The sequence below is a fragment of the Lutjanus erythropterus genome, chromosome 15, assembly GCF_056507025.1.
Source record: "Lutjanus erythropterus isolate fLutEry1 chromosome 15, fLutEry1.hap2, whole genome shotgun sequence".
NCBI classification, from domain to species: Eukaryota; Metazoa; Chordata; class Actinopteri; order Lutjaniformes; family Lutjanidae; genus Lutjanus; species Lutjanus erythropterus.
The window spans coordinates 22,225,115-22,369,293 of NC_139331.1; the positions used below are offsets into that span (position 1 = coordinate 22,225,115).

Here is a 144,179-nt window from a genome sequence, read left to right on the forward strand (position 1 = left end):
GTCACCTGTCTCTAGGTAAACTTGGAATCATACATAACCTGGCTGAGCCAATATCTGACTGATTTTATTTCTTTACCTGAAAAACAAACTATTTAGAGTTTATGCAATTATAAGTTGGAGCAGTTTCAAGCACTTGTTAAACTTTGAAAACACCCCATTAAAATGCAAGTGTTTTCAAGGATTTCCAGCATCTGTATGCACCCTGTAAATTAGCCAGCTCTCACCGGTTCACTCAGTTCCAGACTGTTACATTATGGTGGGTTCATGGTTAAAGCTCTGTCTGTCTGTGTGAGTCTTAAAATTGCATTCATAATAATCGGCAACTAATACTTATATCTATAAAAGTGTCTGGATAAAAGCTGTTGACAGAAAGTAATTTGGATTCTTCACAATAGCTGTTATCTCTTGTCTCGTCTCAACATGTGTCGTCCCTCCGTTTTTGCGTCATGTTGCAGTACCTCACCACTTGACTGGTCAAGCTGGTGACATGTAACCCTCTTGGGTTTGTTAAAGTAGTGGTTCCCATTCCTTTTGGTTTGTACACAGTAGGCAGTGTGAGGCGCCTTGTTGGCAAAATGACAAAAATGCATCGTCCTTGTTAACCTGCCTCCCCACCCTCTCCATCTTCTAATAACCCAGAGAGGTTTTTTTTAGCTGAATTGTTGGTCTAGTCTGCCTGGCTCATTGATCCTTTATCTGACTGAGGGTTGTTAGAATCTATGGCCCCGACCATGGCTCTGAAACATCAGCAGCCCTGTGTATTGATAAATCCATGGTGCTGTCCATGATGCTGAAGTAGCAGACGGGTTTGTAACGGCACCTTTTTCTCTCAGTCCTGCCTTTCTGTCACTTTCCTCTCGGATCTGTAATATTCTCCAAACAAGATACTATAAACACCCACACTATATTGTAGGTTATATATTCTGTAGAGTAGTGTCACCATCATGATCTGAGCGACGAGTACCAACATGTTGTCAAGAGTGAGAAAATTATAGACACACTGCAGCCTGTGGTGTTCACAGTTATGGTTAAGGTGTCTAACAAGTGTCCTTTGGTAAATGTTCGTGGTGTGTGTGTTGGTTGGTGGTGTGGGGGCTGCGGGTTTTCCCTCTGGGCCTCCCCTCTGTTAAAAACTAAAAATCCACCGACTGCTTGTACTCATAAAAACTCCTTTAAAATGAGGAAATGTCTTCTTGCCATCTGTTGTCGCAGATTGCAAATGTCACTGGGTGGTGGTCAGTTGAATCAGTGATTTTGCCTTCTCAGAATCTTCTATTCAGAAATGTTTTAAGCGGTTTGAGATGGAAAATTACCCAGTAATCCAGGAGCAAAACAGTGATTAGAAAAGTGCCAGAAAAGTAGACATAATTGTAGCTTAAATGTAGTAGTGACAGTTTTTTTTTCTGCTTTCTAAATCTGTTTACAGAACCTGGGAACAGCTGTGCTTGCAGTTATCTTTTTTAATGCTGTTATCTCAGTGTCACCAGTTAATTATTTTGTTATCTCAAGATCGAAAAGCTGGTTTTCATGTGATAACAAGTTACTTTATCTTGTCATCTTGAGAAAACAAAAAGCAGATCTTAACATGATGAGATAATTTATCACGAGAACATTACTTCATAATTCATTTTACTACATTTATTCTCTTTAATTTTTTTTAAAAGTAGAGATAACGCAATGTCATCTTATTGTCCATGTAATTTCTTTATTGATTTATAATGATTTGATGACATCATTTTTGGTCTGTCTTATTTGTTTTAGTGCCTTTTGCATTTGTTTTTTGCCTTTGTGTTGTCCAAGCACTTTGTAACCTCTATTTTTAAAAGTGCTGTATAAATAAAGTTATTTTTATTGCATACGCCAAGATAAAGCAGATGTGTTACTGTTCAGTAGTAGGCAAAGAAACGACCCACGCTGATGGATGTTTGAATGGTTTAATAAAGAATATATAAAACTCTAAATCTATATAGACAAGTAAAATTTAAGCACAGTCTGATGCATTGATCAATACTGGGTAACTCCTGGATCTGGCATTTTCATCTTCAGTCAGTTGCTACAGTTTGCAAGACGCCATCTGCATTCACACCCGATCTCAATAAGAGGAAACAACCTTTTGTTTTCTCAAGATAACTGAATAATGAACTTGTGATCTCAAGATAATGGGATTTTTAAAAAAATAATGAACAGCATCTCAGCTTCCAGAGTTTACCCAAAATCCATCAGATATGTCCCTGAGATTGGGGATCATAGTATTAATCCCCAGTCAAAAAACCCCCACAACATTTTAAATAAAGCATTCACCACCATTTAGTGGACAAAAATAATAATACATGACACATTCTCAGAAATGTGACAAGAGGCCTCTGTTGCAGGGACTAGATTTTTACTAAAATTGTTATTACAAATGTCAGTGGAGATTTTAAATTAGGTCGGTGCTCTGGGGTAGAACCCACAATGAGTAGGTGGTTGGAGAAATACGTTTATCTTTTGACTGTTGTGTACAGTACTCAAACAGAAATAGTTAAAAGGGGAGTTAGGATTATTTGAAGTCGGGCTGTATGAGATACTTATTGATAGTCAGTGTATTACCTACAATAGATGGCAATGGCATGTCCTCAGTTTGCAGAAACAGCAGAAGTACCACCATGAAAGCTAAGACATGTACCGCTGTGGACCGGGTCAGCAGCAAAATGTATTTTAGCTACTTAAAAGAGGTTCACCTAAAAAAGAAAAAAAAAAAAGCTATCTAGGCTATCGTACAACCTTACTTTGCTGTCAGACAGTCTTTTACAAAGGGAAAATGCTGTTTTACAAGCCAAATATCGCAATTCACCAAACCAGCCAGACTCCATTGATAAAACTATTAATTTTACTTCACAGATCATGGGACTTGCTGGTGTAGTGCTGACTAGGGCTGTTAGTTTGTTTGTGTTATTTTATGATTTTGATGAATCTGAACTAACCTTTTGAAACACAGAAGTTGCACAATAATACAAACAAACTGACAAATCGAGGCAGCTGTAGACAAGCAACTCCTGTGTTTTGCAAGGTGAAATTACTGATTTTGCCTATGGAGTTTGGCTGGATTGACAAGAGAGAGCTATTTTGCTTGTATGACTGTGGTTTTCCACTGAAAAGGCTCTCTGATGGCAAAGTAAAGTGCTGACAATATTCAAAATATAGTGTACACTCAAGCTGATATTGATTTTATTTTAGATGGACTGTTTTTAGAAAATACATTTGGTGCTGACCCTGTCCATAGCTCCATTCTGCTTCTTGTGAGTGCCTCAATCTGACTGGCATCCATTATATATAATGTACTGACTATCAATAAGTGCCTTAAACAATGATCCAAACCTTTAACACATGAACAACAACAACAACATAATTGCAACATTTTACAGGCAATTTTTTCAACGCTGATCTTGTCATGTTGCTTCTTTTCATCGGTTTTTAGCTTTGACAGTTTTTTTTTTGTTCTGCAGTCAAAACACAAAAAACACACTGGCTGAGTCCATTTAAAGTCTCCAGGTTGTCAGTCCACAACCCTAAAGTGCTACATCATACTCCATTACCACCATGTGACCTTTCCCTGGTATTTAAATCCTCTGCAAACTTTATAACCAGACAAAATTAAAATAAACTGAATAATGATGAGGACAGTGACATTATCAGAGCTGTAACCTGTGGTCATTGGCTGTTTTTTAGCGACTCAGCCAATAATGAAGGTCCTTTTAAAAATAGCATTTAAATCAAGCCATAGACTGAGAGGACAGTCAGCTGTTTTCACAACTAACAGCAGGACGTTCTACCACAATGCACGCTCAGCTTTCATTTATGCTTATAAGTTGATGACAGCTCCCATAGTCTGTTCCCCCGTGTATTGTGGCTCAGTGATTAATCCATTCTGCACACGCTGAACAGTTCATGAAGGTAACACAATACCTTCTTATCATTGTATGTATGAATATTAAGCAGTCAGCCTTGGTGAAGCCAGCACTGTGCAATGGAGACTGATAGTTCTGATAAGACCATCTGGGAAAATCAACTAATGGCGAGTCATGCATTCAGGCCTTTAATCAAGGTTAGAGTTAGGATCCGGAGTGTGTCATAGATCACTGCGTGCTGTGGACTTTTGTTAGGCTATTCCACAGACATCCATCATTACAAGAACACATTAGGATTGGAAACAATCCAACGTTCGCATTTATTGTAGGCTGAAATATAGATCCACACGCAGAATCTAATCTAATTTTAAATTAAAACAGTAAAGCTGACTCAGATGCATTGCTTGGTTTTCATTAAAGACCGAGGTCAGCGTGTTGTTATCCATAATTAAAATGGGATGCTTCCTCCTTTATTAGTGAGCTATATGTATCATTAAATGAGTGCTATTTTCAGCATTTGATATATTAACTTTTTGCTGATATATTAACTTGAGGTGATCTTTTACAGGGTTTCCTTTTTTCCTGTCAACAGGTTTCTTTAAATAGACAGTTCATCCACAAATCAAAAATATTTTTCCTCTGGCCTGTAGTGCCATTTATCATCTAGATTTTTTTTTTGCTAATAGTTGCTGAGTTTTTGAGATATTGGCAGTAGAGATGTCTGCCCTATCTCTGATATAATTGGACTAAAGTCCACTTGGCCTGTGGTGCTCAAAGCACCAACAAAAAAAAAAATACATTGGAAAAACTCAAAACCAATCTCTCTTTACAAAAATCATCCCACAGTAACTCGCAATGATCCACAGACCTTGTCGTGAGCAGTTTCATGTAGGAAACACTTTCTCTCTGCAGTTGATCTACCAGAAGTACTTTAGAATCTACTGGAACTATTTTCGCGTTGAGTGCCATCTGGTTCTATTATACTGGAGAGAAGGCCGACATCTCTATATTTTTGATATTTGCGGCTACAGCTGATCAGCAGCACTCTGAGTCACCTGTCAGTCATTCAGATGGCATAGATACTAATAATATATAATTTTATTTATAAAGCACTTTTCAAGCAATAAGCACAAAGTGCTTTCCAAGGTCAGAAAATTAAAAGCATAAGCCACATTAGGGACAATGGCAGAGTGATGGGTGGATGGCAGGGAAGGGAAAACAGCAGGTCAGAAACTGACAGGTATAATTACAGAATGTACATTGATTTGATATTCTGCCACAAAATGATTCTGTAATGTTCGTGGCAGAAAATATTTCTTTTTATTTTGCAGAAAGATACACCCTGCCAACAGTATCTAAAACGATGCTGCTGTGTGCCTCATTTCTAAAGCAGTGTTATTTGTTTGCTCGCTCCTGATTCTCCCTCATTAGTTTTAAGCTTCATTTGTTATTTTCGGGGTTGGGTCCGGCGGAACAACCTGTAAATGCGGCGTTGCCTCACCATGTAAAGTTTGTACAGCAGCTGTGGTCGCAAACAGCAGCTATTTGCACAGCAAGCAGCCATGGAGCAACATTAGCATTCATTTGGAGTCTGTTTCTGTCCATCTCACCAATGTAAGTCCAATATTCACTCGTCTGTGAGCTCTGTTATTATTTCCACTGTCTCATGAGGGAAAAATATCTGGCTCTGTCGCTGCTAATGCTTCACCGTGTTCACCAGCTCGACGCTCATTATGTCAGACTGCTGTTTGGCTCTGGACAGGTGAGGCTGGTTTACAGCGTAACGTTATTCGTGTAAATGTCTGTGCGTGAAGTATGGAGAACAAGGAGGTGTTCAGCAGCATAACTGAAAAGTTTAATCCATGCAGAAATGTAAAAGTTGTAAGTCTATTAGAAAGTATTTTGATGAGCTAAGCCATGCACACACACACACACACACACACACACACACACACACACACACACACACACACACACACACACACACACACACACACACACAGGTGTTTTCAATTAGTCTTCCTGATTACACCTCTGCTCAAATGAGTGAAGCTCCAGTGGGAATAACGTGATGTCAGGCACCAAAACTTAATGCATTGAACACTGACGAATGCATTATCTGAATGTTATTCTTTTGAAATGTAAGCTAATAAATATTCAACAATTAGTAATTACATGAGTTTTGAAAACTCAGACACAGAAATTTTCAAATAGGCTTCAGTCCGTATAGGTTATAGAAAAATATGCTCGTTTTAACCCTGGAACTTACCCGAGAATTGTCAGATTTTCTTTAGTTTTAAAGTAATAAAGGTGTAGCTGCCTGCACATCCATGGGAACATTGCAAACAGAAACTGCTAATAGCTAATTTGGCGTACATCTGATTGCACAATTTTACCAAAATGTAATCAAACGTGGGCTAAAAATAACAGGCTTCAACACTGTGTGTCCTGTTTGATGTGAGACATTTTTGTGAGAAAGTGTCACCCGATCTAAAGTGAGACACCACCGACTGTCACACAGAGCTGTGAATATGCTAATATGAGGCTGCAGAGATGTCATTATCCAAAACACACTTTGTCTCACCTGTGGTGGAGGAAACATTCAGATCCTTTACTCCAGTAAATGCACAAATGCAGCTCTGTAAAAATAAGACCCTGCATTTAAAAGGCAGTATAATCAGGAAAAAAGTAAAAGAGCTCATACTATTATATATTACAAATCATTAGTACTCATGCATTCATGTAAAAGCGGGATTTTACTGTTGTAGTTTGTTGAGGAGGAGCTAATTTCCAATAATTTTGTAAAGGACTATGACTAATGGTTATTTTCATTATGGATTGATCTGCTGATTATTTTCTCCATTAATTGGTTGATTGTGTCATTTGTAAAGCTGAAGTGAGAAATGATTTCTCAGAGCCCAAAAGTGACACTGTTACAGTATCAACCCCCCCAAAAATGGAAAAATAAGTTAAAATGATTAAAAAAGTTAAAGGAAAAAATGTTAAATCATCATATGTGTGACACTGGAATCATGAAATGTTGCATGAAAAATGACAAACGATAATCAAAATAGCTGGCAGTTTATTTAGTCAATTAACTAATTGATAAAATGACAAATTGTTTCAGCTGTACTTCTACAATTTCATATGTTTTGTGAGCAAAATTCAGCAGTGGGAGAAAAAATGAATACAATATAGAATTACAAACAGAATATTTTGCATGCCAGTATTGTATTGATATGCAGACGCCAAGTATCATTGTTTTTTTTAACTGAATTATTAACATTACAACTGCAAATTCAATTATTTTTTTTGTAGAATAATACAATCAATTTCTTTTTCAATCAACTAGATGGTGCTGAGATTTTTTCTGTCGAGGGCAGCAGAGGTCACGATCAGCAGGACTGGTTGGTTTTAATTCTCTGTAATTTCTCACAGTATGTATTATCAAAATACTCTCAGCATATCACAAAATCCTTAAAATTGTAATAACATCCTTTCAGGACTTAAGAATCTCAAGTAAAGTACAAGTACTTCAAATTTAGAAGCACAAGACTTGAGCAGATTAACTTTTTTACATTCAAACACTGTGTCTCACTAACTTTTAGCACCTTCTGTTAGAACAGAAGGTCATTGTTTTGTTGACCAAACCTGGGTGGACAACAAATGAGTTGCAGTTTTATGATAGAAGCTCTGTCAAAGAGTGATTTCCATATAGATTACGGTGCTCAGTGGGTTGTACAGTTGAAGGGTTATGTAGCCAACAAAGTGATTGAGGCGTGAGAACAGCGACTTTTAATAACAAGTGTGAAGCAGAGGGAGCGACCAGTGAAGCATCCGAGTGGACAAACTCTTCCAAGTCAGCAAATTCAAAGGCGGTCAGGAGAGAAAGCCTGTAATAGTGGAAACGCCACCTTTATCCGATTGTTTCTCATTCAATTTTGCCGAGACTAAGTGCTTCAGGAAGTCACAGAAACACAGTAAATCACAGGCAGAGAGAGAAAAAACCCTTTTACTGACTTATTACGTATGGAGAGTGCACAATTACATCCCTGATTTGAAGGCACGGTGATTTATGGATGAATCCCTCGCTCAGAGGGTCTCTGAAAGGTGATCAGAGGCAGAGGCAGCCACAGGTAATTTATTCTATTCCCAAGTTTGCCATTTACTGGCAAGATTTATTCAGACAATAGTGGCATTATGCTGTAAGCCTAACAATGAGCAATGATCCAGACCACAAAAATGATTTGGTCTCAGTTGCAAACATGAAGGCTCTAAAAACTTGGGCTGTTACGTAATATGTAAATAAAAACAGAGTGTCATCATTTGCAAATACTTTTCAACATGTATTCAGTACAAAGATGAAATATTTAATGTTTAAACCGATAAACACTATTGTTATTAGCACGTAATGGTAACAGGTGACAGCATCATGATTGGGTATAAGAGGGGTATCACCATACGGCTCAGTCGTACAAATGGAGGCATGAATGGGGTGAGGTTCACCACTTTATGAAAAACTGCATGGGCAAAAAGTCCAACGTTTCTCAACATGAAACTGCAAGGAATTTAAGGATTTCACCAACGACAATCCATAATATCATTAAAAGATTCACAAAATCCAGAGAAATCTCTGCATGTCGGGAGCAAGGCTGAAAATCAGCTTTGAATGCCTGTGAGGCGGCACTGCATTAAAAACTGCATTAAAAGCCACATGATTGTATAAAGGATACTACATGGGCTCTGGAACACTTCGGAAAACCATTGTCAGTAAATATGGTTTGTTGCTGCATCTACAAATGCAGGTTCAAACTCTACCGTGCAAGAGAAAGCCATAAATCAGCCACATCCAGAGTTCTCTGTGCTCGCGCTCATCTGACATGGACTGATGTGAAAAAAAAAAAAAAAGTGGCAAAGTGTGTTGTGGCCTTGACGAGTCCACATGGACGTTGGGTCATCCAGGCTAAAGAAGAAAAAAATAAACCATCCAGATTGTGACCAGCACTAACTTCAAAAGCATCTATCTGCTATGGGTATGTGTTGGAGCCCATGGCATTGTGGGTAACTGTTACATCTGTGACGGCCCCATTAATGCTGAAAGATGCAAACAGGTTTTAGAGCAACATATGCTCTATGAACATTTTTTTTTCAAAGACGTCTCTGCTTATTTCAGCAAGGCAATGTCGAGACGCCTTCTGCATGTGTTACAACATCATGACTTCCTTGTTAAGGAGTTCAGGTAATAAATTGTCCCGCCTACAGTCCAGGCCTGTCTAGCATTGAAAATGTGCGGTGCATTACAAAGAGCAAAATACAACAACAGAGACCCCAGACTGTTTACCGCCTCAAGTCATATATCAAGCAAGAACGGTAAAGAATTTCACTTTCAAAACTTGAAATAATTAATGTCCTCAGTTCCCAAGGGCTAACTGAGTGTTTTTAAAAGAAAAGGTGATGTATCACAGTGCAAAGTGTTGCAGGCATTAAATTCAGGATGAGTGTATATTTACAAAAAAAAAAAAAAAAATCTTGTCTTTGTGTTATACTCAGCTCAGTCATTGTGTTGTATTTTTATTTGTTTTACACAATCTCTCATCTTTTTAAAGTTGTTGTAGTTCTGTGGCTCTTATTCTAACAGGGAGACATTTTGATTAAATGTTGGACTTTGGTTCTCCGTTCCCATTCTTTAAAAAACTTTAATGCTGAGTCTACTGTTCACGCAGAATTAGAGCGATTTAATAACGTGAGTTACAGCAGAGAGCCAACCAGGCTGTCAGTGTAGGCTCCAGAGTCTCAGACGTTTAGTCACCTCACAGTGCTGCGTCTATGCTTCTGTTAGAGTTGAAATATACCGGTGTCATTTCAACATTAAGAGTTATAGCATGTTTACATTTAACAAATCGTTTTGTGGTGCCTGAGGTGTGTAATTAGATTTTTTCCCCCCCATCTACTTGTTTGTGTTGCACAGAGTCAAATCTAGATGAACTGCTGTTCCGCTAACAAGGAGACTCTAAATATAGAGACATGAATGTGACAATAAAGTGCTAAAGGTGACAAGATTTGGGGGGATTATTTACCCGGAGAGAATTTCATGTCTTCCTGTTGGTGACGGGTGATTGACAGTAACCAGTGTAATGCAGTGTTTGAATGAATGTGAATTTAGGCACATAGTGAATAAACAGATTAACAGAAACCAGGGGGGTATTCCATCAAGGAGAAGCCTGGCTTATTTTGATAAGCCTGGCTAATTTAGGTGAGAGATCTGTTCCATAACTGTGGCTTATAGGAAACCCTGCTCAGTAACCATGGTTACTTATACCACCAGTATCTTTTTTTTTTTCTTTTTTTGGACAACTGACTCTTTGCTGCTGCTTATGTACAATGTGCACGCTCACAGTTCAAGCTTGTGTAAGCCTGGCTTGAGTTTGCTTTGGCCAGGCTTTTTGTGAGGCTTTTTAATTGCGTTAGTGGAATGAGTTAAGTCTTAAGTGGAGGTGGCAGCTAATTCAAGCCAGGCTTTTTTCGCTTAAACTCAGATTTCATTATCAGCCTTGATGGAAAACCCCCTGTGCAGCCCGACAGCATATTATTTAATAATGCAGCAGTGACGTTCAGGGTTTGAGTCTGATCAACAGCTTTTGTCACATTTCAGACAAAGGAGTTCCAGTTTATTATAACTTGGGTCTATCCATTGTTTCTATCAGTGATGCAAAAATGCGTAAGTAATTGCAGAAATTTATCTTGTGATGTGGCATTATTTATAGAACAATTTCTTATGGAGAAAGAAACACACAGCGCCTGCGGATCATCAGACTGGTTGTAAACAAACCAGATTATCTGAACCACTTCAATATTTGTTTTTCACAGCATTCGTATTGATATGAAGAGCAGGTTAACAAACACAGGTGTTGCAAATGGTACTAATTAAGGTCCTGTTCCATTTAGTGTAGCAGAGCCTTTGTAGTGAGTCTACATACACAATAGCAGCACCATGACTCTGTTTGATTTGTCACACCTGTGTTTACTCTGTTATAACATGTCGCAGTGGCTGCTGTGAACAACAACTGTTGGTGGTAAAACAGAAAATAAGGGCAACCAGTATGTCAGTAAAAATCCCTCATTGCACAGCATGTGCCCGTGCTACGATAAGTGTGACCAGCCAGAGTGCAAACTGTGATGAATGTTAACCACAGTGGACAGTTTAGGTTTGGGCGGTTCATACCAAACATGCATGTGGAATAAAGTGCAGCATTATATATAGGATATGACACCAGAACGTAACTAACAATTATATTCATTATCTTCAATGTCTTCAAAGATTCTTTATTTACTAGAAAATCTGCCATTTTTTGTATTTAAGAAGCTGGAACCAACAAGCGTTTGCCACTTTTGCTTATCAATTATCAGAGTAGTGTACAACTAATTTTCTATGGTTTGAGTGATTAAATAAGTGCTGTATTGACTAAACATTGCAGCTCTATCAATCACAATCACAATATTAAATCACATTATTAATGTTTTTTTTCCTGGTGACTCACCCTCTTTGATATTTTCTGCCATACAGTCAGTTAAGTTGAACTTTTGATGCAAAACTTAGCAGAAAATCAGGGCAGTACACACTGCTGTGGCATTTGAAATAATGCCAATGCTCTGCTCAGTGTTGTACTTTTACTTCTGGCTTTTGTTTTGGGGGTTTGTTTAAAGCCTGTATGATCATCGTTTTTTTTTTTCTTTTTTTTTTAGCTTTGTCCCCATGTTTCCAGATCCCAACCATTCATTTTGTGAGTACATTGTTGTCTTTCTGGATAGGAATCACGACCAAATGAACCAGAATGATCCTGAGTAACCGGATCATAAATATGAATTTAACACACTCTTTCTTAATATATTCTCCCACTCTCAACTGTTCACAGTAATTGCAATAAATAAAAAATCAAATGCAACATATATAACAGGCCATATAACCTCTACAGTCATGAGCTTTGTGAAGACACCAACCAGGGAGAATCTCCAGCAAATAGCAACAAATCTTCACTACATCAAAGCTACATAATAGTTTTATTCCATAAGTCTGTAATTAGGTGTTATGGTGGAGAGCTGCTGAAAGACAAGAGCTGAGCTGAAAACAGACAGCCAGAATGAACAGGATGTGCCCGTAGAGATGTGCCTCAGTAATATTTAATACTCTAACGGCAAGAACAATCAATATGTTTCTACAGAAGAGATTCCAAGAGAAGGGTTTGTACAGATACCGTAAGCCCCCAACTGATCCTGCTCGCCCAGTTAAACGATCGGCTCTTTGATGAGCTTGACGCAACAACATAGTGGGCGTGGGGATCAAATCGGCACTTCACTGTGTGTATTTTCTGTATAGTTTCTTCCTAAGCACTGTTTTGTGAGTTGCCCTTTCTGTACATTTTGCATATTTTGCAAAAAAAAACCTCCCTAGTTTGTAAGTAAGCAGATATACTGTAACTTAAATCTTGTAGCAATTTGTCAACCAAGCACTATTTTACCTGAATATAAGTAAAAATATAATTAAACTGTTGCAATGGCTGCCTTTGCTTTGCTAAGGGTATTTGGCAGCACGGTGAGCAAACCTACTTACATTTTTCCTCTCCCTGTAGTTTCACCCCTGCAAATGAGGACAAGTTAAAGGGACAGTTCACTTTAAAATAAAAAATACATATGTTTCTTCTGTTGTCCTTATACAGAATGTAGTTGTACAGAAAGTAGTTCCTATGTCAAACTGCTCACAACAAGGGCTGTGGATTAGCTTGAGTAACCGGGTCATTATTTTTGGAAAGAAACATTGCTGTTGTTATTTTTTGTAAATGTATTTTTGTGGTGCTTTGGGCAGGAGTGTACCCAGGGGGTACTGACTTAAGCAGAGGTGGCATTAAGTATGTGTTAGCGCACACGCATACACACGTAAGAATAGCATTGCTTCTACTTATTTACTAATATGACAACATCTTACAGTTTGTCATATTCTGTGTTTAAAAAAAATCATTTCAAAGATAAATAGTCCCTCCAATCACAGAACAGACTGGCTGCGTACAGATAAAACATAAATCTTTCATACTTTCTTCTTTAGGTTCTCAAAAAGAAATTGCACCTCTGTCCTCAGGCTGGGAGACAAATAGCAGAAAGGGGACGACAACTAACGTCTTATACAACCCTGTGTTGTTACATTAACCTTGTAAAGAACTGAAAGTAAGCTACATACAAAAGCAAACAATGCACCTTTAAAAATACTAAACTAAGGTTCCTCCCCTCACTGGACACATAAACAATCATACTTGACAATAATAGGGGGCACTTGGGGTGGCCTGGGTGTTATGGTTTATAAATAATATCTTGATAGTTTTAGGCTATACCATGATATACATTAACTATCTTAATATATACACATTTTGTCTGAAATAACGAACCAGAAATTGTAAAGTAGTGCAAATATATAATCATCTCATAGAATATGATACGTTGCTGCAAAATTAAATTACCCAACATTAGGGCTCTGCAATATAGACAAAATCAAATATCACAATATTTTTGATTAGATACTTCATATTAATATTACAACTATATTGTAGGAATGACTATTCCCAAAATATTAACACAAATATTTGTTAAATAACCATCAGTAATGTGGCTATAATGACTAAATGGGTAAAGGCAAATTATACAAAAAGCTAGAACAGTCTTGTAAATTCAGAAAATTACATCACTTTACTGTAATGCAGCTTTTAAAAACAAAATGACATCTGGTCTCATTTCACGATATTATAATATTGGATATATTGCCCAGCCCAAGAGTGCCCAATCAGATTGCATTATAATGAAGAGAAGGCAGATATCTCCAAAACTTGGCAACTCGCTCCCAAATAATCTAGATGAATAAATAACACTACAGGCCAGAAAAAATATGAATTTTAGATCTTTGTTTGAACTGTCCCTTTTAGATTAATGAATTTGCCAATGTCAAAGCTGAATTGCAGTCATGTGTACATAATTACACTTATAATATGACTGAAGCTTTGTCTTTAACTGGTCTTTGCAGTCCAGTCAAACTGAATCAGCTCCTCTCTTTTGAGAACCCTGAACGAAATCAGAATAATCTTTTTAAAAAACGCCTGACATTACGCGTTATGTAAAGTAAAAAGAAATGTCACTCCCCTCTTCAGTAATCATCCAGTCTCTTTGTCACTCTGCAGCTGACAGTTATTGTTAATGGAGTGGGGCCGTTCAGGGTCTGAGAGTGTGTCTTTGTGAGCTGAGATCAGCAGTTAACCTCCGTTAACCTGTCGACAGTAAAGTGACTTTCCTCTTGTGGCTGGCCTTTCCTCCTCCCACCACAACACTTAGGTCAGTTAATAAAATCCTCCAAGGAGACGTGAAGGCAGTTCATCGGCTGTAAAAGTTCCGTTTGATAACCGATGACGGGTCGGCGCAGAGAAGATTAGTGTTAACAGAACAAAACTGCAAGTGAGGTGATAAAGACGACTGGCAGGAAAAGAGAGAAACAATTTGAGAGAAAGGTTCATACATTTTTATCACATTTTTAAAGATAAATTCATTGCTTGCTTTCCCTGAATGTGGCCGCCTGAGGGGTAGAGAATTAATGCTGGAGTCCAGGAGGAGGCTGCTCAGCCTAAATATTTATGTGCTGTGTGGATTCTTCCATGCAAAACATAACAGAATGGCTTTGCTGTTAATGTTGCTTTCAAATACAGTGAGAGTAGGGATGTTAATCACGCTTTCATCATGCTGCAATATTTTAATACATGGCTTTGTTAAATACTTGATTTTGATTGGTCAATTACAGCATTCTAAGGTCTGTTACTTCTGTATAACAGACTGTTGGTATGGACACAGTCCTGATCGTACACTCTGGAAAAGAAATAAAATAACTTGTAAAAGACTGTCCATTTACCGTCATAGATGACAAAGAAAAACAGTAAATCCTGACATTTAAGAAGCAGGAACCAGCAGACGTCTTCAGGTTTCCACTTTTGCTTGAAAAATGACTGAAACGATGATTATCAGAACAGTTGGCAACGCATTTTCTTTCAATCGATTAATCGCTGCAGCTCTAATCATGGTGAACAATCTGGAAAAAGAAACCATGCTCTCATCATTATTCATTTATTTATACTTTTATTAAAACATCATTGGCCTCCAACAAGTAAAGAATGTACATAATAATGATGATAATAATAATAATAGGAATAATAATAATAATAAACTGAATAACATCAGAAAAAGTATTTTCTGTTTGTCTGTTATTGTATTTCTGTTTTATATTTTGTCAATTCTTCAGTGAGGCGTTCTCTGGACTCTCTGCATTCTCTGACTTCAAGGCTTGAGCTCGTTTTAGAGGAATGTACAGTACAGGAAACAAAAAGTACCTTTCTCGCATCATTTTTTTATCTGACATCTCTACATATTTTATCTCATTTGCAATTCATCACACACATCAACCATTCACATCTGCTCCAAAACAATTTGAAATAACCTAAACCTCCTGTGGTGAACGCTTGCAGGCGTACAGACTCTATAGACTGGTGTGCGTGCACATACACACACACACATACAGACACACACACACACATTAAAACACACGCTTGGATGCCTGTAGTGGAGGGTGTAGTGCTGAGCTCCGGTGCTTTAATCAGACCTTTGGTCGTAAAGCGTCACACCGACCGAGGCAGCAGCTTCCACAGAGCTCCTTCCTCAGCAGAACCAAACACAGAAGGAAAAAGCATTCATCTGACACCGGCCACAGTTACCCCCCATGACTGACCCATGTCACTCTCTGCTCCTCCTCTTCCCTCCATCAGTGCTTCTCGCTGAGTGGTTTGTCCTTTGGTGCTGGAATACAAAGGAAATGCCACACTGTCGAAAAAGTGACCTTTAAAAAATAGAAGATACTCACCGAGGGGGTGGGGGACCAACTGTCCATTTTACACAACATAATGTCAGTGGGCTGCCGCGCAGTGTGGAGATTGTCTCTTAATAAAAGTTTGAACTTTTAAAACATTTGAAACAATTAAAAACACAACAGCACAATAAAAACCTTTGACTTGATTTCTAAAGTCTGTGGGCTGCACTCAAGTGTGGGTTTACAGTATGTTCTGACAGGCAGGTGATGCTGAAAATCTCTTTTATGGTTTCACAGCAGTTCATGTGGGCTTGACAAGAGCAGAATATCATCCTGTCATGCAGCTGATTTCTCTATCTACTTCCACTCCTGCAGCTTTCATAAAAAAGCAGTCAGTTTCTAATGCAGTCCAGCGCTGGCGGTCATGTGTCAATGACGTCCTGCGCTGGCGAAGGTTCATGTGGCAAACTGGTGGCGTTGGGCAGCGGCTGCGTGTGGCTGACGGAGTTCTGCTGCAGCTCTAGCGCCATGGCGTTCTGCGGGTGGGGGAACTCCTTCACCTGTCTGCGGTACTCCAGGAAGGTGGACGCCTTGGTGGCGATGGCCACCACGTTCTTTCCGACGAAGATGGTGGAAACGCGGCTGTCCTGAAACAGCACCATGTTCACGCCTCGTATGAGGATGGTGACCACGTTTATGGTGACCAGGCTCAGGACTGGGTACAGCATCATCTTCTGGGGTGACATGTGCTCGCCCTGCATGCTGATCTCGCTGAGCGACACGCAGGGCAGGATGAGTAGCAGGATGTAGCAGTAGAAGAACATCAGGCCCTCCGCCCAGATGGGCAGGCCTGTCCGCTGTGGTTCCCACAGGTTGGCTTGGATATCCAGCAGGTCCAGCAGGTCCAGAGCCACCCAGAACAAACGACTCCTCATGTCCTCCTTCTTCCGGAAAGTTCTCACATATTCCATACTATCCAGAGCCACTAGAACCAAGTATAAGCCTGGTACACACACAGATAACAGTAACGTCAAAGCCTTCCGGGCCACCGTCTCCAAACTCTTTCTGTCTGCCTTGCAATTCTGGAAGACAAAGTAGAGTTTGATCTCCAGAACAAAGATGTACAGAAACCAGAGGATCATGGCGTATCCTCGTCGGGCGGTGCGCACCTCAGCGCCGACCCACACTGCCACGTATCGTAGCACTATGAGGAAGCAGACATCCCCTACCAGCACTATAATACACACACCAATCTTCCTGGGACCCTGGTTCTGCTCCACCAGGTAGGCGTCCATGAAGGCCATGCTGGTCATGATGACGATCGTGGTCAGGCACACGTGGCGTTTGTCTGGTGGCGGCAACACCATGGCGAGGGCACCTGCGGGCTCTCACTCTCAGCCCCCAGCTTTCAAGAAGTAAAAATAGTCCAGGAGAAGTGAATGCGGCACTGTGTCCACTCCAAACCTTTATGGTTGGAGAAAAAAAATGGTATTTAAGGTGCTCTGACAGCTCTGGAGGAGAAGTCCGGCGAGAGTGTCTAATATTAAAATAATACTATAAGTCACGGCACTAATAGTCCACAGAGGAGTGTGGTTATTGCAGTGTTGAAGCAGAGCTGTGTGTGGAGTCAGCGGAGATCTGCTGCCTGCTGATTGCTCTCAGACCATGTGAAAACAGGAACATCACCTCGTTACTCAGCGCACTTCCATTGATCCGCCTCTGCCCGTGAGCAGCAGCTACACCAAGGACTGACACGCCATGACTGATAGTAATCCACACACAATCAGATGGAGAATACTCGTCTAACGGACATGTGATGGGATTGCGGGACACGGCGCTGCAGTGTAGAAATGTTTATGGGGGTGTTTATTTTTGTATGAGACAGTGTGGGAAGCGGTTGGTAAATTTCCGCCCGTGCTGCAGCTCAGCATGTGCGAGGAATTCCTCTTTGGATACTCCTGTAGATGGTGGTGCAGTGTGTGTGGCTCCTTGCAATCCTGCAGAGTGTGCGAAGGGAAGCGTAGGAGAGGAGTCTGCAGTGGCCAGAGGCCCCCAGCCGCCATAAATCACAGAAGACAGCAGGTCAACGGCCCATGAGGCCTTGCGTCCGACGCCGGCTTCCCTGGGGGGAGGCTCTTACATTGGGCTGAAGATCCATCCTTCCCCTCCTCCTCTCGCCACGTGCCAGCCTCTCTACAGCCTAGAAGAGGGAGAAATGAAGAGGAGAAGAGGGGGAGGGCAGAGAGGAGAGGGAGAAAGAAACCTGTCAGCACTACTGGGCCATATAACACAGTTTTCATTGCCAGTGGCCCCCCCATATATGAGCAGCCAAGTAATGTGTCAGCTTGGCTCAAATATAGCCTGTTTCACTATTGATAGGGCAGAACATATTGCACATGCTACAGTGGGACTGCTTCAGGATGTCATTACCTCTCTATTGTCTGTGATGTGTCACAATAAGACAGCTGGATGCATGGCTCAATATGCTCCAATGGTAATGTTATTATAATCAGCATATTTGGGGCCATAATGCCCAGTAGTTTAATTCTGGGAGTTAAATTAATAGAGGATTTATTACAAGGAATTATAGAAACCAGTTTTAAAGTCTCATAGTAGCAAACTGCTCAGCACCTCTTTCAGTTTTTTCTTTCTGCATTACTTGGCACCACATTTTCTTCTCAGGCAAGGATAAATGGGGGGGGGGGTAGAAACAACGGTAAAGTAATTTGAGTCAGTCTGATGTATTGTAGCTTCTTAACTGAAACATGGAAGTTATGATTGTGGTTTATATGCGGCAGGGATTGACATTAAGCTTTTTCAGCCACTTGCCCTTTGAGCACGTAGCAAAAATGTGTTACAATCGTTATATTATACAGACATTTATCTTTGTAAGGATTACAATGCACAACTTTTTATTGGAGTATTTTGGTGTTATAACTCTTGCTTAAGTAATGGACCTAAAACCTCTGGTTAGCAAACTTACAGCCTGATTGCACCTGTGTGTCACAGGCTGAGCCTTCTCCTTTTAAGAAAGGTGGACTCTTTCAGTTTTTTTGTTTTTTCTTTGGAGTGTCAGAAATTAATCACACAGCCACGTTTCTATACCATTATAATTATAATGTGTCTCCTTCATTCGTGCTCAGTCAAACTGTATGTTGATAATGATAAAATTGCTCACGTTTCATATTAGCTTCAGTTTAATCTCCCCTTAGATTCTCCATTTACAGGCTATTTTTTGTTGAATGATGTTTCAAGGTGTTTCCGTTTTGACCTGTTTAGTATTCCAGCTGATGTGTGTGTCGAGGCGTGTGACAGATTGGGTCAGGGGGGGCCTCTCATCAACAGTCCTGTCGAACCTTTACAGCACTTTACAAAAAAATAAAAATAAATAAATAAATAAATAAATGAATAAAAACTGTACAGATGCCGAGCGCTTAACTGGCCAGCAGGAGCCCACCTTGTGCACTGGCCTCATCCATAAATAACACAGCATGTCTAAATATTAGCATATACAGTAAACAAGGCTGGATAAGAGAAAGCGAAATGTGTTAATTGAGCAGAAGCGAGTGACTTTGGTGAGCTTCAGCAGGATTTATCTGTCGCTCTGTTCTGTGCATTTCTGTCTACTCCCCCTGTCACTGGATCCTTCAAGCAGAACGCAAATAAATCACATTAGTGCTTCTGTCAGCCGAGGTACGTTTCAAGTCAAGATATGACTGTATCATTCAGAGAAAGCACTGGCGGCGCTCCAATAAGCAAAAATGTCTGTCTAAAACTAGTGACCATGAAACCTCTGTCCCCACGGTACCCAGACATCCCAAAATCTTCCACAGCTCTCACACAAAGCACATTGGTGGGGATTTTATTTGACATACAGACCCAGATACAAATAAATAATATAATACAATAGTTCAGTCCAACTTTAGTCTAAAAAAACTGAAAAAGTTTTGACCAGCTTAGGGGTTAAGACACCATTCATAAACCACAACATCCCCAGTTCGAATCTGGCCAGGGATCTTTGATGCATGTTGTTTTCTGCCTCTCTGCCTCATTTCCCGTCATCTCTCTATGCTGTCTAATAAAGGCATAGAATGATGACGACATCTCTGTCATTTTTCAGACGTCGGAGAGCTGAGAACTGAAGAACACTTCGCACATCTGTTTGATGAGACAGGTGCGTGGGAGAAGGATGAGTGGATCAAAAGTTGCAAGTAATCTCCCGCACGCTGTCGAACTTGCAATAGTGTATTTAGTTTTTGATGTTTTGGTGTGAGAGCCTCATCCGGCAAGTTTACTTTCACTTTGGAAAGTTCCCTACAGAGTGAACAAAGGATTTGTTTAACTGAAGTCAGGGGCCAAATAGTACTCTGCATGACACTTAATTTGAATGTGATGTGTTAACTCAGAAAAATACCTCTAACTGAGAATAGGCTACTGCCTTTTGATAATACACCTTTTCTAAGCTGAAAATAATGGCTTTGTCAGTGGCCAATAAATCATTTATCAATGCTTTGTAGATCAGTTAGTAATAATGTCAGCTGGGTTCAGCTATTGCAGACTTAGACAGGACCCATGAGGATAAGTGGTTGTAGATAATGGATGGAAATCAGTTATGAGCCATTAATAAGAACAAATTCTGTGTTGACAGGTTGTGAAAAATCAGGGGGTATTTATCATTTTTATTTGGTAATAACGTTGTTATATTTGTTAGTAACCCATTAATGGTGATGGGTTTCACACGCACAGACCCCCACTAAGGCTAACACTTCAGTTTCCTCTCCACAATATCCTGTTCCTACAACTTTTAACTTTATTTCAACTTTGAACTTTATTTGTCCCCAAAGGACAATTGGTTTTGCAGCAAGACAGATACAAACAAGCACACAAAAAGCCTACAGAGGATTCATAAAAGGGGGGAGAATCTTGTGGGCTCAGGAAAACAAAAGTGGCTCTAGGTTGACCTTACATCCCCAGTGCAAACAACAACAATGAAGTGCTGAATTTCAGGATAATAATCAATCACATCAACAACACCAGTATTAATTAATATAGCTAATATAGCTAAGACATTGAAATAACAAAATCCACACAGTAGGCAGAATCATGAAACACTGTGACTACCTACATCACCATCATCATCATCGTCACCATCACCATCAAAACCAAAGCTGCCATCGTCATCATGCTTTCTGTGTGGTTTCTACGGTCATGTTTGATGTGGCTGTTATCTTTCTGTTAAGTTATAACACACCATTCACTTTAATTAGCATGGTCTTATACACATGAAACAAATTCTGTAATCCTGCTGAAAAACAGTTTAGCTTAGTTTAGCACAGAGACTGGAAACAATGGGAAACAAATCATGGTTTGGGTTAAAATTGGGAGGGATTAGGATTCCCTTCGAGAGATGACCAAGAGATAATATGGCCCATAATCTTATATTAAACTTTGTAAAACTGTTGTTTCTACCCTGTTTTGTTGTTCAGATACCAACAAGATATAATGTGTTAATTAGTGAGTAATTATTTAGGTGCAGTTTGACAGATTTTGTTGCCTTCAGACAGAACTAGGCTAGCTGTTTCCTCCAGACTTTATGCTAAGCTAAACTAAGCAGCTGGCTCCAGCTACGTATTTACCACACATAGAGTAGTATTGATCTTGTCATCTAACTCTTGACAAGAGAACGAACAGGCCTGAGCATATTTCCAAAAATATTTGAGATTGTCTACAGCTTTTTCCTTGAAATACAGTCTAAAAGCTGTTTCTTTTAATGGCTTTTTACCCTTTTCAATTAATAAAGGCATTAAATGCAACATAAAATCTTTGCAAATAGTACATTATTAGAAAGTAGCACCAAGATGGGAAAAGAACACCATAACAGAAGAAATGTCATGATCTTGAATATGTCATGATTTTAACAAAAACTGAAGGCCACAACTAAAATTTGTGCTCTTGCCATTTCTGATAATCCCAGCATAACAATTCCCAACCTTTTAGTGCTATTGATTGGCTTAATTTTAAAAAGCCAGGCTGGAAATGTATTACAAATTGATCCACCGCTGTATTTACTTTTCCAAATCAAAGACTTCTATTGCACTCCCATTTGACTAACTGAGCTCTTGATATGAGAGATTTAAGTATGTGATAAATAAACATGAGTTTGTTTTCAGCCGTGCTGTGTGAAATCACCAAAGCAAAATGGGCTTTTGAGCTTTTTGAATGAGATCCAGAGATTGTGGAGAGGTTATTTTTCATCGGAAAATACCACCCAGGAAGAACACGAACTGTATACATATCCATATACAGGATTCATCTCTTATTAATACGAGTTATCCTCATGTGTTGAAGAAGAAAAAAAATTGCATGTTACATCTTGATATCATCTCAAATCAAAGGCTGTCAATGGAAGCCCAGTTGAAGAAGAGCCTCATTTGTAATCCAAGCATGCATTTGAATGTTTAAAACCCATTATGTAGAACAGGGCCTAAGTAAGAGATTAAATTCATAAGATGGTGATTAATTGACTGATTAGCAGAATGCTGTGGATCATTAACGTGCTATAAGGAAGGCTGCTCCCACATATACAGTACATCACATCATCATTTAAATGTCATTAATTATCAAAAAAAAAGACTTTGAGATTGTTTCCCTAATGAACGGATTACAGCCAGCGTGATAATATGAGAGTCGGATGGCTTGAGCCTGCCAGGAATTATGGCTTCAGCAACGAAACAAGCTGTTACTGGCGCGATCTGGTGCTAATGGGTGGTGCGCGAAACAGGAAGCTGATGAACTTTGACAGTAATAGACGATTATTAATCCCTCTGTCGTACGTTGTAGAAAAGTCTTTTTGTGTGTGTGAAACGATGACAGTAGCACGCCGCTCTCTTTGGCATATTCTGTTCAGCATTTATAATGTATAACTCAAGGCTGAAGATTAGCCCAGGGCGTCTCCGCAGAAGTGGAAAAAAGAAGGGAAGAAATGTACATTGATATGAGATTTGACAACTGTGACGACTATCATTTCATATCTTTACTTGACTTTTTTCCTCCCGTGAGAGTGCAGGGCCTCTCTGTGGAGCTTTCTGTATGTTTCAGCTTTGCTTATGTGCTTCAATTACAGCATATTAATTATGGTGCACTATAAATAGGCAACATGGAGGGGCTGTGAACTGGCAGTGCAACATTTCTTCGCAGAGGGAGGCTATTATTGTGTCTGTGGTCCAAGCCATTATCTCTCTAAACAGCCAGAGCTTCCTTGTCAGGCAGTTATATTAACAGTTAGCCTCGCTGACTGGCCGCAGGCTTCCACATGGATCACAACAAGGACAAAGGTTGGGGCAGCTAGTGGCATTACTGCTAGGTTTTTTTTTTGTTTGTGTTTGTTTTGCCAGTTGCTGCAAAACCACTGCGGAGGTCTGTTTGGGCCAAAGAGCAAGACAGTCAGCACAACTGGAAGAACTATATTTTGGCTCAGGATTCTTCCACTCTCTACCAAGTGGGGAAAAAAATCAAATCAAAAGTGTCATTTTAGCTATTTACTACAATTACCATATGTATTCATGTATGTTGTGTGTCGGTGGAAGCTATGTTTATTAGTACGGTTAGTTTCCTAGTAGTTTTTCATGTTAAAATATGTGAAAGCACCATTCTTTGCATTGTGGTCCTGGCGCTTGATGAAATGATGCTTCTCTAATGTACGAAGGTTTATGTGTTGGGCAGTTTCCTGGGTGGGAACTGTTAATAGGCATCTGAGACATCTGAGACTCCAGAAAGGAATGTTAGTCCCAGCCAAGAGATAATGTGGCTCATAATCTCCTATTAAACATCGTAAAACTGTTTTTTCTACTCTTTGTTTGTTGGCTAGCTTAAACCAAGATATAACATGTTATTTAGTGAGTAATAAGAAGGGATGCAATGGTGCACAAAAGATCGTATAACAGTTCTGAGTCACAGATCGGATCATTTTTGGATCAGCAAGAAAAAGGTGGGATTATGGTTAAGTTATTTTAAAAAATACACTTGACTTGTAGTCACCACCATATTAATGCAATAATAATGATAATAATAATACACAAATTACACTACAGCAATACTTTGCAGTATACTTTGAGTACCATACTCTCTATACTCTACTATATTATACTATACTATAGTATTAGATAATAATTATACACTGTACAGTATAATACATTATACTGTAGTCTGGCTCAATGTCCTGTCCACAGCACCATCAAGTCTGAAGCCTGCGTCACAGACGGGCAGAGACAGAGCTGCATCGGTGAGCTGAGCAGAACTGTGTGTAGAAGTTCGGACAGCAGATTTTGCCAAAGTTACAATGAACGTCACAATCTTATGATCTGTCTTCATGATGACAAGCCTGCCCAGTGTCCCAGTGTCATTAGTGAAAATTTGCAAAGCTACGGTCAGGACTTCACTCGATGGAGGAGGTGTGATAGCTTTTAAATCAGCCCTTTTTATTTTACTCCACTGCCTCACAGAGATGTGCTGCAGAGCAAAACGCAGCGCACATCTGTCTCGACTTTTCACCGCAAATGTGAACTGAAATTCTTGGAGTTATTACATTAAAAAGTTGCAGCGACAGTGAAACAGTGTTTCACACTATGATGGTTTCATTCATAGTCCACAGATCACATGTGGGCCGAGCCACGGGGGCGATCTGTACGAACCACAGACCAATGAAAATCTGTTATACCTCTAGTAATATATCAGCTGTGGGATCTTTTTTCTCCCAGTCTTTATGCTAAATTTATCCAGCTACATATTTATCACACATATATGAGACTGACGAGCTTCTCATCTAACTCTTGGCAAAAGAATGAATAAATATATTTCCCAAAATATTTGCTCAGATCATCTGCAGCACTTTCCTAGAAATGCTAAGAAAAAAGCTTTTCTTTTGAATTCCTTTTAACCCTTATCCAGTCAAAAAGTCATTAGTTACAACACAAAAACCCTTTTGTAAAGAGTATAGAGAGAACATCAATAACATCAGAAATGTCATGATTTTATCAAAAGTGTTGAAGGTTGGAGGTTGGGGCAGCTAGGGGCATTACTGCTGGTCTTTTTTGTGTTTATTTTGCCAGTTATTACAAAACCAGTGAGAGGATCTGTTTGGGTCAAAGAACAAGACAGTCAGCACAACTGGAAGAACAGTATTTTGGCACAAGATTATTCTACTCTCCACCATGTGGAGGAAAAATCTAATCAAAAGCGTACAGGTTGTTTAATCGGTGCTGTTTTCAGGTGTTGCTTTTGAATATGCACGAGAACAGTTTCCTTTCAAGTGCTGACTTAACTTAATTACCTGTGTTGTTGCTATTGATGCTGTCTTTTTTTGACACAGTCTCAGAGCTTAAGGATAGCGAAGTCTTCCGAGCTCCAAGCAGCTTTTCTTTTTAACACTGAGATGTTCTGACACTTCATACACCTTGTGAGGGCTGTGAGCTCGCACTTGTTTACAGCAGCAGAATCATTTCATCCTGCGACTGTGGATAGTATGCTCTGTTACCTGTAGGCTTCAAAGAAGACTGAGATGTTTATGCTTTTGGGAAGCTGGCACTGATATGCATTAAATGTATCATATTACATCCCCAAGTCTGCTTTTCACTCCACGCCTCTGCTCTCCTGCCTGAGGAAGATCAAATGTTTACGTCAATGTCGGCACCACTGCAGTGGGATGTTTGCGGGTCTCCAGTGGGCCAGAATGAGACCAATTTGTCGCCTTGGCTGCCAGCCATCTTGGCTGCAAGTCATCAACAACTGCTAGGCTAAAAACAAGGCGTACATGTCTGTTATAGGCCACATTTTGTAGTGGCCTAAAACTGACATCCATAGAAAAGTTTTGTTTCGTCTTAAACTAGATCATCTGCAGATTAATGTGACACCCGATACTATGAAACACTGAAGTAAAGAACATTACAAGATGAATAAATCCCAGCTGTATGTTGCCCCTATGCACCTGCGCTTCCGCCATATTGGAGTGTTCAAGGTATGCTTATAAACAATGTCAAATGCAGCTCTATTAATTCTGAACCAGTTTTCATGAAATTTGGTTTGTTATAAACCTGAAAAAAATGAATATGATACTTTTTCAAATTAAATTGAGTTACTTGGGGAAATCTAATCAGCTCTATGCCAAAACATTAACCGTCTGAAGACTCCACAACTTCCACTGAAGCATGCAGACTTTGACCTTTGAACTGGCATCATCAAGTGTAAATTATTACTAATTTCAGCTTTTGTGAGTTTCTCCAAAAATGTTAAAAAAAAATGTAAAAACAAGTCTTACGTAGTCTGACAAGCCACATTTTGACCTTTGTAATAGCTTGAAAACTGACATCCATAGAAAAGTCTTTTCATCTCAAACGAGAGCATCTACTGATTAATTCAAAACCTGATATGTTATGATCGACTGAAGTTAGGAACATTACATTTACTTGTTGATTTAAATTCAGTTACTGGGGAAAATCTAATCAGCTCTATGCCAAAACATTAACCTTCTGAATACTCCACAACTTCCCCTGTGATGTGCAGGCTATGACCTTTGAACACAGCCAAGTTAAAAGTGTATTTTATTCAGAATTTCAGCTTTTGTGAGTTTGTCTAACAACGTTGATCTCTATATCTGTTGTATTATTATTATATAGCAGTGGCAAACTCTGACTCGAGCTGGGAGTTCAGTTTGCTGGAACAAGCAGGCAGGCAGCCAGGCAGCTTGTGACATCGTTTGTAGCGTGTGCAGGTGCTCCAGGTCTCCAGAGTGGTCCATTTTGTCCGATATTTATGTTGTCTTTTTTTAGGGCCAGAATGAGACCCGTATGTAGACTTGGCTGCCAGCCATCTCCATCATCTTGGCTGCAAGCCATCAACAACTGCTAGCCTAAAAACAAGGCTCATGTAGTGTGTTACACGCCACGTTCAGCCTTTGTTATGGCTCAGAAGCATCCATAGAAAAGTTTTGTTTCATCTTAAACCAGAGTATCTGCAGATTAATCCAATACCTGATATGTCATGATCCACTGAAGTGAGGAACATTTTGAGATTAATTAATTAATCCCCGCTGTTGTTGCCCCTATGCGTCTGCACAGCTGAGCGTTGAAGGTCTGCTGGTGAACAAACGACTCAACTACAAAACCTAACTGAAACTCCTTTAGTTCTGAACCATTTTCACAAAATTCGGTTTGTTATAAACCTGAAAAACTGAACATGAAAAGGTTGCTTGCTGAATTAAATTCAGTTACTGGGGGAAATCTAATCAGCTCTATTTCAAAACATTAAACGTCTGAATACTCCACAGCGTCCGCTGGGATAAGCAGGCAGGCTGACCTTTGAACAGGCAACATCAAGTGTAAATTATTTAAGAATTTCAGCTTTTGTTAGTTTCTCAAAAAGTGTAGATGTCTATGTCTATTGTATTGTTGTACATATTGTATAGTACATCCCCAAGTCTACTTTTCACTCCATGCCTCTGCTCTCCTGCCTCGATGTCATGCCCGAGGATGATCAAATGTTTATGTCAATGTCAGCAACACCGCAGTGGGACGGTGCAGGTCTCCAGAGCGGTCCGTTTTGTCCGATATTTATGTCAGGTTGTCTTCATTAAGGCCAGAATGAGACCCATATGTCGTCTTGGCTGCCAGCCATCTCCATCATCTCGGCAGGTGTTCTGTGCCGCCGTCCTTTGTGTTACAGTCAGCGCTCGGCTAGTTTTGGGAGCGGCGGCAGATTGCTTTGAATTTGCCCAGTACACAGAGTAGAGCTCAGCGCAGCTCAGCTGAACAGACGCTTGTACACACACAGAAGCAACACATGCGCTCGTGTGTGCATGTGTGCAAACTCTTACGCACACACTCTTCTCTGCCTGAAAGGTTGCTGACAGGATGGCAATCTGCAGGTCATGTCTTCATCCCATCTTTCACTGCCACACACTGATCACATACATCCTACACTGATCATAAGATAAAAAGCTCTTACATCTCCAAATCCCTGGATACACGTTAAGAAGTGTCCCCAATAAACAACCTGCATGTTTTCAAAGATGTCCGCTTTATTCCACCAGTCGTGCTGATGAACGTGTGTGACATCTCTGCACATTTTCTCAACGTGTTAAAAGCACCAGACTCTTCTGCCCTCGGTGGACTTTACCTTGTCTGTGATGCATTATTCACAGTGTATATCTACTGTATTTAATGGGTCGCTGTGGTGCTACGTTGAAATTCTAAACACGTCTGTTGCTACGGATTTTCGTTGTCATTATTCTTTTGTCCTTTCCACCTATTTTGTGCAATTCAAAAGGAACACACCTCATTTAGTCAAAACACAATACACAAGGTTTGTATGTTAACTGGCTGCTCTTATATTCCCATTCTCTTGTTTTCTTGTTATCCCAGCATAATATGCTTGTAATTGCTTATGAGGTTGCACTGGGTTAGAATACTGAGGAGGATCTGAAACCAAGAAGAGGGGCCGTGTTTTGTAGCAGCAGCTAAGCTCATTTTATCACCCATTATGGTTGATTAAGGCTGATCCTCACTCTACTTTGCCATGTCACATTGTGTGTGTGATAAGCGCCGAAGGTTCATTTCGGCACATAACTGTAACTAACCCAATCTGTATCTGGGCTGTCGGTGCTTTTAAATAGCCGTGGGTGTTGATCAAACGCTGCTGAAATCAAGCAAGCTGCACATGACAAAGGATAGATAGATGCTATGCAGGCAAGCCTCCCATAATAGGCATTGTATAGGGTTAGATGTTGAAAGCAGCTCAAAAGTGCTTTCCTCCAACTTGGCCCTCAGCAGCAGAGACAGGGGGCTTTTCAACATGACAGACGTGTCTTTTTCTCCCCTGCCAACTCTCAAACGGCCATAATGTGCGCAGCGTCAATCAAAGTGTATTCTTTATTCACAAAGCTGGGGAGAGGATCAAAGGCACCATGCCAGAGTGAGTCATCATCAAAGTGAAGAGCAGCCCTCTGACATCCCACCCGGCAGTTAGTCGCTGACACAGGGGGCAAAGATGACTAGTTGCCCAATGTATACGCATGAGGAAGGACACTTTTTAATACCGTCCAAAAACGATGCTGTTTAATTAAGTGACTGCAGCTGGGAAAAGTTTAATCTTTTGTTTAGTAGCCATATAACTTATATTTTCTCTTGACGTGCAGTTTGGAAGAGGCTGATCAAAAGTATCATGTCAGTATGCTGAGTTCCTGACGGCGCTGTTCACAAGCCTCTGTAACTCAATGCAATCTTTCATTGAGGGTTTCTTTCATCTGTCTTTCTGGAAAAAGTGGATCCTTGCGCTCAGCATCAATATTCCACGATCAATGTGTGTCTACTACAGCACACGCCATTTAGACTGTGAACTCTCAATGATCTTATCAAAGTCGATCCATGATCTATTTGTTAGCATTCAAATGAATATAGTCCCCATTAGATTTTCTCCACCCACACTCTATTCTGCCTTCACTTTTTAACCCTAGCTGTCTAAAGAATTAACTATTCCTCTCTATTCTCCCTGCAGTTCTGTAAAACTAGTTACATTTAACCCATGATGGTCTTGGGGCAGGAAACAGCGTTCATTAAAGACTTCTTATTAGAACTATAATACTGGATTCATTATCTATGACCACTTATCATATGCAGGGTTGCGGGGGCACATGGGCAAGATCAGCACACATATGCATTCTTCCTAAAAGTAGCTACACTAGGCGGCTGACTGGTCACTTTTTTGTCATGATGTCAGCTTGAAAGCCGAGACTCAACTCATATCTGTGCAGGAGAGCAGATATTTGTAAAAGTCTCTGTGTTCCATACTTTTGTAGCTTCTGATTGAATCTCTGTGGTTTAAAGTATCATTTATCTGCTTTATTTTACTGTTTCATGTTCGCTTGCAGCCAACAGGAGTTGTGTTAAGTTGCTGCTGCTGAAACCTCGACATTTTCAGATTTTGCTGCTTCATAATAAAAGTTTTAAGATAGCAACATAACTGGGGACTTTTGTTGTGAAGAATTTATAGGAAGGGAAATGATTATCATTTATCTAACCCTAACCCTAACCCACGTTATGTTTCCATCACTGTCGATCAGACTGGAGCCAATAAATACTCATGAGTACTGCAGAGTCATGTGACACAGGAATGAATGCATGTTGTACCCTTTCCCACTGAAGACAAAAGCCAGATGTTAGTGAGTGTAAGTGCATTTTTTTGTCCAGTGTAAAAGGCATCTGGCATGCTGGTTGGCCTGAAGTGTCAGGCTAACCAATGTTTCAAAAATGTTAAATGAAACACAGTGCAGCTACAGTTCCTCAGAACGGGAGACCGCCACCTGTTTTATTTTTTCTAACGGTTATTTTTAGGGTATTTTTTGCCTTTATTTATAGGACAGCTGAATATATGACAAGAAAGGGGGTTAAAAGAGAGGGGATGACGCGCAGCAAATGGGCCACATGTGGGAGTCGGACCAGTGACCACTGCAGAGAACTGATCCTCTATACATAGGGGGTCCTGCTCTACCATCTGAGCTACAGGGGCACCCCAGGCCATCACTTGTTTTCAACCCAATGATGTGAACCTGTCTGTCATCACAGATGATTGGATGCCTGCATGTACATACACATCAACACGGTCAGTCATTGAAGTACACGTAGGTGATCAGCACAGAGAAAAAGCAGACAGAGCAGGTAAACCAAGAATAAGAGAAAAAGATAAGTGGAGCTGAGGGGGAGTGCATTAAATGGAGAAAAACCTGCAAGGAAAGTGCCACTAAATGCTGTAAAATTACAGAGATCTTCATGAGAGAGATGTAATTTGTGCTTAAAAAAGAAAAATAGGGCTGTTCTCAGCACATCATGTCACAACTATGTTTCCCAGGTTAATATAAAAATAAAAAACATAATCATGCAATGAAAGCAGAAAATGTCTATTCATGGAAATGATCTGGAAAATAAAGAGCTGTATACTCTTTTCTGTCAGGAAGTATCCAGTTACTCAGAGCTTAATGATGATAAATACGAGACCAGTCAGTGCTTGGAGGAAACGCTGGGTGCAAAACAAACACTCTAATAGTGCACAGAAATTATAATATGACTATTAATTCCTGTTGCCTTAATTATGAAAGTGCAATTAATGAACTCTTGAAACTGGAGACACTTAGCTGTTTTCAACCGTTTTGGTTTTTTGTGTTTTTTTACTCACTTAATTATAAGATATATTACTGCCATAAACAGTAAGCAGGAAATAATATTGATTCCTGGCTCGAATTATTCTCCCTGTCCACCCCTGCATATCAAGACAAACAACCATTCACGCTCACGTTCACACCTACGGGCAGTTTAGAGTCACCAATTAAACTGTTAACAGGTTAATAAGTATGTTTTTTTTTTGTTTTTTTTTTTCAAAATATCCAGTTGCTCTCTTGAAAAACGGAGTGATTCGCCTAACATACTCCTGGGAGAGGTTACATTCCAGGGCTGGATCTGTGGTCATTTTTGTTAGTAGAAATGTCAGGGGAGGTTTTCATACTTTTGGAGAAAAATCTGATTGATCTGATTTCACCTCAACACTCTGTACAGCACAGGCTACTCTTTCCTGCCCCGTGTCTATAAATATGAATAATTATTTGAAAGCATTAATCAAAAGTGTTACCGTAATTACAAACAAGAAGTTTGAAAAATGCTAATGATGACTTAAAAAAAGATTTTTTTAGCAACGTGTGGGTGCTGGAACAAGCTGTACCCTCAGCACTGATATATTTTGACATTACAAAGTGAAAAGTGTTTGCAATCAGTTGCCCTTTTCCACATCCAGCAGACACTGAGCAACATTAGCATTAATTTAATTTTTTCCAGCAACTCCTAATGGAAATATTTGGCATAATTTTATCGCACTTTATCTGCATAATGTTCCACTGTGTTCACCATCTAGTTGCCAACCAGGGCTGCAACTAATGATTATTTTCAAGGTTAATCTATTAATCATATGTTTAATAAAATGTCAGAAAGAAGTGAAAAATGGGTGATGTCTTTAAAAGTCTTATTTTGTCAGATATTCATATTAATGTGATAAAAAACAGATAACCAGGAAATCTCGAAAAATTTCTGCCATTCTGTCTTGTAGAAAGAAAGAGTTTCCAAAGTTGTTCCAGTAGATTCTACTGGAGAAAGAATGTAGTTCCTACATGAAACTGCTCACAACAAGGTCTGTTGATTATCTTGAGCAACCTGGTCATGATTTTTGGAAAGTGACACTGGTTTAGAATTTTTCAAATGAATTTTGTTGTGTTTTGAGCACCACAAGCCGTTTTCTCCAAAACTCTGCAACTCACAACGGCCACTAGCAGCCAAGGGGAAAAATATGTTTTTTTCATTTTTGGGGGAACTGTCCCTTATAGGTAACAAGTATTATCATTGTAACTAACGTTACCAGTCCTAATTTTCAAGAACAACAAAATATTAATATTACATAATAATCTGTAGATCTGTTAAATATCAATCTCTTTAGAAATGACACTACATCTTGTAAATTAATCAAGTCACATTTATTCACAAGTTACATCATTTCAGTGTGAATAATTTTGTAATCCATTTTTGTTTTGTTTGTTTTGTTTATACAGTAATGTCAAATTTGCACAGTTTCAGGAAAAAGTATCCTAGCTGTTTTATATTACCAGAGTAAGGCACAAACGAATGATGTCTGTCTTGGTGACATTGCAGGTTGGAAAGGAGGATTTTTGTCATGTTCCCCGAGCAGGGAGTCTTGCTTATGAACGCCGTGGAATATAATGCAGCGTAACAGAGGGTGTAGAGCTGAAGGGAACTGTAGAATTGCTGATCTTTCTCTGCAGATTCCTATGTGTGACCCTTTTCATGTTACATGTGTTTATATGAGCCATTGTTCATATAAAAATTTTTTTGATTACCCAGTAATAAATAAGGGAAACACCACTACTACTGCTGTCTGTGTAAGCCTGATCCTAGAAGGGGAAATCCCATTAAATTTTAGAGTTACACCTGTGGTCTCTGACATTTTGGTTGACCTACTAACCACGCTTTAATACCCAAATGTGCTTTAGCCTCTAATTCTGCTGTCAGCTTTGATAAACGAAACCTAACCTTGCCCCCCCTGGAAATAACCCCTCATTTTCTTTCACATTTTTTATCATCAAACTTTGCAGATTGCAGTCAGTGAAGCAGGACGGCACATAAATCCCAGCTGCTTTTGTCCCTGGCTTTTTGGTTTTTGCTACTTAAACTGGAGTAATAACAATTAGGAAATTCAGAATAATTAAGTCTAGCTTCCTTTTAATCCCCTTTGTTGGAAAAAAAAGCCACACCTTCAAGCACATACTGTAACTACCCCTTACACTGATAATTGGATTGTCCCCTCAAGTGATTGTTGGACGCCCCCTTTAATTTTTTAAATTGAGAGCCACAAAAGTGCCGCAGTGATTACCATTGCCCCTCATCTTCACACACACACACACACACACACACACACACACACACTCAGACACACTCAGACAAACATCTCTGGCATGTCGTTGAAGCTGTACCATGGTAACACACAATTACGCACTCCTCTAGCTTTTAATTCTCTCGTGCACCAATGTAAGAGTTTAACAAGCGTATTGATTTGCCCGTGCGACACCAGCGCTCATATTCATTTCTCTAATGATAATTTGGGTGTGCGATCACCCAGGGACAGAAGTGATTTTTATCCAGCGGTTTTACAGGGAGATCCATTTAATCTTTGTGTCAATAACCTCGCTCCTCCCCCCTGCTTCTCCTCTCCTAAGCTTGCTCTTTTGCCATGCTTTGCAATTCCTCCTCCTGTGTTCACTGTCGCCATTTCTAATCTGGCCACCCTAAGGGAGGTGGCATCCATACCCCATTCCAGTCACGCGTTTCTCTCTGTTTGCTTTCCATTGCACTTGGGGGCAAAATGACTCCGCAAAGGCATCAAAACCTCACAGGTCCTGTGCAGTATTTATCATTTTTGTTTTGCGTTAATGCGGCTGAAAATGTAGAGAATCCTCTGAGTTCTAGCTGTCAGCGAAGCCTTGTTTTTTTCCTGTCTCAATTAAACACCCACTCACCCTGCTGCTCCTGTTAGTTTGCATAAAACAGATGTGCACCAGCAGGTAAAAGGGCAAGACCAGTCACCTTCATGCACCGTCCTCCTCGGAGAGAAAAGTTAAAGTAAGTGTGGAGAAAGAGAACGAGAGACGAGACAGAGGGAGAGGCGGAGAGGGATTGATGCAAGAGAGCAAAGGGTTGCTGTTCCACGTGATTGAATAAAAGGCAAGAGAGATGCGATATAGGGAGGATTTGAAGTGCTGCTAATGAGCTGGGAGTTAAAACGGATAGCTTTGCAGTGGAAACAGATTTAAATATTACCAGCCGGGGATTTATGATGAGAGTGTGAAAAACAGGCAGAAAAGAAGCAAAAAATGCCCCTTTTTCAACAAGTCATTTCATCTCACATTCAGCCTTAAAAACTTATTTTCCATGAACGGGTGAGTAAAACCTATTGATGGTGTGAGAAATGTTCCCCATTTTAGGGATTATAGGTTTTTAAAAGCGAGTACAAGATCATTTACCTTGAGTGGAGATGTTTGGCAGCGAATGAGGATCTTTGTCAGATTTTGTTCGTGTGCTTTCTATTAGAAGTGAAAGCGACAAAACGCTGGAAAACTTCGAAATGGGTCTCACGGGAAAGGTGTTTGCTGAAGGCAACACCTGCTTTGTATGATAATGAAATGGAAGACAATATTTCACTCAGGATTAGACAGTTGTTTGCCGCGCGACTCGCTGAGGAGTGTCAAATTTCTTGGCAGTGGCTTCTGCAGGGGTCTGGTTGGGTATGACTCGTTTAGAAGTGCTGTGCGTCTCTGAGAGAAGGATTCATGGAATTTATTTTTACTCACTGGAACTTTATCACAACCAGAATAATTGTACAACCGTGATAATTTTACTTCTGGTTGTTGTTGTTATCATCTGGATGTGGCTCAAACTCCAGTTATTTCTGTCAGGGCTTATTACAATATGACTGTTGTCTCCTAAAGTTTTACTAGCAATTATTGGCTTTGTCATTGGTGAACAGACTGTGTAACTTTTGGTTTGCTGTTGTGAATCTGCTCAGCAGCGAGCAGTTTTTGATGGGTAATTGGAAATGATGGGATAATTTGGCTGCGTGCTGCAATCGCAAGGCCATAACTATTCAGCTCACACATACATATTCAAGTACAGCAGTGTTGGGAGAGATACTTGAAAAATTGAATCATATACTAACTCCTGTCCTCGCAGTGAAGGTGCACACACATCTGAACAAAACTCGCCAGAGGTTAACAAGACAGCCAAGAAGACACAATGTGTAAATAATACAACTCTGAAATAACCACGAGCCGTATTCCTGCTCTTTTGGTCGATGCTAGCTGCCACTTTCCATCTCCAGCTCCCACACCGAATTAACACACCCCAGACCTGTGTCTCTACTGGACCCACAGAGTGGAAACTGGTAACAAAAACTCACATTGAATTTGTGGCAAGACAGCAAACAAACCAAGCTTACTAGGTGTCAAAATAGAGAACGTTTTGATCATGAAAAAAGGACAGTACTGTAATGTGTGTCTCAGTAAAGGATGGAAAAAAGGTTACCTGCCAAAGCCTCCAACACACATGTTTTCACTTGTCAGAACTGTGTGGGAACATATAAACTGAGCTTGATTGACATTTCCTGACAGTTAAAACTTGAATCATGTACAGTTTGTCGTGTCACAAATCACTCCCTATTACTGTACATTTACTATATAGCGCACTACATTTGCCATCTGCTGCTTTCTTTGAATATCAAGATTACTCATTCAAATCATCCGTAATACCTCTATTTACCCTACTACTGTATTTCATGTTAATGTGGCTGCCAAGAAAAAGGTCTGTGGGAAGAAAAAAACAGCGTTCATAGCCTGAGCTTTGCTAACAGTCTTGAAATGCAATACAGCAAGTCAACTATTGAGTGTACATCATACATCATAAGTGATCTGTGTAAACGGATATCTGCATATATGTATAGAATCTTTAGGCAAAGGCTCAGATTTTGGTATCTGAAGCATACTGGTTTGTTGTCCAATCATGTGTGAATGGACTCTGGTTGCGAGCAGGTGAACGGTTGGTGTAGAGAACAAAAGGGGTGGAACCCACTGGCTAAAATGCAATCTCAGAACCCGTCGACTATCGTCTAGTGATGATTTAGCTTTTTATTGAATCTATGTACAGAGATCTCAACTCGAACTCCATACTTGCTTTTGAAGATGCGAACAGTAACCAGCGCACGGTAGAGAAATGTCCCGGCTACACCTGAATCCCTGAAACGTTGGCTTTCCAAGATCAAGAGTGTAGTGAATGGTTACTTCAGATAGAGTCGTGTCAGTGTCTGGGTGCCGCTATTGTGCATGTTGGCTCACTGGAAAGGCCCCGCTACACTAAATGGATGGATTTTTAATGAGTATCATTAGTAACACTTGTGTTTACCTTACTGTTTCATATCAATATGGCTGCCAAGAGAAAGGTCCATGTTAGCTGAAGGGCCAGCGTTATGAGATAGTGACCTTTGATGGGTGTTCCCCAGAGCCAGTGTGTCAAGATATTCATCCATAATAGATGTTTAGTGACAGTTAGGGGTCATGTATTTAATCTTGGGCACATTATGGGCACATAGAATAAAATAATCATGGAATCAGTCAATCAATAAAATGTCCGACTTGCATGAATTAATATTAACGTTGCTGGTAATTAATTTTACAACTTGTACTGTTGTGTGCAAGAAGCGCACCACTAAGACCTTTCTACACAATGGTCTTTGACAAGTACATCAAGCACCATTGACACGCGCTAAATAATAACAGCATCTTCTGGCATCTTCTTATCAATTAGGGAGATCTGAAGCCCTGCATCAAAGAATGACATGAACATCAGGTTGTCTGAGTGTAAACAGCTCTACAGAGGCCCCCAAGCAGATGGGGCACACTAATAAACTTCTGTTATGTCATGCTCTTGAAACAATGCTACACAGTAATTTACTAACAATCAACAATGCAGAGGAGTCATTAAGATAAGCAGTTAAAATCTGAGGTATTAATTATGCGACTGTGACAATTAAAATGTGAAATACGGGGAGAAGTTTTTAAAAAGCGATTTAAAAATCTATGTCGTATGTCAGTTTATGTGAAACAGTTTATGGGATTTATGCGTCGTTGAATTCACAAGCCTGTTTATCAGGAAGGGAACAAGGCCCCACCTGGCAGAGGCCCCGTCACCTTTTGTCTTGAGGCTTTGTAGGATGGCAAAGGCATCTGTGGCTGTTCTCTGGCTCCAAAGCTTTGATCTGGATATATGTCACAATATATTGTAGTCTAAACATTTGATTATGTGCAGCAGGGGGCTGAGAAACACACTGCAGTACTAAATGTGTAGCATATTGCACCACAAAGTGTGTTAGATAATAGTCATAAACTACCAATCCCACCACCCTCAACACTGTTTGCAGCACAGAACACAGAACAATCAAGAGCATACCCAGCTTATCCACTGACCCTAAATCACGAATGCATCCACCTCCCAGTTTATGTTACGCTACATCAGATGGTTAAAACACAGAGCTCTAGTTTCAGAGACGACGCTATAATTATTTTGACTGTCGGGGTTGCCTTCTATTTTACTGCCAGGCAGCTGATAAACACCTCAGCTGCACCAAAATCAAAAACTGTTAATTAGTTTACCTCTGCTGTTTGTTGATTCGCAGGAAGTCGTGCCGGCACGGTTGTGCATCTGCAGAGATTCATGTGGCCTTGTCATTTTGAAGGTTAAATCCATTTCCTTGGGTTGTGATAAACAATCCATCCAAGGGCATCACTTTGTTTTGAGAAATGGTGGGAACATAAGGGCCCAAATGAAAAAGCATTTTTTAAAGCAGCCCTCTACATGTGTGATTTTAGGAGATGTAATAGGAGGGATCAGTATGAGGTCAGAGCAGATCAATACTGCAGGTTGGGAAAAAAAGACTTAACAGGGCATCAGAAGGGTATAACCAAAGCTACTACAGACTACAGAAAAAAGTACAAGAACCCCCAAAAATGACTTAATTATAGTAATTTGAGTAATTGTAATTAATTACTTCCACGCCTGGAAAGGGTTAAAAGAGAGGGATGATTGGATATAAAGATGTCTACATACACAGGTGTGGTTATGTACATACAGTGTTTTGAAATTAGTCATTTTAGTATGGTCCTTTCATTTTTTGTGACCTCTTCAGGACATCTTTAATGTAGTTGTGTGAAATCCAATAAAAAGCCAATAAAAAATAATGCTGAGAGTCAAATACTGACATTTTGTTGCATATTTTGTGCCGTTATTCTCTCTTGTCATCAAAGTTTTATTTTTGTTCAGTCTAATGATGCCGGAGTTGTACTGCGAAAGCTGCGTCATGAATTGATTTTAGCAGTGAGAAAAAATACCGTCCCATCCTTTCTCAAGGTCTTAGATGAACCTCGGGGGGGTTGTTGTGAGCTAAGAAGTCAATCTGATCAATCAGCCAACTGCTGTCAGCTGTTTCAAATGAGAACAGCCTCCATCTGTGGAAGTGCTATGCTGATGTATACCACACACGCACACACACGCACCTCAGGCTAGCCTGCACCTTCATAGGCAACCGAGTGTATAGAGGAAGAATTAAAAAATCGCAATTTGCTGTCTTTTTTTTCAGAATGTGGTCTGTGTCTCTGTGATTCAGCCTTTGGGCTGTGCTGTGTCGCCTTTATTAACAGATTAAAAGCCAAAAAGTAATTGAGAATTAGCAATTCATCAGCAAGTTATTGGCGGTTTGGTCTCGCCAAACTGGGTCTAAAATCATTCAGGCCATGGGGCTCCTATTTTAGCAATCCTATTTTTTCAGCTCAGAGGGAGTCAGTGGAAATACACTGTCGCCAGCTACTGTAGTTCTTTTTGAGGTTTGTAATGTCCTTTGACAGACGCAGAGCCCTATTTAACTGCCTCCTACATTGACACGCAATTTAGTTTTTGCTAATTATAGGGTACAGCGGTCATAAATTATTCCCTGCTCCTTAGCTCTCCCTCACCCACTCTTTTTCTTCACACACAGACAGAAACACACATACCCGCGCACCCACACTAACCACACAAACAAAATTACCCATCTGCTGATTTTCACACTGAGGCTGAATGTCACGTACAATGGGATGCTGCACGCTGACTCTGGGAGGGGGCTGCGGGAAAGAGAGATGGAGAGAGCGGGCGAAGAAACGAGAGCGGGGAAAATCCAACGGTTCATCTCTCCCCTGCTGTTAAAGGCCATTCATAAATACTCAGCCTTCACTCTGCCGCACAGTCGCAGATTCTATGAGATTCCAGTGCCTCGGCACATCGCAAGCAACACTTTAATTTATCACAACACCAAAAGTTGGAAACATTAAATGCAATGTGACAAGAGAAGAAAAAGTGGAGGCAGAAAAAGGCAGCACGAAAGTAGCCTGCTAACTGCAGAACATGCTAGACCGCCCCAATTATAATAATGAGGCACTCGTTGAGCTGCTATATTCAGTTTGCATGCAGCAGAGAGATACTTTTAGATTATGATAGTGCTGCAATTGCTGAAACTCCTATTAAACTGTCTTTTTGCTCTATATGTGATGCTGTGCATTTGTGTCTTGTCATAGAATTACTGGAGACCTCGGTAAGGTAAACACACAGGATGAGTTTAATAAAAGGCAGCAGAAATAGTTGGTACATCCACAATTTATATTTCCTTTATGGTCAATCTGGGAGACATAAAGTACTTATTAAATTATTACTTATTAAACAATTAAATTGCACTGTGTACACTTAAATATGCCCGTTGTGTTATCTCAACTGTTGGAGAATTAAAACTGAATGCTTAGAAATGTAACCATTCAGTGACTATAGCTCCCAAGAGGATTTGACTTCTTTTTTTTTTTGTGGCTAGTAGTGATGGGAATTATGTCTGTTTGAAAGCTTTTCTTCTTTTGTGCTGTTCAAAAGAACAGCTCTTTGTTCCTTTTTTAGGGGGCAAGGGTTACTAGGTTAAGTTAATCACTAAGCTAATCGCCAATTTAATGTTATTTTCCATGTGTTGACTAGGTTTAGCGGCACTAAATTACTCATATTGCCAGACCATACTACAACCGTCTTTTGCCCTCCTACCTGCTTTTAACCGGATGGTTTGATTTCTGTCTGTCATCCACATGATCAGTGGCACACGTCAACACAACGTTCAGTCAGTGTGTGGAGTTTGCACGGCCGACGTGCTGTGTTTCTTGTATTGATGTATCAAAAACCTGTAATCGTCTTAAAAAGAGAATGGCTGTCAGACGGGGAGACGGCTCCCGTCATTCACTTATAGGAGCTGTGTTAATGTTACATCACGAGTGGCCAACACTCAGAAACACCTTTTTTTGATTGACTATAACTAAAGATGTAAAGCATGTCTCTAGTGCCTTCCACTTGTAGAAAACTGAAACCAAAATATCCCAGATATGAGCACTGCCGACCTGCGCTGATGATGTCATTTGGAGCCAGAGTCTGTGCAGTAATGATCAGGGTTGGAGCAGCACTATCGAGTTCCCGCTCATTCAGCCAGCCCGTCATAGTTGTTGTGAGCAGGACCCAGCAATTAATTATGATGTGAAACCCTGTTTTCATAGCTTCAAATAACTAATCATGTGTGATAATAACAACCTAAAGTGACAGAATCCAACTTTTGGTAAAAATCTGTTCGATGGGTACTTTGATGTTTTAGTTTGCTCCATCTGCTATCATGGAGGAGGCGGGGTTTATGAGCTATACTGTAGCCAGCCACCGGGGGGCGATTGATGTGTTTTGGCTTCACTTTTTGGGAGCTGTCATGATGTCCATCTGTATCTCTAATGGTTGCTAACAAAATAAATATTCTTTTATGTGACGAGCTGCTCAAATTTTACTGGCCAGTACAGTACCAGATACGCCAGTCCAGAATATTTAAAAATCAGATCCGTATCGGACAACTCTGCCCTAAATAATTTATGTACAGAGCCAATGTTCAGGGGTGTAGCACGAAATTGTAGATACATTCTCTGTGGGCCTCTTCCTGAATCCATGGCTATTCATTCTGGTAACTTTCTGGGTGCTCGTCCTTGTATACTCAGTTCCCTTTACCCTCCAGTGCCCCTGCCAATGTTTGGCGCCGATGCAGGAAGTACTGTGCCGTCAATCCAGAGACAGAAAGTGAAGTTAAGTCAAGTTTGTTGTGGTGAATAGTCACATAGCATGTCAAACTTTCACATGGGAGACTGGAGTTTGTGTCCTGTCACAGACCTGCCGTTAGACACGTGCTGTTTTATTAACTGTAACCACAATGTGTCCGCAACCTTATCCCAGTGTTGTAGTCACCACACCACATATGCATCCTTTTCCTTAAAAACAAACAAGTATAGACTCAGATAAACATAACCCCTTTCAGTTGTCATCTATGAGCCACAAGAAATGTGTCAGTGTCTGTAACTGAATAGCCTCTGTCTGTATTTTTTCTTATTTTCTCATATTTTCCCGCGGTCAGAATGTTTCTGAGCTCCATTCTGTTTGGCACTGATGTACAGTTTATCCCCCAGCCAATACCCACAACATGCAGGTTGTGAGGTTGGAACTCTATAAAAATGAAGTGTCCTACTGTTACATCACATTTTCTGTCTCTTTTGTCTGCTCTCTCTCTGTGAGGGCTGCAGAGAGAGATACACACACACAGAGCAGACTGAGGATCACTTTGGCTGCATGCTCACAAAATCCAGTGCTGTGCAGAGGTGTGGCATGTTTTATTTTGTGCTTGATAATGTAGCTGCTTTGAAACAATCAGAAAATAATGTTTTTGTCTGATTCAGTGCTTTCCTCTCGGTAAGGCCAACTTTGAATGGTGCATTTACAAACAACGCTGCATATTTAATTTTATTTTTTAATATTTAACCTTATATTTATGCAGGAGAGTCTCATTGAGTTTAAGAATCTCTTTTTCAAGGGAGGGTTTGCCGAGACAGTCAGCAGCAGCAATGCAAAGGGAGACAAAACACAGTTAATAAGCGTTGAAGCTCACGTTAAAAAGAGACATTTCTAGGAGTCAGTTAGGTAACCAGGCGAACTAAAAACACTGACGTCCTAAGAAACCTGCCTCTAATTCTTTTGGATTTTAAAGCATTTAATGAGATGAATTCTTTGAGTTTCAAGTCAGTCTGCAATATATTCCAGGCTGAGGGTGCAGAATACCCAAACGCCCCTTTTCCAATTTCTGTGCAGGCATAGGTGGTGTGGGAGCAGACCAGGAATTATAAAGGTCTGCCAGTGTAAGAGCCTATGGGTGGCTGAAGCAGGTCAACCTACCCAAGAGTATAACTCACAGTGGTGAGTCAGAGCTTTACAGTTTGTCGGCTGTACCAATGAACTTACAGTAGCTGCCATGTCCTGCTTGTATTGCTTTGATTGGTGAGAACTAGAATTTAAAAATGTTGGCGTTCGATTGCTTTTTTTCCCCACATATTTGTTCAATATTTCCATCCTTATCTGGCAATAGAGTTTGAAACATTTACCTTGTGGACAAATTATCCCGGTATGATGTTTAATCTTTTCAAAGATATAAATAACATTGTATTGTCTAGCTGAGACAAACAGCACAGAGGCTAGCTTTAAAAAGCAGGCATAAAAAAAATATGTGGCATTAATTACAAACTAGCTGTATGTTTCCAGATGGTCGGTCTGGATCTGTGTTGGTGTTATTATTTACTGCACCTTCAGTTGTGTGCGCCTGGACTAAGATGACTCATGTGCAGTTTGAAAGCAGCAGTAGAGGAAGGATTTTTGCCTAAAATGCTAAAGAGAGGTGCCTCTAACTCTAAAGCTGCAGTTGGTAACAGACTTCAATGTGAGTGACAAAGACATACAGGCATAAAGAATAAACATACAATGTGTTTTTTCTTCCCTTGGCTCTCTGTCGCTCTGTCTGGTCATAAATGTTGAGTATCCACGAGGGGGAAATGCTCCAATTCTCCCATTTCTCTCCTTGAGCGAGCTCACAGATTCCTCCTCTTCCCCGTCTCCCATCTCAGCCTCCACATCTTTGCTGCCCTGATTTCTTCCTTATTTCACAGAGGCTGTTTGACCCGCGCTGAGGGGATACGTCTCTGCCCTCCTCACCCCCACGCCGAGCTAACAATCCTCTCCTGCTCCCTATTATGCTGAGCATCCACGGCGCCCACCTCGCTCAAGGTCATTTATTCAAGGCTAAGCTCACGCTGTTCATATTTACATAGCAAGGGAGGAAAGAGCCAAGTGCTTGGAATCAGAATCTGAACCACCACAAGATGCACATTTTTTTTTAATGACTTAAAACAGTAATGCACAGAGGAGGCAGAGTAGCCGACCAGCACGGCGTGTTTAACAGAGCGTGTTAAAGCCAAATTCCTTTGTTGCTGAGGCGATCGGTCTCCTGGCAGAGGCTGGGGTGTGATATTGAAGAAGAGGGCCGTAATGAAGACCTGACTCCCTGGAGAGAAAACACTCGTGGCCAGTTTCACAGACATGGATTACGCCCGTTCCTAGACTAATTTGCCTTTTCAGCGGATGTCTCTGTTGAGAAATCTCTTTAGTTGGAGTCTATGCGTAACTGGCCCCCTGTGTCTCACTCCTGAACTTATCCTTCAGTTCAACTGTCTGGACTTCTCTCTCTTTTCTCTTTCTGACATGGACTTAACTCCAACCACGGTCTCACCCCTCCACCACTGGCTAGGACTCTTAGATTTAAGACCTTAACAGATAGCACAAGTTGTACGGCTCCAGCTTATTCATCAAGTTAAATATCCCTTAGCCTTCCGCTCCCTCGGTGTAGATTATTCAAATGACGGCTCCCTCATATTTGGAATTAGGCTGCAGACATATCGGCTCATAAATTGGCTCTATCCGACAACACACTCCAGCTGCAAAGAACTCTTCTGTGATGTATGCTCTTGTGTGTCATAATGTACTATTATTCCATTTTCAACATGCTAGTGGGTGCTGTGTCTATGTCAGCCACCCAGATTAGAGTCATAAAACTTGGCGCTGAGATGATGTGACATTTCGCCCCGGCTGTAAAATCTCTGCAGGCTGATCGTACTTTCACACTGTAAATTCAAAAGCCTGCAGTAAGAGAACTGAGTCAGGCTTGTGCATGCTAATGGTGTGTTAAGTGTGTGAGCTTATACAGTAGGAGCGGGTGTGTCTGTCTTTGTTTGTATATGCATTTATTTCATTTACTTAAACTCCTCCTCTGATGTCTACATGTGTGCACAGTGTATGTGCATTTATGCACCTTTTACAGACCTAACACCAAATGCATTTGTGAAGTGGTGGGAAGTAACTAAGTACAAATACTTTTGTTACTGTACTTAAGTAGAGTTTTCAGGTACCTGTACCTTACTTGAGTATTTTTTATGACAACTTTTTTAGCTTCACTTTCTAATCTTTACTTTTTCAAAACAGGACCATTACTTTAGTTTTAATGCATTTGGAGGAATATATCGATTATTTTTACTCTGCTTCATTGCGCACCGCCTTCCCAACATCAAGGCCGACTTCAATCCGAATGGATGGGACAATAACACAAAGACATTTCCTTCCTATATCCATCAGTGCGTATCACACACAACAGACACAACAAAATGAAAACAGCGTAAAAAGACAGAAAAACATGAAACAGACAAGAGAGGGAGACTCAAAGGCAGAGAAAAGATAAGGTTGAGCTTTGCACAGAAACATCCGGCAATGTCCTCTTAGAGGGTTGCTCTTTATTTTTATTCTTTGATTACATTTCAGAGCCTGTACTTTTTCACTTTTACTTGAGTAAAGAAGTTGAATCAGTACTTCTACTTTTACCAGAGTCTTGTTTTTACACAAGTATCTGAACTTCAACTTAAGACCAGGATGTGTGTATTTTTGCCACCTCTGCTTTTGTGACAGTTAGCATGTGATTAACAAGAATAATTAGTTTTCAGACAAAAGTAATTCATTTGAAAAGCTAATTGGTTGAGTATTTTGTGTATTGGTATTTGTCAGTGTTTAGGCAGCCTGTGATACAAAAGAGGAACGCAGATAGCAGATCCTTGTCTGTGCCTGTCTGGTCAATTGTTCGTTGATCTGTTGGTAATCGTCCTCCTTTCCCTCACTCAATATAGACAAGTGAAACCAGGACTCCTTAAAACTTGCAGTTTCCCCGAAGGGCAGTGCTTTGCGTCCTGCATCACACACAGTGTTGTGTGCCTGATGCGTGTTCTTGTCAGTTTGCACCGGGGCATCTCATCACTTTTTGGATAAGCTGGCAAAACCATAATCTACAAACTTGCCTGTTAACCTAATCTTTGCCTGAACCCCAAGATTAAACAAACAAGAGACTTCATGGCTAATTGTAACTTCAAACAGAGATGATTTTTTTTATTTTTTCTGATCACTGATTTAAAACTGCTGGTACGGCTGTAACTGTGATTAGACTTCTTTTACCTGACTGTTGATAAATTCTCAAATTGACCATCATAACTACTGGAAATATAACTTTTGATATACTGCGTCTTCATCAAATGTAACAGACGAGTGAAGGTGAACTGCTTGTGGTTGTTTCCCCTCATCTTTCTCCCTTACAGTTCCCCTTGTTTAAAGCCACAACACATTTCAGCATCTGAAGTCTTTGAATGGGTGCATCCAGCCGTGACTGAACATGTGTGCGCACCAAAAGGCAGTACATGCATGACTGTGTACTCGTCTCTCTGCCTCTGTCGTCCTGCATGTGTGCTCTAAACTCTGTATAAATATTCATCATGCTCTCTCGTACCGTGTGTTTGTGTTTGCGTGGCACTATCAGTATCTCGCCAATCCATCGGCTGGGGTGGCAGCGGGTTGTACAAGGGAAGGAAAAGGGACAATGAATGACATTGACAGGCAGCATGCTGCAGAACGTCTCCCCGTTCCAGGGACACTGAGCTGATCGCTGATAGCAGATGTGTGTCTAATTGTGGAGGGGTTGGGCGCCCTGGATACGTCTCTGTCTCCTCTGTCTCTGCCTGCCAGGAAGCTAAGCCCCCTCCAGAGCCCCCAATCACTGCTTCTAATTAGAGGCCTTATCTCTGTCAATCACCGCGCCTTTCGCTCTCCTCTGTGGCCCGTCGCGCGGATAACGGGGTAACAGGCCTGGCCACGATGGCGCGGTGGTCGCAGAGGACGAGAGGAAAGATATAGACAGGGAGGAGACGGAGAAATGCTAAAGGGAGCTGACAGGAGGAGAGGGAGATTTGGCGAGGGAGGATCAAAGAGGTGTGTTTGTACGGATCTCTGTATGGCTCGTGCAGTGAAGTGTGAACGCGCTGTGCATGTACAGGTGGTGTAAAACTGTGCAAGTGGAGTAAAAGAGGAAGGACGTGAGGCTACTTAATTCAGTTTCCTCTGATCCACTGAGCTTCTCCACTGGAGCAGTTGGAGGTTAAGTGCTTTGCTCAATGGCAACCTAAAGGTAACTATTGACTGAGAGGAAAATAGTATGAACTCCCCCTCACACATTTTTCATGTTTCTATTAATGATTTCAGACATACTATAGTTTATCTACCCGTTAGGTAACTGCCATGCTCAATAATATGAAAAGACAGCAGCATATTCATGGTAAAGAACTGAAGTGTTATGAATATTACACACGAGCACTTCAGACATGCACTTGGACAAGCTAACATGTTACTGATTTGACCATCCTTGACTATCTAATCTAACACTTCAATGCAGTTAGATCCATCTGTATTGATTTTTAGAGCAAAACTGCTCGCTGTTTGTTGAAAGACAAACTTAATATACCCCGGCCTTAGGGGCAAACTTCGCTTCTTCAAATGTGTCTCTTGGTAGTGAAAAAAAAGACACACTGAAAAAATTTACACACGTTTTCCGTTGCAGTGCAGTAAAAGCGGCAGTTTTTCCTGATTATTGAATCTAGCAATGTACCAGAGTACATCATCGACTGACCAGATGACTCGAGCACAGGTTTTTTCAAACTGTTAACCAAGACGTGTTTAATTTGACACACAGATCCACAATAGATTGGAGTATGGAGAGTGTAACCAGCCTCGGTGAATGTGCTGGTTTGGTGTTATTATAGATTTATGGGGAGAAATACGGCAGAATACAGGAGAAATAGAATATAGTATTCATGAGTATGTTTTCATTGGTGTATAATCGCCTGAAAATAAGAACTGTTGTATTTATTTTGTTTTTTTCTTGTTTTTTCAAGAGAGCGAGGTGAGCCGTATTCAATTAGTTGCTATCTGATCAGATGCCACTAAAACCTACACAGTGGTCTTTTAAAAAGAAAAGACCTCGTGTTTGAATTTACCAGTGTTTAACACTATTAACTACACGTCACATACTGTGCATTGTGACCATCCTTTTTATGAAGGAAAAAACAACAATAAAACTTGAATTTCTCAATACAAAAACAGAAATACTGAATGCTGGGTTGCACATATTCATGTTCATTAGTTTAAAGGACTTTTTCAAAGCCTTACTTGCTCTGAGAGTGAGATAAGAAGACTCATGTTTGTACAAGGCTTCAGCGTCATCTATTTTTCATACCTACATACCTTCCTGACATTTCACCAGGGTCTACAGTATCAATATTTGTGTAAAATGGCTCAAGCTGACTCTAATCGGTTTTGGTAGGCTACCTCTGCAGTTTGAACAGATGGTACCGCCTTGACGTAGGTGGAGCTGTTCATCATAGTGACCCAGCAGTTGGGAAACAACCAACAGGTGTTTTACTTTGGTCTTGAGGAGCTGCAGCCTTTATTTACTGCAAACCTACACTCTACACTCCCTGCTGCTTGCTCTCTCCTGCTTGCACAATAATCAAACACTTGGACCAATTGGTGGTCTGCAGTGTTTGCTGGCTCACTTTTATCATTGGGACAAAACCCAAAATACTCCTCAACAGGGACAGAGACATTTTTCTTTATAGTACTGTAACATTATCCCCCAATGGCCGTGTTTCTCAGCTCCGCTACAAAACATCACCTCAATACATCATCTCTGTATCAGTTTAATAGAAAGAGGAGCATCTGTGTTTTTTAGTGTATTGAAGATAATACCTTCCGGATTTTCTACCTTATATCTGTCCATATCTATATCTATCTTCTATACCTTATACCTTTGAGAGTGTCGAAATACAGTCTGTACATTAAATGTAGAGCTGAAGTTTGGATGTGGTTAGCTTAGCTTAGCATAAAGACTGGAAGTTGGGGCTAAACAGCTATCCTGGCTGTTTTGGAAATGTTCAAAAATAAGCCAACTAGCATCAAAAATTAATTAATTAGCATGCAACTAATTTGTTAAATCCATGGAAAGAAATGCATAGGAGGAACTGGAGCTATTTTTTTTTGGCAAACTATCTATCTAGACATGAAGCTGATATCAAACTTTTCATCTCACAGCTGAGAAGACAGAAAAAAAAGTGATCCTCAATGATGAACCCTCACTTTGATTGTTAGACAGTGCTGCTCTTCTCTGTGTAATTGTTGCTTGCAGTAAAACTAATGCTTTTGACTGATGTTTTAACATTTTGTTATGTCTTCATAATTTTAATCTTTTACAATAAAGCAGCTGTTTATCAAAGCGTGCGGTGTCATGCACCTCTATTCATTAATCTAAAAAAACATGGTTTGACACTGAAAATACAGCACATTATTCTCTGCACTCCAGCTGCAATTCATACCAGTACAGCGTTTAAAGAGGACCTATTATGCCCATTTCCAGCCCTGTTTTCATTCCAGCATGTGGCTGAGAGTAACTTGCATGATTTACAGTTCAAAAACATACTTATTTATCTTATACTAGTCCTCTGCACAGCCCTTCTATTCACTCTCTGTCTGAAACAGGTCCTATAGTGTCTGTCTCTTTAAGTGATGTCCTCCGACTGCCCTGCCTCAAATTTCAATGATTTATGCTAAAGAGTTTTCTGATTGCCAGACAAATTTTACATATTGTTAGCATCTACTTTAGTCACTAGGTGGCTAGTTAGCTCAGAAATAGATCTAGCTGTGCAAGACTTCAGCTAGCTCTGATATGGGGCACTGAATGTGATAATTTTACTGTCCACCACAACAGGGCTGGAAGGTCGATAACTTTATTCACTGATTTCGGTGAAACTGGATCTTATTTTGTGGAGGAAATATTTTGTGGTTTTCTCTCTGATGCCCTCTGATGGCTCTGCCTCAACTTTTAGTGGTTTATGGATTCCTGAAAGATTGACTTGTTGAGTTAGTTGAGTTGTAGAGCTGTTGGGTAGTTGCTTTAGCTGCTAGTTAGCACAGTTAATCTTCACGCAGCTAACTCTGCCCAGACCGGGAGCTCAACCAACATGGGGAAAGCACAGCTAAGTATCTTTGGCAGTTAGCTACTTTGGCAATAAGTAAAGACACGTGTCCGTCAGAAACTTGTTGAGCGGCCGCAAGACATCAGAAATGTCTTCACAACTGAAAAATCCGTTTCTGTGAGACAAACTGAACACAAATGTAATTCTGTGCAGAGCAGTCGAATGAAAACAGACTGAGTGGGTGGGCGTGCCTGGAGCAGATAACTGTATAAAAAAATCACAACTTGCCAACATCAGCAAGTCCAGACCCATCATCTAAATAATATTGGCGGTGTTGCATTTAAAGCAATCTGAAATCTGAGCGGTTTGCTCACATGAAATACTTCTACATACCACTCAACCTCATTACTTGACACTGTTAATATGCAGACGCAACACTGTACCTTTATATTTATGACAGAAAATAACAAAAAGCATAATAGATCTCCTTTAAAGTAATACCTGAATATAAGCATCGTTACAGATTTGTCCTTAGCTGTCAGCTTCCATTTCCTTCTAACTGAAATGTAGCTGATTCAGATTACATTGTCAGTCCAAATAAAACACACAGCATTTCACCTGAAAGAAGAAAGTTTTAGCTCCCGTGCATTTATGATCGTAGAGGACAATGAGACAGTAGTTAATAAGATAATCACATCGTAGAGGTATGTGAACAGAAAACGTGGGCAGAGGGAGGTGAGAAGTTGAGGTTAAGTAGAAGAGATTGAAACAAAAGGACAGACGTGTGGCGATGAAGCTTAAGTGCGGGATAAAAAGGCAGATTAGGCCAGAGGTGAAGAGGGCTGGAACATGTCCAGAGAGACAGCGAAGGAGAGAGAGGAGGGAGAAGGAGGAATCCTCTCCCTCTCCTCATCTCAATGTCTCTGCATGCCGCTTCTGTCTGGGCACCTCTTCAAAATCAATTTAAGAAATTACCATTCAGCCAGAGTTCCGTCATTAGGATTTTATAATTTCATCTTCCTCCTCCAGTGCCTTTATCCCAGAGCCCCTCAGTTCATCTCTGCAGCACAACCCCGGTGAATAATTAACCGAGGCCGTGAGCAGAAAGACGATGAGCGACACACGCGTTCTATCATTCACACACAGCCGCGCACCTTCAGCGGCGGCGGAGTGCTTTCAAGTCCTCTGCTTCTGTCTCTGTACGGTTTTACTTAAATCTGACGTGTCTTTTGCTCGCACACTAACATGCCAGTGCTGAGACACAAACACAGGTTCTCGCACACCGGCTGAGACGGCAAATATGTCTCACGCACACTCACGTCCACCTTATCATTTGCTCGCACACTTGCTTCCCGTCTGTCTCCTCTGCCCTTCCTTTATTCCCTCGAGGCATTTTAGCCGAGGAAAGGTGGGGCAGGAGGGTTTTGGGATGGGGTTGTGGGCAGAGTGAGGATCCTCCAAGACCTCTATGTGACAGAGCAAGTTGGCAATTCGTCAATACGAGTAGACAGAGACGTGCTGAGACGGGGGAGGCAGAGCCCTCATTTGCCCTCTCTTTGTACTCAGTGGTGTAAGGTAGTTACAACGCACCCCAGTGAAGGGTATCATGATGGACCCTAGTGGAGTGCTGGTGGAGCAACGGATAGGATACAAAAACAGGTCATTACATTGCATTACAGTTACAGATAAAAAAGACAATCAGATTACAGATAAATTTAGTAAAAATGGGCATTATTAGTAGGATGACAATCTTAAAATACATTTTACGCTGCTCTGGTCACAGTGGAAACCATAGCTAGCCTTACAGCCAACTCATTGTCATGGCCTTTAGTGACAAAGTGCTTTCACTGGTTGGAAATTTAAACATTGTTTTGTCTTCAAATCATAACAGGAGAACAACAGCACAGTACAGTGACAGTTCTACTTTTAGCTGTGAAAATACTGTCATCATATAAGAAATCAACATCTAATTTAAAGAAATATTTACAGCTAAGACCAACCGCTAAGACCAACCGCTACAGACCAAATGCTAACATTAGCTACACAGACCAGCTGCTAACATAGCAATACACAGCAACTACTAATATGATCTACAAGGACCAACTGCAATGTTAGCTACACAGATTAACCGGTAATGTTAGATACACAGACAAACCATTAACGTTAGCTACACAGACCGACCGCTAATGTTAGCCACACCGAACTCTGGTGACTTTTAAAGAATGAAAATAACATTATAATAAGCAAAATATAGATTTTTTGCAAACAGATGACTTATAAATGACAATTATAAGCTGGAATACACAATGAGACCACAGCATTTGATTACAATGACACGGAAAATTAATATTTTACAAAAATTACACTGAGGATATGTTAATTTTAGACATGTCTTAGAAAAAAAAAAAACTTGCCCTTGCCCTTTAAAACTTTCCATAAAGGAAAATAAGGCCTGGACATTTATCATAATTTGGGAGAAATGCAGAAGCGTTGTGATGCCAGGAGGAACCCAGGAGGGGGAAATGAAAACAGGAGTCTCCTAGAAAAGTTGTTAGGGTTTGCAAGTATGGTATTGTCTTTTTGTGCTACTTTTGTGTTTCTGTTGTCAGTTGCAGCCACACTGCCTGCACTGTCTGTATTTACGCTCCTGCTTTGCCTGCAGTGTAGAATTCTGTAAAGCCAGTGTGGGGTAGGAGAGAAGAAGATGGGGGAGCTACTGGTGAGAGGTACACAAGGTGTGGATCTAAGCCGGGGCTTAGCCTTAAGACCAGATGTGGGTGAACGTATTTCCGGACAATCAATAGGAAAGCTGGATCGGATCCTCTGCAGTCCAGCCATTTCCAGAACCTTTGTGGAGCAAAAGGCATTTATTCCGGTGCCATTTGGCTAATGGGCCTGTGCTATGTAATATCTGCGGCAAACAGCAGCTATTATTCCTTATATTCTGCTAACACGGGTCCAGCATGTTCCCAGAAATGTGCGCTCATGTTTTGCCAAATAATGCACTACGTCTACATTGGCAGACTGATGTAATGGCACACAGTCAGGGCCTGAGAGGTGTTTTTTAATAGATTTAGTTCTGCAAAAAGAATGCGTTTATTTGCCTTATACCCTTTCACTGTGTGCATATTATTGTTTTTCTCTCTGTTGTCAGCTTGTTATTTAACTCCGGCTGCTCATTTTTCTAATGTCTTTAGGTTATCATTTTAATTTGTTTCTGACTTTCGTCTTTCTTGTTGACAAAGAAGAAATGGGCTCGTGTAATTCGTTTAAACTCACTTTAAACTTTATATTTTTAGCTTATTTTTGTAGCATACTACTTTGATATTTTTAGTCTCACAAGCAGCAAGACACTCCAGGGATGGCAGCGTCGATGCAGACTGAAATATCTCAACAGTTATTGGGTGGATTGTTATGAAATTGCATACAGACATTTGTGTTCCCCACACGTTGATATTTGTGCATTTTATATAACTATCTCAATAACTGGAGGATGAATAACAGTGACATTATGCATTAACATTCATGGTCCCCAGAGGACGAATCACACCATCTTTGATAAGCCCCAGAATTTTTGTTTATCCAGTGAAATACACTATCTCTACATCTGCAAGATGGATTAGCACACATTGTGGTACAGACATTCATGGTCCCCAAAGGATTATCCTAATGAGTTTGGTGATTCCCTGTCTAGACCTCCACAAGCGCCATTATGAGGTTGACATTCAGAGGGAAATTTCTCAGCAACTGTTGGATGAATTAACATGCAGTTACGCGCAGAAATGTGTTTTTTTTTTTTCACGATGAACTTAAGTGATCCTTCAGCTAAGGGTGGATGGTATAAATGTTATAGAAAGTACAGCAGTATGAATTTTGAGCTCTCACTTTGCTTGACCTTGTTACATATTTCTCTTTTAAGATATGTGGTAATGATACAAACTAATCTAAGCAGACTGCATACAGACAGCTTTAGTTTTAGCTTGTTTGTAACAGCTGGCTAGAGTGCACACAATGAAGAGGTGGTGAAAAGACTGGTGCATCTTCTATTACATGGACATGGTTCAGGTTTAAAAAGTTTGATAACGAGCAGAAAATGCAAATCCTGTGAGATGATAAAAGTGGTGGTAATTGACTTGAGAAAAGGTTTTGTATTGTTTTGTTTTATTATTCCAGTTTTGCACGTTAAATGTTGTTAAAATATCCCAGTGATCCAGTAATACATTTAAGAGTCCTGTAATAACTGCCATGCATTTGCCATAACAGTGCTTTACCCCTTCAGAAACATTTATATTGAAATTTAAAGAAACATGAATCTACTTCGATATATACCATTACTGCCTGTGCTTCAGATCAAACGGTAATACAAATGCGAGTCCATGCAGCCCAACTCTACCTTCAAATCTTCATCTAGTGTGATCACTAGAATTTCAATTCCTCCAGTACTTTGGTTTATATATCTAACAGTCCTCAGAAAGCCTCACAGAGCTGCGGATGTGACCGTGGACTCTTGTAAAAATGCAAATTGTTGTTACACTTGCAGTTGAAAGTACTCAGCGTTTCTAAAGGAAACAAGAGATAGTTTTTATCTATACAATGACAGAAAAACAGAAGTTGTTCTGGCTGCATCCACAACCTTTGGAAAGCATACTAAGAGTGACTGATTGGTTACTGTGTCTGTCTGGAATCAGACCATCGCAGAGGAAGGGGAGACGGTGCCAAAAGAATAACGTTCCAAAGGATGTAATCTGGGAACAAATCAGTCAGAAGCCTGCTGGCAGATGTGCATTCAAATCACAACTCTCAGTCCTGACAGCAAGTTAGAGGAAACCAAAAGTAATAAAAAGTTAAAGTGTGGAATATTTTGCTATTCAGTTGGCTTGGTTTCTGTGCGCTGGTTCATAAATGGGCAACACTTAAGAGGGAAGAATCCGGTTGCAGACAGCAGCAGAGCAAATGTGTTTGCCTAAAATATGTATTTGTCTGGATATTTATCTGCCATCCTTTTCGGAATAAAAACAGGACAAGGCTCACTGATGTTTGCATGTGGAGACGTGTGTGTGTGCGGCGGGTTTCGGGTGGCGATATCAGTCTGATTTAATACCCCACTCTCATATCATGTACAATGCACTTAATCAACGCTAGTTACAGCAAAGTTAGCCCTGTAGGACATGTGTAAGAACTGTTGCTCACATTCATTTTGACTGCTGCAAACTAGGTGGAATTTACAGATTGGAAGTGGCACGCTATCGTTCTTAATAATGCACATTCCCCAAAGTGTTGACTAATTGGAACCATTAAAATCTTGACACCGGTGGTTAATTTGTTTCCTTGTGTTTTATAGCGATCATTTGTCCCATCGGAAAGCTCTGATGAAACATGAGGTGATTATGCCAGTAAGTGAGTCTGATGGAGTTGGAGCGGGCTGGAGCGAGACGCAAGCCTCACGCTTTCCCCAAAACCCCTAATGTCATCAGCCGCTGACATTTCCGTCACGTGGAAATGCCGGGCCCGGACCGTCATCATTGTTGTGACGAACAAGACCTTTATGAACGCTCTGAGACCTAAATGGGAGAATAGTCAGCTTGACCTTTCTGTGAAATCCATGAGGAGAACACAGTGAAATATCTTAATTAGAAAGAGATGGAGTTGCTAAGAACACACATTGATCAGACACAAACCACAGCTGTGGAGACAAGGCTGCTGGGAGGGAGGGGAACAAAATGCAAGGCTGTTGTCGGACAGTAGTCATGAATCATGAGAGTCCGCTCTGGAGTGAGGAATGGGGTGGCTATCTGTGCAAACTAGTTTTTAATAGACAGAGAAGATGCCAAGGCCACAAGATGAGAAAACTCACTTTTTGCATAATAGACTGTAATTCTGGTGGTCTGGGTTCGACTCCCACCTACAACGCTTTGCTGCATGTCATTCCCCCACTCTCTGTTTCCTGTAATATCTTGCGCTATCTTATACATTCAAGGCATAACACCCCCCCCAAAATATTAAAAAAATAAATGCTGTAATTCCATTTGAATTGGTTTGTTTTTAGGTGTGCTATTCTGGAGAAAGATAACTGATTGTTGATTCCCAAATCATCAAATACTAACATTTTGTGAATGAGCCTCAACAATCCTGTTCCAATCATTCCAGCGATCAATTTCCTGTGATTGGCTTAAGTCTCCCATCATGCCTTGTTTTTCTAAAGCCTAAAACAGAGCCAAAAGGAGGAACAGTAGTCTAATTTTCTCTCAGACCACTCGCCCTGCATTATGCTGAAAGGTTATTATGGACCTTTTGTCTAATAAACTGCCCACCTCAGCTTTAAGTTCACTATAAACTTTAAAAACAAACTTTCACACAAATTAGACACTCAGTGGCCACTTTATTAGGTACACCTGTAAAATTTACTGCAGTCCAATACAACAGTTCAGCCATAAATTTGGATAATAATAATAAAGATAATAGTGTTCAGTTTTTAATTACTGAGGTTTTAATCATCCCTGGATCATGCAATCGTGTGTGTGTGAGTGCATGATCAACAGACCTTTAGCTTGTCTGCAGCTAATCTCAAATACTACTGGATGGATCACACTAATTTGTTTTGTACATGCAGTATGTATGACTGTGTGCTGACAGATCTCTGTGATTCATAGTTGCTGACAAACTTTAGGTCATCCCATTCTTTTAAAATTGACACCTCAGGAAAGCTTTGAGGGAATCTCCTCAAACGTGGCACAGATGACCACCTGGACTCAAGGAGGATCTGATTAGATTTCGGTGGCTAAAGGTCAAAGTTCAAGGTCATGATGACCTCACTAAACAATTTAACAGAAGACTTCATATGCTAATTTCAACAAAATTACACACAAATATCTAATAAGATAAAGTGATGAGGTGATGGCATCATCATAATGTTCAGCTCTCTATCAGTCCTCTGTACTGACGCTGTTAAGTGAAAACAGCATGTTCACTCTAGAAATTATTCACTGGAATCATACATTTACAGCGAGTCTGGACAGACATGGGTGTAAATCAACAACTGCTTCAGTTTGAAATCTTGTTTCAGCTCCAGACAACATATGTGGCGGTCATGTCAGTGTTGGAGGACCTTTACAGATCTCTGCTGGTTGCATCTGGCAGTTGTGGTGTCATTGCAGTTGGTGCTTCACCATCTATTGTCTGGATCCACACTCTACTGAGTCACCTCTTCTGGTTTAAGTATATGTTTATTATTGAGGTATTACTTTGCATTGATGCAAAGGCAGCTGTGACTTCCCTGCCATGTTCGACCAGGCAAGACTGGCCTGTGAACAAATACATGTAAAAAGGTTTATGATCTACACAGACTAAGAAATATATATATATATATATATATATATATATATATATATATATATATATATATATATATATATATATATATATATATATGTATATATTTTCTAACTCACTCCATGTAGATCATTAACCCTAAATTGGTTGAGAAGTAACCGTTATAGTGCTTTTTATCCAGAAAACTGCAGCTGTTCCATTTGTGGACGAGGCAGTCTTGCCCAATCCAATATGGCAGTGACACTGATGTATGACCCAAAGGCCAATGCAGCGTCGACATATCTCTGTATGCTCCTGTCCACATGTCGAGGTACCCCTGGGCGAGATACTGAACTGCAGATGCACAACCCACTGCATTCCCAAGCCCAGCTAAAATGGTTGCATTGGGATGGACATCCGGCATGAAAAGCCAATGCCAAATCAAATAGTAGTTTTTTTCACTTTCTACTTATTAGTTTAAAACAGTTGATTTATGTGTATATTTATGAATATAATCAAAAATGAAAAATTGAAAAGAATACAAAAATTATTTAGAAGACCAGTGTGTAGGATTTTATGGCATCTAGCGGAAAGCTTGCAGATTGCAAACAGTTCCCCCTTCCAAGTGTGTAGGAGAGCCTACAGTCGCTGCAAACTCATACAAAATGTGGAAGAATCTATATAGAGCCAGTGTTTGGTTTTTCTGTTCTGGGCTACTGTTGAAACAAACACTAGATTCACTAGAAGACACAATTGTTATTGCCAGGTGATTTTACACTAATGAAAACATACTTTGCATACAAGAGACTTGAAAAAATACTAGAAGACTAATATCTAAGCACCCCTCAGTTCAGTTTTAATCGACACTGTCAGTCAGTGAGGTAGTGATTTCAGTAAATTTGTATTGTTGAGGTTGCAGTTTGCAGTTGTGTTGGACTGGAATGCTTTACAACAAAAGTTGTTTCTGTTGTTGTTCTATTGTTTGACGTGTTGGTTCATAAAATGACAAAACAATTGACTGATAATCAAAACAGTTGCAGATTTTTATTCTGTTGACTGACTAATTGACTAATGACTAACCGGTCAGCTCTTAAGTGCCTATTGATTTTTTAAAATTAAGTTTTCTTCAATCAATTTTGACAAACAAAGCCCAAACAACATGCACAGGCATATTTTATGTTTTTTTTTTCCAGTCGCAGTGATGAATTGTGTGGTGTGGGCTTTAGCTGGCATTAGTAAAAGCCTATTTGATGCATGTTTTAATTATTTTCCATATGCCAATTGACATATTTTCTGTTCCATCTGCTCTTTATTCTTCTTTTTTTTTTTACCTCTGCATTTCATCACTGTGCAAATACTTACTGTAAACTCGTAGGTAGTCCCTGTGTGAGTTTTATTATTATGCTACCCAGACCGACGGCTTCCCCAGTGCAGTCAAGAGTGTAGGAATGTCGCTTGTAGCTTGTCACGGCTATTGACAGAGACCTTGTAAAAACTCAGTGAGTCCAGCGAAGCAAGGCACCAGTCAACCTCTGATTCACCTCCCTGACTCCTGCTGACCAGCACTGATGTAAACAGAGTGCTAGGGAGCACTTGTTTGACCAAATACAATATGCTGTCTGTCTATCTGCTGCTCGTTCCCCCCAGCAGCCTGGACTGCGGATTTCTATCAACTTGCATCAGCATGAGTGAGTGAGTGACTGCTGTGATTGGGAATATGAGCATTTTTCATTATAGTTCCACTTCAATTATTGGCGAGAGATTAAGAGCTACACGAGATATGGAGAGATATTATTTGGCCTGACAACATTCAGAGGAATAACCTGCGGGAGGACCCAGATGCTGCCGGTTTCATCAGACAACTCCAGAGAGTTTTTGAGGTTAAAAAAAAATTCATTACTACAAAGTTTTAGGGATTGCAAGCAGACGGACAGGGAACGTAGTGATATTGATCTGCTGAGGCTAAGAATAATGTTCAAAGGCATCAGGCTTCAGGGAGTAGGCTGGTCGGGTTTCATTAAGTGTAAACATTCTCAAGAAAGAAAAAGCCTCAAATCAGAGAAATCTGAGCAATGGCGGCTGAGGGAGAGATAGAAAGCCAATGTGAAAAGAGAACAATTCATGTGCTTTTTCTTTCTTTTTGTTGTTTTTATTCCTCGAGCCATCTCTTTTACTCTGCAGCCAGCTCAGCTCAGGATAGATGAGCGTGTTTGCTGGATGATGGAGCTTTTCAGCCATGGCGGTGGTGGCTGCAGTCCCTGTCTCTGGCTCGGACATGAAACTATGGGCAGCAGCCCCGGGCCCGCACTGCCAGAGCCCTGTGTGGACGAGGATGAAGCACCCGCCGCCGCTTTAGCTCCGGTTCCAGTAACAACACCCACATAAATGGCCTATATGGGCTTTTAATAAGTGTTTGAACAAACAGGCACTTGCATCTGCTTTTGTTTGATGTGTTTCAAGGGCATGGTAGAGTCTGTTTGGCAGAGTGCACTTCCACCTGCCGAAGTGCATCGCTGGGATGATAATAGCATTTGACTTCGATTGAGGGCTTTGCGACGGGCAAGGCGTGAATTGTTTCATCTTTGTTTATCAATGTTTTTCCCGTGGATTTCGGCTAATTGCAGAGCAGAGTGGCTCGCAGAATGCCTATTAGTGCCGTGCTGAGTTGAGAGACAGGCCAGCAGAAAAAAAAAAAAAAAAAAAAAAAAGGCTCATCACTGAAAACAACAAAAACCCACAAGCACTCACACACTTTTATATGTGGAATTATTCTCTTCTACTTTCTTCTTAGTGTGCACAGGCGTACACAACCGCATACACATGCAGGGGTAAAGACAACGGGCCAAGATAAGACAGACAAGCCTTTTGTATTCGAGCCCACACGCAGAAAATGAAGCAGTACACGTGAGAGTACATCACTGCTGGCTGTGTGTTTGTGTGTGTGTGTGTGTGTGTGTGTGTCCTTGCATTATCTTCTGCCTGTTGGTGCTGGTGTTTAAGTGCTGCTGAGACAGAAAGGAGGGAGAGAGGGAGGGTAGACAGGGAGGTGAGGTGAGGTGAGATAGATGAACGGGATACGGGGAGAGGAGCGCTGTACACTGAAAAAAGAAGATTTAGCTTATAAAAGTTACTGTCCGGGCTGCATTAAAATTTCAAGTTGACTGACTGGCAGTAAATGTACAGTACAGGCTGCCGTCAGTCAGTTAATAAACGCTGCAGTTTCTCAAGACCAAAAAAAGTCTTGTCTGTTGTCCCAACTAGTAAGATGAGCAGGAAAGGCTAATGTTAAGCTAATGCTAATGCCTTTCACAAGCTTTGTAATCCAGCCTTGAACTGAAGTGTCTTTTTTTTGGAGACACTTAATGTCTTTTGTGGTTATTTATCCATTTTTCTGGCTCCAAAACAGTTGTTAGCAAGTTGTTCGTTGTCCATTGTCAAGCTCATGCTACCATGGGCTGAGTTATCCGACCAATCAGAGGCTGTATTTCTGTCTTTTTGTGTGTGACACCGTTGATCCATAGGTGTGTTAATAGAAAATGCATCATGAGATTGATCCTTCAAAATTAAATTTGCAGTGATGACAGTAATGAGCTCATCCTCAATGTTGACATCATATAACTGGTAATCCAGTTACTGTCACATCCCTATCCTGTTGCCAGAAAAACTTGATATTACTTGATATTACTTGACTTGACTACAACACCATTGTGGAGAAAACAACAAAGACATCATGAGTTTTTTGCTCGAAATCACATCACATTCACCATCGGCAAACAGCAGGACCTATTCGTCTGTCCCTGCTGGAGATGATGGACACTGTTTTCCGGGGGAGAAGTGCACCAAAGGCTCTGTAAAAGGACGACTGACCAGGTTGTTGTGACTTTCCCACATATAAATGTGATTTTTTTTCTTCACATAAGTTGCCAAAAACACTTGGCAAAGTGTGGGCTTTTCTCTTTTATTTCGAGTTATCCAGCGAAGGATCTGTGGCTCTCAGCCTCTGAATGTTGACTCAGGAAGCAAATAGAGAGAAATGTTGTGGATCACATATTTGTTATAAATTTGAGCAGAAGTTACTGTATCTTCTTTTAGGGAGACTGAAATTCATTTTGTCGTAACTATTTAGCTACTTGCTGTTTTGTCTGGCGTTTTTTGAAATATTTTGAATCAAATTTGGTCTAGAAAGAGGAAATTGTTTTTTGTTTTTTTTTTAATGAAAACATCTTGTGATTGTCATTTTCTTTCTGTTTTGAGATAGAGCTGTTTGTTTTGACTGAGCTGGAAAATGTTTGTATAAGTAATGATTCTCAGTGAACTGCAGGAACATTCTTGGTTCTCCGTTGTACTGGGGTCTAGTTGGTTAATGAGAAATTCCTGCATGATTTTTTTTTTACAGTGTACGTCCAGAGTCCCCCCTCCACAGCCCAGGGGCAGTGACACAGCAGCAGCTGCTCCTGCCTTTCAGAGCCACAGTCACAGTCATACGTAGCAGCGTTTACCCCCCGAGCGACGACTACCAGCAGCCGCTCTGGACTAATCAGTCCACCAGTCCTGGCTTCAGCCCGGCCGAGGGAGTCTGACTTCTCCCCTCGTCAGGCTTGATCTGTATCGATGCTGATATACACAACAGTTACTGCGCTCACTGGGCTGAAACGTACAGCACGCAGGCAATAACGTCCTACAAACGGGTCAGGTGGCCCCATACAGCAGGGTTAATTTGCTGCCATGGTGGACACCCTCGCGCACCTTACAAGAGCCACTGAATTTGTGGAGGGCTGGCAAAGGCCGGCGAGTGACAAACGAGAGCGGAATACAGAGAGCAGTACAAGAGCGTATGAGACATGGTCTGCTGGCTCACTGGTCGTCTGTGTGTGGATGTTTGTGTGGTAATTAAATCATGAGAGGCCCTGTTTTGGAGCTCTGCACATGGAGCTGAGACTAGCTTGGGCGCTGACTCCGTGAGCCTGACTTAATTACAAGCAAACACACATACTGTAATTACACACAACCACACCTGCAACAACATTGCCAACTCTGACCGAGGCTTTCCAAACAATCTTTTCCACAGCAACAGTTTCAAGTTGCTCTAATAAGCATGCTTAGAGGACGAGCCAATGACGTTCCCTTATTATCTACTGTATGCATTCAGCTCGGACAGTGCTTTAGCTCACGTAACCTTCACTTTGGCTGCTTTTGTCCATTAGTAAATAGATAAACAGTGCTGCAGGAGACCGGCAGCACAGTATGTTGTGGCTATTATGATAAAGTTTTTATGGCCTCCAGCTGGGTGAGATTCGTCACATATGTGCACATATAGAGTGTTGTTCCACTGGCATCAGCCACTTTACTGGGCCACGTCATAATCAGTTTAAGCAGCATACAGCTGTGCAGGCAGACATATGGTGACACATGACACACACAGCTGCACAGATTCAGCCTTTGAGGACATACACATGCTCACACTTTACACCAGGCCTTGTTAGTTGGCGCCCCGTTACTGACTTCAATCTGGCCCTTTCGGCTTTCTGAATATAAAAACATATATATCATTGTGATTTCAAATAAACAACCTACTAACATTCTAAGTTTATGAGAAGATCATCACTTTATTAATTGGCTAACTGGCCCATGTATGTTAGTTGTTGAGCACAGAAACAAATAGTTTGAAAAAGTTGCTAAATGCAGCATTGTGTTTCGTAAAACAACAAGGTACTTCTAAGCTAGGATTACAAAGTTTTTCCTGTACTTTTATACAGAATGTTTCTTTTACAAGTGTGAAAACTAATAAAATGGAGAAAAAAATAAAACGGTGCATTTTAAATTAAAATTTAAATGGCTAACTTTACAGATCAGACACTAAAAGAAAGTAGAGACAATTTCAGGGCAACTGCCTTCACTAGATTTTCACGTTTTGAATTGACCTCAAATTCTTAAAGGAGAAATATGTAATAATTGCATGTCTAAGAATTAGTTCCACAATCCAAATAGTGAGCTGGAGACAGACGCTTCATTAAATAGGTTGTAATCCTATTAAATATAGAGTTTATGGTTGAAGTGAGTTGTTTCCCCCACCCCCTCCTCCCCGGACTCGAGGAAGCTGAGGCAGACTGCAGGAACACTGCAGGAGTGCAAGATGAGCACAACATTATAATTTGACGATAACGAGCAATAATGAGTCCTACACTGTAAGCTGATCAGCTGTTTATGACTGTCAATGTAAAGCTAATCCAGCTATTCTAAAGACAAAAAGTCCACTGCTCTGAAAATACACACTTTGGTGTTGGAGTTAAGTGACTGCCTGTCTTATTGCCTGGCAAACCCCAATAACATGTTGCTCAGTTTAACTGTTATAAACATCTACTCCTTTTAAAAGATTATTAAGATTCATAAACAGACAGTCACTCATTCGGTTAACATTCTGCGTTAATTTGAACTCTCATTAATATGAAACAGGCAAACAAAAACAGTTATTCTGGTCCAGAATAAAAATTTAGAAGGAGGCTCTAGTTGCTGTCAGAGAAGCAGCTGAGCATGTTTCCCTAATCTGGGATGATATATCAGGGTCATTTTTACAGTACATGTATTATCATATAGATTTCACATTTGAAAAACCAGGTTTTGCTGCTTTAGTTGCAATCTGGCTGCAATCTTTTGTTGAGATATTTTACTTTTCTTAAGACAAACTTTGGAAACCCAAATTTAATACAAATTGAATACTTGTTTATTAACTTAAGATGAAAAGCAAATTATGTTAACAAAACATTAATCTGTAAAACTTTTTCAAAACTTGTTTGAGTCAGGTTTAAAACTCAAAAATCTATTGAAGTAAGTTGCCTTGAAATTTAGCATTTTCTCCTCTATTTTTTATCTTTACAGTTTGTGGGAAATATAAACATGTGGACCCTTGGCACTTTAATCTGGTCCTTCTAAAAAAAAGTAATTGAATAAGCCTGCTTTACACAGAACACATATAGACAGAAACATATCCAGGCCCTTGATGTACACTTTGCATTAAGCTGTGTCTGGCGGATGTTCAGATCAGCTTGTCTTCCAGATGCTCTCCATTCGTCTTGCCTCTTAACCAGCATGGTAGCGTGCACGCGGGACTACCAGAAGGCCGAGCCTTCATGTCATCCGGGGACCCTGATCTGAGCCCAGCTGTCACGGGCATGCTAACAGAACACCGGAACAGAAGAAAAAGAGGAAAATGTCAAGGCTTACTTTGAAATACACTGTGACATTTTGATGTCCTCCATCTTTTTTGATGTGATGTAAAAATGTTTCCCTGCAGTTGTGACCTGGGATATGACTATGACTGCAACTAACGATTATTTTCATTAATAGTTACTATTCTGATTATTTTCATGGATAAATCCATTAAAAATGGATTTTAATATTAATAATTGAATTCAAAGGTAGAATCTGCCATTCTCTTGATATTTTCTTTTTCTCTCCACCACTGTGTACTTCCGGTGGTCAGAGCAGAAAGCAATTTTTCAAAGATGCCACAGCGTAGCAAATTCTGACCTTAAAATCAAAATTTAAATCAAATCATGGATTTGGAGAATTTTGACACATCTACAAACATCCAATAAATCCATCAGCTCATTGTGAAATCTGTTCAGGAAGTGATTGTATAATTGATCTGTTTAACGCCATCTATAAATGTATGCAAATTTTTAAGTAACGCGTATGCACTTCAGCTGATTAATGGGTATAAAGCTGTTTTAAAGTGCTGCGTTTGTATCCTGCTCTGTGTACTTTGTCAGTTCATTATGGTCATTAAAAAGTTTGTGACAGTGATCCCAGAGTAATAAGCCCTGAATCATTACTGCACAAGATGGCTCCTTTTATTCTTCTCTCTACTTGTTAGTCACTATTCAAAACACGTGGTCCATTTGCAGTCTAATATTACTAACATTGTGTATGATCAGTTATTTCTTTCCAAAGAAAATAAATATACGCATTAGGAGCATTAAATGCTGCATAAACTTCAGTCTCCAAAATTAGATTTCCCCATCTGGGTACTGAGTACAACTTCCCTGATGATGCAGGATGACAATCAGCAAAACTGTCCAGTCAACAAGTTTGCCTATCAGTCTGCAAAACTTCATGTTTACTTCTCTTTGTTTGTTTATAAAAAGTCAGTGTGAACATGAACCATACCAAAACTAAAAGGCATATGAATCGTTTTTTACCCGAGTCAGAATCAAATGAACTGAACTACTGGAGTGAAAACACCCTCACATGTTGCTTCAAAATCTGCATAAATGTTCAGCTGGAATTGATTGGGGCGGGGGTGAGTGGGTGGTGGGGGGTGAGGGGGGGTCTGAGACGCTACAGTTGGACGCTCTGTGACGAAGGAGCTTTTGAAATGCCGTATGAACAGAAGTAGTGACAGCACGGCTTTCAGGTGAGCGGTGTGGCAGCAGGCACTGCAGCGAAGAGTGAGCAGAGCTCTGTCAGCTTAAGTACACCGCCATGGTTGAAAGGGTGCATTGGATATACTGTATGTTGCAGTCAGAGAAGTATACCACGGGACTGTAGCGTCAGAGTTGAGTTGGCTGCCTTCACCAGCTCGTAGGTTTTGCTTCACGTATCTCCAATTTTGGTGATTTTGAAATTTTCAGATGAACCGGAGGATTAAGTGTTCCTTTATGGGCTGAGAGAAAATTCTCCTACCTTCTAATCTAAATAAACTATTTAAAAACCCAGTGGATTATCTGAAAAAAAGTTTCATCACATAGCTGAAAACAAGGTTGCTTCTCCTAGTTAATGAAACGATGGTGTTTTGGATATACATGATTTAAATCATTTTCACACTTAGGAAGAGTCAGTGAGCCACTGTGCTCTTTGTGGAAGCATCTACACTTGTTATATTTCTCCACTTATTTCTAATTTTCCTTTAATTTGTCACCTATCTGTAACCAGTGTTGGGCATATTACTAATATATTAACATATTACTTATTACTTACATTTGGAAGTAATATGTTACCTGCAATAATACTGTCTGTGTAGAGTAATGCATTACAACTTTCATTAAAATAAGTTAGAACGAGGCCAAAAGTGTAAAAAGTGTAAGAGGATGTTGTTTCATGGCTGTATCCCCACAAATGACCCTGTATTGCAACACTTGTGGTGAAAAGATGTGTCAGTCGTCCTCATACACCCCATGTCTGCAGCTCCCTGCGGGTTCACGTCTCTGCTGTGTCTCATGGGCATAACCATTGATTGAAGCATTTATTTGTGCTTCAAATCTATCTGTATAACAGTATGTGCATAAATGTGAGGTTGGTGCCCAATAAAAGGAATGAAATAAATATATTTATCTACATTTTACAACATAGGTGAAGCAGGGTACGAGTAGTGACAGCCCACATTTCCCATCATGCCGATAGTGCTGGACTGAGTAGTTAAAGTTAGCTGGTATATATATACCAAAATGTTTTTATTAGTGTTTGTAACATTGTTAATTTTGTTGACCAATATTAAAACTGACGAAAATGAGATGATAACCAAATAAAACAGTAATTTATGATGACAAAAACTATGAAGAAAACTATTGACCCTTACATCAATGAATAAAAACAAGATGAAAATATAAGAGAGGGTCAAGCAGAATCCGATGTGACTTTATTCCTCCAGAGACTCCGTTCTGCCCCGGCAGCTGCCGGGTCTCTGTCCTCCACACACACTCCTTTGAACTTGTGCTTTGGCCAGCAACAATAGATTCAGCTACAGTTATTTCTGAGTCTTGTTTTGATGCTTTTTACATTTAATACCAGCATAGGGCAACTGCTAACAGCACTAGCTACATGTCACTTCTAGTCTATGGTGGCTCTGTGGTGTCAGACAGAAAGGCCAGTAAAAAAAAAGCAACTCTGACACCAACTCCCTGGCAAAAAAAATGACCTTGGCTGAGTTGCTGGAGTAATATTTTAGTGGAAATGGCCTGTTAGTGGAATCATAGCTTGTTGATATGGAACTGTTCATAGAATATACATGTGCAGGTCAGATCTATAATACAACTAATACAAATATATAACAATAAGAGGAATGCACACTTGAAGTTATTGAAGTATGAGTTTGGAAATTCTAGAGAAACATTTAAGGAATGCATTGCCTTACATTCACTTAATAAACTGCAAGCGTGGCTACGGCTCATCTGTGGCTCAACTGCAGGTTGCAAGGTCGGTGGTTCGATGCACACCTCCCCCAGACCACGTCAACATGTCAATAGTACAATGGGGATGCACAAGCCAGTGCATTCCCATGTTGCTGCTAACAGGCATGGATAAAAGGGGAGGAATGTGTCAGTCAGGGCATCCCATGTAAAAAGCCTATACCAAATCAAATATGCAGACCCATATTGGGTTGGGCAGTGTCCCGGTCTGCCAGTGAGCAGATGATCCATTAACAGGAAAGCCAAAGAAGAAGAATCTGCTGTAGAATTACTTTGGTCTAAAACTATAAGAATTCAGAATGACTAAAATATGGCTAAAACTAAATTATGTTTTAGTTAAAATAAATATGACTAAAGACTAAAGGACTAAAGATTTGCTGTCAGAATTATGGTTTAATGGTTTGTAATGTGTCTGTTCAGAACATGGTGGTTTGTGTTGGTTATTGCCATTTTTGTACAGCTGAATAGATTTAACCATTAGTAAAATGGCTGTTATATTCTTGATACCATTTGTGTTTTGCAATATTGTCTAACACGTTTTGGTCCAACCACATCTGAAATGAATATAATATCACAAAAAAACCCTTTTTAAACTGTGTTATATTACTTCCATACTGGTAAAAAATAAAACTACTTTTTAAAAACTTTTGTTTTTTACCCCTAACACTTTTTGTACTTTTTATTAGTGAACTACCAAAATTCCGGAGCCACAGAAGTAGAAAACACTTTTCAGTGTAAAATGCTCAGTTGACTTCTCTCGCCTGTAGTGTTAAATTAAAAGTTATTTACTGCACAGAATAACTTTTTCACGGTTTTCAGGATAGCCAACCATTAAATGCCTAGTTGACATCTCACTGTCAGCAGTAGGGCGCTTCCTTCCCACTCCCTCACAAATGCACAAACACCTCATGTGAGACACAAACCCAAACACACACATATGCTCACACACACATCCAAGCAGAAACCAGTGCAAGCTAACACATACTCCCACAAACACATGCCCGAGTAGATTCCCTCACACTGCATTCTCACAGACAGGAGGCAATGCACTCATACAGGGAGCACACACACAAACACACACACTGTCACCATCTGAACAGGTGCACATACTCGCCGTACGAGAAGATGGAAATGAGAAGCGAACACATGCAAACATGCAAACGTGTGATATGGTTTATTTCCTTTCTAATAGTATTAGAAACAGGAGCTCTACTGAAACACCTTCGTTATGCATGGAAGAATGTATGTGCACACATGTATTCACAAGCAAACACACAAGCTGACAGATTAATGTGGATGCTTGTTATTCTGACAGTCCAGGCGTTTAAGCCGGTAAGGTTACGCTCGTTGTAAGCCGTTTCCTGTAAGAGCCTCAGCAAAATGTGAAAATGTAAATGGAGCATAGACAGACACACACTTCCTGTCCCCGTCCTCGCTTTCCCGTCAACACGAAGCCATTCAGGACTCTGCATGAAAATGGGTTTACATTCCTACTTAAAATCGTTATAAAGGAAACCGTCTCTGTGGGATAATATGGCGTATTAATGTTTATGGACGCTTAAATCGTCTCGAGCCTCGAGGACATCGAAGCACATTACCTTGGCCCTGTTCATTTCTGCATGTGATTCGGCTTTGGCCAAAGCTGCTGCCATTGCACCTCACAGCACATATACGCAGCTGCAGAGCAACAATAAAGTGCATGAATTAGATATGAGGTTGACACAGAGCTGTAACAGATCTGTTTGCTGTTTGCCTTCACACTGCATCGCCCACTTTACACTGAGCTGAGCCAACAGATAGACAGATAGATAGACAGATAGACAGATAGGTAGGTAGGTAGGTAGGTAGATAAATAGTCTTCATGTCTAAATGATCAAAAACGCAATTTGTCAGTGCCTTCCTAAACCCTTCCTCTATGACCATTATCCACTCTCCAATTAAAAAGTAACACTTGAAAAAGAGCGCTTGTACTTCAGTGCTGCAACTGCAAGATCAACACATAATCAGAGCAAAAAGCCATTAGTGTTTGTGGCTCAAACCGCATACTGTGCTGTATATTCACGGATGTTTTATTAACACTGATGAGAGCAACGGGTTTCACTCAGTGCTTCATCAGGCTTATGGAAAAACTAACCCATATTGAATATTTTATAGGGTGGTTCAAGTTTTTTTGGGGGGCTCGGTATATTTAAATATGACCTAATTTATTTTAGTATATGCATAAGTTAGAAATGTCATCTATCGGGGCATACTGGGCTCTGCAGGATTTAGCATTTAGCCACCTTTTTTTTTGGCAGTGTGGAGAAGTCTTTGATCTTCAAAATCAAAGATACAAACTTAACAGTATTTTTATTTTTCATATTTTATTTATTCCGTTAACTATGTCAAACTGGCTTCATCTTTTGTCCCTGGTGACTTGCCCTCATGACCAGAGTATTTGTAAAAATCCTATAGTTCTGACGACATAATTTTAAAAAATTGCTGGTTAGAGAAACATTGTGCATCTTGAATTTTGCACGGAGGACAATCACTCTCAGAATGATGATGAGAAGTTTCTTGTCAGGCAAACATAACACACGGATCATTTAAGCATTTGAACAGCAGCAGTCTCAGGCTCGAGGTCTCAGACAGTCTCACATTTCAACACCTCACATCCAGGGGTGGGTCGTAATGAGTTCAATGCAAACACAGTACGTTGCCGCGATGTTGCAATTGTTCTGTATCATTTGTGATGTTACTGCAACATTACATTTACATTCTTATGTTGCTGCTACTTGTTGAAGTGTTATAATGTAACAGGTAGTCTATGGTATTTTTGCAGCATCTGTTCAATGTCCTCTGCATGACATTTCCTGTACTTTATATAATGATGTTGCTGCAGCATCACTGAAACGCCTCCAAAAAGGGGTGGAAATGTTGGAACAACATACCACTGACATTTAAATTAACATGCTGGCGACAACACTCTTGGTAGGTTGCTACAGTGTCACATGCCCGAAAAGTTACGTTGAAACTATGTTCCATTAAGGACTTTGTATTAGAGGCTTACAGGTTGTAACACATGAGTAAAAAGTAGGTCTTCTAAGGAACAAATACTTCTCATGTTCCTTTTTTTCTGACTATAACTGAACTTTACTCAAGTACATTTTTGATCTGGTAATCTAGTTTTTGCTTTACTACATTGCTGAGATAGGGGGTGTAGAGTGTAGGGGGGAGAGTGTATGAGGACCACATGTCTGATAGAAAAGTAAACACCACTTGTCCATTGCTACTTTTAACATGCTGAGCTGTCCTAAGTTGGACCAAGATGGACTTACTCTGTGGGGACAAAGGATGCTTGACCCACCTCGAAGTGGGCCGCAGTGGCATCTTGCTGACTGTGGCCAACCTGTAACAACACCCCTTTTTCCCGCTTAAACAGGCGTGGGTTGCAAGACTCTGCTCATGTCTGTTAGCTTGTGTCTCCTGAGAGCAGAGAGAAATAGTTTTTTTTTTTTTTTATAAAAATCTCAGTGTTCAGCTCTCAGTAATTGTGTAGCTTATAACTGAATCTAATAATAATAAAAAATAATAAGTTACTTTTATTGTGAATCATTTTGCAGCTGCTCAGCTAGAGCTAAGCTTGTCTTCAGTTAAAAGACACACACACACGTCCAAGCATAGCACTATTTGTAATGGAGATGCAATCCCTGCCATTCTGGGCTGATGTACCAAGTCAAACCAAGTCAGGCCAGCACGTGCATACGGGAAAGGGAAAGCAACTGCTGTTACTTGAGTAGGTCTATAGATTTTCAGTACTGTACTACTCCCTCTACACTCTGGCACACCATGGCAATGTGTAGAGCCCTTTATGAAGCAAAGTGATAAGAAAGGATGGGCTGGTTGGGGTTGATGTACGAGCATGTGACCTGCAATTAATGTTGACCTTTATATTAATCTTAAACTAGAGAGTGATAGAGAGATACTTAGACATGTACAATAAATATATAGGGTAAATACATGCATGTTTTGGTTCACTGGTTAGAACAGAGAGCTGCAGACATGGAGGCATGCATCTGGAAAAGACAAGACTCCTCTCCTCACCACAGGCCAGGCCACTCCACTTGAGCTGATTGATTTCCCATCAGTTCTGTATCCCTGATAACTGCATGCCTGGAGGGCTGCAATGGCTCCAATATTTCACCGCTATATACCCGCAGAGCCACGCTCTGTTTAAAGCATGCTTTTCAATGTGTGGAACTGTGTGTGTGTGTGGAACAGCATGAGCAGCTAAGCTATATGGTGACATTTGTGGTAATGACATGCCAAACATTTCTGCATGTAAACAGGACAGAATGAAGCTTTGCATTCTGCTCCAGCTCTCTTTCTTCTTGTCAACAAACCTCCACTGTAGCAAATTAGCTGAGCTGGTGGTGAGGAAAATACCCACAGTCCAAACAATGATAAGGAAAATCCACAATGCAGATGGTGCAGAATATTATGATATCATAACAACTTTACAACCCATCTCTTTCGACACGGGAAGCGACTGGTCAGAATCCACATCTGCACATTTGTTTCCTCCACCAGCAGCACTCTCAGATTTGAAGCCTTTGATTTATAAACGTCCAGCGTAGCTATTGCAGCTCTGCTTTATGAGATGCTGAGCAGATTGCCAAATTGCCCTCCGACAGAGAAACTGCCATTTAAGGGTGGCGGTGATTTTTTTTAACGCTGGATCTAATCATACATCAGCTCTTACCGTGTTAAAGTGTGCTACAGACAGAAAGATAAACTTCTTATCTTCCATTCACGGCAATTTGCCTCTCTGTTGGAATAACAACAGTTACTGAGCTCTAGCTGTGACCCTTACCTAGTTACCTTTCCAATTTGTATTCTTGCCAAAACTATTATGCCTTTTTTTTTCCTGTGCATAATATTATCTCTGAGGATGCTGCAGACAAAGCCTTTCAAACAGCTGGATAATTGAAGGGATGTGAAATGCTCTGTAGCTGCTTTCTCCAAGATAAATCTGCACAAATGTTTGCCCCACTGCCTTCTTACATATAAAATGACCATTTATTCTCAGACTTCTTTTAGCTAGGCTTGGATAAAAAGCTTGATTAACACTTAAAAAGCCAATGAATTTACTGGCTCCTCGGGGAATGCCAACAAATCCTTAATTGAATAGGTTGGGTGTGTGAGCACTCTGTTCTTCCCTGATTTCTTTAAAACCTCTGGTTTGTGCAGAAATGTGTCACAGAGAGGGAGGATGGAGGGGGATTTTAAAAAAAGATTTAGATTTTTATAAATCTCTTAAGAATGGGAACTAATCATGTGTTGCAAAAAAAAAAAGACTTAATTCCAATTTTTTGGTGAAAATGTATTCTTTAAGGAATTATAAATTAAATATATGTAGTTAGTGATTTTTTTTTATTATTGTTAAAAGCCTTCAAAATCTAACAGCAGTAATAGGCACTGATAACACGTATATAAAAAGGTGCAATAAGGGTTAAGGTTGTGCCCCAGATTTTTTTTTATAGTGATTTAATTGGTCATAAAAAGATTTAGCTATACTCTGACTTCCCCTGTTTCACTTCTTGGTTTAAAAAGTTGGGAATACTCCTCAAGCACTGGTAAACTTTCTATTTTTCAACAAATTCATGAAATAATATTACTATCAGATGTGTCAAAACAATGACATGTCAGCTCCCTTCTAAATTGAAGCTAAATAAGTATTATGGTTTAAAAATGTGCATTTTTGTGTGTATTAGCATTAAGAGAACTCCTATTAGCATGAAGAGATCTCTTAGATCAGCCTTAAAAGATAAAATGGCTACTCGCTGTGACTATGCTGTGAAATGAAGAAACAAAAAAAAACATCTTGTCAATTTTGTAAGACGTCAGCTCCATCAGATATTCCATCTGACTGAGCTGACATCTACATTTAGTAGAAAATTGAATCACTAGGACGTTGGCCCGTCACAAGGTTTGATAGCCCAGCATTTAAAATCTATTTTCCCAGCATAATTGAACAGTATAAATCAAAACCCTCTCAAAATATGGTTTTGTCACAAATGAATAAAATGAAACGACATTCTCATCTTATTTGACCGATCATGAATTTTACTTTAAAGTATACAAAGTTTTCTGTCTCAGTTTTGGCTTCACTTTAGTGCTTCTGGGTGCATATACTCTGTGTGTGTGTGTGTGTGTGTGTGTATTTGCATGTGTAGTGATTAGAGAGAGAGCCAAGCAAAGTGGTGCCAGTTTTTTTTTTTTTTCAACTGCTGTGCTTACATTAGCATAGATCATGCAGCAATCCATAATACATGGCTCGTTAACAAGGTTGGTATTTTTGATCCATAATTAAGGAGTATATTTTCAAAGAGTTTCCAGAGTTAAACATGTGATGGCTGCAGGCTGCTTTCCCCTCTGCCACTCCCAGGCCACGTTATTGTACAGTATGGTAGCTATTGATTCACCGTGCCATTTGGCTATTGATTGGAGTGGACGCCATTATGTCAGGGAGATTATAGCCCTCCGAAGCGCAGTGATTCTGGAGTGGAAAACCAGTGGCTGAGAACCGATGAGATGAGCTGAGTGCTTACTGCGTCGGATGCAACAGCAGCTGTGTTTCAGCTAATGACATAGAGCGAGGCACAGCAGCACAGCACAGAACCGTACAGCAGCTTAGCGTAGCATGGCACAACCTGGCCCGGAGTACAGCCGAGCACAGCAAAGACAGAGCACTCTCATTTCTCTGGTTTCTGCCTGTGCCAAAGGCAGCTATAGAAACACACCGGGGAGTGAAAAATCACATTGACTATTCCGGACACACAGATTTTTTATTGGTGCAGCTCATTGCGGCCTAATATTCTCTGTGACAGCCATTGCCTCCCAGATTGTCTTCGGTTGATCATTCAAATTGACCACAATTCACTCTGCGGTGGGGTGAGGGGAAGGGGGAGGGTTTTTTTCCGAGGCCCGGGATGATTGGGAAAGGGGGTTGTGGAGTGAGGAGGGCGAGTGGGTGTTCACCGCCACGGCCTGCTCTCTGTGCTTTCACACCGGCCCGTCATGTAGTTATGGCAATATTGAATTTAATTGCATTTTCTAGCAGGGGCCTGAATTTTAAGAGACCCATAAATGGAATTCCAGGCCTGTAGTAACATGAGCTGCTGTGCAATGAGCACGTAAAGTGCATACTCATGAAAAGCAAGTCAGTTTGCAATCTGTGTAATGCAAAAAATTTAAAGCGGAGTCCATCAACCGGCTGTGTCCTGGATGCCAATGAGGGCTCGTAACTGCTGACCCTCGGGGGGTGTGCCGCGCCTTGTTTTTCAATGAGACAGTGCACCAGTTAAGAGGTACTGCTGCAATGATTAATCCATTAATTGATTAGTCATCAATAGGGCTGGGGTGATGTAAAAATCTTCAAGAAGGTTTGACATTAAAGCTACCACGAAGAGTTTTTAACTGGTTATCTCTATGTAGTTGTTCTTAATGCCTGCCACAGGGGTCAGATTCTCCTTGAAATCAGACAAAATGAGCCCGTATTTACATTTTCACAGCCAGTTTTACAGTGAGTAGTACATTACCCAGTTGAAAAGAAGTAGAAAGAGACCTGTGTTTAGGTCATTTTATTTTTGACTTCATATTTTGTAGAAAAGCTACTTCTTTTCTCCACAGGGGCCACCAAAATCAGCTAAATATGAAAGCTCCTTTAAGCCAAATACTGGACAGGACCAGTAATATCGACTTTAACCACTATGTGTCGTACATGACTCAGCTGCTCCTGAGTGGAACATAATGGCAGCCCATGAATTAGAGTTGCAAGAAGCAAGTTTACCACAACTAGTTCCTGTAAATGTTTCACAATAAAAGTTTTGTTAAGAAATGTCAGGGCTCTATTCACTGAAACACCAGCGGGATTTTAATTTAAAATGGATACAAGAAATGTTGAGTTTGTATTTGCAACATAATGCAGCAACTGCGAGCAGATCAAAACAATGCTCTGTGCTTTATGTTTCAATCTTCTATGTTACTGACCACACTGATGACCTATGGCTGGCTAGCTACCTTGCTAACATAGCAATCAGTCAGGGACAGGCTTATATCAGAATTATACTGAAAAGGGAAAATAGGCTTTCCAGTGATGTATTTCACAAGCTAGTTAACAACTTAGCTCTGCAGCACCATCTGTTTAGCTGTTCCTTGTACTCTGGTACATGTGCTGCAGTGACTGCCCACATTTCCCTTCTTGTGCTGGAACACATAAACAAACTTCACAAACTTCTAGTCTCTTTAGTTTGCTGTTTTGTGTTCCAAAATGCAAATATTACTTTTCGTTTGTCTTTGTGATCTGTCTGTTCAGAACACTGTGGTTTATATTGTCGGTAATTGTCATTTTTGGGCTGTATTATACTTAAAACTGTCAGTGAGGTGGCTGTTGCATTTACTGTATCCAACTGTAGTTCACAGATATTAGTGTACATCAGAATTTATTGTGCTTTGAGTGTCCTTTTTATCCCTTTGACCCATGAAGATGCATTAAAACAAACGCCGGTGCAGTTGGTTATCATCAGATCAGACTGGTAGAACTGGAAACTGTCCCATACTGTCGCTGTCAACAATTAAAAAGAATAGTCTGCTATTTTGACATGCTGCTGCATGGACTACTTGCAAGTTTATAATCCTCATGTATTAAAGAATAAGTTTGATGAATATCTAGCAAATTATTATTTGGCAGGATATTTGATTAATCAGTTTGTAAGATTTCTGCAGTACATTGTCACACTAGACAACAAAAAACACTAGACGTGTTATATATTTTGCTGAGTTTGTGCAATTATCTCAGATGATCCCAACAATCGTCAAACCCAGAGAAATACGCACTTTATTCAAGGGAACGGTGTGTTTCCTGCTACCCGTTGCTAGCTAGTTGTTAGCTGCTATAACTTCGGGGAAAACACAGGATATGTCCAGATAAATCCGGATATGTTGGACATGTCTGAGTGAGGAAGGAAGTCAGCGGATGTGACTAAAGGTAATGTGAATATAATCTTGTCCAATTACATGAATTATGTCTGAGTCATGACAGATGAATTTTCATCAGAAATGTTGGTAGTTTAAAAGTATATATATAGTTGGAAACTGTACTTGGGTTTTTGCTACTTTCTGATGTTTCATATAGAGTTGAGCTACAGGAACTACTCGATTAGTTATTAACTTTTGAAGTGATTGCCAAGTATTGTGATGATTGATCTGAGTAATTCCAGGAGTTCTAACCTCCTAAATGTGAGTATTTTCTGGTTTCCTTAGTTCTCTATGCAAACCAACTGAAAATTTTTATTTTATGGCATCATCTTGGGAGACAGTGATAAACATTTTCACAACTTTTTGGACATTATATGGACAACTAATTGTTTAATCGAGAAAATAATCCACAGATGAATCGATTATGAAAAAAAGCATTTGTCGCAGCCCTATTAAGAGGTAACCCATTGTGCTGCAAATAGCTGTGGCCTTTCTTTTATTGTATGAGAAATGCCTCCAGATAAATGCTCTGAATCCAGTGTCTTCTGCACCCTCCAACCCTGGGAGTTTCATTTCTAACGAGACAAAGGCAGTTTAGAGAGAGGTAACGGGCAATTGTGTGGCCTGCCCTCTGTAGAGCCACTATTCAAATTCAAATTCATAGTCTGTTTATTGGATAATAAATTGAGCATGAAAGATTAATTTGCATTTATTTCATCATCCCCATGATATAGAGCAGCAATTTCTATACAGTAGCGTCCAGAGCTTAATAACCCGGAGGCAAAACTGGCATATCAAAATGTGCGTTCTTTCTTTTAAGGACACTGGAGTAGAGCCCTGTGGCAACATATCCACTATGATTCACACGTCTTCCTTCCTCCCACTAAATTCTTGTCACTCACAGTCTGCGAACGACATATCAGACACACTTAACACCGAGCAGAGAGTTATCACACATTCACTGCAATCAAAATCCTAATGAACATCATTAAAATCAAGGCTTTAAAAACCGAGGATTACATCACTGTGGGTTTACACAGTCAGGGTGTGCGTATGCTTGTGTGTGTGTGTGTGTGTGTGTGTGTGTGTGTGTGTGTGTGTGTGTGTGTGTGTGTGTGCGTGCGTTGAGGGCTATCAGAGCCTGTTAGAAGTGCCGTAGGCAAAAAGCATGGGGGTCACCTCTTATTCAAAGCAGGCCTGACATGGGCATTTTTCTTCCTTTACATTTTCAGAATTAATTATTTTGTGCTGCAGCAGACAGTTCAAGTGACGCACGAAGCCAACGAGAAAACGGAAGCTGGGTGGCCACATCAATTTCAAGCACCCGTCTGGTAACCAAAAGGTCACATGTTTAATCCCAGCAACGGCTAATGTGCTGCTGGGATTACAAGGGTGTCAAATAAATAAGTCCTTGAATGTGACAGCATTTACCAACACTTGAGACTTTAGGGTTATGACTGTGGCTCCAACTGATGATTATTTTCATTATGGATTAATATGGTGATTATTTTCTTGATTAATCAAAGCATTTGGTCTATGAAATATATATAAAAAAATAGTGAAGAATGCCATTACAGTTTCCAGCTACATGTAATTCTGAGAACTATAGTGACATAATACAAAAAGCAGCAAAGCAACTAACAATTAATTATTTTCATTAACAATCAATCTGCCAGTTGTATTCATGATTAATTTATTAGTCATTTAGTCCAGAACATATCCCCAAAAAAAGAAGACAAAAAAGAAAAAGTGAAAATGCTCATCACAGTTTCCCAGAATCCAAAGTGATGTCTTCAAATTGCTTATTTTGAGAGTTCAAAGAGTTCAAAACCCAATACTTTTATAACTTCTGGATTACTTCAACATCAAACATTGGAAAAATTGCACCTTATACTAAAAGAAATGGACGCAAACACAAGAAACTGACTTCCACAAATATTCTTTTGTCTCTTTAAACAGCTCAAAGTATTTTCACTGCAAATTAAATGTATTTTGCATTCAGCATTTTGGCTAAAGTTAAATCAACTTACCTTTACAAGGCAGGTGAACTGCTGTGTGTACATGTGGGATGGTGTTTCTTTTTGAATACACTTTTGTTACTGCCGTTTAAAAAACGTTTCCCACTTTGAACATTTCCATGTTTTAACAAAGTAATCAAAAATGTAAGCAAATAATCTTTGGCCATGTAAGTATAATATAATTACACATTCTTCAAATGAGGCTAATTAGTTTTTTTTCTAATCTGATTAGGTAACCCAGACTACATGTAATTCATTATTACCCAACCCTGTTTATTATCATAAATGAGGAAGAAAAACAGCAAATCCTCACATTTAAGAAGCTTGAACCAGGAAATATTCGACATTGAAATGATTAATGGATGATCAAAATATTTGGGAACAAATCAACAAATTAACTAATCGATAATCATTACAGCTTTAGGTTGAATTAAAGCAGTTGTGGCTGAAAAATGACTTAAAATGTTAAGTATGTAGGAAGATTGTTTTCAGTAGTGTATAATCACCTGAAAATAAGAGTTAAAATGTTTCTGTGACCTCAGAATAAGTTGTCTTTATCTACACAGATGTTGCACTGCCATGTTTCAAGAGTAACCCAGATAGGACAAACCAAACACTGGCTCTAGATTTGGCCTTTTGTGTTTTTCGTGAGTTTTGCGCCCGCCATAGGTTCTCTTACACACTTACTAGATGAGTTGGTTACAATCTGCTATCTCATGACTAAATCCCACACACTGGTCCCTTAAACAGTTAATTCATTTTTAAAAAATAGTTGACTATTCATCATCTACCAACTAACAATTAACTGATCAATCATTTTTGTCCAGTCAATTGTTTCAAATGCATATAGGCCACATATTTATCAAACTTTTACTCCAATACATTATGGTGGATAAACCATCTTGTCAAATACATATAGATATTTATAGAGTTGCAACAACTAATCAATTATTTGGCAACCAGTGAATGAATCACTGACTATTCGAATGATTAAGTTTGGGGTTTTTTTTTAAAGAAAAAAAGTCAACATTGTCTGATTCCAGCTTCTTAAATGTGAATATTGTCTGGTTTCTTTACTCTGTGATGGTGAACTGAATATATTTGGGTTGTTGTCTTCATTTTTCTGACATTTTATGAATTAGACAACTAATCAATGAATGGAGAAGGAGAATATTTGTTATTTCTTTAGTCCTCAGTGATTGTGTAAATTAATTTCTTATCTTTGGGTTGTGGTCTTGGATGAAACAAGACATATTTGCAGTGATAATTTTTAAGCATTTTCTGACATTTTATAGACTAACTACACCTAAAAGGTCAACAGATAGAAATGAAAATAATCTTCATCTGTACCACTGGCTATTTATCATACATCAATACATTAGCATCATCATGGGTAAAGTTGCAGTATCAACTTTTGGCTCACTTGGTTAAACAGGTGCCACAATAACCAATAAAGAGGGTCCATACAGCAGCAGCCATTTTTTTTCTGCTGAAGTGCCATTGAGCACAAAAAAACCCCCCTGAACCCACAGACTCCCCACTCATAGAAATCAAGCTGGATTGAGAGCAAAATGATCTTATATAATACAAATGTACAGGTTAGAAGGGAGGAGCGGCTGTCTTGTGCTCATTATCGGAGAGACAGTCTGAAATATCGGTGTGGTGAGAAGGCACAGGGGGTCGTGAGGGTTATATATTTTCTTAGTGACTGCGAGCTGCTGGCTGCGTGCCTGTGGGGGTGGTGTGTGTGTGTGTGTGTGTGTGTGTGTGTGTGTGTGTGTGTGTGTGTGTGTGTGTGTGTTTGGTGGTGGTGGTGGTGCGGGGGGGGGGGGGGGGGGCTCAGTCAGAACATGGATGGGCTGATTATCCGCGTAGACCGGAGGCGCGCTGACTCTTCAAAATAAACAGCTGCCTTCATTAAAACTGACGAGGGCGGACGACACCAACACCACGAATGATAACGATAATACAAAAAATATCAACGTCTAGGGACTACTTTAAAAAGCATCCGCCACATTAGACCACATGGATTCACTATTTGCTTCTGCAAAGCGCCAAAATATACAGGTTTAACATGGAGAAGAGTCACAAACTAGACTCACTGGATAAAAAAAAAAACTCATCTGAATTGAAATAAATTCACCCCAACATGAGACTGTAATGTCTTCTCTTTGAAGCAGCGTTGAGACAACTGGTAGCAACATATTGTGGAAGAGTATTTTTCTTTTTCTTACAGCCGCCTTTTTCACGACTAACATGAAAGACACTCTGCTGTTGAAACTCTGCTGGCTTACCTCCAGTGGTTGGTTAGTCTCTGTCCAGGGTGCTGAAATCCTTAGCGTCCGTCCAGGGTGCTGAAATCCTCACTCTCCGTCCAGGGCGCCGAGTGATCGGTCGCTGTCCAGGGTGCTGAAATTCCTAGTCTCCGTCTAGGGCGCGGAAACGCTCAGTCGCTGTCCAGGAGTGCCGAAATGTCCAGTCGCTGTCCAGGGTGCTGAAAAAACGGCGAGTCTCCGTCCGCTGTGCTGATTCGCTCGGTCGCTGTCCAGGGTGCTGGATCTAATTGCAGGCTCCGGAGCGAGGCTTTTGTAAAAAAAAATCCGCTGCCGGGAGGCGCAGAAAACGCCGGTCCAACAACTGCTGCCCGCCGTCAAGTTACGTTAAAGAAAATCCCATTCCCAGCCGCGTGTCCAACAACCCCACGCGCAAAAATGCGATGTCAAATGTTTAAATCTAAACGAGAGTGGCTGTGTTGAGCCGTTTTTGGCAAGTGTCTAACTGCTGAGGCTTCTTCGCTGTAGTTGCTTCTTCCTCCGGATAGGCTCAACCACCTCTCTCTCTCTCGCTCTCTCTCCCTCCCTCGCTGCTCTCTCTCTCTCCTATTCTCCTCGCTCTATCAATCACTATTCAATTCAAATATGCCGGAGTGACAAGAGGGAAACCAATAGCTTCCAGGATCCTATACAGGCTGCAAAAGGCAGGAGGAAAATGACTGCCAATAGTTAAATAGAAATCATTTAGCATTAGCTTTATTGGCAGTGATGTGATAAAGAAACGTTCTTTTTTATACTTAATTCAATGTGACTGTGCCGGAAAAATTATGTCCCTGCTGCATATATAAGCTATAAGATGAACAGAGGAGGAACATGTTCTCTCCATCTCTCTCTATCTGTCTTACACACACACACACAGGCACACTGGGGAATTGAATTGAATTTATGGTCAGTTTACTTATGTACAGGGAACAGCCATCTGTTTCAGCCACCTCCTGCCCTGTCTTTTGTTTTGTTTTGTTTTTTGAGAGCAACAGTTTTCTCCAGAATATTCTGCAGTAAATGCAGTCAGCAACAATGCTGGTGGTGGAAGGATTAGTTGTGAAAGAAAAGAACTAATGTGGTAATTAATTTGGGAAGGGTGCCATTTAAGAATTGCTGTAGTCCCTTAATGGCAGCATTATAAGAATTAGTGATGTCATAGGAGATCAAAATACCATTGACTCACACAGTAGCTTGTATGGGAACGGTAATACTACAGTGGTTCTATAGGATAGTGGTCTACTGATGTGGGTTTTTCAATGGCTGCTGCAGATATTAAGAAAAAAGGACAGTTGGTGGCTGATATTTTTTTAATATTTTGTTTTTATAATATCCTATGCCCTATTTATACGTGCATGCCAGTCTCTTTACATAATATATAATTTTTTAGAATGTATTTAATTCTATTTAACTCTAATTACAATTAATCCTTCATAGCTCTAATTTGCAATTATCCTGCAGTATATTGTATATTTACACAAATATCATCCCATATAATAAAATATTTATACTGTGAATCATCCTGTGAATTTTTACTCCTTGTATTCTATGCAATCCCAACCTCTGTACCTGTATATTTTTTTTAATCAATTTATCAAGGCAATATTATTTAGTCAAAAGCTTTGGCTTACCTTACCATGAACTTAAATGAGAGAGTGCATCCAAACTTTTGACTGGCACTGTATAGATATGTTTTTTTCTTGATATAATGCTACTTGTGTGTACTACAACATGTGCACAATGATCATGTACAGTTATATATATATCTTTATATCTCTCCATATATCTCCAAATATTTGTATAAGTGATGGGTGTATGTTGTGTAAATAATCTGAGTGTTTAGTTTTTTAAAATCCTTATTTTACATTTTTATTCTTTTATAGTTTATTCTGTTATTATTCTGTTTGTATTCTGTTCATCACTCACACCTTTTTATACCTATACTTTCGATCCTTGAGCTGCTGTAACATGTGAATTTCCCCTGTGTGGGATCAATAAATCTTATCTTATCTTATCTTATCTTATCTTATCTCATCTCATCTCATCTCATCTCATCTCATCTCATCTCATCTCTTAGTTTATCTTACACTCTAAAAATACTCACAGGTTTAGCACCTGTTGGTGAAACCAGATTAAAAACTGGATTAAGTAATCTAAATTACATTTTGCACCTCCATCTTGTCCCAGTGTAGAACGTGATGTCATGGGGTTGCTTGGCTTGAACGTCCTGTAATATTATTATTATTGCCTAACTAATGACAGCACTGCCAACCACTGAATAAATGGAAAATAAGGAACGCCAAAGTGAGATGTGATGCATCAGGAGACTTTTCTATTGCCCCTGGTAGCTGAAATGAATTTGAAAGAGTCAAAAAACCAAGAAATACTCCACTCTTATCTTTTTTCTCTCAAGGGAGAGCACAGAGTACAGTATATTAGAAGCAACAACATTCAACTGTATTATTCTGCACATTATAACAACTTATACAGTATATTTATTTGCAGACTTTTAGGATGGAAGAAATTTGTTAACATTTAGAAAAGACGATGGTGACTGAGGACATTTAGGCACATGTTTACAGCTGGACGAATGAGAGTTGCAGATCTCGAAACAGACATTTTCACCATCTTCCCAAAACTCACAAGGGAGAGCACTAACATTGTTCCACAGCAGCCACACTGACAAGGCTGCCTGCAAATGTGTCTGCAGACATTTTCTATTTATTGGCCTTGTGAGTGCAGGTATCGGCGGATTATCTTGAAATTCCAGATAATCAGCCTGATTAACTTACTGATTAAGCACTACAGGAAATGAAAATGAAAAGTATAGTCACTGTTATCTCACAGACACCGAATATGTCAGTGTATATTATTAAATGCAATATGAAGCCTGATAAAACCGGCTCTCGAGGATCAAAGTCAAAGCATAAGACTCCAAGAATATAACGTGCAAGGCCACCATGCAAGAGGAAGTAATATGCTCAAAATTGAGTGCCATGGACACAAAATAAGTGACTGTTCTCTGGCAATATTATAGGAGATGAAACTGTAAACAAGATAAAATGTCAGTCAGTGTGTACTTATGCTAGTGGCTCTGTGAGGCTATACTTATTCACAGCTGTTTTTGAGCTAATGTCAGCGTGCTAAGACAGTCTGATAACACTTTCTATGAAGACCACATCTGGGTGTAACTTTGACAGCAGCTGCATACAGATCTTGATGGTTTGTTAAAACGTACTAGCTCATTTTTTTATGATGCAGCATAGATTAACAAAAGTGCATTAAACTTAACCTTTGCCACTGGCAATGAAACATTAAGATGAAGCATGCATTATAATAAATACACTGATATCTACTTCACTTGACACATAGAATGGTACTGCATGAACCATCATAGCACACTGTGAGTCCTTACTACAGTTGATTGTTGAGGTGTGTATAGGTGACTGTAGCTCGTCATAATGTACTATAAGCCCCAGTCAACATGTAGTTTATAACTAGTCAAGAGCATCCATGAGAAATTTGAACTTATGTGTCATTATAAGTCACATCTACAGTGTCTTATGGCTGTTGATGTAGTGCATCAGAAAGCATGATGTGTGTTTATGAGTGTAGTAGTACAACACTATGACTGCATGATAATAACATACTATAGACGTGGTCCTCATAGACATGTGTTACCATTAACAGATGGTCAACATGTTTACCATGTTCACTATTTGTTTTTAGCACAGTACTTTATCTCCAACCCCCACCATATATAACATTTATAAGCAGTATATGAACATTTCATGCATAGTATATAACACATTATTACCTACTGTAGTTATAAGCAGATTTAACTGTTTATCAATGTATTCCTTAACAACTGTTACTTGAGGGAGTGCCTATAAGTGGAGGCTGATGTATGAACATAATTAATGACAATGAAAGTAAAATAAGTAAAACACAGTTGAAAGTATATGTCTATTGTTGACAAAACTGTACTACAGTACAGTGTAGTGGTACAGTGTGTAAGACACTGAAAGTAATAGTGTTTCCATAACCTTAGAATGAGCTTTTTATATTTGGTCATAAAACTAAATATTGGACAAATTTTAATTTCGGCCTGATAATGGCACTAAATGTTAAGTCAGACGATCACCAAAGTGATTACAGTTCATCCTGAGGCAGACATAAAGTTTACCAAGTTTTATGACAATCCAAGTTGCCAAGGAAAACAAAAGGTCTGGAGATCATCAAACTAAACGGGATTCATCTTCCGTAGAACTAACATCTATACAAAGCGTCGTGCTGACTCATCCAGTAGTTGTTGAGATATTTCACCGCATAAACAAAAACTTTGACTCTGTAGATGAAAAGTTGAAAAATCATCAAAGTCATCCATCCTCCGTTTGGTTGAAGGATGAGATAGAGGAAGAGACCTGAACAACATTATCGTTATGATGAGGAGAGCACACACATTTAGAGCTACAAAGAAACAGCAACTAAACACTGAACGTTTCAAAATGTTTTTGTAGCATCACTGGGTTCTTGAAAAGGACGTTAATAGAACTGAGGAACAGAGTGTGATTTTTGAAAGTGGTGGGCGGGAGGCTTTGAGGGAGGGTGAAGGCTGGAGTTAAAGCTGATTATCAGTTGAAGGCTAATTAGCGGGATGTAACGAGCACATATTTCATTTGTAGTATGTATTTATTTTTGTCTGCACATCAAACAATCACATGTGTACTTTGGTAATCTTAAACATGCGAGTATCTTTGTGAACGAGGCATATATGAACAGATATACGTGTGTACATATGGATCGTTATATTTGCATAGAAAATTTCCTTTTGTTCAAAATTGCATTCTTTGATGTAAGAAGATAAAATAGAAAGCTTTTCTATATATATATCTATTTTTTCTATTTTATTCTCTGCTTTACTCCTAATTTAATATTTGATGTTATGAGGGGTTTTGCGTTGTTATTCTTCTTCTGCACCCCTCTGACCTTGTGTATTAGAATTTTAAAAAATCTGTCCTGTGAGGACCGTGGATATCAATACAAAATACTAAATGCAATGCCAGTACATCCAGAATTTAGGGAAGCATTCTATTCAAAACCACAAACATCAACCTCGGACTTGGTGACGCCAGAAGAGATCATCAAGTTCATTAGGATTCGTCCTCTGGGGACTGTGAATGTCCGTCCGTCGCAGTTTAAAAGTTGTTAATATATTCAGTCTGGACCAAACCGGTGACTGACCAACTTTGCCACACATAGAGTGATGCTGCAAGAGTGGCTTAAAATGTAGAGCATGATGAAATTCCCAAGGCCACTATTGAAAATACAGGAGAAATATCATCTATATTATATGCTGCTTAAAATACCGTCACGTAAGGTAAGGTCATAAGACCACAGGAGTGTACACATTCATTATAAGTGGCTGTCTCAGTGCGATATTATAGAAACAGGAAATTAAACTAAAATAGGATAAGGTCACTAACTGACACAGACATAGTATGAGTCGGTATAGGATTAAAACATGATGCGAAAGAATATGAAAAAATATATTCAAGCACACTCTAAAGTCATAGTTGAAGCACCATATAGAGTCTATAGGCTTGCCGTGTCCTTGTGGGATTATAAGAGGAATATTGTGGTGTTTTTTCATGAGGGATTTGGCTGCCCCCTTTCCCCATAGAGGAGAGGAGCCTGCTCTGTCTCATTAGCTTTCAAAACCACATCTATATAGAGTGACTGCACACAGCTACTTCAAATCAAGTAGGCACAGAAAAACCCTCCTGCACTCACTCGTCATTTTAAAGTTATTCAGATCCCACACATACCGGCAGCACATTAAAAGTAATTTTCAATGATTAGGGTTTTCATAAGCCAATCAGCGCCGATTAGATTCGGGGATAGAGGGATGTGAGGGGACTGTCTGAGTGAGCTTTGATGGGGGGAGATCAGAAGGTTATTCCTCGGTCTGAGTCAAAGTGAATGAAGGATGAGCGGTGTTAAATATTGAGGATTCCCCCCTCCCCCCTCCCTCCTCCCTTTTAGATCTCAACTTCAGAGTTATGTAACAATTTTTCTTATGTTTTTTGGGGTGTGGGAAGGATTGTCCTCTGGCACCTGAGGAGGGGAAGTTGACTGCGTGATGCGTGCTTTCATCATACAGGGGCGAGGCACTAGAGTCCACTGCAGCTACCTGTGTGACTCCTGTGGAATTTAAAGTGCCTGAGAAAACCATTTCATACAAACGTTCCTCACCGAGCACTCGATAAAAGAAAGCAGCAGTTGTACCACAGTGCAAAATTTGCTTTAAAAATTCATCTTCATATTCTCAAAACTAACGCCTGCTTGTATTCAAATCAATTCACAATATCACATGGTGGAAGATCTTATTAGGGAACTTATCTCTGGTTTCCACATTAGTCTCAGCTAGGCAGCATTGACTGATGCACAGTTATTATACAGTGCACCCAAATACATCTTTTTTTTATCATTATAAACCACTATCTGGAATGTTTTACAAAAAAATATGCAAGTAAAACAGCAAAGTAACAGATAAAGTGTCACCAGCTGTAGACTTTTTAACACATCAGTTTCACAGTCACTGCAATATGATTAATATTACATCCGCGCCATCATGTTATTGCCTAATCTAGCCAGCCAGACTTTGTGTCACAGAAACACAAGTGTATTAACAGGTTGTGACGGCTCCCTGGCCTGCTTATTCATTATGTTTTTTTTCCTGATGCAGCAGGTATCTGAGGGGTGGCGTGATTTCAGTTAGTGGGAAACACATAGGCCCAGTGTGCACAACTATATAAACCCCACCTCTTGGCTTAGAGACTTGCCCCTTTTCTTTCTTCTTCCTCTCCTGTGCATCATTTTTTTTATTTCACAGCCCGTCCTTTCTCCAATTTATTTTGTGTTTTATGAGTTAGTTTGTTTAAATAAGTTTATTATCTTTTGTTGCGTTCAGTCTGCATCTCCCCTGTTTTTGTCACGGCTTCTGAGTGACAAACTGGGGGCTTGTCGAGGAGAGATGAAGCCCAAAGCTGTAGGTAATTTTAGCCTATATTGCTTTATACTCTATATTGGCAAAACTTGTAATGATAATAATAATAATAATAATAATAATAATTATAATAATAATAATAATAATAATAAAGTGCTGCACATCAGGGGTAGTAGTGAGGTTCACTGCAAGTGTAATTAAAGCCTCTGGAAACTCAAATCGACAATAGCCTTCTAACCATGTGATGTAGGGTCTCGTGTAGATATTCCGAAGCATCTAATTAGTATTAGAAATTAGTTTTAATCAACTCAACAGTGGGGAATTGAAGTTGTTGTATCACTCCATGCTCCTTGACAAAAACAGCAATTTTACCTTGCAGAAATCAATATGAGTTTAAGTACACGCTATATTTAGACCATTTTGGTGTTAAAACACAAAGTTATTCAATAACACAAACAAACAAACCGATGCAGGCAGTGGTAGTCCAGCAACGCCTGTGTTCTGCAAGGTAAAATTTTGTCAAAGGTGTCTTGGTGGCTTTGAAGAGAGCAAAGACGGCTGTTGGAAAAGTAAAAAAAAAACAAAGAACAAAGCTGGTCTAAACAGTAAAATGTGCTGTTTATTGAACTAGGTTTTAATGGGAAATGAAATTTTGATATCATATATGCATTTTTACTATTTACAGGCACATTTACAAAGGCTCTAAGAGGAGGAAAAAAGTGTTGCGCACCCTGCCTCAATATGCCTTTCTCTTTTATTCAGATGACGTTTTGGCCCTCAGGCCTCAACCATCAGAGGTCATGATTGTTGATCTTGAAGAAGGCCTGAGGGCCAAAACATCATCTGAATAAAAGAAAAAGCCATATGGAGGCAGAGAGTGTGACAGCAGCCGCATTAAACACAGGATCTCTGACGCAAAGATGGCGTCTCTACAGTCCTGTGAGTATTTCTCGCCTAGCGCTTACACCAAAAAAGTTTTCTAGCTTCTGGGTTTACTTCTGTGGTACACAGGAGTCACAAGTTACTGCCTGGTCCATAGCCTTTACATTGTGATGATGTAAAGGAAAGTTGGCTCTGGGAAAGTTTTAAAAAATCTTGATGGATCAAAAATTCATAATATAAAGAGACATAATTGACCTCGTTCACAGTTTGAGGTGTCTGTCAACATTATAGACGTCTGTTTCATAATGGTGGCTTTTGGGGAAAAAGCCTTTTTGGGCACAGGGGGGTATTTTGGTACAATACTGCAACTGGCCACTGCTGAGTCATGGAAGCGAGACTCAGCAGCAGTGGTAACCCGCTTCATTCCCAGGTCATCAAATACCGACATCTTGTCACATTCCCGCTCAGTGCACCTGCTCCAGCTGTCCATGCCGACACGCTGTCATCCCAGCTCATCGACTGCTGACGCTGCTTTGTCACGCCACTCAGTGTCTCATACTAATGCTAAAGTACTCTTTAGCAGCTGAATAAGACACTTCATGGGCTGACAACACCGTCTTCTTATAGATCCATGTATCACTTTCTTCCCGCTCTCAAGCTCTCTTCACATAGCAGCAGCTTTTATCCTAAGATTACATCTGTATTGTGTTCGTTGACCATTGAACTCCTCGCAGCTATAGGAACATCACAAAAGGTGCTGAGAGTTCATTCTGTTAATGCACCTGGATGCAGCATAAGACAACAACCTCTAAACTCTCTCTAAACTGGAAGAAGTATTCAGTAAAAATAGAAAAGTGAAAGTGTTTCATTCAAAATTGAAACGTGAAAGATGTCACTTATAATGATGAGCCTACAGAGAAGTATCATCCAAATCTACAGCCCTCCTCTGCTTTGCAGTGCTATGTAGCAATTTTAGACTCACTATTTAGCTGTCTGGGTCACAACTTCACTTTTTTTGGTTCACTCTCACTGCTCTCATACAATCCTTTCTGGCCAAAGAAGGCAGTTGTTTTCAGTGAAAGAGCTCTGAAAACCCACACAACACATTCAAAACCAAACAGCAGAAAGAGACTGAAAGAAACTAGCTGGTGAGCACAGTGGAGCATTTAGTGGGTAAAAAGACGGATATTCCCCTTGAGAGTTGGTGGAGACCATAAAAGAGAGAAAAGAGAGTGAAAATCGGACTTGCATTCAACAGGTTGACAGAAACATGGCTCCAAATGAGTGATACTGTTGCTTTATAACAGCTGGATGTGTAAATAAGCAACAGTTTGCTAACAGGTGATGACATGTCAGTGTTGTATTCAGACTTTTTTTTTTTTTGCTTCCTCCAAATGGCCAACAAACACCACATAAATTACGTAGACAATTGTATGAAGTAAAAAGTAAAAGTAAGGTCACTTTTTGCATCTGAAAATTTGTGATATAGAGGCATAATGAATCAGAATCAGTAGGTTTACACACATGAGGAATATGCTGCTGTGATTCTGGTTATTAACGATAAGCATAATAAGCAGAAAAATAGAAAAATGAACTCTGCAAGTCAAGGAGCAAAAATTAGAAATAGAAATTGACAATATGAGATGGGAGAAAAGTAGCAACATCAAGTTAACAGACTTAAATTGTATAAAAGTTCCTCATAATTATACTTACAAACATAACTGAGTAAATGTACTGTGTTACATTTCACCAATACAGCTAAGTAGCTCTGTGGGCAAAACAGTGTAGGAGTAAACGTGATTGTAAAACCTCTCCATGATCAATCTCAAAAAGGATGGCAGTGTTGGACTAAACGAAAATAAAGATACTTTTGTATTTTAGTGTTGAGGGCTGGCTTTGGCCCCACTGAGTTAAGTGTATTGCTGGGAGCAGTTTCACTGCTGTCTTCCAAACAACAGAAAAAAAACATGTACTGAATCTCAAAGTAAAAGTGTCACTTGTTGAGTCGTTTATTTTATATTGTTTGTTCCCTCGCCTTGCAGTTTGGAACAGCGAGCACGTATAAAACAGCCCAGCGTTTTGCAACAGCGGGTTTTATGCAATAATGAATTATAGAGTCAACAAAATTAGATTGTATTCAAATACAAGTTTCAGTCGTAAATGTTTTATTTTCGATAATTTAAATACCAGTCATCAAAAGCTCTTAATTTGAAAAAGGATTCTACACCCCAAAATCAATTTTGTCTTTACTATAATTCCAAATGTATGTATTTCTTTATTGAAGATTAAAATTGAGTCCAGCCAAGCAGTCCCAAATTATAACACATCTATTGATTTCACTTATCCATTAATTTCACTGCTAAATTGGCCCTTTATAAATTCTAAGTAGCATACAAAGGTATTTAATGTCAAATAAATGAATTAAAAAATAAACTGCAATATTTACTGAAGGCTTCTTTCAAATAATGAAGTGTTCTTGAGTGTTTTGACAGTAAATGTGCATTTCTCATCGAACTGAAGGCACTTCAGCCAAACTTGTTCACAGTTTACAAAACTTGAGAAGACACATTTCTCCTCATGAAGTCTGTTTTTACAGAGCAGTTGTCTTATTCTGAAAGTACAACATTTGCTGTGACTCATCATCACAGCTTGACTGCGAATGTTGTTTTTGCAACTTATTCAGAAAGAAGTGAGGAAAGTATTTCAGTGTTTGAAGAATTGTTAAGTTTATTGGCAAAATACTGAAAGATACGACAAGACAAAGTCTCCTTCTAGCGCAGCCCTTTTTCCCTTTAGGTTGTTTTCTTTGCTTCCATTTCTGTCTCTGCACCAGAAAACTGCACAGAGGCTTTAGGCCGTGGGTTTTTTTTGCACTTACGGTCTTTTGATATTCTTGAGTTCTGCAGAAAATGTGCATTTTTAACGCTTGATGCGTACATTTCGACAGCTGCAAGCGACCCTCTAGTGACCAGAGGCGTTAAAGCCACGGTCTCCCCTGGCCTGGCCTAAATTTACTTGGGCTTAGAACTTAGGTTGAGCTCCAGGGAGCCAAACAGAAACTGGTGTAAATGAGGTTAGCGTTTCAGTCACTGTGTTTGTGTGGCCAGCAGCTACTTCCACAGTTCCAGCCTCTACCCATCTGCCACTGACCCTTGTTTTGCCAAAAGACCAATTGCGGTTTGTGGCTGCCAGATTAGTCTGTGGTGACATAATGATTTTGTCCCACATAAGGGTGATTTGACATGCTCTGCTTGCCTGTCTGTTGCTCGCAGGCTCTGCTCCTCAAATCCAGCACTCTGCCTCTGCCTCATTACTGTCAAACACATCAGGAGATGGTTCCTCCGTTTGGTGCACGTTAATGTGTGTTATGTGCTGGCACAGCCACAAAAAGCTCAGTTATGTGTCTCATATTGTTTTAATGTAGCTCTTATTGGGAGTCTGCTATTTGTTCTCATCTGCATGATTTCTGTTTGCTATCCATTATTCATGTTTTCTCCACACACAACTTGCCTTTTTCTCGCTTTTAGGCTTTTTTTTTTTTTTTTTCTCATGCTAAGCTTTTATTTTCCCCCAGCCTCCCCTCTGTGTTTGCTCTGAGCACTGCTTTGATGTCATGGTGCCGGCCCAGCCCAGCTGTCTGGACCAGGTGAGGTGGGATTTATTCTGAGTTTCTTAATAACAGTTTAAAGCACTTTGGATTCAGTTGAACTTAAATACTTTTCATGGCCAATAACATACATACATACTCAACTCAGGCTGTGTGTGATCACACAGCAGAATATTTTAACTAAATCAGATTAGAGTCAAATAAAATATTTAAAGGCAAAATATGTTACACTTTTCTTACATCCTTATGATGTATAGACTCATATAAACATCCCTTTCAGTCATCACTTATGACCCACTAAAAGTGTGTGGTGGTGGCTATATCCTCGGCCTGTATTTTCTCATTATTTTTTCTGTGCTTTGGACGCTTTTCTAACACAAAACATCAATATTTGAAATCCTTGGAAGACACAAGAATCTTTCTAATGAATTTATTAACAGCTTGGACAAATCTTGCTGATCCTACCTTTACCCCAAAAGAAAAATGTCCAGAAAGAATGAAAAAAAAAATGTTGAAAGCACACTTTAAAGAGATAATTTTGATGTGGGGTAAAGGTACCTATCGATAGTCGGTGTAATATCTATATTAGATGCCAGTCGACATTCCCTAGTTTGAAAAAGCAGAGGAGAACCAAAGTAATCAACTGCTGTGGACAGGGTTGGCTACTAAAATTATTTTAGCTTATGAGTTATTAAAGTTATTTTATTAAGGCCTTAAAAAATCTATCTTTTCTGACAGGAAACCATTGCTATATAAGCCAAATATTGCTGTCTCCAAAGCAACCAAACTCCATAGGTGAAATGATTAAATAACATGGGAGCTGCTGGTCTGCTGCCTCGATCTCTTAGTTTGTTTGCGTTATTGTGTGACTTTGGTGAATCTGAACTCTCGCCTATGGAGTTTGATTGCTTTGGATAAAACCACAGTTTCCCTAACGGAAAAGGTCGCCTGGTGGCAAAGTAAAGCTGTGAAAATATCTTAAATAAGTGGATAAAATATGTTTTGTTTTTGACCCTGTCCACAGTGCTTCATTGCTTATCTTCCATGCTGGTACTCCTCTCTGCTTCTCGATTTTGGGGTGATGCCGACTGCCATCTACTGTAGGTAAAACACTCACTATTGATAAGTACCTCATGCAATCCCACTTCAAGTTAACTGAAATATCCCTTTTCACCCTATCAAATGTAGTGATACTCTACATATTGGTGTTTTTAAACGAATATATACACCAAACATCACTATGGATTGATTTTTCTTCAGCACTCTTCTGATTTGGTATACCTAATAAGATGAAACTTTAATGATCCCCATGGGGAGATTGGGCAGTGCGGTGTACAAAATGTAGCAATGCGGTGGTGTAAGTAAAGAGAAAGGGGCTACAGCTCTCTGCATCTTGCTTCTCACAGATATATATAAGCCACAGACAGTAAGTACACATCCCAATGCATAATGATATAGGTAAACGTGGAGAATATAGATTTGTGCTGAGCCATTTACAGACTCCTGTTTGGATGTCAATGCATTTTGTAGCTCTCATTTTCACCTTTATGTGAACCTGTTCATATATTTTTTTATCCTTTATCAGAGAAGCGATAGAGAAAGAGAGATAAGTAGAAGAAGGCAAACAGAGCAAATCCCTCCAGCTAAGAGTGGCTGTACTATAGGTGAGGTACAGGCAGACGAAATGAGCCCCTGCTTCTCCTCTTTTCCTCCCTTCCCCTTCTACACGCACGTCCTCCTGCCACCTACACCTCCCCCTCGGCCTTGTGCATCTCCTCACGGCTCACTTTCATCTGTGCTGCACTATAAACAGAGCTTCTTACCATTTCAAAGCTCATACCTGTAAAGTCTCCCCTCTCCTGCCTCCCATCTGCAGGGACAGCAATGCACCGCAACAATTCAGTGGGACCAGACCGGATCGCACAGGTGGAGGGATTTGGCCACAGGCAAAGAGTGAATGAGTAATGGTGGGTAGAGCACTGAAAATCTATACATCTAAAATAAAAAATCAAATATATAATATATATTGCAAATCTGAAAGTAACGACAAGGCTGAAGTTGGCATTATGTCAGGTTAAATGCTTTCTAAAGCACATTATTTGAGAGTGTTGTTCTTCTGCTGAGAGCTGCAGAGGGAGTTTGACACACATGTATACAAACAGGTAGAACAGACTGAGGAAAATCCAGCGTAATGCGTAGGTGTGCGTGTGTTTATTTGTGCTTTAAACCGCTGTGAAACTATCAGATTTTTTTTTCTGATTTATTACTTAGTTCTTGCGAATGGTGCTCCCTCACTCCATTCAGTCCGTTGGCCTCTTGCCCTGTCTGTTATTTGTTGAGATGTGGATGAGATGCCAATTCTGAATGGTGCATTTACAAACAGTCTTGCATATTTACCTTTAATGTCAAAAACGTCAAATACTAACATTACAATAAAAAACAAGCCTCCCTTAAATTAACCACATTTTCACCTATATGTGCAACTTACTTCACTGTGCTTTTGGGGGTTAGAAGATGAATTTTTAAAAGCAGAGATTTCTGTTTTTTCTTTGGGAGGCACAGCAAGCACCTTATCCTGTAACTCTTGTCTTTTTTAGATTTTTGGTATAACAAGCATGGCCAGATGTGGCAGGGGATTGTTGCTTGAAACTTCCTCTTGTTCGTCTTCGTCTTCTATTTTTGTACTTTTTACAACTTCTGTCACTAAGATTTCTCATTCTTCTTTCTACTTATTCTTTGTAAGTATGTCTGAATCTTAAATATGTGAATATGTGTGAATACAAGTTCGATTTGAGGATGATGCAACTGTAATTTCGTTGTCCCTGCACAATAGCAATACATTTCTTGAATTGTCTTGTGATCATGGAGCAAACCATGCTCAAAAGACCAATGGAAAGAAAGATTTAAGTAGTAATCCACTACTTCCCAAAAGCTGCCAACTAGTAGTTGACTTGTCATGGCAGATATATTTAGAAAGAAATAGATTACTGACTCTAAAATATACTTGAGTGAGAAAAAATGTACAAATATCCAAAAAAAGGAGCATGAAAACTACTGATTTCTTAAAAAAATACTTAGGGGCATTACTTGTAACTAATTATTACCCACCCCTGTGAATGATGGATAATAAAAAGCTAGAGTGAACGTTCAGAGACAGTCAAAGTAAAAAAAAAAGAAGAAAAATCCTACCTGATTTATAAAGGATTACAGTCAATACAGCGTGCGGTGTGCAGTTTGACATGTGTATCCTTGGCATGCTTGTAGTTAACGGATGCGTAAATGTGGGAGGATTTCTATGAAATATGCAAGGGAAGTGGCTGCATGTCATTATGCGTGTGTTAATGCATTTGTGTTTGTATTTATTAGGCAGACATTTGCCATTTGGAAGCCAGCGAGGGGGGCTTTGAAGCATATTGTGTGCATCTCTCCGTGTGTGTTTGTGTGCGCGCTGATATGTGAGTGGAGGTGGTGAAGTGCATTAAAAGCCTGGCTGGCACACTCTGTGGAGAGACGGGGGGCCTGTTCCAAGATAAAACTAGACTTAGATCAGCATGTTGAGGGGTTTTTTTTGGCAGAATTAGCTCCCTAAAAAAATCATTTGCATATTGATTGTGTATCCGATAAAGCTGAATGTAAAAAGTACTTTGTATATGACAGCCAAGGGACTAATATCCAGCTCTTGTGGCACATATGGCTCTGTGAATATGAATCCTTTGTTGCAGAACTTTCTTTGGCTGCGAGTGAATTTGACGGCTTACGACTTTAATCCTTGCTTATATTTATGGCCCGTTGTTTTATGTTTTTCCATTTATTTCTTATATACATGTTTTGGCAAGATAAGCATTTCTTGTCCCGCGCTAATATAGCAAATGAAATTGAATTGGGATGAAGTGAATGGATGTGTAGGATGAGAGCGAGAAAAGAAGGGGGTTGGGAGGCAGTGAGATTAGAGAGGAGAGGGGGGGGGATTAGTGGAGGGCAGAGTGAAAGAGAAAGAGTATTGCTCTGCCAGGTGAGCCGTGAGGTGAGCCAAAGCTTTCACAGATTATAACAGACTGGTCACAGGTCAATCAGGGGGACACGTTGTTAGAAACCGGGAGGCTTTTCACCTCCCATCGCTCGATCGCCATGGTGTCCTATCCTCTCCGTTTGTGCCTCATTACCCATCCTTGGATCAGCATGTTCTGAAACAAGTTGCTGAGGAGCGACGGCAGCAGCTGATTGAAGGGACGTTGATAAATGTGGGGTATGAAAGGAATCTTGCGTAGGCATAGCAGCACAAAAAGATGGAGGACTGGAGTATTTCTGGTCAGAAAATGTGAAGTTTTCAGACCTTTTCAAGCTGAAGAAAGCACTGATCGGCCTTGTGTTCAAAACAGATGGTCTCATCTTATTTGTTCGTTTGTTTGCAAGCTTGCAAGTGTCAAAGAATATAATATACACTCTTAAAAGTGTTGAAGTAATCTAATACTTACTGAGTAAGTCCCATTCAGCTTTCTGCTTTGGTGATGACAGTTTACTTTTGTGTATTTTAACAATTTGAAATTAATTTCTATTTCCTTAACCTGCAATCCTTATTTCAGTAAAAACATGTCAGTTAGGTTTCTTTTTGTAGTATTGTATATCTGAAGTCATGACGTCCACATCTTTTACAGATTTTATCCCTGTAGTTGAGTCAGCATTTTTCTCTTGGTGAGCTGCAGAGGAAGAGCTACAAGAGCTTTATTTATTTTATTTTTTTTTAATATGCAGGACCCTGTGGAAAAAAGCTGGAGCATTTCCACCATAATAAGTGTAAATTGTCAGAAATAAAAAAAAATATATAATAAAAATTCCCTCCTTCCTCTTTTTAACTGTCTCAACAGACAAGTCACTGTAACTTTTCCTGGGAAAATGTAAACAGGCTCAGTTCATCTGCTTTCACAGAGAACTCGACCAGGTGGCAGGACTTAAGAATAACTGCATGGAAATAGCCAGTCTTCTCACTTATAGTCTTGTTAGCTTATGTAGCTCATATAGAGGCATCATTATTAAATTGAGACTGTTTTGTAACCAGTTAAAAACTTTAAGTTAATGAATTATCATGCCAGTAAGATATACCTGAGGTGGACCACGCAAAACATTTATAAAAAGGGACTGAAAGAATAAGGCTGGGAATATTTTCTATTTTTTCTTATTGTTGACAAATCCCATCAAAAGACCAAAATCATCAATGTGTCTCTTGAAAGGATAGTTTGGATTATTCTGTGTGTGAATGTCTCATTGCATGGATGAAACACACTCTCAAAAAAGAAACAAAACAAAACAAACAAACAAACAAACAAAAAATCAATATCTCTTCAAAAAACAATCCAAGGCACACTGTAGGGTTCGTGCAAAATCAAAATGCCTTTATTTTACATGGCAATACATACAAAAACAATCTGTATTTTTATTACATTTTGCCATGTCAGATGTCCTTGTATGAGGTATGCATATTTTTCATAAAATCACCTTTTAAAGATCTATTCAAAGTGAACGGAAAGCTGCTGTTGAACCATGTGAAGTACATGCATCATCTTGGTCTCTTTTGAAAGGTAACACTGTTGAGGTTTTTTCTCCAGTAGTCAGAATCAAATAAGTGCTATTGGCATTGAGTAATAAAATTTTAACACCTAAATTAATATATTTTATGTCCTCCTGGATTTTTTGAAATGTAAAAATATGCCCACAGATGACTAAAATTGTAATTTATCAGCTGGAAAACATTTAGCCTTATACAATAAAACCACAGAAAAAAATATTATGTTCTTCTAAAAGTATGTCTAAGTGTTTTCTAAAGATGTCATTAGAAGACCACAGAGAGTAAGTGAAACTTAAATACAGTGTAGTGCTCTATCCCTTGTTAAAAACTTTTTGCATATAAAGGCATCAAAAGCACAGTCATAGGTGCTATGGTGGAGCAGCTGGACATATATAAACTATGTGAGAAGAGAGGCAGGCTCTTCCTTTCAACTCAGACTCTCATTGGCTATTGTGAGCTCTGACAGGGCATGCAAGCTCCTATTGGCTCAAATGAGGTGTCAGTCAAAGTCAGGCTGCAGCGGGAAGTGAGAAGTTTTGCATTCATGTCTGTGCAACCTGTGGACAAAATGAGCCGATCGAAATGTGTTTCTTTTTTTTGGCATTTTATGCAAATGTATTGATGGAAATGACGAGTTTTGAACTGAATATGTCAGTGAATTGGATTGACTGGACCTCTGGAATTATAACAAGATCTCAGTTTTGATCAACAGTTGGCTGATCTGGAGAGCGTTCAGGGTGAATGCCTCACAGTGGAAGCACATGAATCTCAGCTTTCTGGCAGTGTGTCACACGAGTATGCATGTTTGCAGAGTATTTGTCTATTTTGGCAAATCTGAACATGAGTATAAACACTGCGTGCCTGCTTTTGTGAGTATTTATGGATCTGTTTGTGTGTTTTGGGCTGAAAATATGTCTGAACTGGATTGATGGGACCTTGCCAATACAAAAGCAGTGTTTGTGATGAATGTTATTGATCTGTGGAGTTACTATTGAGTTTTTAAATGTTGGTACCTCTCGCTTTTTTGCTTTTTTTAAAATCGTGTCCTTGTTTGTTGTTTGAAGCGCTTGGTGATAGAGCTACAATGTGTTTAGGTAAAGCAGCTGCATTAGGGCTGGCAACCAATCAGGGCCTGCATGGCGTCACCAATAGTTTACTGAGAACAGCTGAGGATTGTCACTGTTATGTAAAGAGATCTATCATTGGTCAGTCAAGCCTGCGTAGGCGTTTATTTATTGGTTAATCAGTCAAGACACTTCCTCCATGGCGTCACATGCTGGACATCACAAATGTCCAAAGCGTGCCCGCTTGGAATTCTGGGTTATTGCAGTTATGGACATGTGCAATACTACTGTGAGGCAAAATACACAGAAAAGTTAGTTAGTGAAGTGCCAAGACAGGAAGTAGCGAGCAATGGCGTCCTGTGGGTGGATGTATTGAGGACAGTGTGCCTATGATGTTATTTATTTGAGTAATAATCAGCCTACACACTTGTGTTTTTTTGTTTATAGGCTAATGCCTGTGTGCAGACATGAATAATATTGCCAGTGTAAAGGCGTGCTGTCATCTGTTATCCCGTGTTTTCATTTGTGTTGAGGTATGTTGTCACCAGTTTGTTTTCATGTGTGCAGGTGCGCCGTCTCCTGTTATACATTTTCATTTGTGTTAAGGTGGCTGTCACCTGTTTTTATATGTGTGAGGGTGTTGCACTGTCAACAATTTTGTTTTCATCTGTTATGGTGCTCCAACCCCAGATTTTGTCACTATCTTGGCTTCGCTGACTCCTCTTCTATATTTCGGTGGTCTGTTCTCCTAGTAATCGTTTCATTTTGTCGTCAACTGTGCCGATTTTGCTGTTGCTGCTCATTTTGAAGCTCCATGCTTTAATTCTTTGATTTGCTACTGACATTGTGTTATATTACATCTGATTGTGATGGTCAGGGCCCAGATTGATAATCTTGCATTGAGGCTGGACCCTGTCCACAGCAGTACATTGCTTAGCTTCCTGCACCGGTACTCCTGCTGCTTCTCCAAACGGGAGGCGTGTTGCCTGCCATCGAGGTAATACACTGACTGTAGATAAGTACCTCGTACAACCCCACTTCAAGTAATCCAAACTGTCCCTCTAATATTTCTCTACCCTTTCTGTGACATTTGTTCCTGCTGAAAAAGTAAATCTTTAAAGATCCCCTCCAGACATGTTTTGAGACATACTACTAAAAGTACTCGCCTGGAATAATAATTTGTTTCTGTTTTTCATCCCCCCCCCCCAAAATACACGAATTACTGTGTTAAAAATTATTACAATTACAATGTATGCATATGCAAATATTGTCCCTTTCAAAACTTTTACAGCTGGATATACTGTAAGCTGTCTCCTAATTCACTGGACGGCCCATCCTCATTGGTGTCTCACTTGTGTAAACTGCATATTGGACCACAATTGGCTTCTTGTTGTTAAAACATACAGAAAACCATGCTAATATGTGCATGTCTTAAACTTTAGCTTTAATCTGAACACAGAAAAACTTCTCATCCTCATCAGATGAGAGTGAAAACAACCTTCTAGTGTCAAACTCTGCACATTGATCAGTCTGCAGAGTGAAGGTCGAACATCCAGGTGAAGCAACAATCATCAAAATACATTTGTGAGTGAAGCGGGGGATTTTAAAAATGGGTTGTGAGTATATAGCAAAAGCAGGGCACTGTAGTTACTCAAACAAGAGTAAATGGTGCATTTGGCTGAGACTATTTTTAGGCTCAAAACTTATTAGTATTTATGTCCCCAGGACAATGGATGTGGGTGATAATGAAGGAAAATGTCACCTAGTGACATGGCTGTGGCTCATTGATGTGTCTTTAATAGTTTTGGACAACAGCAGAGCTCTATCACACAGAGAAATAAAATTTATCAGGGTTTGGCTACACAGGGAATCCTTGTTAGTAGCAAACGATTGTTGGTTTTGGTCTATTAACTGGATTTGTTGACAGTAACGGAAATATACGCACACTTATCCTTTAATCTTACTGCAAACACAGCTACAAAGGTGGGTTATGCTGCATGCAGTAGCAGTGTCTTGTCTTTGAACTTGTGACCGCTGTTCCTATATGGCTTTGAAAGCCTTTGGAAATTTGGCTTGAAACAGTAAAAAGCATATATGGTATCAAAGTGAAGTGTCTCATTAAGCACCCACAAAAATGAAAGTGAAAGTGAAAACACGCATCATAAGTCTTAGGAAACCCATTTAAAAACACCTCATTTTGCAGTTTAGACTATTTCTGAAGACTGTGAAGGTGTGGCAGATCATGTTTTGATTCACTTCTCCCTCAGGAGCACCGGCACGAAATGTGCTGTGGTCGACCGCTGTAGACGGGGGCAGCAGCGAAGCGCATTTTAGAATATTTTCATTGCTTCACTTTGCCGCCAGACAACCTCTTCTGATGGGGAACTGAAGCCACCATCTTCAAAGTCACCAGACTTCTTTAATTTCACTTTGCAGAAGTTGCTGCTCTACCGCTACCTTGATTGGTTAGTTAGTCTGTGTTATTGTGTGACTTTGGTGGTTTAACATGTTAGTGTGGACGTGTGTGGATCAAGGCAGCGGCAGACCAGAAACTCCTGTGTTCTGTGAGGTAGAATTACTGTTTTTCTCAAAAGAGTCTGGATTGATAGAACAGCTTCTGTTCCCCGTTATGTAGTTGGGTCAGACTCAAAGAGTCACCAGTTTGGTGGCACAACTAGTGTGAACTTTTGCTCCGTAGAATTAATTGCAGTATTTTTGTAATAAATGTCAAAGCATAAGCATGACCAATTCAAACCCAGTATCAGGACAGTGTAGAAAATAATAAATGACAATATTTTGAGTTGGGATTGAAATGTCCCTAAATTACTTTGAAGGCTGTTGTGGATTTGCGTTTCCAGTGGCTTTAAAATCCATCAAATTGCTAAGTTCTTGTCTCTCCTGCTCAAGAGATAGATGAAATATACATAAACACATGTTTTATTGTGAGCCAGAGGGAAGCCTCTTCGGATGTGGCCCAGAGCAGTGGCAGACTCAGGCTGTCTGAGGGGCAGGGGCAAAAAAATTACATGAATAGTATAAGACACTGGATGTCGTGATGCACTTCATCATGTTTTTTCCACTGGACGGCCACTTCTCCACATTTTCTTCACTGAAAGAGCACCTTAGAGGGCAAGTTTCATCTACCACAAGGGCAGCCAAGAGGGGATTTTTCTTTTTCTTCTTCTTTTTTCTTAACATGCGCATGGGTGCATGGGGAACGAGTGTCCAACAGTGGCTAAGAGGAAAAGCTCTTCCACCAGTTGGAAGATTGCCTCCTCCAGTCTGCATGTTGAAGTGTCTTTGGGCAGGACGCTGAAGGCTGTGCTGTCAGTGTGTGTCTGAATGAGCATTAGATACTCCTGCTGATGAGCATGTTGGCACCTTGCATGGCAGCCCCTGCCATCAGTGTATGAATGTCGGTGTGAATGAGTGAATGTTGGCATGTTGTGTAAAGAACGTTGAGTGGCTGGAAGACTAGAAAGGCACGTAATAAATGCAGCCCGTTTTACTGGATCCATTTATAGCCTGGTCTTGACAGGCGTGAGCGCCACCTCCATTGGCTTCAAATACAGGGAAGACCACCTGATGAGAACATATCAGTGCACGTTTTACATTTCATATCAGCGTCATTTGATGTTCTGTTTGGTAAGAAAAGCAGACATATTACAGGAGAAAATGAAGCAACATATTGATGCAAGCTACAGCGACGAGAGCCGTCTGGAGGTTTTGGTCTCTGTCTCTCTAACAGGATTCCTTTACTTTATATTCTCTGGAGCTGCGCACACAGTCCCAGACCACCTGTTTGATCAGCCTCCAGTGGCGTGAAGGTGCAGCCAGCTAAGACCAGAGCAAGCAGAAGGCGGGCAGAGCCTTGATATGATTGTCCCTTTCTGAACAGACCACGATATCTGTGCACTGACGAAATCTGGTGCAAGACAGCTCAAACGCACAGTTCCCTCACCATTACTAAGACTAATTAGCTTTTCCACCAGGCTTTCATCTCACTCGGATTGATGCTGTTTCTTTAGATTGACACTCTCAGATTGCAGGTTTGCCTGGAGGTAGAAAGGCTGATTAATAACGTGGGTCTGGATGTAATTAGTGTGGTCTCTGCTGTGACTGCGGAGGGCCTCTCAAGCACAGAGCTGAACCCTCAGTTGTTTAAGTTGTACAACAGGTTGCTCTCCAGACTCAAGGAATGTCTGCGCAGATCAGGGCTGCCCAATTAATTGAAATATTAATAAAATCACAATATAGCCAAGTGCAACATCAAAATCACAGAAGATGCAATTTTTTCGATAAAGGAGAAATGTGTGACAAAGCAGCATTATAATGAAGAACTGCAGTGCTGCAGAGACGCTCTGGCCTACAAATCTTAGTCTCCAGATGTAAGAAAACCTGTTTGTTTGGTACAGACCCCAACTTTTTCAGTGAAAATGAAAACTGTGATGCAAAAATGATTATTCTGACTAATCATGAATCACAATCTGTTAAAATAATGGCAGTATGATTTATTTTCACCATATTGTGCAGCCTTAGTTTACGGCTCTGTGCGTATATTACTGAGAATATGGGTAAAGACACGTTTCAGCAGCCATTTCTCAGTGGATATTGAAGTGAAGCACTGTCATTAACTCTTTACTTGAAATTCCCTTGATAAGACTAAGACTTAACAGCCACGCTCTCAGCTCTGTGAAGCTGTAGGGAGGCACCACAGTGCTTTGAGTTAAATCTCAAAGTCAGCATGCTAACTAGTCTCGTGTTATCAGACAGTCAGAGATCTCATCGCCAACCGATTGGGGATTTCTAAAAGCAAGATAATTGGTAGAACAGCGGTAAGAAAAGCCACTAACAAACCTACACCCCTTACATTTTTTTTTTCAATTACACGTCTTACCTGAAACGATGGTCTCCTCTCATTTTCCTCAGTAAGCACACAATGTCACCACCCCAATATGAAGGGCCGCCGTAAAGTCTTTGTAATGGTTCAGCAATGGAGTTTTTTTTAAACTCTCTAATTGATTCCACCAATTTTATGGCAATAGTAGCTGGGAGACCTCTATTGTCTAGTGTAGTCTCTGTTGAGCAAAACGTTTAGAGACTGACTGGTGAGTCTACCTGCTAATATGCTCGTAATGCTCATGTGCTGATATTTAGCATAGTAGTTTGGTGCATTAGCTTGTTAACGTTTGCTAGTTAGCGCAAAAACACAGGGTGCATCTGAGGATTATTTGAATATCATTATTTTTGCAGTTATTTAGTCATAAACTGAAGTACTGGACAAATTAAAATTTTGACCTGATGATGGTATCATATAGAAAGTAAAGGGATCACTGCATTAAAGTTTATGAACGTCTATCCAGGAGTTGCTGAGACATTTCACCCAAGGTGGCAAAAGTACACACGTTGTTTGCTCAAGTAGAAGTACAGATAGAAAAGACTAAAAGTGGAGGCACTGATTCAATGTCTTCACTCAAGTAAAAGTGAAAAAGCACAGGCTCTGAAATTTACTTAAAGTATAAAAGTAAAAAGTAGCTGACCGACTGTTTCTGTGCGAAGATAACTGAACCTCACATCATATTAATGTAACTTAACTGACCTCAAATGACCCCCCCCCCCCAAAAAAAAACAAAAAAACAAAACTGAAATACACAGAAAATAATCAGTTTTCAATGTCAGAAACAGAACTTGAAACATTATGATCAACACAAGAGCACACTTCAGGTTGAATTAAGCTTCTCTCTTTTGTTAGAAATTCTCTCATCTGTACAGGATTACCAAAATATTTTGTTCAGCCTCAGCAGAAGCTGCTTCTCAAAGTTCTTTGAATCAAGGTGTGCCCTTCTAGGTCGAAAAAACAGCCCTGCAGTGTTAAAAACCCTCTCACAGGCAGCTCATGCCTTCACTAGAGGCCTTTTCTCAGTGATCCAGTCTCCTTGGCTGTCGTTTTTTGTCTTGTTATGTCTGTGTTGCATGTCTATGGAATCATCTTGTGTTATTGTCCCGTCCATTTAAGTTGATGTTGTGTCTTAATGTTGGGAAGGCAGTGTGCAGTGATGCAAAGTATAATTCCCCACAAAAGCATTAAAATTAAAGTAACAACCCTGTTTTTAAAACATAACGAGTAGAAAGTGTTAAAGTGTTAAAATATAGGATGTAAATGTAAAAAGTCAAAAATATCAATACTTAATGGAAGTACAGATGCCTGAAAACTCAGCTGAAGTACTGTTACTCCACAATTACTTCCCACTGCTGCTTTTCACTAAAAACCAAGAAGGCGTCGCCGTCTGTGGGACATGAATATCTGGACAAAAACTGCTATCCATCCAATTGCTATTGACATATTTTAATTTAATCTTCAAAACCTCAGGGTGGTTCCACATGAAAAGTGAGACGCTCACCAAAGGTAAGTAATGTCTCATCATCTGGGGACGATGAACATCTGTACTGAACGTCGTAGCGATCCATTTAACAGATCAGATATTTCTACCAGGACCAAAGTGTCGCTCCCATTTACTGACATCGCTATTCCAGGAGCAACGCAGCTAGCGTGGCTAGAAACCACACACACTGTGTCTTAGTTCCACCTCTGCCTTCTGTTTCAACAGTTGACATGAATGCAAGCATCATTTTCAAAATAACATAAAAGCAGCATCGAATTTCATCGAGCAGCATAAGCTCAGTATTTGGAAGAAAAGCTCTGCTTGCTGCTGCAGAGAGAGGCTGACTGGGTTATTGTGACAGAGTAAAATACAGGAGAGGATGAGGTAAATAGTGGACGTCTGAATCCATAGTGCAATCATCTTGCTGAAAAACACTCAAATTATACTTGGGGGGTATTAACGCTGAAAATGGAGGTGAACTGATAATGACAGAAAATTATTTTGGGGTGAAATGCTCCTTAAAAGCTATTGATTCTCAGGTGACAGACCTCTGTGTCCCTGCATTGCTTCTCCAAGCTCTTCTGAAGTAAAGTGAAATGAGAGTTTATTATTCGTTATTAGTTTTTGTCTAAAATTAAATATGTAATACTAAGGCAAACATTACAGTATTTTCTTCAATAATATATACTTCCTGCTGGGGATTTCATTTTAAAATTGTGTCCGCTTATGATGATTTTTGAGTATCCTATAAATTAGTCTTGTTGATTTGCCATCCCAACTGCATTTTATACAAGAATTACAACCTAATAAATGTATATTTCATTGAATTCCTTCCTTCGTTTGTGAATTTTCTAATCTCAGGGCCTTTTAAGTTTGACAGCCGGTTTTGATTTTAGACACAACGTCAATTCCAATCCAGAAGTCATGAGTTAATGAATTTTATTGACCATGCAGCTCACATTTGCTTGGCTGATCATAAATCATAGTGTCTGATAGAACCTAAAAAGTTGCTTAAGTTAGTGGCATGTAAAACTAAAAGTAATGTTTACACCAAGTGTATAAAAGCTTGTTCTTATTTAGTTGTTTTACAAAACATCTTCGCAGTAAGGTCTGTTTGAAATAAAGAAAAGTTTAGAAGTCAGTCCAATTAAAATATGAATTTTGTATGCAATTGTTGTGCTCAATCTAATTTGTGGTTTAAACTCATTTAATCGTGTGTGTAAACCACAACAGCTAATCAGAGCAATACGTTTTTTTTTCTGCTCAACATTTCTGTTTCTCATTATGCAAATTCAGTAACTGGATTAGATTAAGAGAAGCAGAAGCGCAGACAAATAAATGTTCAGAATAATAAAGTTCTGCTGGATGAAGTGTTCTTTTGGTGCATTAACAAGCAGTGATAGAGTTAAAAATAGGGAAAAGGTCTGAGTGCTGGTTGAAGAGATGATGGATAGTGGTGCAAGAGAATGTGGAGTGCAGGTGAAATAATTAGAGGGCAATAAGAATGAGAGCAGAGATGTGAGAGGCAGATAAAGGAAGAAGAAAAGGTGAAGGACAGGGGAGCAAGATAAGATACAAGAATGAGCAAATGAGAGATAGAGAACATTGATGTAGAAGTAAGAGAGTTTCTTGTGTCATTTTTTGCTTCATCTTTGGTTTGAATCGAGATTTTGACCTTTATGTCATGTTCCTTCTCTTTGCCATTTTTCATAGCGAGTCGCTCCGGGTAACAGTGCAGCAGCGCCTAAAATCCAAAAATCAAACTGAAGCTTCGTCTTCCAAAGTTATATATCCACCATTTCTGACATGTTGGAATTGTGGTGCAGAAACTGTACGATTATTCTTTATTATTTGATTCCATCTTTGCTGCAGTGGTATTTTTCCTCTGCTTTTCTCAGAAATCACTTGTCAGTGTGACAACTGGGTTGATGTCTTTTTACCAGCTGTAACAGCCTGGCTGGTATTGTGTTCACCTTCTGAGCGTGTCTGTGTGAAATCATGGCAAAATGTGGTCCTGGAGACACCTAACAGAGCGGGAACCACCACGGAAGCAGTATTTCGTCAGGTGTTTATATGACTGTGGGCAGATTTTGTTAATGTGATAGTGTCACAACATTACGGGTGTGTGGCTGAGATCAAAATGAAGGTTGTGTTTGAAGGTGGGCGTGGTCCGAGCAAGGGCGCCGAAAGTAGGAGGGATCTGAAGCAGGAAAGGGGTAACTGGCAGCTCCCACTTTACACCCCTGGCCCACATTTCTTTAAGTTGCAGATGCTTATATCCCAATTCCAATCATTCATGTGCACTCAGACATAAGCTGTGTGTGTGTGTGTGTGTGTGTGTGTGTGTGTGTGTGTGTGTGTGTGTGTGTGTGTGTGTGTGTCATCATGAAAAAATGTGGTCCTGGAACATGAACTGCCAGAGAAGCAGTTTTTACCAGGTGTTTATATGACAGTGGACAGATTTTTTTAATGCAATGGCATGAGCCATCAGTACTGAGTATCCATATAATAATATAGTAATTACTACTGAGTACTCGTGGCTGGTTTGATCCCATCGCAAGATGATTTACAATTTTTTCTTTTTTCGATTGATGAGGTTTGAGTTTCTGTATGAGGTGCTGTCTTGTTTGACTGTTTGTCCACCGTAGACATTACCGTAATATAATGTGCCAGCTGGAAACATAAAATGCATCTTATTAATTAGCAACTATTTTAATAGACATTTTTCACAGTAGCCATACTGACATGAAATAGCAGTGCAAACACAGGTGTTACCAGTGACACAAATAAAGGCTCTATTCCATTCAGGTCAAGAAAGAGTCAGGGTGCTGCTCTCGTCCGTGTTGGCTCACTGGAACAGGACCTTGTGGTATCATTGGTACCCCACTGTGAAAAAGGTCAATTTTCAAATAATTGTTAAAGCTGTTTTTCAAACAGAATTATCGAACATTCATTTGAGCCTTTTAACTGAGAGAATTTGTTGCTTTTCTTGCTCTGAAGTGATGTTAACCAGAACATCTTTAGGTATTGGAGTGTTTGTCCAGCAAAGCATTTTAATGACATAACCTTGGTTTTTAGGAAATTATGTTGAGCAATTTTCACTCTTTTTTTTTGGCACGTGTAATACACTGATGCATAAATCTATAATCTGCAGATTAATCGGTAACGCGAGTGCATCATTACATGCATGCTGTATAGATTTAAAAAAATCAGAATTCAATGACTCATATAAATTTTCTTCAGTTTGGATTTTGGATAAAATGTAGCTAATATTTGTTATCTAATGTAAACAATGCAGATGTAAAAAAAAAAAAAACAGCATTTTTGTCCGTATAAAATCTGCCTTTCCTCCTAACTTGAAGTGCTTCTGTTTTCTTTCTTTAATAAAATAAAATAAAAGTAGACAGCCTGGACCTAAGCATATAACAATGCAGTAGGTATGGTCATAGTCTTGTATAGTATTGTCACATATTATTATTGTGATATTGCAATAATTAACATGTTGTTACATCCCCAGTAAATAAAATAAAATAACAATACTACTTAAATTACACCACTTAGCTAACTGACCATGTTTATTGTTCTCCAAAAATGGACCTCAGGCTAAATGTTTTTCCCAGAGCTGGACAGATGAATACTCTGGGTTTGTCAAGCAACATTAACTTATTGCAGATTGGTATCTTTGTGTGTGTTTGTCAACAGATAAATTACAAGATATTGCAGGACAAAAATGACAATATATACTTAATATACAGCGATATAGAAACAGTATTGCCACAGAGAGTCTTGACAAGTTTATGTTTCAGCTGTACAGGACTGTATTTCTTACACACTATTCCACCAAACATAAATTCTATTCATTTGGTTTAATAATTCATATTCTGAGTCACACTAGATTGTATCCCAGCATGCTCTGAGCTTTGGGTTCAACCAGACCTATTCAGACCTATTCAAAGATTCTTTCTTTCAATCATTTCATTTTCAGTTAATTCAAGTTACACACTCTGTGTTGCCCTCAAGCCCTGAATGATACATAACACAAATACTAGACCCAGACAATCACACAAAGAATCAGACTTGCAGATGAAAAAGACAAGAAAACTACATAAAACACAGGCTTTCATCCTCCATATTATAAATTAACATGTTGACTTTACCCTTAGGGGATACGCAAAACTTAAACAGTAGCAAAATTTTTAATATAATCTCTGTACCAGTCCTCTTAGGACTCCAGACAAAGAAAAGTCCATTCATGTCTTCTTAAAGAACATGTGTGAGCCTTTCCCTCAGAAAAGGTTGTAGAACATTATAAAGCTTTGAACTTGAAACAGTATAACATCATCTAGTTAATGCTGTAAGAATAATGACTGTGCACAGTACCCTAGAAGACTAAGGATTTTCTTCTATCTGTTTAACACAGGGGTGTTGGCCTCCATAGGATGATCTGTTTGGATGATGTTATGGTTATCAATTTTAGTCCAAAATTTATGCATTTCCATGCAGAGCCACATTAAATGCACATATGTGCCTAGATGCTGCTTGTACCTTACATATAGAGTATAACAGTCATTGTCTGTAACAGAGCTGACGTGATTAATTGATGATTAGAATAACTGCTGACTATTTTGATAATTGATTAATTGATTTGAGTATTTTTTTAGGAACAAAGTTAAAATTTCAGCCTCTGAGATGTGAGTATTTTTTGTTTTCTTTACTCGTCAGTATATGACAGTATAAGACATTTTATAATATTTTAGGATGTCATCTTAGGCCTTGGGAAACACCGACTGACATTTTTACCATTTTCTGACAAACAGAGATAATAATCGACTGATTAAGCAACTGTGAAAATAAAAGTTAGTTGCAGCCCTGGTCTGTAATATGACAATTCAAAGATTCAGCTTTCGCCTGACCTGTGATAAGAGGCTGATGCAGCTGAAGATAAAACACCCAAACTTGGACAAAAAAATGCAAATTCAACACAATGGGAGCTTTACTTCCACAGTATATCTTCATAAACTTAAAGAAAAGACAGTTGACCTGGTCAGGCTCGAGTAGGAGACAAGGCCAGAAACAGCGGGGTGGCAGCCAGCTCTAGTGTATTAGCCTTCCGGCGTTGTAGTGATAGATTTACACAATACTCAATCTCTGACCTTTCAGTCTTGCCAAAGCAGCAGAGGACGCCCACATTTCTCCTCGTCTCCTCCCTCCATCCTTACTTCTCTCTTCTCAACCTCTTGAGTCTCCCTTTCAGAGCCAATAAGTGCCTGAAGACTTTTCCCGATCGGTCTTTTGCACCTCTTTGTGTTCATTAAAGGAGAGTTTGATCTGATTTAACCGCTAAGCTCCACTGGAAGAAGAACAGAAGAAGAGGATGCATGTAAGAGTTACCTCAGCTGTTTTTTTTTTTTTTGCATATTCTATATCCTTCCTGATAGGAGGCCATGCAGGCTGAAATCCATCCACATTCAAGCCTGCACGGGAAAAAGAAAACAACCTTGAATCCAAGGCTGCGTGTAATCACGGCAGCTTTTCTAGGAGGTATCAAAAAACAAAATAGAAGCTTATTTCTTGCCAGCTGTGCTTCTACAACCTCTTTTTTAGTGCTCCCATTTCCGTTTTTTTTTCTGCTTTCCTCTGCCTCTGCTTGTCTCTTACACGTAGACCACATTCTCATTATTTATCACTCTTCCTACCTCGCTGCTTATCCGTGCTCTCTTCTCCTTTCTCCTTACCTTCTGTGACACTCTCCCACTTAAAAGCATGTCTGGGTGGAAACTCTCCTCCCAGTACCAGTGACCCAATTACTCTAAGTTGTCCCTCTCTGGTAGGATGTAGCAGTGTCCCTCCCTGGAGACTCAGCCTGCAGCATACAGACGATCCATCACTCTCCGCTGCCACCTCCCTCTCGCCACATTTATTACTGTCACACACACACACACACACACACACACGCAGCACAGACACACACAGGCTCAGAGGCGTACACATTCCCCCACATGCACGGATGCCCTCGGATGCTCTACAAACGAGACATACACATCAATAAAACACAAATGCATGCATAAGTAGACACATGCATGAATGTCATTTACATGCGTTTATATGTGCACACACACATATTGTTGCATAATTACCGGTGGGCGTCTGACACATGTTGACAATTATTTCTTTTTGCTCTGACACCTCATCACACCTCCACTCTTTGTTTGTATAATCCTGTCTGGGTTTTTCACAATCCTGTCATTAGAGTTTGATGAAGGGGGCAGGCGTCATGAAGGCAGCGTGCAACCATTAATTTGCTGAATTCACCCTCCGCTGCTGCTGCTGCTGGGAAAGAGAATCCTGTTCAGAATAGGTGATGGCAGGTAGGGCTGAATGGAAAGAGGTTTTATTAATCTGTTCGCAAGAAAGTTGCAATCCATTACAGTTATTATAAAACAGAATTCAGGTGATGATATACTGGCAATGTTGGGGTATAAGTAACTACATGTAGATCAGTTACTAGTTTAACTCTTAAGCAACCGTCACATCACCTGTTGGTTTGTGGACTACCGTTCTGAAGCCTCAAGTTTGGCATAAGGGGGTCGCCATCTTGGATTTCTTGATCCATATTTGATCAGCACTGTTCCTTTTTGCAGTTTGATCCGAGTTTTGTGAGCCCTGTGTGTTGCACAGGACAGACTCACTGTCAATCAAATGGTAGCCCTACCCTAAAGCTTACCCTTCTTTATTGTGTACTTTACTTTAAATCGGACCATAATTTACAAAATGAACATCATGCTGTATAGAAGAAGACTTAAAACTAGCGATGGAGACTATAAACTCATTAGGAAACTGTTCAATAAGGCATTTTAAGGCACTCCTTCATTGACTTCACTTTTCAGAACCAGAAACTCCATCCACAATTTAATATAGTCTAACTAAAAATTTCAGTAGCTGGGTGGTAGTTTTGCGTCATCAAGTTTTCAGTTGATCAGTGATGCAGACTTGCAGATTTACTTTACCGCAAGCCACAGATTGTGGTGATTTCACTGAAATCTGCATTACTAGAGTTCTTTGGCTACATATGCAGCAGACACAGAGCTACTGTTTCCCCTTTTAGCTCTGTTTTGCTTTCCACAGACTCCTCTGGAAAATATCTCTTTCATATATTTTGGGGCTTTTCATGCCTTTACTTTGATAGATTCAGCTGAAGTGAAGACAGGAAAGGGGGGTAGAGAGAGGGGATGGCATGCGGCAAAGGGCCACAGGCAGGAAATGAACCTATGCCTGCTGCAGAGCTCTGACAGCCTCAGTAAATGGAGAATATGCTCAACCAACTGAGCTTCAGAGGCACCCAATATCTGTCCCTTTAACTACTAAGCGCTTCATTACGTTCCCCAGTTAGTCGCTAACTTTGTCTGTCTGCTGTTTGGTGCAGGACAGGTAGTGTACGAGCCGCCCTGTGGGTCCATGTTTGACATCCAGGAGCAGACAGACCACAAGTGAGCGTTCCTCCAATCAGGGGCAGCCTTGAAGTGTCTGTGCTTGCATCCAAACATGTCCCTGTGGGCCCTGTATAAAGATATTTTTTTGTGGATTTGCCACTATGAGCAACACCATTCACACAGTCGTTTTTTATATAAAGATATTGATAAGAACAGCTTTAACCAATTATTGTCTGAAGTATTGTAACTGTTGGTGTGACTGAGCCTTTAGAGAATATTAATGATAAAACTTTGTCATGATTACTAACCTTCAGGCAAAAATTTGTTGAAGTGCTATGAAGGAAATTAATCAAGTAACATTGAAGTTGTTTTCAAATCTACATTATTAATTAGGCGTAGTGTTACGAAAAACATATTTTTTTAGAAGACTAATACCAAAGGAATTTAATTTCTGTTTTGTTTAATTATATCTTGATAACCTATTGATCACTCCCCATTATAAACCACTGCACGAGTGAAATCATTTTTTACTAAGCAGCTCAGACAGGCCTCAGCAGACACTCTCATCAACAGTATTAGGACTCTGACACGTAGAGGATGTAGACGCAGACCCAGCGGAGCATGAACACACAGTATGTGACAGTTTGGGCATGTTGGTCTTTCTGAGCAACCAGCAACTCTGTCGGATCAGCAAAGCAAGGAAGAGTAAATAGGGCATGTTGGGGAAACATGATTATCTCCAAGCAAGAAACTAGACCAGTCAATAAACACTAATAGATTAATGGAGACAACGGGGGATGGAGTCCCATCTCTAACTCTGGGCATTAGTTTAATGATCAGAAATGCTGAAACAGACTTCGATTGAGTTCAGCCAAATGCCTGCTGGACCTTTAATGGGTCCAAAGTAGGTTTCTACGTCTGTCTCTCTCTCTCTATGTGTGTGTGTGCGTGTGTTTCTGGCTGTGTGTGTGTGTCACTTCCCTTCTGGCTGTGTAGCTTCTTATTCTCCTTGTGGCTCACAGGCTCCATGGTGATTGACAGATGCTGGGAAGGGAGGCAGAAGGGTTATCAGCCCATCTGACAATCAAAGCCCGCTTAAAGTAGCAGCACAGAGCCTCACACAGGAAATAGGCCCAGAAGTCGGGAGGAAAGATTTACTGAAGTTTAATGGATGGTTTTTAACCCTTTTTACCCGAGACGGCTGACAAATAACACACTCCTGCTTGCACACGGTGAAGTACATGTGAGGGGTTTGACAGATCTGGTGTTGGGTGCGTCACGGCCAAATGGCTCAGAGGTGATGGAAAAGAACCCATGGAGGTCTCAGTATGGGACCTTGACTGATGTAGAGACCCCCAGGAGAGACAAACTTGCTGCCTCATGTTCTCCCAGCATGGCTGCTGTCCAAGCAGGTGGGTTTGGCTGATCCTGGGAAGATTGTCCCGCTGAGAACAAAGAGGGATGAGCAGGGTGTTATGGCCAACAAAATCTGCTCACCTCCCCTAAAATCACTTCCATAAATTTCTTGCAAAATTGGTCCTTTGGTACTGTACAACTCCTTCTCTTTTTATACTTGTGTGTCAGCAATAGCTGTGGCTGGAGGTATGTTTTCAGGTTGTCTGTCTGTCTCATTCTTGTGAACGTGATATCTTAAGAATGCTTTGACAGAATTTCTTTAAATTTGGTATACATGACCATTTTCACTCAAAGATGAACTGATGATTCATGGTGTGAAGACAGCATGTTTCTCACTGGAAATTATGTCAATTCAAATGCCAATATAGTGATGCAAATACGCTTCATACCTTTAATTAAATTTCTTCAAAGAAGAGTTACAACTACAATTCTTTTCATTATCTGTTTATTATTTTTCTCGAATAACCAATTAGGTGTCTGGTCTTTAAAATGTCTGAAAATAATGAAAAATGTTGATCACTGTTACCTGAAGCCCAAGATAACATCCTGAAATGTTTTGCTTTGTGCACAACCCGAACGTATCCATGTTACTGCGACAAAGTAGGAAAGAAAATACTCACATTTAAGAAGCTGAAATCAGAAAATGTGAACATGTTTTTTTTTAATAAAAAATGTCTCAAAAGATTCACTTCAGCGTTTTCACTACGTATATTATATGGACATGGATGTAAAGTGGAACTTGTCTGATTGGCAGAGGCACTTATTCTAGTTACTTTTGTCTTTCCCAGCATCCTCCTTGCCTGTCACGGCTGTCTACGGCTGAACAATGCGTGGATGCTTTCCCCGGACAAGCATGCTGGGCTGGAGATGTTCCAGGTGGTGGAGGGAAGGGCTACCAGTCTCAGCCAAGACACAAGGTACAGCACTTGTGACCACAGTGAAACTGAATGTGATGTGCTTTGGCCCTGAAAGACATTTTCCTATATGTAACAGAGTCCATACAGTGTGTAATACCACTTGGTTCATTTAGACTTTGTCGTCCCAGTGACTCTTCTCCAGTTTAAGGTCCCGTATCTACACCTAGATGGCAGTAATATTTGCTATTGTGAGTGCTGGGCATGTGATGGCTCTGTTGTTCATGTCTGAGAGTTTGGGTGTGAGAAGACAGATGGTTTTTGTGACCTTATGTGTGATGCTGGAAAGTTTGTTTTTGTCGAGGATAGCTTGAATTTAATCTTTGCTGGAATTGTTTAGCAATTTAAGTGTTGTGTTGATCAAAAGTGACTTTATTGTCCATAGTGGGTTGAAGATATTTAAAGTTATTGACCTGATCTGCTGTCTTGACATGAATGGGAGGGGTGGTTCAGTCCGGTGTGGGGAGTGCTTGATGTGCCATTGACCGGTTCTTTTGTTGTGTCCACATTCAGCTGGAGGTATCAGGTCCGGTTATCAGTGCGCCTTTTGTGTGATGTGAGTAATGGAGTTTAGGGTGTCATTATCATTGAGTGGTCCAAGAATGGCAGTGTCATCAGAGTATTGGAAGTATGTGGTGATGGGTGTGGAGTTGGCGCAGTCATTTGTTCAGAGGGTGTAAAGGACAAGACTGAGCCCTGGGAGGCTCTGGTGTTGGTTATGACAGTTAATGATGATACTGCATCTATTCTAACAGCTTGTGGTCTGTTGCTGAGGAGGGAGCTGTAATTTTGGTGCACAAGGAATGGAGAGACTTGCCATTTATCACATAAATTTTAGTTCTGCTCCATCAGTAGGCAAAGGCTGCTGGTAGCTGTGTAACTTTGCTAATTCATGAGAAATATGTGGTTGGTTATTTACGTCCCCTGTATGAATGTGACTTAGTGAAACTACTAAGTATAACAAGTGGAGGTAATTTTTAAAGGAGGATTTTAAAGTGCTAAATTGGTCATGTAGTAGAAATCGGTTACGCTAAAATGACTAACCTTAACAGCAAGAGGCCTACATTCAAAACCACTGACTAAACACAGCCTCCAACAATGATTGTGGCCAGTTTGACAGGGAACACAGTACAGTACAGTTTTTGGCACCTGGACACCCAGGGCTGTCTCAGCTATAGCTGTAGCTGTACGGCTAAACAAGCTAACAAGCTAATGCCAGCTGCAGATAGCATTTAGCCTACTTTAACAACAAGTAAACTAGCTATTTGGCCATCAGAAATCACCTTGGTACCAGACTCTGTTTTCAAACTGGCCTTTATGAAAAGGTCCAAATATCAGTGTAACACTTGACGTAATTGATCGAATGATCAGGTGCACCACTTCAAATAAAGTGTTATCGTCTAGACTTGATGAGTCCACAGGCAGAGTGTGTAAAGACAGGTGGGTCAACCAGTTATTTCTTTTTTTGTTGTTGGAGCATTTGATTTATTACTATTATTACTGTTTGGATGTAAAGCAAATTTCAACAAATGCAACAAAAATGCTTCTAAAGTACTTTATCTACTCGAACCTTTACTAACTTTATAAAGCCGACTGAATGACAGACTGGTACATATATTCTTTTCCTATCCAGACAATAACTGGCAGCACAGAAATAGATGCAGGCCTCCAATCCATCATTCCTATGCCTAACAGAACACAATGTAGACTCAAGGGGGTCGTTTAAGTTAGACATACAAAACCATTCCAGCTATACCAGCTGTAAAACAATGCAGAAATTCTACTACAATAAACAAAATGTCAAAATGTATGCCATTAGGTCCCAAGAAGAAACTAACAGCCTTGTCAGAATATTATTTTTGTGCTAGTCGTGTGCGGGAGGGATTCAGCCAGCGAGGGATACTGATGAGGATTTGCTCTGAGCCCAAAAACACAGAAGCCTTAAACTTTCTTGGCATACAGTATGCAGCAAGTGAGCAACTTTCATGGGGAGGAGTGGAGAAAAACTTGCAACACGGCACATTGAACAGAGAAACAGATTGGCATCTCCAAATGCTCTTGTCCCACAAAAAACACAAACAAATCCTAGTTGTGCCTCTTGGCTGTAAGCCCCACTTCCTCTGAGCCAGTGACTTTAGCAGGGAAACCAAGCTAGTGGCTGTCGGTCTGGTAGGTAGAACAGTTAGCAAGCTTTTCAGACACGAATAGTTGAGGAGAAGCCACTGAGGTTAGCCTTTAAATTGACTGAATCTTTGCTGCTCCCACTTCAGTGGCATTAATAAAAAATAAATATCGAATAAAGATGTGATGCTGTTGATTCATGATTCCAAAGATTGAAGACTGAAGTGTTGGGGTTGTTGCTGGAGCTCTCCTCCTATTTGAGTTCTCTAACATGGTAGTGAAGCCATCCTTCAACTTTGACATCAGGTATATACAAACTTATTCATGGAAAATAATCTTTACATAAATGTATTTAGCTGTTTAATATTTGTAGCTCTCTCAATCAGATTAACGGTGAGAAAATGTTAAAAGCCCAAGAATATACAAAGGAAAAGAGCAATATGTAGCAACTGCACATCCAAAAATGTGTACAGCAGTCCATATAGTGATTTGGAATCACAGACAGTATATCAAGTAGGTTGGATCCCAATTTAATGTAGAAGTTATGGTCGAAGTGAGCAGTTCCCCTGTTTCTGCTCCTCTCCAGATGCGAGGAAGCTCAGGCAGGCTGCAGGAACACTGCAGGAGAACAAGACGAGCACAAACAATATAAAGAGACAGTTTCAAGCAACGATGATCAGCTGTTTAAAACTGTCAGTTGTCTGTCAATATAAAGTTAAGCCTGAAAACAAAAGCCCACTGCTCTGAAAACAAACACTCGTGTTGGAGTTGGAGTTCAGTGACTGTCTGCCTCCTGGCTGCCAGACCCCATTAACATGTTGCTCAATTTAACCGTTGTAAACATCTACTCCTCCTACAAAATTATTAATGATTTGTTATGATTCGTAAACAGACACTTACTCATTCACTGAACATTAATTTGACAGAAATTTCAAAGGACACAAGACACTGCAGCTGTGGTGTTGTTCTCAGAGAAGTATTTCAACTTAGCATGTTTCCTTAACTCTCTGATGTCAAATCGTGGTCAGTTTATGACAAAATACTGTAAATTACTGTAGATTTCTCCTTTAAAAAGGGTGGTATGAACAAAACAAATATTATTCATCAGTAATCCGGTTGGGATTGTGGGGTCTGATTCTCACTGGAGCCACCAATGCTAAAAATAGTGTGGGCTGTTTTCTATAAAGTCACCCACCACGAGGCCATGGTCTGATGGTAGATGTGACATTAATCCTCTGGGCAACTTTTCAAAGGACTGATTTTGTCGGTGCTCTGAAACATCGTATCACATTTCCAAACATTTTCTGTAGTGGGTCCTCGAGGCGCAAATTATGACTTGGAGGCACAGAGGACTGTTTTGGTACACACTGTGCCGTCTGTAGACTCTAGCAACATAGGAGTGACGGTGAATACTGGCTGGCTACGCCACAAATTCTGTTCCAAGAAGACTCTGTGTGGCGGCTCTCTGTACCTTTCTGTTCTTCCCCACTGTCCTCTGTAAGCCACAGCCTCATTTGCAAAAGAAGAAAGATCTCTCTTTGCACGCCACACACTTGTTTAAGAAAGAAAAAAAATGTCAGATTATGTGAGCTGGGTTAATTTGATGTTGTGAGGAAACATGCATAATATGGTTCATGACATGTTTTCAAAGTATGCATATTGTATGGTGTATTTCTGTGGGTGTCTGTCATTCCCTTTTTGTGTGAGACTTTCTGAGTCATGGCGTGTGCACCCCAGCACTCATTCCAAGAGTGGAAATGAAAGCTTTGCACGTGCCTGTGTGTGTGTGTGTGTGTGTGTGTCTATCTAAACGTCAGTGTGCCAGCGCGAGTGTGTGTGTGCATGTGTGTCGCCTTGCTCCTGTATGGGAGCTCAGCAAGACAAAGAACCCATTGAGTCATTGCGTGAGACTCCCATTACAAGCAAAAGCTCCTATTTTCAGAGCTCCCTCGCTCTCATTACGGGCTCACACTGCAGACAGAATATGGCTGACATTTAGCCATTATGCTCTGCCACCGTCCTAGCCTGTCCTAGCTCTTCTGCACTAATCGACTGTGTTAACGAGCGGGTTAAGGACCATGGTAAATGGCAATAATGACAGGCCTGTGAATACAGTGAGGGAAAGGAAGTCTTTGCATAAACACAGTGGGTTAAGGCCGGCTCAGAATCAGGGAGTCGGTTTAACCAGGAAAGGAAACCGGGGGCTTTGTAAACTCCCTGAGGATGTAGAGCAGTGCTGGCCGTGATCTCAGGAGGTTTTAAAGGGGTGCTGCTCCATCTGAGAGTCACAAAGTCCATGGCAAAGCAATTAACACAGAGGCACACGACCTCAGCATGTAAGGCAGGGAGCAGAAAGCTGTGTGACATTTGATTCTGAGACATGCAACTGCCCTGTTCGGCTCCAGAACATGATAATTTCTCTTGTCAGGATGTGATTATCTGCTCTGGGCTCGCTCTGGTCCTTGTCCCCCCCCCCAATTATGGTGCTCTGAGGGGAAAAAGGCATCAAGACATGAAGGCATGATGCCAGAACCAGCGATACTTTTCCACAAATGCTAGGAATGAGACAGATATCTAATGTTGCTATATGTTAATGATGAGTGTCATGATGCTCTTTTATGGTCTAAGAATGTTCTGCACTGATGCTTTCCACGGCTAACATCCACAAGGCCACCACAGCAATATAAAGCTGTCCTCTGGTATGAGACGAAATAACTAGGAGCAAAAAAAGAAGTGAGTGAAAGAGATAAAGTGAGAGCGAGACTCGGCGAGCGAGGGAGGGAGGGGATGGCTGAGCTGACTGTGCCCAGTAACCATGGCAACCCCTTTGACATGCAGCTGCCATACCTGCTGCCAATATCAGAGCTTTACTCAACCATCTACTTTGTGTCTTTGTATAAAGGATACACACATCATCATATTTAAGCACATAATGTCAAGTTTATTGAATACATATATGCAGAATGCATGTGTGTGTGTGTGTGTGTGTGAATCTTTTCAGTCTGCCAGTATTAATGTACCTTGAGTGCTTGCAGTAATTATATCTGTGAGCTGGTGTTTGGCAGAAAAAGCTGCTTTAAAGGGAGTTTTCAGACACCTCTCACTGGTAATTACTTTGAATTATTACCGTGGTTTGAACTCGGGGCCCCTGGTGTGTGCATGTGTGTTTTTATGCGAGTGTTCCGAGGTGCGCGCTCACCAATGAATAGGTAAAGGCTTCGGGGTAGATTTCTGAACTTAACACACCTCTCATCTCAGCAGAAATTCCCCCTGTGTGGTTTTTTGCTCTGTGCTGAGGAGCTGGTATTTGATATCAAAGGAGGTCTGTCAGTTCTGGGTTGTGCAGAATGACCAGTAGATACTGCCTGAGGGTGGGTGACATCTGTACGGCCTGACAAACTGTGACAAAACACCTGCGGCTTCACAACCTCTGCACACACAAACAGACTTGTTTTACTATATTTATGGGGATCCGTGATTGATTTATTGCATTTTGTAGCTCCATCCCTTAACCTATGATTAATCCTTACTCTAACCTAAACCTTGTTGGCCCTCCTTCCTATTTTTACTCTGTGCTCCAAAAGTAGTTGCACAAGTTTGGTACCTGGTTTCTGAACTTTGTCCCTTCCCGTTTGCTGTACTTAGATATGCTATGTGGTATGCGTGTGATATGCTATTATGGATTGTCTATGTTGTAAAGAAAACCAAATATTGAAGAAGTTTAATAAGATGTATCTCTGTGCAGTTATCCATTTTGCAGGGCAATATTATATTTTTCTCTTTGTACAGTCCCGTGTTTATAATAGTGTATATAGTCTATTATAGAGCTTTTTTTAAGTTTTGTGTTATCTTTTGTTATTTTTATAATATATTCTATTTTTATTCTCTTACTTGTATTCTGTATTCTGTTGTTATCTGTCACTGTTTTTCCTACCTGTACTTTCAATCCTTAATCTGCTGTAACAAGTGAATTTGCCCAGTGTAGGAACAAAGAAGTTTATCTCGTCTCATCTTATCTTGCTGGGGAAACTGTGAAAGCAGCATATAAAGTCACATCTTAAGTTGGCTAATGTTAGCAAAATGCAAGCTATATGACTGTAGATTAGTTAGCTAGCATTCTGCTAACAATAGTTATCAGATTTAACAAGCTACAATTAATGTAGTTCTAGCTAGTTAGCTTGTGTTGTTGTTTTTTTGTGTGTTACAACACTATTTTGCAAATAAATTAAGTTTATAGAAAACAACAACAAAAAAAAGATTGAAATGGCATTAGTGATGATGAGAAAAGTCTCTCACAGCAGCTCCAGGACATATTTCAGGATGTCCGCTGGACAGTTTGAAGCGCTGCTGCAACAGCTGGCATTTGCTTGAGGACAAACAGAAGTAATTTTAGACAGCCAATTGACCTGAAGCAGTGTTTAGCCATATGTCTATGTGGAGGATATATATTATGATTTGTAAACAGTTCCAGCTGTGCACAATGCTCATTTGGATCATTTATATTCCTCCTCAGGATGTAGCTTAGTTGGAAGTTTAAACAAAGGTGTTCTCTGTAGACTGCTGACGATGTCACAATTTGATTTTTGATATAAAGACATAGTTTTTTGCACCGATGATGATTTTGATGATTCTGGTGATTGCAGCTGCAGGTTACCACTACGCAACGCTGTTCCATCTTTGAAGTGTTGTTTTGGTTTGTTTTTTTCTTTATTAGGACATAAGTCGAAAGTGCACAAGTAGGTGAGGGTGGAAAGAGGAAAAATGCTTTGGATTTCAACCTTTTTTTTTTATTTAAAATTGAAATCGTGACACCAGTACTCTCTACATGTCTTTGAACTTGTTGTCTCATCTCTTTCTCTTCTGTTCCCTTTTATCATATAAGCAATCTGCAGTGCTGAATGTTTTGAATGTAGCGTTTTCAACTACATACACTTTCACTGGTCAGATCTGTACGTGTCAGAACTGAAACCTCTGAAAAATTTAGCTTGGTCTGGGGAAAAAAGCTGCAATATTGCTCAGTGAAGTAGTTGATGTGAAAGCTTGCACCGCCTAGGTACAGGTTCAAAAAATATTATTACTGTGCGACTTAATTGCATGAAATAACATCTCTGGTGTGCAAGGCCTTTACCTTAAACTTAACCTAAACCTATGTCTGACTTTAACCCTAAAACCAACTCTCAAAGAGCCCATTAAACTTGTGGGGTCCAGAATTTTGGTCCCCATAAAGCCGGCCGGTCCCCACTAGTGGGCTCCTGGTAGTAAAACAAGCCCAGACACACTCATTGCATGTGAGTGAAGTGAGCTAAGATTACTGTGATACTGATGTATTATGCATGTGTATACACACACTGCACAGCTTCTTCAGCATACATGCATGCTGACATACATGCAGACAGACAGACAGACAGACAGACAGACAGACAGACAGACAGACAGAAATGCTCTCCCTGGACCCTCAACACCTTGAAAAACACCTGCAGCAATGTAATTCTCCTCTGGGTTCTGCGGAGCTGCCGTGTTTGTATTTTAGCAGAAGTGTTGTTTTGGCCCCAAGAGATACAGGCAAGCCAACACACACACACACGGACATTCATAAATATATCCACACGCAAACATGTACGCGCCTGCTCACACACATGCCAACCAAGAAGGATGCTTTTAAGCTTTGACAAAACACTGCAGCAAGATTCATTAACACACCAATGAATTAATAATGGTGCTGTCAAAAGAAACTCTCCACTCACGCCGCTGTATCTGAGCAAAAAACTCTCCTTACATGCCACCTCCTTGTCACTCAGCCTCTTCACACAGGAATCAGGACAAAGACTTCTCATGCAAAGCAACAAGTAAAGTTGCACTTTCTTTTATCTTTCAATACCCCCTAGGCAAACCAGTCAACTTCAATTGAAATGTCAATAATTCCCTTCAATATCATTCTTTAGAGACAATGGTCTTATTTAAGTAGCTTGCGATGGTGAATAATTTGTCCTGGGAAGCCACTGACAGCACAAAATGAATTAGAAGTGGGTTTGAGGTGAAATGAAAAACAAATTTTCTTTTGTGCTTGCAGTGTGTACAGCATGAAAACGCTCGGTTCTCCTTAGGGGCTTAGGTAACAGGAATGAAATGTAAAACAGAGCTGGAGAGAAACTATGTGTTCAATACGATATGATGCTTTGTCATATTAGCTTATAGAAATGCAAACGGGCTAATTAGTGCTTCTGCATAAGAGCCTCTGAACTCCCAGATTTACATCTCCTCATTTAAATAATCTTTGATGGAACATGCAAGTGGAAGAGACAGATGGAAGGGTGGATAAAATAGTCGTTTTGTGATTTTCAAGAAATTAATTCAAACATCAATGGTTCTACCAGTGAAAACCAAGTGTGTGACAGACAACTTCTTTTATCACTGAATACCAGCTTTCACATATTAATGGAAACAAGACAGTCCCCATGAGCAATCATATTTTTAACCTTTTCACAGCAGTTGCAGCTATATAAAGAATGTTATATGTGTTGAAAACATGACTCTTACGCTTTTTCAACGGCATATTTTCCAACATTGAAATACATACATTTAATCAATAATATTTCAATGTGCCGCCTGCCAAGTTTCCTGCTAAAATTAAATGAGGATCCGGTAACAATTTTAAGGCGGTGTGAGACAAGTTTACTTTAACTGAAACACGTCCTCACTATGATACATGCAGCTTGTTTGGTTTTAGATGACTAAATCATTTATGTAATGAGGAAAAACATCTTAAAGTCATTTTTGGAGGTAAATGGCAATAAGCACTTTTTTACCCCAAGAAGAAGTGCTTATTGGTCCAACTGCCCAGCAACCTGATCATCATCTCTCAGCAGCCTGTGGAGAAAGAGGTGAGTTATAATCTTTTAATCTTTTAGCTAAGGAAAATACTTAGGAGAAAACTGAAGTCAAAGAGTGCACTCAGTAGAGAGCAATTCTCTGTCAGGCAACAGATGGTGAAGCACCTACTGCAATGCCACCACAACTTCCAGTCAAAAAACTACTGCCTTGCAGTTGCACGCCTCCGCCAACCAGTCTGGTTACAGTGTATGCACATGTCTGTCCAGACTCATAATTTATGTAGTGAAGATTTTTAAGAAATATTGATCTGCAACTTTGAAGGAAGTTAAGAGTAAGATACACTTTTTACAGACAAGTACAGAGAACTGATAAAAACCTTATGATGACACAGTAGAGTTTACATTTGTCATTTCAGATATAAAATGCCCTCATGGCCAAAAATGTGTTTAGTGAGGTCATCTTGACCTTTGACCACCAAATTCTGATCAGTTCATCTTTGAGTCCAGGTGCACATTTACACCATGTTTGAATTTAAACATTTTAGGAAACATTTGAAATAATCTAAGCGCAACTCAAAAAATAAATAACATATGTTTAGCTTTTTTAGACATTTTAAATGTTACATATTACATTACAGCAACGATGGCCTAGTCGGAAACAGTTAGTCTGATTAAATTTCAGACCATTGTTGGAAACATTTGAGATGATGTAAATACACAACTCACCAAAATATATAACAGGTCTAGTTGTTTTTAGACATTTTACTGCCAATATGCTGCATGTTATGAGTTTAATACAGCTTATTTTATGCTAAAAAGTTTGGGGAAAACAAACTTTAACTTAAACTCAAACTGCATCCTTACTATTACGTGTTATCTTTGCTCAAACAAAATGGATGATTGTCGATATCAAAGGAACTTAAATTATTTAAAAAGAGTAGTTTAACTTCAGGTCCTTTAGAAAAATGGTGGAACAGTTCTTCAAAATCATTTTAAAGTCATCCTTTTAGTTTAAAGTAATCCTCAACCTTCTCAGGATTTATGTTAGTATCTACATTTCAAGCTGTGTGCTCACACTGCTTTGAGACTGGCGGCAGCTTCCTAGATAATTTGCACCCAACTCAATTAATAAGGGTGAAAAGAATTTTAAGTAAAGAAATTCACAACATTGTATTCTGCAGAGTTAACCTTTAAATACCCTGGTTTGCCAGCAGTGCAGAGTCATTTTATTTTGTATAATTACAACTGTGTGTTTTCATAGAGATGCCAGAACCCACCTCAGGTCAGTACTACACCTTAATGGAGGAATATGTAGAAATTCTGCATGCAAAAATGAATACAACATTCAAATAGTCCACACAGCTAGTTGGAGGCATAGACTGTATATTAAATATGTTGAATCCATATTTAATACGCAATCTATGGTTGAGGCAAGTTGTTTCCTCCCCCAGCTCAGGCAGGCTGCAGTAACACTGCAGGAGTGCAAGACGAGCACAACATTATAATTTGACAGTAACAAGCGAAGACGAGTCTTACATTGTAAGTTAATCAGCTGTTTATAACTTTCAATCGCCTGTCAATGTAAAGTCAAGCCCGTTATCCTAAAAACAAAAGCCCACATCTACCAGACTCTATTCACTTATTGCTCAATTTAACAGTCATGAATCTCTACTCTTTCTACAAGACTTTTAATGATTTCTTATGACTCATAAACAGGCACTAACTCTATCAGTGAACATTTGCCATTACTTTGACCTCAAATTAATGAGGAACAAGCAAACAAAAACAGTGATTCCAGCCTAGAATAGAAATTTTAAAGGAGAACTCTGCTGTGTTGTTGTCAGTGAGTCAGCAAAAATCTTGTGATTTATTACAGTAAATATATTACAGATTTCTCCTTTAGTGGTCCCCCACACTTCCAAATTAGTGGTATGTCATGGGCTCACTAGACCTCATACTTTTTCCAAGTACAGCTCAGGAAATACTTGGGTAAAAGTACAATGTCAAAGCTATGGTTGAGGTAGTTTTGAATGGGATTGTGTTACAGTGTACGGTGTGATTTCGTCCCCAAGCACATGCTCTACATTAAAATTCAGTCCAGTACAACTGCAACCTAAGTGCATTAAACATTGGACAGATGTTAGGCTATTTTCTGCCCACACTGCTAGTGAACCAACCAACCAACCACCCCCTCGCTTTCTACAGTCTCTCAAGGTTGGACTTCAAAGGTGATCTTCAGAAAACTTCCAACACTTCACACAAACAGCTACAGGTGGGAACACAAGGTGGTCAAGGGGCCTTCAAGAAAACAGCAATGAAAGACTGAATGTTGGGTGAGTTTGTGAGGATTAATGCTTTACAGACAAATTACAAAATAACTATTTTTTTGACCTATGTATCAAAAAAGAAAATTAATTTGATGTCTCATTTGTTGTTTCTGACTGAACTTTCCTGATCTTAAAGGTTATTAAAATGATGAACTTTAATGTTAAAACTTTTAATTTTTGCCCTCTTAGGAATCTACTGCAATACAAGAAATGGCTGACCTTCAGTGATTCAGAGAAACACTGAAGAGAGAGACAAAGAAGACGACAACTTAAAATTAAGCATTTCTCTCACTGTTAAGATTCTGCAGTGATGTTAAATTGTTTTATTTTATAAGATTTATGTGACAATTGTCAATTTTTGTGATATGTAAGTAAAGTTTCTGTACTTATCTGTACTTATTTATGTCCTTGTGCTGCAGTAACTCCCCTTGGTGGGATCAATAAAGGATTATCTTATCTTATCTTAGTCTCATAAGTACTCTAGAACACATTCAATTGTTTTGTTTTAAACAAATTTAAATCGATCCTACCGTTATTTACCTTTTAGAGAGTTCACTAATTTAATTAATTGTAGATTTTCTGAATGAAAACAAAACATTTTCTTGAACTGTATTTACTATGGAGAACGTTATCATGTTATAAAGCTGTAAAAAAAAAGTTTTGGTTTATGATTTGTGTCTGTCATCAGTGTAGGATCAGTTCTTCTGTCTGGTTGTACTTCTTCATCATATTTTGGTGCCTGGGTCGACAGCCACGCTCGCTGCTTGTGAGGCTGTAGCTGTTCTGCTCATTGTAAAGAAAACTAAACTGTTAGATGGTTTGTCTATTCTGGGATACTGTACAAACGTGGCGGCTCAACATGGCAGCCTCAGTGGAAGTGGACCATGGATGTATTATAGAAGAGACTTCTGTGAGACTGTTGACAGGACACTTTGAATTTCAAACAAGGCATGAATTAGGCAACAATTATTACTCTTAATATTATGAGGTTTTTGCTCTATGAAAATTTTAGACTTGTAAAGCTTTCCCAGAACCAAGAAAAGATAAAAATCTGTGACGTCATTACATTGTAAAGTCCATGAGCTGAGCGGGAACTTGCGGGTCAGGCCACTGGGTGAAAAACGAGTACGCATTTTCAGTGGGCGCAAACCCCAGAAGTAACCCCGGTTCCTAGAAAACTTTTTTTTTTCTGTATTTGCCACAGGAGTAATTCTCTCTGGACTGAACAGACGCCATCCTTCCATACTGTATCCAGTGTAGAATAAATTCATGAAGAGAATCCCTGCCCTCTGTAGATAAAAGCAGCTCATTCTAAGGTAACAAAAACACAATGATTCTTATTTTCAGGAGATTATGCACTAATGAAAACATAGTTATGATCCCCCTAATCTTACACAGGACCTTTAATCGTTATTAAAACTGTTATCTTATTTTAGATTGTTAGCATGCTAACTTCTTCTGACTAGCATGAAACACAAAGTACAGCTTAGGTTGTTGGGAAAAAGTCAAACTTTCAAGGTTTTTGATGGACTGGACTTGAAAATAACAACAAAACGACACTCTAACAGGAAGACGACTGGGAGCGGCATTATCGAGAAGCTTTCAGCTACACAGGTTTGTAAAGTCTGTTATTTTTGTCTAATTTTTTGCCCAATGAGACTGAGGGCATTCATATCACGACTGTTGGTGCCAAACTGCAGCTTGTCTGGCAGAATGTGCAATGTTAAAAATACAGGGTCATGAGCTAATGTTAGCTGCTGTCAGCGAAGAGTTGACTCAGCACATTATTGCCTGAATCTGCTCCTCTGCGGCTCACATTGAATTTGATTCAGAGCCTCCTCCTTGTGTTATTGTGGTAAAAAAAAACAACAACTATAGAGCAGGAGGGATTTTCTGAGACAACAACTGCTTTGACCATGAGAGCAACAGCAATATAAAGCCTATATTCCCTCCTGTCTCAGAGATAAATATTAAATTAAATATTTCAGTAACATTTCGTCACCATCAGACGCTTTTAGCCAAGGAAGATGTTTTCTCTCGTCACAGAATGTTTTCTTTTTTCAACAAAGGTACACTCAAGCCAGAAATAAAGAGAGGTGGGAAGTTACTAAATATTAATACTTTTTACTGTATTTAAGTAGAGTTGTCAGGTATTTGTACTTTACTTGAGTATTTATTTTTCTGGCAACTTTTTACTTTTACTTTCACAGTGGAGGACCAATAGCTAATAACTTTCTACTCCTCACATCAAAACAGGATTGTTATTTTAGTATTAATACATTTAAAGGATGTTGATTATATTTATTTTGCATCGTTACACACTGCGTTCCCAACATAAAGATTTCAGTCTAATTGGACGGGACAATAACAATTAGAAAAGATGATTCCTTCATGTTTCATTCAATGATATCAAGCACGCCAGACATAACAAAACAGAAATAATGCAAAACATATAACAAGATGACAAAGATGTAACAAGGTGAACATGATGTAAAAGATGTAACAAGACAAAAATACATAAAATACCTAAAATACATAAAAAGCCCAAAACAATGAACATGAGCATGAGATGAAACAGATGGAGACTTGATTGTGGAGAAAAGATGAGGTTCAGTTGCTCAGAGGGTGACTTTTTACTTTTATTCACACTGAGAGCCTGTATTTTTTCACTTTTACTAGAGCAAAGAAGTTGAATCAGTACTTCTGCTTTTGCCAGAGAGTAAAGAATGTGTGTACTTTTGCCACTTCTGGAAAAACACATTTGTGATATTGACGTGTCTGTCATTTAATACAGACAATGCATAAAATTCATTTTAACAGAAACAGATTTGGCACGAACACGATGCTCTTGCGTATCTGATAATACAACCTCGAGGGAGTCTGTCTGAACAGGATGTACTCGCTGGATGATTCTGAAAAAAACTTTTGAATTAACAGCAATTTCCCTCACAGTACCAAAAATAAGACAACAGTGAAAGGCTCTCCAATGCGACAGTTGTTGTTTTCATGAACACGCTAAAAGCTTCAAGTGCTTGAGTACATCAGACTGCCTTGATGCATCTGCTATGTCCTCGGTTTTTTTTCGCAACATCAAAAGAGGACCAAAATGACTATATTGGGCGAATTCCACCTTGAAACGCTGACCAGTCGCTGAGCTGCTGCTGACGCTTCAAATGTTCCACCTGCAAAGCAGAGGGACTGGATTAAAAGCATAAATAACATGCATCAATTACTGCTGTTGGTGTGCTAATTCTTATTATATCCAAAGCCTTGAGAATAAATGTAAGCATGCACACACAGACACACGGGGACTGAATGTGCCGAATGTGCAGACGCTTACATCTATATTATAAACTTCTTTTCTGTATAGACAATGTGAGTTTTTGAGGATCCTGGATATGCTTGTGGGATCTACTGGGACTCTGTCGCTGAATGGCAGAGTGAGTGTTTGTCATTGCTAATCATTTTTATCGCTTGTTGTCCCTTTCTCTTGTGGCAATTCAGTATCGTTCATTAACTTGATATTGTTCTTTTTGTTGCTCAAACATGAGTGTTTTGCTCCAGCAGAGCTCATTTAATTTGGATTTGATAAATGAACAAAGAGAGAAACAGAGACAGAGACAAAAAAAAAAGTCAGAGACAATATTTCTGCCTAACTCTGACAGACTTGAGTCTTTCACATCTCCGCCAACTTTGAAAAGTCATGATTGGAATACTGAATATGAATATTCGCATTCTCTTCCCATTGTGTGCTTGTGTTTGCGACGGCACTTCAAACCCCAAAGACTGACACTTTCAGCAGCCTATATTTTTTGCTGCTGAGGCGATACGGTAACTGAGATAGAGGGTTTTGTTGCAGCTCATTGCATAATGTCAATAGACAATTAGGCATTTACTGGATTCTCCCCGCAAGCTAATTAGAGGTACGTAATTAGCGGAGGGAGAGTCTTAAGTGTTCCCAAATGGAGTACCAGATAGCCACTTACGCAGTACTGTGCTTGTGCATGGGCCTGACACTCCAATCACAGCCCCAGAGACACTCAGACGAGGACTAGAGGTGCTTGACAAGGCTCAATATGGCGTTAAGTCAGGATAAGTGGTGTTCAGTAGTGACAAGACCGCGGCAGTGCTTGAATTTTTTTGTCCAAAAATGGTCAGCGCTGTTTCTGTATGACGTCAACTCACATTTAGAACAAAGTCTTTGAGAAAAGAGGCAAAGAACCGAAACTGTAAATCTTTACACCGCAGATATTCACTTTGGAAAGGAGTGCTGACGGTCTTCGGGGAGTTTTGTCTGAAGCACACTCCTCTGAAATGACAGTGTTCATATAAAGGTCTCGCTAAAAGCTGACTAAACATCTTGTGAAGATGCCAAACACAACTTTTCTTAGTTACACATTCCAGTCATGCTCATCCTCTTGACCTCGCCTCATCTTACAACTTATCTCGCTCCTTTGACTATCCCCCCACCCCCGTCTGTCTCCCTTGGGTTCGTTTCAGAAATGCCTCGTCTCTTGCTGTGATGGACTTCCAGCTGTGATGCAAGAGTTTCCAAGGCTGGCACGTCTCGTCGCATCTCCCTTCTTTACATCTCGCTATCTATGTGATGTGCTCAAATCAACAATTCAGTCACATCTATCCCTTGCTCTCTGCCTCCCGTCAATCAGTTTATTGATGATTCTTTGTCTTGTTTCTCAGTCGGAGGGCACCAAATGGCAAATTCAGGTCAGGCAGGCAGGCAGGAGGCCATCCAACATAGCTCTCAAGTGTGAGTGAAAGGAGCATGTATGTGAAATGGCATCTCTGTGATAGGTCTGCAAGTAATCGTTACTTTGACAACTACATCTGAGCTGCTGCTGATTGAGGAGTTGGGTCAGAAACGGTTTCTCAATACTAATTTTAATCAATAATAATATGAATCTAAAAAGGTAATATTTAATGTTATTTCCACTCTGTGCAAAGGATAATACATGCACAGGCTAGCACAGGTTTTGGGAGTCAAGGAGGGCGTCATTTTTTCTATTATAGTCAGTTACCAAGTGATTTGCCTACCGTCACGTATCAAACAAGAGCAGAAAGAAGTGATAATGGGTGAGTGAGTTATATAGTTTGTCTTGGAGGTGGATCTGTTTTCATGTGAGATATGATATTATCTGTAGTGTAGGGGTGTATATCTCATTGACTAAGATGATTTGATACATATCTCGACACATGTTCAATGATACAATTCATCTTATGAAATTTTTAAATATCTAACGATGTAGTATGATACGATCCTTTTAGTCACGATGCGATGCAATTTGAGAAGATGCAATGTCAGTCTTTACATTTTGATTCTATTAATGCTACATTTGTAGGATACTATATAAGAAGAAATCCTGATACAGTAGTTTTACTAAATCGAAAATGAGATAGCCCAAATAACAATCTGTGAATGATATTTTAAAACTGTTTAGAATGCATTTTTGCAGTAAGATGATTTGCAGTTCTGTTTCATATGGTGTGGTTTTGATTAGAGTGGAGGAACAGTGATTGTTTTGTGTAAGCGAGGCTGCAGGTGGAGGCAGGGGGAGAGAGACAATGGAGAAAAGTTACAGTGGCCGTTGACGTTCAGCTTTTTATCAATACAGGCCGTCTGAATCGATGCACTTGTAACAAAAGCCTGATGCATCGGATGCACGTGTGAATCGTCACAGCCTACTGTAGCAGTTTTAGGACTTCTCATCTGGGCTAGCTAAAATTTACGTGTCACAGAATAAACTAGAAGTGTGTTTGGAGAGTGCAGACCTCCCCCAAGGCCAGTTGTCCAGTCTTCTACAGCTGCATTTCCACCACATGTTACAGCTCTGCTCCATACCACTCTACTCCCTTATTGAAAATTTTAATTGGGCGTAGTAACTGGTCCTTTTTTGGTCTCACTTCTGTTGAAGTGAGCTGCGCTGACACTAAACTGTCCTGCATGTCCCAGCATTTTAAACAGCCAAGCTAGCCACCGCACTTTTATATTCAATCAAAAAATGTCAGCCAACAGAGCCACTCCTTGGTTTATTGATGAAGTCCAGACATATCAAGAACACGTCCCTTCATGTCCTCTGACGGGATGTGTAGCTCCTTTTAGTCTGCGCCGAGTGAGTGAGGGATAGAGACAGAGCTGCAGAGAGTGACATAAACACCAGCAGGAGAGGAAGAATTGAACAGTGAAGTTGTCAGTATGGCAGTAAATGTAGAGTGTAGGTTTGTCATTGAATAAAGGCTGCAGCGGCTGCAGACCAAAGCACCCGTTCATGTGTCGTTTCAAAATTGCTGGAATAGCGTCGCTGTGACAATCAGCTTTGTCTGTGACCCACAATAAACTTTAAAGACTTATTTTGCTTATATCAACACCAGTGATTTAGACGATGCTAGTTTCTTACAAACATGGTGTATTTGTTTCTAGTCAGTGACATCAGAGTTGCGAACATTTTTTATTCACAATGTAATGATGTGAAGAAACTGACGGACAGACACGTCAATCATGAAGATGACTTTTTTTTTCTCCAAAATAATAATAAACACTTCAAGGTAGAAAAATGATTTGTTTTCTTCTCATTATGTGTGCTTCCTTGAATCATGTATTCTGATTTGGGCGCATCTCTTCTCACAATATTATTATAAGTGATAATTATAATTTGTGCATCTGCCCCATGATTTGGATTCACTCCAAAGTTTAATGGGTTTGTCCTTGGGCCATGCCAAAGTCTTCCACCAAGTTAATGAAAATCTGGCCTGTAGTTTCTTCCCTAATCCTGCCGACAGACAAACAAACCAAAAGCATAACCCCCTTGATGCAGATAATAAATAATAAACTTTGATGCTTCACTTTTTAGCGAGCACAGGCGGCGTGTCCTGGAAGAGCTGGAAATACAACCAGCTCGCACGTCAGAGAGATGAGATTCATCCCCAAGACAATTCACCAGATTCACACTTCAGATCATATTTAGTCGAAATATGAAACTCTGTGAGAGCTCCTACATTCTTCTACTTCTGTTTTAAAGTTTCTTATCTGAACATGCATGGTTAGAATTTGTTGCTGTCTTGAGGAGCTTCATGCTGATCAAAGAAACAAATGAAACCATCATCAGTGTGGGCAGTTTCAGATCAGGCACCGGTGTGAACGTGATTACAGTGAGGAACACTTATTCATGGACCAAAAAGACCCACTGTTTTTCTTAAATCATTTATCCAAATAATCCCCTATTTGTACCAGAATATGTGCTTTTTGGTCAATCTTTTGCATTCTCTGTCATCTCGTGATGGATTTCCTCTGTCATTCCCTTTCTGTTTCATGCCACTCACAAGTGTATGGAAGCCCTCAAGCCAACACTCTATACTGCCAGTGGCTTGGATTCAGTCGCCCCTCTGAGCTGCAAAGGGTTTGCATTTGGACTCAGGCTTCAAGCATGAATCTGCCTGCTCCTGATAGAAGCCGCAGCACCACTTGTTATCACCAGACACTTCATAAGTGATTCCCAATTGGACGCTTTCCTGAACTGGGACCCAGAAATCTGATTGTGAATGACTGTGACGCTGCAGTGTCCCTCTAGCAGTGTGTTTAAACCGCTCTCCCTCCTGCTGAATGACAGCAACCTGCCAATAAGCCCATTTAGTGTTTGAAGAGGGGACGGTCTCTACGATGCCTTCCCGGACCCCAGCTCCTTATTATCGTCTTACTGAAGTGTCATTGAACCTCTGTTCTCCCTTGATGGTCAATCAAAGTCACTCCTTGTTACCGCTACTGCTGCCGGTGAGTCTAGTTAACTTCTGATGCACAGAAGCTGCTTTTCTTTTTCTTTCTGAGGAGTTCTGCAGAAATGATGGTCTGCTGAATTTAAAAGCACAGCACGCTTTTAAATTCCAGACAGGGCTCGTCTTAGAAATGGTGACTGAAAACATTTGCCAAACAGGCCTCCATAATTAAACTGGTCCTTTTTTCTTCAATTATAGTATGCCTTGTATATGTAACGTTGGACCAGTCCATCTGAATTCTGTGACTCAGACACAGCATGGATCCAATTAAACATCCTGTCAACAGGAAATCAATGTGCATCCATTGAATGTTAATTCTCCTTGCTTATTGTGTAAGAAGATATGCACTTTAATGATACCACAGCTATTTTTCGATTTTTCCAAGAGGCTAAAACCGATTTTGGACATAAGTGGAGAGAGTAGTTAAGAGTAAGGCCTCACACTGGGCATTTAACATGTCAGTGGTACAGTGCTGCAAGGAGACACACACAGAGTGGTGCAGGGATGATGAATTTTTGTAGGCCAGCCCAGACGTTAGCATTGCTCTGGTTCCCTCAGCAAAAACCCAATGGGATTTTGGATTAGTGCAGAAAAAAAGCTCTGTGGTGAACAAACATTTATAATATTTACATGTTGTGTTCAGCACAATAATCTTGAACACATGACTTTTGAAGCTCAAGTGTAATTGCAAGAAATAAAAAGCTAACGTCATAAACTTACAAGTCTGCGTAAAGGAAAGTTTTTCTTCTAAACACATTATACAAGTTGGAACGTAGTTGCTGAAAACGTGAAAAGACTGAGAACTGTGTAGTAGTGAATTCTGAAATTTAACCAGCAGACTGCTGTTCACAATATCTGTGTTCAGGATTTTTTGGGTGGACCTGAAACATGGCTCAGTGACGTGTCATAACCGTGGTCCCCCAACATTATATAGGCCCCGTGAACAAGCACACAACCAGCATCACCTCTCCTCACCCTCCCTAACAGTCAGTCATGAACGCACTCTCTCAGTCCAAATCAGCGCAAGAATGGAGAAAATTTACCATCCTGTCACCGTCCTCTGCCTCTGGTGGCTCCAACATGTGTGGACATGTCCAATAAAGCTGCGATACCAAGCGTCCACGTTTCAGGTGGTTTTCTGGTCGTAATGGTGTTTGACATTGAGACAGCAGAGCAGACGCCCCCAGCGTTTCAGAACAGAGAAAACTACATTAAAACGTCACAACTAAACATTCAAAGAGAGTAAACAAAAATAAACACCAGTGACAGAATACTGATTTCACTTACAATCAACTGCACTGCCTCACGGGTGTTTTCTGGTATTCCTGCAGATTAGACCTGTGATCAGCTTGGTGGAGGATGGAAACTGCACCTCGCTTTGTGTATTGTTAAAAATTATAAATATGTATTTTGTCCCGCTGTAACTTGTGCAACAAAGGTGGGAGACAGGAGAGTGATGGAGATGCAAATCAAGCAGTCACACAGTCCTGAGAAGAGGACTAATCAACCCAAATAATTACAATCACCTGTGTGGTTTTACCAGGAGTGTTCAGGGCCATTTGAAGTGAGTGGAGCACTCTTAAAACTCATGACAATAAACACAGACAAATTGAATTTGGAAAGAGTAATAGAGGTCACAAGTTAAAGCTCACTGAAAAGGATGAAAAGGCACTTAACACAACAGCTGCAAAACAGTTTCAAACTTTTATGTCTCATTGTAAATGCCTCAAAACTGACTCAACTCTGCGATATGGTCGCAATACATAATGGTATGCTGTCTGCTTCAGATGGCAGTCAGAAACTATTTCTATCAAAGGCCCAAACAACAAAACAGATATTCTGCTGTAAGCAACACTAATCAATACGGTCGAACAACATGCACTGTTCTCCAGCCTTCAGTCCTGTGACCTCGGAGTTGTCGAGTACCTAAAGTCTTATGTCAGAAATATATACAGTATAGTTCATCAACAACCACCTGAGGCCAACTTAGCATAATCATCTGTATGCACAATATTTCAGCAACTGCTTGGCTGATTTAGACAATATTGGAGTGGTTCAGGGGTTATTGAGGATGCAGAACGCATTTCAGTTCAGTCTAATTCAATCGATCAACATTCTCAAAAACTTATAAATTGACTAAAACTTCATTAAAATTGGCCCACCAGAAGTTGCCATGTTAGTTTAAAGAGCAGTTTTGAATTTTGAAAATGTCAGAAATGGATTCTGCATCCTCAATAATCCCCCAAACCACTTCAATATTGTCCAAATTGGCCACACAGTTGCTGAAATATTTTCCATACAGATGATTTTGCTAATTGTGTAAATTGCAAGTCTGTCTCCAGCAGTGTCTAAATGCTGGTGACCCATACTGCACATTTCTAACATAAACCTTCGGGGTACTCGACACATCCAGGTTCAGTTTTCTGGCAAGTAGACCAACATCTGGACTACATTTGGTGAAAGATGCTGTTCAGCACCCAACCTCATGGGACATGGGAGTTACAACAGTTCAACAAGCCTGCCTCTCTCTGTTTTGCTGTTAACATCGGTGACCCTGGAAAGCCACTTTGATGAAGATAGTTATCACCTGGCTCAGTGGACCGTGAGTCTTCCAATGCAGCTGTGCACACAGTCATATAAAGAAGACAAAGTTCCTAATTCCAAGCCAATCACAGGCAACATCATCACATCAAGAGCAGAGTATTCAATATGAAGTGATACAAAACAGTGACTCATGGGGGAGATGTATTGCCACTGTGGCAGAAAGTAATATTTGAGGAAGTGAAAATTTATGTAATATCATAATAAAATCTAGAATGGAAGGAAAAAATATTAAATGCTAAAAGCAAGGCCGTGGCAATAAATCATTTTCAAGATCTTCTCTTTCTCACTATTAGAAATAAATGGGTAAGAGATACTTGTGTTCTTTGATATCATGATGATTAAACTATTATGAATGAGCAAAAACCACTTAAAAACATTTAAAAATAACACTGAAAGCAAAGGAGGAAAGTTGCAGATATTCTATCTGCATAAAACAAAAGAAACAAAAGATGACAGTGCCCGATAAGGTCTGACCAAAGGATTGCATTCATAATTAGCTAATTAACAGCATGCAGATATTTTCAAAAGGCCCAAATCTTTTTTTAGAATCATCATCTCATTGGGGGTAAAAAAAAGATCTGTGCACTGAAGCAATCACTGTCAGGGATCTAATTAATATGCAGTTATAGACAAACTAAAAGGCCAGTAAAGTCAGACACAGCCTCTCTACTTAATTGAGGCTCTGATTTAAAAACCCAGAGTGGACACATGGTGTGCTACAAACGCTCTTCTTTTTTTTTTATCTCTGGTATAATTATCATGCAGGGTGTTTCTACTGAACTATAAATATGTCACTCTGTGTTTCTTGGACAATTGCAGTACTTCAAAGCAGTAATGTGCAGTGAAATCTTTGACAGGGAGGGCAGTGATTTATCCACTGGCACGTCTACATTCAATTAACACAGCAGTTTTTAAGGCCTAGAAAACAAAACAAAAACATAATGCATCTGTATTATAGAATTGGAGAAATGTTCCTAAAATATCAAGGAAAAAACCATCTCTGATGCAATATTCACTGGAAAATATATGCTTAAATTTTGATAAAATCTCTCATTTTAAACTTTCCTGCAGTGACTGTGTTCTTTATTTTGGTTAATTGTAAAGTTAAACAGTTGTTCTGTCTGGTTCTTGTTATGTATTGAATATAATATGAAACATGCTTAAATATGTCACTTAGCCAGGGGCTGACAGTTTACTCAAAGACAGATGAAGGGAAAAAGGTCAGGAAACACGGACTTAATATGGCAAGTACACTTTAAAAAGTCATTAAAAAATAAGTATTTTTTTATATGGATTTGTGACAAGATGGCTGCCGGTCCTTAAAAGGAATTAGAACTCTGACCGCGACATCACGTCAGGGTCAGTGACATCACTACGGAACCTTTTTCAAATAGAATTCCGAGAATTTTGGGCCTCATTCCCAAACCAACCTTTGATGAGGTAAGACCTGATTTTCTTTGCTCTTGTGTTTTGGTTTTGTTGAACTGTATTCTGCTCAGAAAGGAGTAAATGTATTTTCTTTGCATCATTATGTGGAGTAAATACATTTTTATGAGTTGCTTTCCAAATAACATTGCAGCAAAATGTACATTTTTTTTGTCTGTAATCAGAGAAATGTGACTGCAGTTTTTGTTTCATACAACACAACTTAAACTAGTAAACTTGTTTTATTTGCTGTCTAAAATGCAAAACGGACGGCATTTATATTTTCTTCTTTATACTAGAGGAAATTACATGTTGAGTGAAATGAATTGAAGAAAATTTAAGTAAATATTACTCCAAAATTCTTATTTTAAATCCCTGTTTGCAGTTTTTCAATGATTTTCACGTTTGATTAAGTAAAAATTACTAATGCTGTTTATATTAGTGCTTCTTCCAGCGTCTGGCTCCACTTAGCTCACAGAATAGTCTGAAACTTGAAACACTAATATTATCAACATATTTTAAAAATGTAGTTTACAATACAATTTATGTATTGTAATTTACAATACAATTAGTCATGCTCTTTGTTTATATGAATGTATATTTACATATTTGGCAGATTATTATCAGCATTATTTGTTGCATTAATAGTCCAAGTTGCAAAAATAAGTGTTTATGTTAATAAATAGAATGATTTTAAATGTCCACTAATGTCAGTTACATTTGTACATTGTTAATACTTGATTTCAGTTTAAAACCAGCTAGTCTTTAGATGAAACCTTTTGGTCTTTTTATGTTTCAGTGTTTTAGAGTGATATTTTCTGGTTGACCTGCTTTTATTCTAAAACTGAATTTGAACTTGTTGATACACAGCGTACTAAATTGTTTACTTTATTTGTTTATTTGATAGCATCAGTGAATGTTAATCAACATCAGTTTATTACAGTTTATTATAGATTACAGCAAAAATGCTAATTTTCATCTTTAATCCTTGGGGTTACAACAACGAGAGACCTTACAATGACAATGTACAAATACAAATTTACAAAACAGGTTTTAAAAAAAGACAAACTACAGTGTGTTTTTGTTCATGTGTTCATTTAGAGAAGGTGGGGGCAGCCCATGCAAAGCCTTAAATACAAAATAAGTATTTTATTTATTTATTTATTTTTTAATTTAGTCTGTGCATGATTAATAGGTCTATAGGTAATATCAAATGGAGTAAAACGCTGGCTTATCTCACATAAAAAGTGTTAAATTTGGTAGCTAGGGTGGCGGATTTTGTTTTTTCTACTGATAAATTTGTTTTGTTATTTCCTTTTCAATAATATAAATGAAGAAATTTGCTTTGACCACAGCCACCATCTATCATATCTCTGAAATAGATTAATTCACCTCAATAAAACTCTTTCAGAGCTGCCTCAAAGCTGTGCTGTTAATTCTTTGGGACTGTGTCTTATTAGGATTTGCATTTAAATAAATTTGAAAAGTGTACTTTTGTGAACTCTCTTGGGAAAAAAATTGTAGTATGTTTTTTTTTAAAAGTATGTTATCATTAGGGTATTACAACCTGAACATAAGAATCATTTGTAATATGTACAGAGTTTGTGGGTTCTCTTCCGTGGAGGCTGCCATGTTGTACCGCCATGTTTCTGCTGTAGCCCAGAACAGACAAAACAAACACTGGCCTCAGATACTGCCTGTCTCATTTTTCACTTGTTTCACAGTCACTGTAGGTTGGAAGATAAAAGTGAAGCAGGATGTTTGCAAATTGTTTATCAGTGAAATAATCAGTGTGTGTGTTTTTGTGTTTGCAGTTCTTCAAAGCCGGTTCGTGATAATACTATGAGTTCTCGGGTACAATCCTTTGAGAGACCTCTGTCTCCAGGAGACATCGGCCCTCTTAACATCATGGAGGAGCCTGGAGGAAGGGGTGGCAGACCTTCATCTCCTGGAGGCATCGTCCTTCTTACCACCATGAAGGCGCACGAGCAAAGGGGTGGCAGACCTTTGCTTCGTGGAGGATCGAAACCATATACCACCATGGGAGCGCACTGGCAAAGGGGTGGCAGACCTTTGCCAGGGGATGACACCTGCGAATCTCCCACCGTGAAGGCACACTGGCAAAGGGGTGGCAGACCTTTGCCGTGTGACGTCATCAGCCCATCTACCACCGTGAGGGCACCATGGCAAGGGGGTGGCAGACCTTTGTCATGGAATGGCAGCCCATCGACCATCGCATGGGCACCGGGGCAAAGGGGTGAGAGCCCTTTGCCTCCGTGGGACACCGGCCCTTCCACCACCGCACGGGCACCGGGGCAAAGGGGTGAGAGCCCTTTGCCTCTGGAGGACACCAGCCCGTCCACCACCACACAGGCACCCAGCCTGTCTACCATCACACAGGTAGACAGCAGCACGTGTTGTCGCACAGAAGAGCAGGAAGAGCTGATTAAAGTCCTTCTTTCCTTTGAGGAGGAGTGGACGAATAAAAAAAGGGAAAAGGACAAGCTGAGGGAAGAAGAATTAAAAAGGGAGCGGCAGGAGGAAAACAGGAGGTCTGAGTGGATAAGGGCTGCTCTCGAGGAGCTGGAAAAGAAGGAGCCTCCAATATTAACTGAGGAAGAAAAGCAACAGCTGGAAAAGAGAATGGCCATAAGATCGGCCACAATCCAGGAGCTCACCATAAAGGAGCTGATACGGAGAAGGCAGGAGGAAGAGGAGAGATGCAGACAGGAGCAGGACGAGAGGACAAGGCTGGCCTGGTCCTTTGTCCTGGACTGGGCCAGGAGGAGGAGGCCTGAGACACAGTCGTCAGACAGCCAGCTGAGGGATGACGGTCCAAGAGAGGAAACCCTAAAAGAATGGATGGCTAGAAAGAAAAAAGAAATGAGAGAGGAGAAAGAGGCCTTCAAGCAGGAGGTGAAGGAGAAAAAAAGACAAGAGAAGGAGCAGAAAGAGGCACACAAGAGGGAGAAGAAAGAGAGAGAACATCAAGAGAAAGAGGCATACAAGAGGAGGAAGGAGGAGCTAAAAAGACAAGAGAAAGAGGCAAAAGAGGCATATAACAGGGAGAAGAAAGACAGAGAAACACAAGAAAAAGAGGAGAAAAAGGCACTGAAAAACGAGAGGAGGAACAGAGAAAAGCAGGCAAAAGAGGCAAAAAAGCAGCAGACGCCCAAAGCTCTAAAGGGCGGCCTGCTGGCAAGACTCGCGTCTTGCTGCCGCACCGTGATGACCAACCAAGTTTCCTTTGCACCCAGCACAGTCTTTGAGACTGAGGCCTCCTGCACACCTGGTAAGAAAGTCAATTTTCATACTTCCAGTTGAAGTTCCATAGAAGTCTGCATTGTCTATTTTAATGTGGAGTAGGCTTGAATATTTGGCATTTGTTTTAAATTATCTATTTCATTTACGTTAGTTACGTGGCTTGTATGAACTGTGAATATCTTAGTATCTCTGGCCCATAACTTAAAGGAATAGGTCAACACTGGAGAAAATTCTCATGTCTGTGCATTAATGGTTAGATTCACTTAATTTTTTTCAGTGGTTAGTCACTGTAATTAACTCATTTTTGGGGTATTTGTACTTTTATGAGTATTTTTTCTCACCTAAATGTACAACAAGGAGTTTTAAGCAGCTTATGAAACAGACAATTTAATACTGATGCTTCTATATGACCTGTATAAGTAAACAAGGCCGTCAGCGAGGAGATTGGACATTTCTATATTCTTAATGCCTACCACCAGGTTGAATTTTCCTTGAAACTAGATGACACTAATCTGTACTCAGGCAAAGTTAGAGTGAGTAGTATGTAACCAGTTAAAGTAAGCGGGAAGGGATTTTTTTTGTGGCTATGGCAATGGAAACACTACTGTATTTGTCCACAGGGGCCTCCAAAATCAACATAATATGACAGTTTGTTGTAAACAGCTTTGAAGGTATAGCTCAAGAGAAACAGGCTGTGTCTTGAAAAGAGAAAGAATAAGATACCAAGATTGATACCACTCTTATGTCCATGGGTGAAAGAAAGGCAGTATGGTGCAGTACTAAAATATTTACACAGTACAGGGAAAAGGGACAGCAGACAGCAGCTGTCTGCCAAAAAAACACATATAACAACCGGTCACAACTGCATTTCCAACCAGAAAACACACTACTTCTAAAAATATTTCCCAAATTAAATTCTAAGACCCCTGAAAATGTTTGTACAGGTTAAAATGGAGGTGGGTCACATCCCACTTATAGTGGCACAAAGTTGTTTGTGCTGCTTTCCTCTTTTTTGAACTGATCATTTACTGCTGGCTGTCTGATATTGAAGTCTTTGGCTTTTGGCAGGCTGCTTGATTTTGATTTGGGATGTGTTTTATTTAAATTTCCGTACTTGTTGTGTACTTAATAGATGTTTTTTGAGAAATTTTACTCATTATCATCTTGTCTGAAATGAAGAAGAGAAAACTGTAAACAGCTGTTTTCAATATTAGTTGCAATTTTCTTCTAATTTAAAATAAAACAAATAATGGTTTTGATTATGAACATCCTTACGACATTCATCAATTACTTTTTGGCTCTTACACCATTTATGTAAATTATTTACCATATATGATGTTCTTTCTACACTATACCGGTGTTAAAAATTTGAATTGTGTGTGCAGGGATGCATGAAGCTCAGTGATGCACATTGCACATTAAGTGCAAATTTGACCTACTTGCCCTTGTTTAGTATGTCTGCTGTAGCAACCTGCTACGAAACAAGAGAATCAAATTTGCTGTGCTTTGAGGGATGCAGGTGTGCAACTGAACGTCAGACTTAACATTTCATACATTTTAAATTTCAGCTTACACAACTAACCAGGAGCAGGAGATCGAGCAATGGAGCTGGACGATTGTTAGGAGACTGTAAACACAGTCAGGAGGAGAGCAGGGATCTAGCACAGAGTTAGGCCTAAATTTTACCACTCCCAAATTTTACACGCCCGGTAGACTTTCTTAAAAAAAAAAAAAGAAAAGAAAAAAAAATGAGAGCACCCAGAATAAAGAGATTAAATGGAAGGTTAACTGAGGAAGCATGGCTCAGCTGGTCATTATCTTCTGAGGATGGTCTCTTGCACGTCAGGACTAGACACCCGCAGAAGCAGCTAACGGCTCAGCTGGTCCTTAGCTTCCGAGGCTAGTTACTGGCATGCCAAGGCTAACCAGATTAGGTACTAGTGGTCACTTCCTTCTGTTGTATTCATGAGAGCAGGGAAGCGATGCCTGCTCTCATGAATTCAAGAGAAGAAGGCAACCATTAGTGTCTAATCTGGTTAGCCTCGGCATGCCAGTAACTAGCCTTGGGAGCTAAGGACCACCTGAGCCAGTAGCTGTTTCAACAGGTGCCTAATCCTGGCTTGTTTGTGACCATCCTCAGAAGACAGTGACCAGCCGAGCCAGTCGCTGGTCAGCAGGTCGTTAGCCCTTGTCTATTGAATAGCTGGCTTCTAATTTCCCACCGCCAGCCTCTCCAGCACCAGGTCAGTCGCTGGCTTTGGCAAAGATATATCCTGTACCAACTCCTCAGTTACCTTGTGCTCTCACTCACAAAGTTTGGTCTGGTAAGGTAAGGCATAGACTACAAAAAAAAAAAAAAAAAAAAAAAAAAAATGCCCGGGCTTGGGAGTGGTTGCAAGGCACTAGAGATGCCTTGATAGTATGAAGGCCTTGTACCTCAAAGCCTTCCAAGATCCCTGCCTGCTCTACAAAGGCCATAAAGGGCGTTTTGGTCGGTCAAATCCTCCTACCACCGACCAACTATGAAGAAAGGCCTACCTCTGTGCCGGAACAAAGAACAAAGCAGCTGTCACCTCAGCAACCACAGAAACTGCAATCCATCCAGTCTCCTACTACATGCTCTCCTACAGTTAAAAGTCAAGACAAGGTCCTGCCTCTCCTTCCTCATCGCCTCTGCACAGCTGCAATCATACTGCTGCAGCTCTTCTGGAGACTCCACTATCCCTTCTTCCTGTAAGTATGTCAGAACCGTAATGTTCTGTCATCTGCCTAATTTTGAGAAATAATCTTTTTGGTTTGAGAAAATCTTTAAGGATTGGACTGTATGTTTCACTTTATCTTTCTTCTTTGTCTATTTCAATTTTAAAGGTACCTCCTTGAATTCCTCCCTCACCATATCCATTGCCTCTACTAAGACACAAGCTGCAGCTCCTTGATGAGTACACATCAAGGCCTCCTCTCACACTGGTGTCCAGCAACAGGCACCAATGAGACTCTGGTCGCCTCCTCCTATTGTAAGTATCTTAAAAACTTTACAATGAAATGTTAAGATTTTCTGCATCATTTTGAGAAATGAACATTTAGCTTGAGAAAAAATTAAGGACTGGACTGTATGTTTCACTTTATCTTTTCTCCACTGTAATTTTTAAGGCACCTCCTTCAGTTCCTCCCTCACCATATCCATTGCCTCAGAAAAGATGCACGTTACACCTCCTCTGTAAACGTCTCCTCTGACCTTGAAAATTACTCATCAAGGCCTCCTCTCACACTGGTGTCCAACAACAGGCACCAATGAGACCCTGGCCTCCTCCACCTCTTGTAAGTATCTTTAAAAAAACTCTCCAATGAAATGTTAAGATTTTCTGCATCATTTTGAGAAATTAAGGTTTTGGTTGGTTGGTTTATCTTTTGTCTACTCTAATTCTTAAGGAACCTCATTGAATGCCGTCCTCACCATACCCATCACCTCTGAAAAGACAAAGCTACGCCTCCT

General features: G+C 39.9%; 1 protein-coding gene across 1 annotated transcript; it reads right to left on the reverse strand.

Annotated features, from left to right (window-relative positions):
- Positions 1-15,017: 15,017 nt before the first annotated feature.
- On the reverse strand, positions 15,018-80,558 carry tmem121ab (transmembrane protein 121Ab). The gene is made up of 2 exons (XM_084737425.1): positions 80,042-80,558; positions 15,018-17,971 (listed from the first exon to the last, which is right to left on the reverse strand). Exon 2 carries the CDS (start codon positions 17,136-17,138, stop codon positions 16,194-16,196), a length of 945 nt encoding a protein of 314 aa, XP_084593551.1. The 5' UTR covers positions 17,139-17,971; positions 80,042-80,558; the 3' UTR covers positions 15,018-16,193.
- Between the last annotated feature and the right edge of the window lie 63,621 nt (positions 80,559-144,179).

Coding starts and splice junctions, on each gene's coding strand:
- tmem121ab (XM_084737425.1), bottom strand. CDS start 17,138: ATGGTGTTGCCGCCACCAGACAAACGCCACGTGTGCCTGACCACGATC.